At 41.6% G+C, this 113,014-nt stretch overlaps 1 protein-coding gene across 7 annotated transcripts; it reads left to right on the forward strand.

Annotated features, from left to right (window-relative positions):
* Positions 1-6,760: 6,760 nt before the first annotated feature.
* Positions 6,761-100,147, forward strand: ATP2B1 (ATPase plasma membrane Ca2+ transporting 1). 7 transcript variants are annotated; one of them, XM_066634606.1, is made up of 23 exons: positions 6,761-6,832; positions 8,980-9,173; positions 64,543-64,974; positions 67,869-68,066; positions 71,990-72,244; positions 72,325-72,450; positions 74,925-75,068; positions 77,118-77,156; positions 77,691-77,846; positions 78,543-78,757; positions 79,181-79,423; positions 80,769-81,010; positions 83,896-84,133; positions 85,142-85,321; positions 85,402-85,489; positions 85,824-85,930; positions 88,306-88,497; positions 88,619-88,832; positions 89,324-89,535; positions 92,661-92,768; positions 93,196-93,378; positions 93,697-93,783; positions 97,153-100,147. In XM_066634606.1, the coding sequence occupies exons 3-23, from the start codon at positions 64,770-64,772 to the stop codon at positions 97,462-97,464; spliced, it is 3,744 nt and encodes a 1,247-aa protein (XP_066490703.1). In that variant the 5' UTR covers positions 6,761-6,832; positions 8,980-9,173; positions 64,543-64,769; the 3' UTR covers positions 97,465-100,147. The 7 variants fall into 7 exon arrangements, with proteins under 7 accessions (XP_066490703.1, XP_066490709.1, XP_066490708.1 ...); XM_066634608.1 differs by lacking the exon at positions 6,761-6,832 and adding an exon at positions 6,930-6,978; XM_066634609.1 differs by lacking the exon at positions 6,761-6,832 and adding an exon at positions 7,072-7,148.
* The last annotated feature ends 12,867 nt before the right edge of the window (positions 100,148-113,014 follow it).

Genomic DNA, 113,014 nt, shown 5'->3' on the forward strand with positions numbered 1-113,014 from the left:
TTTGTCTGCATGCTGTTGAGACTCCTCTTGTCAATTGTCCCAGTCCCTCCCTTGGCAAACAGGTTCCTTCCAGTTGGTGAATGTCTCCAACAATCTATGAGTAGTTTTAAAGCTTGACTGAGAAAAATTAAAAAATCAATAAAAATGTAAATGGAACCTATTCTATACATCATATTTAGTGGTGTGATTTTTTTTTGTGATAATGAAATAAAAACACATAGCACTGCTTTCTGCACATCTTGTCTTTATAAAAAAAACAAAATAAAACCCCAAAATCTGGGGAAAAAAACCCAATTTCGAACACCTAATTGATTGTGTAATGACTTTGGCTGCATCTGCTGGCACTATACAATCTATATCACCTACCTAATACACTTTTAAAGCTATTATAATTTATAATTATATTTTATAAAAATGTACCCTTAGAATAAAACACTTAACACCACTTTCTGCACTTTTTCCTTGGGAAAAAAATGAAATCTGCAAAAAAATTAAAAACATTTAAGAACATCTCTGGTTATATTAGTTTAATTATACTCTGGTTTATTATTTTCACTCTTGATAGTAACAGGCAAAGGGTTCAATCCAAAGGGCCACTTAGGCCAGTGCAAGTTCCCTACACTGGCCCAGAGGTGTCACTAAAGTGCCGTAAGGTACTTTTGCGCCATCTTGGGAGGAGGCAGGCTGGCACACAGACATGTGCTGACCTCTGGAGGCCAAATCTGGCCTTCAGAGCGCTAGCGCCTGGTAAGTTTGCAACTTGGGTGAGCTGGTCAGTCGGAAGACCAGGCCTGGGAGGGGGGGCGGAACCAGGATCCAGCACTTAGGCTGGATGCTAACCCTCCTCCTGGGTGACCTGGCCTTACATTGGACCGCTTGGACAGATCTAAGTAGCCCCATAGGGGTAGCTGCTGCATGAGATGGGGTAGGAGGAATGAATTCCCTTTACTCCAAGTTACACTGCAACCCAGCCCAGCCCTGCTCTGAATGCAGAGTAGGTCAGCCGGCCTGCCTGCTCCAGGGCAGGTTAGAACTGGGCTGAAAGAATTTTATCTGATACTGTATATCATTCATCTGGTCTCTTAGAATTGCTGGAGACCTTCATTAACTGTTGGGGTTATTTATCACACTGCCCAACTAGTTATGCAGTTAGAAAGGATGCTCTTTACACTCTCACATAACTCCAGAACTAGGGGACATCCACTAAAATTGAGTGTTGGGAGAGTTAGAACAGACAAAAGAAAATATTTCTTTACTCAGTGTGTGGTTGGTCTGTGGAACTCCTTGCCACAGGATGTGGTGATGGTGTCTGGCCTGGATGCCCTTAAAAGGGGATTGGACACGTTTCTGGAGGAATAATCCATTAAGGGTTACAAGCCATGATGTGTATGTGCAACCTCCTGATTTTAGAAATGGGCTATGTCAGAATGCCAGATGCAAGGGAGGGCACCAGGATGAGGTCTCTTGTTATCTGGTGTGCTCCCTGGGACATTTGGTGGGCTGCTGTGAGATACAGGAAGCTGGACTAGATGGGCCTATGGCCTGATCCAGTGGGGCTGTTCTTATGTTCTTACAGTTATATAAACCCCACTTTTTCTCTCTCTCTCTCTTTTTGTTGCGCTTCACTTCTCTTTTCCTTTCTTCTTGTGTTGTTCACAGGACTACAGAGAAAAAATGATTCTGTTTTTATACAATTAGGAAAAACTATTATCATTCTCTCTCATCCTTCGTTATATGAAACGTAACAAGTTTCCTGAGAATTTTTCTGCAAACCTTTCACTCTTTCTCTTTGGTCAGAAAAAGCTATTTGTGCTCATTTTTCTGAAAAAATCAAGGCTACTTCAAATGAGCAGTGAATTTCTTAGCAAATATTTAGGTTTTAAGAAGACATTCTCCTGCTCCATCTATGACTGTGATAGCAACAACTATCCACTCCTATTCGTGTTTATACAAGATCTTAAAGAGCTTTGCCAGTGATAGGAAAGGGTACCAGAAAAGACAAGTGCCAGAAGACCATAACCTGCTTTCCGGGGAACAACACAAGATTACCCAGCTGAACTGTAGTATCTAGCACAAATTCCAGCACCTTATCTGCTGGACCGTCAGCTACAGACTCCAGAGTCAGATATGAGTTGATCTTTGTTTACTTTCCTGTCTTGCAAGCTGTTTTATGTTTTTCTATGCAATGCATTTTATTTGTAACTCATCTTTGTGGATGATTAATACTGCTATTGCAAACATCATTGTGGTGGTCTGGTATCATGATCCAAGTTTATTGTGTTTTATTGTTTTGTTTTTATCATATCATCTCACAAAGGCTTTCGACCTGGTCAGCAGGGACTGCCTCTTCAAGATTCTCCCCAAGATTGGATGTCCACCCAGGCTCCTCAGCATCATCAGGTCTTTCCACGAGGACATGAAGGGCACTGTAGTCTTTGATGGCTCAACATCAGACCCCTTTGACATCTGAAGCAGAGTGAAGCAGGGCTGTGTTCTCGCGCCGACCTTGTTTGGGATTTTCTTCACTGTCCTGCTGAAGCAGGCCTTTGGAACTGCAACAGAAGGCATCAATCTCCGGACCAGATCAGAGGGAAAGCTCTTCAACCTTTCCAGACTGAGAGCAAAGTTCAAAGTCCAGCTGAAATGTCTGCGTGACTTCCTCTTTGCAGCTGTCACCGCCTACTCTGCCAAAGATCTCCAGCAGCTCATGAACTGTTTTAGCAAGGCCTGCTAAGACTTTGGACTGACAATCAGCCTGAAGAAAACACAGGTCATGGTTCAGGATGTGGACTCACCTCCCTGCATTACAATCTCTGCGTACAAACTGGAGGTTGTCCATGACTTTGTGTACCTTGGCTCAATGATCTCCAACACTCTTTCTCTCTATACCAAGGTAAACAGATGCATCGGCAAAGCAGCTACCACATTTTCCAGACTTGCAAAGAGTCTGGTCCAACAAGAAGCTGACAGAACATACCAAGATCCAGGTCTACAGAACTTGCGTCTTGAGTACACTTCTGTACTGCAGCGAGTCATGGACTCTTCGCACACAACAGGAGAAGAAGCTGAACGCTTTCCACATGCGCTGCCTCCGATGCATCCTCGGTATCACCTGGCGGGACAAAGTTCCAAACAACACAGTCCTGGAACGAGCTGAAATCCCCAGCGTGTATACACTGCTGAAACAGAGACGCCTGCGTTGGCTTTATCATGTTGTAAGAATGGGTGATGGTCAGATCCCAAAGGATCTCCTCTGTGGAGAACTGGTGCAGGGAAAGCGCCCTACAGGTAGACCACAGCTGCGATACAAGGATATCTGCAAGAGGGATCTGAAAGCCTTAGGAATGAACAACAGCTGGGAAACCTTGGCCTCTGAGCGTTCTGCTTGGAGGCAGGCTGTGCAGCATGGCCTTTCCCAGTTTGAAGAGACACTTTGCCAACAGACTGAGGTAAAGAGGCAAAGAAAGAAGGCCCATAGCCAGGAAGACAGACCAGGGATAGGCTGCACTTGCTCCCAGTGTGGAAGGGATTGTCACTCCCAAATCGGCCTTTTCAGCCACATTAGACGCAGTGCCAGAAACACCATTCAGAGCGCAATACCATAGTCTTGCGAGACTGAAGGCTGCCAACAACTTTTATCATATATACCATGTTTTAGTATTGTTTTATTTGTAAGGCGACTTGATTACCCTTAGTGGGATATAAATTTTATAAATAAATTATTAAAAAACACAAATTAAATATACCATGCCTGATTTAAGAGATATCAGATATCAGTGTGCCTTGACCATGCCTTTGGCTTCCAGTCATACTGGAGTTCTAGCTCTAGACCAGTGATTTCCAACCTTTTTTGTCTTGTGGCACACTGAAAAGGTGCTAAAATTTTCAAGGCACACAATCAGTTTTTTGACAATTGATAAGGTACACCATGCTGTTGGGGGGGGGGGGGGCTCACACCCCCAGTGGCTCTACTAATAAATGACCCTTTCCAAACTCTCGCGGCACACCTGCAGACCATTCGCAGCACACCAGTGTGTCACGGCGCACTGGTTGAAAATGGCTGCTCTAGACAGACCATGCTTAGGGCACAATCCTAACCAGGTCTACTTCAGAAGTAAGTCCTATTTTGTTCAATGGGGCTTACTCTCAGGAAAGTGTGGTTAGGATTGCAGGCTTAGTTCAATGCATACAACATGAATATGAACCTTCAAGCAAAAAGGGGACAGCCCAAATGGTGTTTGTATAATGTCTGGCTGAACCAAACAAAAAACCACTAATGAGGATAGAAGGCAATCTTCCTGACACGTGAACAATGGAATCAGCATTTCCCAACATTGGTTTTCCTCAGAACCACTTCACATGGGCCATCAATTGGGAGTACCACTGAAAGTAACTCATGGTGGCTTGGGAGGCTAGATGCAACCTAACAAACAGCAGTGAGAAGCTCAGGGTGGACAGGAGGGTCTTTTCGAGTGTGGAAAAATCATGCCTAGGAGCAACGCCCACCTAGCCAAATCCCCTACCATTGTCTGTCCTGTTGTGTTGCTGGTCTCACTGCCAGGTGGAAGGAGCCTGGAGGTCCCGCAAGTACCATCAGACACCACCTCACTTATCATTAGTGGTACCTGTACCACTGGTGAAGAAACACTTGCTCTAAATGGTACCCCTTTTCTTACCTCAATATTCATTTCAATACAATGCATGCAACTGGATGGAATCGAGAAGGCAGTTCAGTTGCCATGTTTGTAGTGCTGTATTTGCATCCACAGGGATTGCTCAGTCTGGGTGGGTACACATTTGGGGATGGGTTTCCTACGCATGTAGTGCTGTATTTGTATCCACACAGGCCAGCTTTTTGGAAGGAATGATTGCTCAGTCTGGATGGGGCACAGTTGAGGATGGGTTCTGACAGTGCCACACTGACTGACGAGACTGAGAAAAAACCGATGTAAATGTGTAGCAGCATGCTGGTGGTTCGTTCAGGACAGTCCGGTTTGACATACCTCGCCAGTCAGCCATCATGGCAAGGGGCTATTCAAGAGTAAAGAGCTGCCATGTTAAAAGGCAACTTCACTGGGGAGGAAAAAATGAAAAGGTGCTAATCGTCATCATCTCTGTGCTAACTGCGTGCTGAGGAGGACAGGGCAGGCGGCAGAGCCGTAGATCCACTCTTCTTCTTCCTCCTTTTGCAGCATCCTTATAAGTGTGTGTGTGTGTGTGTGTGACAGTTCTCATTCCTGTCCCCAGGTAAATACCAGCCTTTGGGAGGTGGTAGCCTGAGGGGCTAACAGCATTTGTGGTGTGGGTGGGCATGCATACAGACATCCTTTGCACTCTCTCTCTCTCCCTTTTTTCCCAAAGAGCCCATTGCTGAGACACATCATAAGAACATAAGAAGGCCCATCTAGTCCAACTTTCTGTATCAAACAGCGGTCCACCAGATGCCTTAGGGAGCACACAAAACAAGGAACCAGCATCCTGGTGCCTACTCTTGCACCTGGCCTTCTGAGGTAACCTACTTCTAAAATCAGGAGGCTGCACATACCCATAACAGCTTGTAACCTGGGATGGACTTTTCCTCCATAAATCTGCCCAATCTCCTTTTAAAGGCATCCAGGCCAGGCGCCATCACCACATCCTGTGGCAAGGAGTTCCACAGAAAAATTACATTCTGGGTAAAGAAATGTTCTCTTTGGTTTGTCCATACTCTCTCATCACTCCATTTGAGTGGATGTGCCCTGGTTCTGACGTTGTGTGAGGGAGAACAGCATCCCCTATACATTCTATCTACCACCACATCCTGTGGCAAGGAGTTCCACAGACACTCCACTTGAGTGCATGTCCCCTGGTTGTGCTGTTGTGTGAGAGGAAAAACATCCCCCTATCCACTCTATCATCATGTGGCAAGGAGTTCCACAGACACTCCATTTGAGTGGATGTACCCTGGTTCTGGGGTTGTGTGAGAGGGAGAACATCCCCCCTATCCACTCTATCACCACATCCTGTGGCAAGGAGTTCCACAGGCACTCCATTTGAGTGGATGTGCCCTGGTTCTGGGGTTGTGTGAGAGGGAGAAGAACATCCCCCTATCCACTCTATCACCACATCCTGTGGCAAGGAGTTCCACAGACGCTCCATTTGAGTGGATGTGCCCTGCTTCCAGTGTTTGTGGGAGGGAGAAGAGCATCCCTCTACCCACCCCATCCATAGTAAAGGGGGGTAGCCCAGAGGGACAGACAGAGCTTGTGGTGTGGGTGGGCACCCACAGAGGCACCCATAGGTGCTCTCTGTCCCTCTCCCCACCAGCCCATGGCTGAGGCACGTCGAAGCCTGTCAGAAATGGGAGCTCCCGGGTCCTTCTGAGGATGGTGCCCTGACTTAGCCCCGCCTCAGCCCCTCAGCGCCCCATTACCCCCTCCCCTCACACCCCCTCCTCAGCCAGCGGGCGGAGGGGCAAGGCAAGAGGGGGACGGTTGAACCTGAGAAGGTGGGCGTGGCCGGAATGGCCCCGCCCCCTCGAGGGGAGCCGCTCGCGGCAAAGTCAACGACCCGCAGCCCGCCGAGCCTCATCCAAAAAAACCCCCTTGCACCAAGCCCGACCCACTCACGTCATGGAAACAAGCACGTCAAGTCAGAGCCGGCCAATCAAAGGAGGATGGAGGCGGGGAGAAAGAGACGCACCGCCCCTTTCGGGCAACGGGCCCAATCGCTGGCCCCGCCCCCTCCCCAAGAAAGCGCCTCGCAGTCGCAGCCCCCTCCCCTTTCCTCTAACCTAGACCCCGTCACGTGACAGGGACGCGGGGGTATACCGGCTCGGAGCCTCAGCCAGTCTGTAAGTAAGCCGTGTGCGCGCGGAGGGGGGGTGAGAGGTGGAGGGAAGAGCCGCGCGGCTGTTGCCTCCACGTCCCCTCCCCCCTGCGAGGCGACTGAGGAGTGCGCGGGGCGGGCGGGTGGACTGACTGACTGGAGAGCCGTTGAGTGAGTGACGGGCGCGGGGGGCCGCGGGGGCGGGGCCGCGGGCGAGGCGGGGGCCGGCTCCCTCCTCCTCCTCCTCCCGTGCTGAGGCGGCGGCGGCGGCTGGTGCTAGCGCTGCGGGTGGGGGGGCGGTGGAGGCGCCGGTGGCCGCCGCGCGTGGAGCAGCGCCTGAGGTGAGGTAAGGGCGAGGAGGGGCCCGGGGGGCGCAGGTGGCGGGGCTGCGGGGGCCTGCCGCGCGCAGGGAGCCCCGCCGGGCAGCGAGGCGCCGAGAGTGACCTTGAGGGCAGCCGGCTGGACGGGGGGAGCCGCCCACGCCGACGGAGGGCAGCGCTGCCCGGGCCCGTTACGCGTGTGGAGGCGCCAGCCCCCTCCACGCTTTCCTGGGAGTAAGCCCCGCTGGGCGTACTGGGGCTCACTTCTGACCAGGCAGCTTGGCTTCTGGGCTGCAACCCTGTCCACTTACCTGGGAGTAAGCCCCACTGCCTGCAGTGGGGCTTGCTTGTGAGTACACTTGCGTATGACTGGGCTGTGAGGCTGCTCTCCTGCCCACGCTTACCTGGGAGAAAGCCCCATTGGCTGTAATGGGGCTTGCTTCCGAGTAGACAGGCACAGGGTTGGGCTGTAAGGCTGCAGTAATTGCCACACTTACCTGGGAGTAAGCCCCATTGACTATAATGGGGTATATTTCTGAGTAGACAGGCATAGGCTTGGCTCTAAGGCTGCCATCCTGCCTACACTTACCTGAGAGTAAGCCTCATTGACTATAATGGGATTTGCTTCTGTGTAGACAAGTATAGGCTTGGGATCTAAGGCTGCTATCCTGTCCACACTTTCCTGAGAGTAAGCCCCGTTGACTGTAATGGGACTTGCTTCTGAGTAGAGGGGCACAGGCTTGGGTTCCCAGGCTGCCATCCTAGCCACACTTCCCTGGGAGCAAGCCCCACTGGCTGTAATGGGGCATACACAAATAGAGATTCGTAGGACTGGGCTCTCAGGCTGCATTCCTGTCCACACCTTCCTGGGAGCAAGCCCCATTGGCTGCAGTGGGATGTACTTCTGAATAGACATGCCTAGAATTGGGCTCTCAGGCTGCAATGCTGTGCACACTTTCCTGGGAGTAAGCCCCATTGAAGAAAATGGGACTTGCTTTTGAGTGGAGAGGCATAGGCTTGGGCGCAAAGGCTGCCATCTTAGCCACGCTTTTCTGGAAGTAAGCCCCATTGGTTATAATGGGGCATACTTCTGAGGAGACATGCATAGGATCGGGCTCTAAGTAGCCGGGATTAGGCAGCAGGCAGCCACCACCGAACAGCATTATCATCCCCTTCACCATCCCCTTCACCCGCCCTGCGGGAGCCAGCCGGTCAACCAGCCCTTCCCGTGGGTGCCCGGAGGTGGTAGCAGCTCCGTGCTGGAGGCTGTGTTCTGATGATCCCTCTTCTCTCTCCTCCCACCACCTGCAAGCTGCTTTTGTCTCTCCCTCTCATGCATGACTCTCCTTCCTTCGGAGGAGGCAGTGGCTGCAAGCTAGAGATTGCCAGGCATTTCTTTCCCTTGCAACCCCCCCTCTGGTTTATAATGGTATTAACGTGATTTCTTTTAAATGAGCGGTTTATGGTTTGATCCTGAACTGATGGAATAGGATTTTTGTGGAAGCCTCCCTGAAAATGCAGCCTGGGCTGGTATGTGTCTCTTCAGGAAGGCCTTCGGGGCGTGCGTTTGCGTGTAAAGCAAGGTGGAGTCCATGCTTGTCCCATTTTTTTGGTGGCAGGAAATGCCTGTAAAGATGCGGTTTGCATGACAACTGTCATCTCTGCCCAGTGGTATGTCTGTAGCCTTTGGATGTTGCACCACGTGAGTTCACAAGGAAGCCTTCATGGAGGTGGGTGGGATGGAGGGAAAGACTACTGCCATACCTAGAGATGAGTACTGCCTGTTTGTGCTGCTGAAGGGTGCTTAGAAGATTGGTGACTGAGAATGTCTTCACCCATATTCATCTTGCAGACAGCTGGCACATCTGCCCCATGGATGTAAAAAATTGGAAGAAAGACTTTTTTGTGGTTTTGGACAGCAGCATACTTGGAAACTAGCTGATAAAAGTTGGAGTTAATGACCTTGGTGTTGCTGATATGTATTGTAACCTCTCCTAATGTAGAGGACGACTATGTTGGGAAAAGATCCAGTTTCATTAAAACAAGGTAGGCGGTACATCGTTGAAGTACCTATCTCTTCTTGGTCTGTGTATTTGATTAAATGCTGCTGTAAGAGTCTCTGACAGTAGTTATGTCTCCTGTGCCCCATTTCCCCCCTCCTCTGTGTTGAGAACATTTAAAATGAGCCTTACTCATATTCTATATCTGTAAGTTTGTGAAGGTCAGCAAGGTGGTATTTGCTGATTTACAAGTGGAATCTTGCTTTTTGTCCTGGTGAACTGAAGCACAAGATTGAATTACTTGGCCATTTTAAGAGCCTATGTAGTGTAGTAAAGAGTGTGAGCAGGGATGTTCCTGCTTCAAATCTCCCTGCTGCCATGAATTTGCCTGTTGGTCTTGAACATGCTTCTGTTCTCATAAATTCAGCTTTCATTCTTCCCCAGCCAGTCTGGCATATGGGAATGTTGCTGGCATAACTTTGTAAGAATTGCTGACATAGTGAAGACTATGAACATGAAGCCAGTATGCTGTAGGAGCTGAACCAAATACAGATTGGCTAAACAGGTGTCTCAAAGGTTGTGTGTCTTTAGCATAGGTGTATTGAACAATGTATTCTTACAAGACGTATCATAGGAACATACAAACTCCAGAAATATATACTTTGTATCAAATATGCAGCTATTATAATAATTAAACTGAATGTCTTACTCTGTAAAGACATTGTTGATTAAAAATGGAAGATAACGTTTCATGTGGACTGTCTTAAATCGAAAAACAGGGTATAAATATAAAGAAATGACCATGTAGTGAACAAAACAGCTCTCAGTAATGAGACTGTTAAGTATTTGGAACTACTCAGATGCACAATTTCAGTCTTGTGTGATCTTGAGATAGGTGGTGACTGCTAGTAGAAGTGGCTTCAGTTGTACTTGAGTTTAAATATTTATCGAATAGCAAATAAATCTACAAATGGAAGGAGGAGTCCAAATAAAAGCCTGGAGAAATGGTCTCTAAATTAGAAATTGGTGTATCTGTTGGAGACATTATGGGATCTGAATGTTGGGTGGATTAATGCAGTGGTATCACTTTTATTGTCTAAGATGGTTGTATTTATGAAACATGAGTTGAGGGATGGTAAAGTTTTGATTGCATGAACACTGCAAGAGTAGAGGGTAAAGCCATTTCATACTGCTGTCTGTGTCCCTTTGAAGATTACTGTGCCACCTATTCTAGTTAGTTCTAAGAGTAGAGATGATTGAGTGTTATAAAATAGATGAATAGGATCTCTAAGTGGAAGATTGAATTGTTAGCTGCACAAAACCCAGTGACTACTTCTGGTTAGCATGAATTTGCTACTGACTTCAAATGTCAAAAATTAAAGTGCAGATTTGCTAGTAGTATGTTCTTTCTGGTTGACTAGGATCTGCATGTCTGGTCTAAATAGTAGACCAGTAGACTGAGACTTTCTTCAGAGTTTTAAATGCACATAAAGTGTATTGTAGTAAGTGCAAGTGTAGTATTTGTTGCACACTACATAAATGTGTGCTGCCTGTTGTATTTCTGTCAAAATTGTGACAAATGTTGCAGTACCAGGATAACTGCATCCATTATTATTTAGTCTGTTAAAGATCACAGTTAAACAATTAACAGCTCAATCCTGTGTTCGTCTACTCAGAAATCCCATTGTGTTCAATAGGGCTTACTTCCAAGAAAGTGTGGCTAGGATTGCAGTCCAAATTTCACAAGACTTTAATATATTGACATCCTAAACACATGGATTGCAACTAACATTAACAAATTTGTGAGAATAAAATTGAAAATTGCCAACATTAATGAATTGGAGTCATGATAAATATTGCAAACTAAGCAGTAGTCATTTTGTTTATAAATGTAGAATCTCTTAAATAGCCAGTACAGCTTGCAATTTGTGGTTAATCTGTCCTAAAGTGATTTTGACTTTTAACTTTTATAGTGGTCTGTATATACTTAAGGATACTATACTGTATAACTTAAGGATGCTAGAAGAGGTTATTTTATAAGTTACGACTAACCACTTGCAACTAAAGATTACCACATTCAATTTTAAAATACTTGATTAGCGTTCAGTTTACTTCTACATAAGATTCAGTTCTCTTCTACTTCAGAACATGGATTCCAAATAGGCAATGGTTGTCCCTTTATGCTTTTAACTGAATATAAAAGTCATCTTGTGTATATTGAAGTCTATGTTTAGAAGGGTTTTTTTGTAAATGTCTTATAATGCATAGATTTTTGTGTACTAAATGGGGTTTCAGTAATCATCTCCATGCTTGGACAAATGTTAATCAGACATGGATATTGGGTTTAATGACAATTGATAATTTGCATTATCTATAATTGATAACACTTAGATGTATTTGATAGCCATATACTTTTAGACCTAGAGCAGGGGTGTCCAAAGTTTTTGGCAGGAGGGCCACATCGTGTCTCTGACACTGTGTTGGGAGCCGGGGGGGGGGGGAAGAATTAATTTACATTTAATATTTGAATAAGTTTACATAAGTTTACATAAATGAATATATTAAAGATGAACTTCTATGAATGAATGAAGGTCTTGCAATAGCTCAAGTCCTATAAAAGGCCCTGCACGAAGCAAGGCTGGCCTCTCCTTTGCTGCTGCTACTGCATTACAGACGTGAAACAACAAGCAGTGGAGGGAGCCCTTATCCCACAGCTCACGCCAGAGGTCAAACAGTCGTCCTCACACTGAAAGCAGTTGCATCTGGCCTGTGTAGGCTCCAACAAATCTCCAGAGGGCCAGAGGCTCATTGGAGACTGGGGGCTCCCTGAGGGCCGCATTGTGAGTCCTTGAGGGCCTCAAGTGGCCCCAGGGCCGGGGTTTGGGCACCCCTGACCTAGACAAAGATTCTTTGCAAAAATATAAAAACATCATGGGAATTATGCAGTTAATGTTTATGGTAGAGGTGAGTGAGGCAATCTGCTTAGCACCTAGGATCACACAAGCTGCATGATGTAGGTAGAAAGTCTCTGGTTGTTACATATCTAATTGTATTTGTCAGAGCTAGTGATCATCTTGAATCTTGGCTACTCATACTAATAATTCAGTTGTTAAATCTGAATGCTCATCTTGCAATTTCTGAGTGATGGCCAAGGTGATGGAAGCAAAGGTGTGACAAGAATTGTGTTAGTAGGTGTAGGAATAGAGATGCTTATCTTTGAAGTGATTCAACATTCCCTTGTCAAGGAGCACAGCTGTAGGATTTTTTTTAGAGTATGAGGGTCCAATCCTATTCAATTTGCCAGTGGGCCCTAACTTGGGTTATACCAGTGTTTGATAGTTTAAATGCTTTTTTCCCTCCATTGTCTTTTCCCACCCTGTGAGAGGTGACTTACAGTTTTAAAAAAGTACATAAAAGTAGAAGCTAAAAATAAAAACAATAGTTACAAAAATGAGCATTGGTACATGGCAAGAAAGTTGAGCAGAATTAAAAAGCATTCAACTGGTGCCTAAACCAGGGCAACAAAGGCACCAACCTTGCTTCCTGTGGTACGTAATATTTGAGAAAATCTTAAAAAATTGGTTTCCTCTTTGGGGGGGGGGGGAAGCAGAGTAGCTTCAGCAGCAGACCCCCCCTTTTGCTGGGAATCAACCCCAGGGAAGCTCCCACACCCGGCTGACTGCTAATCAAGAAAGACAAACTACAATGGCTAGTTGAAGTTGCAAAAGAAGTCATTTACTCACGGTTCCATAGAAGCATATGTTACAGCCTCTGATTATGATCAGAGGTTACACTAAACTTAAGATAACAAGGCCCTGGAGCTGCCTCGTCCTGCATGCCATGTGGTCAAGTTGGCGTCGCCAGCAGAGCCCTGCTGTGACCCATCTTGTCAGGTCAGTGAGGAAGAGGGGTGTGCACGGAGCAGAAGGGAAGGTTATAGTGTCTGGGCCACACCCCCACATAGGTCATCCAAAGGGGACAGGTAAAGTGAAGGGACACTGGGCCATGGCTTAACCCTTTCAAGACAGTATCCTGCCACCTCTGGACAGCAGGCAGAGTTGCACCAAACTCCAACACGGAATTCCACTACTTGGATGCCATACAGAGACGACCCGTTCCTATGTCACTGCTAGGAGCATTTTTGTCATTGCTATTAGTTGATTATCCAGTTCGAATGCTATATACCAGGGGTGGTAAATTTGTTTCAAATAGTGGGTTGAATAGGATTCATGGTGACTGCTCAGGTCATAAGTTGTGACATTAAGCAGGAAGAGATGTCATTAAACAGGTGATGATCAGAAACAAGCACTTTGTTCTTGCATCGAAACTCATTAGCTGCAAATGAGAGAAGAACGGTGCAAATTTTGTTCATATTTTCAAGATATGGCAGAGCCTAATTGTTCCAATTGTTGTGCTTGGAGAGTCCAATTACCACAAGGATGGAAAGCTTCCGGGTGCCATATCTGGCCTGCAGGGCTTAATGTTTGACACCTCTGCTGTATAGACAACTGGTGTTTATTAGTCTTCTAACTTGACCTCTCAATGCATTGTGCATTGCACTGCATGGATTGTTGAGGGTCTACTGCTGTTGTAAAATACAGCATTTTGCCTGCTAAGGTGGGTCAGGAGGGTATTATATATTATGTAATATGCACTAGTTACTTTCAATTTTTGGGACATGATTTAAGGTGCTCGTCAAGTCCTGTAAAGCATTAAACATATTTGAGACCTATATAGCTGCTTCTTTCATTAAATGCCATAATGATCTAAAACTGCACTTTGTGTCCTCTTATAGCATTCTTGCTACATCAAATAGTCATTCTTAGGCTTGAATCCTGTGCACTCTTTGCTGGGAGTAAGTACCACTGAATTCCATGGGACAGAGACAGTTACGGAATTGAGCTGCTAATAGTTGCACCTGTGGATGTCTTTTCTTCTGCTGGTTTATGGGGTTCCTTGTTTGAGTCTGGAAACAGTACAAAAACTTTTCTGTTGGTCACAAACATCTGGTATTTGGTTAACATGTGGTGTGATCTTCCAGGATGTTGTGAAATATAATCGAATGCATGATGAGAATTAAGAGAAGTTGGCAATCCCTCTAATAGACATGCAAAAATCACCAGGTGATAGCTTTGCTTTGATTCTGGCTTTGGAAGGAGATCTGCTTATTCCTTCCTCCCCTTGCTGTGATTGTCATCCTTGTCCTATATTCCTTACTGCTTCTTGTTCCTCTTGGTATCCCTGCATCTTCCTATACTTTCCTTTCTGAGATGGACTGCAATATAGTTGTGTTCATAATTGTGGATATTATGTGATGTGATCTTTTCACACTATGGGCTTTAAAGGGCCAGTAGTTCAGAGAGAAGAGTGTGCTATTTCACTGAACTGCTTGGTCAGAGGCAGTTGCAATTTTTCTTCAGATGAATAGGTGTATGGCTATGCTAGCTGGCCTCCTGCTCAGGTCAACTTTATTTCTCACCCCAGACTTGTGATCAGATGTTCAAGTAAATAGATACTTAACAAGTTCCAACTCTGGGCTTGAAGTAAAATCTCTAATTGCCAGCAAACCTTTTTCATCTCAGTTCTATCCTGTTCAACACTTAACAATGTTAGTGTACCTAATATTCTTTGAGTGGAGCTTTTCCTAGCTTGGAGGTGAATGTTGCAACTTGGTGATGTCTGCAGATTACATCTGCAATGGGCAGTTGAAAAACTGGCAATCCATGAGACAATGCCTTAAATCATTGCACCCTCATCTGTTAGCCCTCTTTATTTTCTTCCAGTAGTTTTTTCTGCATTTTCTCCCACATCTTGTCTCTACTCCATGCTGAGCTCAGTAATAGCCCAGTCTTATTGTTCCCCTGACATAACATGCAACTGCACCAAAGCATGGCATGCTGGAGGCTGGGGAGAAGAATGGGAAAACATTTTGTTTTACCTTTCCATAAGCCCCTCAGTTGTGAATGAGTCTCCTGAGACCTGCCCCAGTTAGCACGTCTAAGGAGACTAAAGGGGGTGTGTTGGCTGACTTGATAGGAGTGAGCACCTGGCACAAGTTGCTTAAATGGGTGCTGTCTCCAGCCTTCCCCTGATTCACCCACCCCACCAATATTGACAGGCCTCCTCTTTGCCATAGTCTCTGGTGGTGGCCTGGAAGCATGTTGTTCCACGTTTCCAGAATATGTGCAATGCTGTAAAGCATAATCTGCCACCTGATTGCAAGTTCTGGCAGCATTCACATCAAATAGGATTGGACTGTTAGATTCTTACTCTTAAAAATAGTGTACGCACATTAAAAGATTTCTCCAACACGTAACAAATTTGTTTGATTGTGTAGATGAGAAAAAATTGGCATTAACTCCATGCATACCTTCTGAATTTTAAGAAAGGATTAGTAACATGGGATTTAATCCAGGTCTGTTGAGGGGACTGCATGGACTGGACTGCAGACAGGTTTAGGTTAGCAGGTTTTGAACATTTTCTTGCCTGCTGTTAATAGTCAGGGAGGCAGTCATAGTTGGTTAACAGGCCTTTTGCTGTGCAGGCCTGCTCTAAAAGAATGCAAAGAAAGTTTGGGTGTGGAAAAACCTTCCTGACCTTTAATCCAAAAATACGCATCAGCAAAGAATATTGATGTTTGTTCACAAATATATCCTGCTAATTCTTGTCATTTTTTTTTTGACTTGTAATGTATTTGAAGGACTCAGAATTTTACACGTTTATAGAAAGCTTCTTTTGATTTTCCAGCTACCATTTACTGGCCAGCTTATAGTTGTTTCTGCCCCTATAAGTCTGCACAGTTGTGCCAGTCTCCCTTCTGCCCTATTCAAAATGTAACATATTGCCTTCTTGAAAACCTGTATACTTGTGGATATGTGTAGTTTAGCAGTCTTGCTGTGGGATAGACTCTAGCTCAGGGGTTGGCAACCTTAAACACTCAAAGAGCCATTTGGACCCATTTTCTGGAGGAAAAAAAAACCTCAGGAGCCACAAAACCCTTTTGACGTCTAAAATGAAGATAATACTGCATATATAGTTTTTTTCACCTTTATGCTCTTATAGGTCCCATTTTTATAATGCAGCCCCGTCTTTTAGCTTTTAGTTAGTTTTGTCATACATTCTTGTCCTGTGTTTTCAGATGCCTGGTCCTCTATGGTGTTTTGCCCGATTCCAAGGCCATTCTCTGCCTGGAGAATTAGGCCCACTTTAAGCAAATTAGCTCCCCTTCTTTCCCCCAACAAATGACCCTGGTTCTGCCCTGCAGTCCTGCCGGACCCCACCTCCAGGGTAGCTCGCCTGTTCAACCTGCAGAGGTCCTCTCTCTTGCCAGCAGCCTCCCACCACTACAGCAGACTCTGGGTCCTCAGCAGGTCTTGGGCACAGCAGCCACACACCAAACTCCAGTGTCTCCAGCAGTCCATTAGTCACAAAATCAGTCAGAGCATCCAGGGCAGTCCAAAGTCAATAAGCCAAGTCACAGTCCAAGGTCAGATTCCAAAGTAAGTCAGTCAAATCAGTCAGAGTATCCAAGTTAAAGTCAATAAGCCCAGTCAGTCTCCTCTCCTACCTCCAACCTGCACTCCTTCTACAACCCACACCCCCTTCCTCAGGTGCTCCTTATATCCCTGAGGGCCCTATTGCCTTCAAGTGGCTGCAGCTGTGCAGCACACTCTGCTGGATGCCCAGGCCTTACCCTTAAAGGGGCCACTGCTGACAGCACATCTAGCTCCTCACCAGATCTTCCAGGATTCCAATACATATGGCGGTTATGACATCTGCTTATCTTACATGGATACTAAAGAACTCCCCCCACCTTCCAGAGGCACCCTGCTGGAAGGAAAAAAGGACACAGACTCCAGAGGTGGGGAAGAGAAGAAGGGGGGGGGCAGCCACAGTCCAGCTTCTGCCCTGCCTGCCTGCCCTCCCTCACTCAGGTTGCAACCCTCTCCACACTATCCTGGGAGTAAGCCCCATTGGCTTAAAGGTCAAACAGACCTACGCGGGAGGGGGGGAACCACAGGCCAGCTTCTGCCCTGCCTGCCTGCCTGCCCTCACTCAGGCTGCAACCTTTTCCACACTATCCTGGGAGTAAGCCCCATTGACTGCAATGGGACTTCTGAGCAGACAAGTTGGTTTGAGCTCTCAGGCTGCAGTCCTCTCCACACTTTTCTGAGAGGAAGCCTAACTGACTACTTGTGAGTAGACCTACATAGGAGGGGGCTGAGGCTGCAGCCCTCCACACCTTCCTGGGAGGAAGCCCCACTGACTACAGCGGGGCTTACTTGTGAGTAGACCTATACAGGAGGAGGCTGAGGATACAGCCCTCCACACCTTCCTGGGAGTAGCCCAGGGACTACATCAGGGCTTACTCTGGAACAGACCTGGAACAGACGGGCTCCCACTCACCTGTCCTTGCGCTTGGCCTTGAGCAGGCTTCAAGGCTGCCATCCCAGGCGCCCTTTCCTGGGAGTAAGCTTCATCCTCTGTAATGGGGCTTACAACTGAGTAGACACGCATAGGAGCAGGCTCCACGGCTGCAATCCCAGGCACCCTTTCCTGGGAGCAAGCTTCATCCACTGTAATGGGGCTTACTACTGAGTCTCCTCTGCTGTGGAGGATGTCTCCTCCGGGTGCTTTTTTTCCTCTGCTGTGGAGGAAAAGCCTCTCCTTGCACTGAGTGGGGACCTGCTCAGGAAAAGTCCGGCTGCAAGGGTTTTCAATGGCTGAGGAGGAAGGCGGCTCAGGATTGGCTGGTGGTCAGCCAGTGAAGGGCCCTGAGCCATTCCAACAGAAAAAGCCAGGAGCCTGCTGCATGCTGTTTGGCTGAGCCTGCTGGAGAGTTGGGGAAGGGAAAAACAGGGACCTTAAGCCTGTAGAGCGGGCAAAATTGAAAAGGGAAACCAATGCAGGGCAGGTGGGTGTGAAGGGAGAGGAGGGCAGTGAGCTCAGGGGGTGGAGGGAAGCAGCCCGCCCTCCCAACACAGGTGCCTCCTGTCACACTCTTTGCCACTTTCACCTGGAGGAGCCGCAGCAGACAGCTGAAAGAGCCGCATGCGGCTCTAGAAACGCAGGTTGCCGACCCCTGCTCTAGCTGTTTCTCACGTCCTGATACTCTGTTAAACCTTGACTGCTGTCCATCAAGAGTCCAAAACTGGTTGAATTTCCAAGATGAATTTTATTTTCCAAAGTTCATTATTAGTTGACTTAATAGCCAACCATTATTCATGGTTCTGAGTCCACATGAATATCGACAACTTTCAGACATTTGGTTTCACATTTAATATGGCGTGTTTGTCACTTTCTCTGCCCTGTTCTTCCATGCAAATGCCTTTATCCTAGACAGGAATCAAATACTCCTCCTCCTGTGAAGTCTGCAAATATATAATCTTGTTATGCTGATATGCAGAGAAGACTGAAAGTAAGCTCTCAACCATGATCAACTGTTGTGCAAGGCATGGTTTATTCAAGATAGCTGTCAAATTTGTCTTTACTAGTAGACTACGCAGATTGGCTACTGTATGCAGAACTCTAATTGAACTGGCTATATTACTGTTTTGGAGTTGGTAGGGAGACTGTTATTTGTCTGTGGGTGTGCGTAGGTGGTGATCAGAGTGGTGATCAGATCAGGGGTTATATCAGAAAAATTGGTCTCTTCTATCTTTTGAAATGATAAATACCTGTCCTATATAAGTTGATCTGTGTAGTACTGTTTCTTTCCCTGCCAACTTTGCATAATTTTGTCCAAATAACTTGTATCTTCACCTCTTGCAGCTGCTCTTGTGATAACTAATATAAGTGTTTTCTGGTGACAATCTGATCTTTCTTAAATCTGAAAGTTTGCTGTCCAAGTTGCACAAGCAGATTCAAATACATAAATACGTAGGTTCAGTGTAAACAAATGGCAACAATCACTGCATTTTGAGTTGTAGAGTAGATTGGCTGGCACATCAATATTGTGAAATTTACTCTGTTAGAGTACATTTGTAGCAGTGTCATCTACCTTGAAAATAATTCTTCAGAGTTGAGCTGGACAGTTCAGACAGTTTGTGTTGGCAAAGTATATATCAGAGTTATGAACTGTGGGTTCTGTTTTTCTGAATAGACCTCTACTTGGAACACTGCTGTAGATGTAGATGTAGGAAAGAAAGTGGTTATTTACTTCAAATAGAAAATAAAATCTTTGCTTAGCTTTTCTGTGCCTTTTCTCAAACTGCATCACTTTGGTGACATCTTTACAAATGCCATTGAAGTATTAGATCTTTGTCCAAAAGGAAACTGCTTCTTAAAAGGATTGGTCCTTATTGACTTTAATGTTTCAGTATGAAGAGAGATGGATTTTACTAGCTAATAAACTTCTTGGACCAATCTTTTTGTGATGGTTGAGAGAATCTTTTCTCGAAACTGACAAACTTTGCTTGATCTGGCAGACTTGGTGTTAAGGCTGGTTTATGTGTGACTGTGTTATGCATGGTGGTTAAGATTGTTGTATGAGGTGACTGTAAATTGTAAAGTGGCTCCTTGGTCAATAAGGCTTCCCAGCTACCATCAGCACTAGTTTTCCTGATCCACTTGTTGTGCACCAAAGAACATTGCCTAGATGTATTTTATGATGGACTTTATCTTCTTACCACCTCCCTGGTCTCTCTGCTTATTTGATATGAATGTTAATATGCAGGATTGGTTTGAAACTTGAATTTGCCTCCCTTGACTAATGTTGACCAGGTCTTGATTGTTGAGGGTACATAAACTAATCCCAGTGAGACTGTTACAGAGTGGGAAGCAGTTGAGAGGTGAGCACTTGCTTACTTTTCCTAGAATTTTTAATCTGATTAATACTAAACAGATTTGGAACGCTGGAAGAGTCTAACGTACATAGGCAAATACATTGTGGAAAAGCGAAGACTATAACAATAAGGCTGTTGAACTATGATTTTACTGGAATGTAGATTCAATTGACTAATCACCACTCATTTGCCTATGAAGGAAAATAGTTCTAATGGGAATGTATACATGACTTCTTGATGGTTCATGCAAGGGCCACAACAGGCATTATCTTAGACCAGGGGTGTCCAAACTTTTTGACAGGAGGACCACATCTCTCAGACACTGTGTTGGGGGCTGGGGAAAAAAATTAATTTACATTTAAAATTTGAATAAATTTACATAAATGAATATATTAGATATGGAACTTATATGAATGAATGAAGGTCTTGCAATAGCTCAAGGCCAATAAAAGGCCTTGCACAAAGCAAGGCCATCCTTTCCTTTGCTGCTGCCACTGCTTCTCAGATGTGAAACAGCAAGCAGTGGAGATAACTCGACTTACAGCTTGTGCAAGAGATCGAGCAGTTGTGTTGGGCCAGCAAGTCTCTGGAGGGCCAATTGTGTTGTTGGCTCCAGCAAGTCTCCGGTGGGCCAGAGGCTCATTGGAGACTGGGGTCTCTCCCTGCCGAATTGGCAGTCCCCCAAGGGCTGCAAATGGCCCCTGAGCTGGGGTTTGGGCACCCCTATCTTAGACCTATTCTTCATTTTTCTTCCTGCAGACTAGAAAATTCTTAAGTTGATGCTTTTACATTTTAAAAAATTGTATGATTCAGGGGATCCCCTTAGTTAAACATAGAAGCCCTGGTATAATTTATGTTGGCTAAGGGCTGAAATGTTTGTTGGATATAAAGGATTGTTCACACCTACTTAGTTCCATACTGCTGTTTTGTCTCTAACAGTCAGCTTAGCTTGGGAGTTGTCTCCATTGAAAAACATTGTTTGAGGTGGGGAGGGGGTTTTCTGGCTCAGTTTCACTTGCTGTTGCAATCCTAGTGATGCACATGCTTGTGTGGATTTCTCCTTGTTCTCTGGTGTGCTTTAAAGCATTGGTTCCCAAACTTTAGAGGTTGTAGAGACTGCTGTCTGATTTATAAATGCCAATTGATGTGTCTATAATGGTGATTGGGCAGCAGTGCTCCACCCCAGTAGCCAGCTGTTTAACCCTTGATGCACATAGCCTAATCTGCCGTGTCAGTTTTAGAACCCAACAAAAATTGGGTGAAGACCCACTGGTGGGTCCCAAACCCACAGTTTGGGAACTGTAGGACTGTAATTCAGATGGTGGAAACCATGGCCCTAGATTCCACTCCAATGTGACAGCAGGAACTGCTTCTGGGAGTGTGTTAACTTCTGACCTCATCCCTTTGTACTTTGACTCTTGCCTTGGAGGGTCCTCTTAATAAGCTACTTTGGGGAAACAAGGGGCTGAGATGGCCTGGAAAAGGCCTGTGGAGGAATGTGTATGTTCATGAGTCACACAGATCTTTAGATTTCAGCCCTGGTGTGTAGGGGAGTAAAGTTTGTATTTATAATCATAGCTTGGATCTTATTGTTAGTTGCAGATAAAGTATGAAATGGGTTTCTGCAGGTAGAGAATCTATCCTGTTGAATTGAAAGAAAGCAGTTTAGAGGCACTAGATATAGAGTTACATCGGTTTCATAATTAGGGTAACTGCTATACATACCTAGGAACAGATTTTTCTACCCTTGTTTGTACAACAGTTTGATAACTTGAGCTCTTCTAGACTTGGAAGATAAGTCTAGAATTGCTTTTGGAAAGTAACATCAATTTACACATATAGCATGTATGGAAGCCATCATTTCCTGCATTTTAGAAACTGTAGCTGCAATCCTGTCCACCCTTATCTGATAGCAAATTTCTTTAAACTAAATGGGACTAACTTCTGAGTAGACGTGCATTAGAATTGTGCTGTCCGCTTTGAGTAACAAATACGCTTTATAATTTCAGGATAGTATTGAAGAGACTAAAATTCTTTTATCATAAATTCATGGTATATACTTTGTTGTGGGGTGACTTTTTTGTGAACTTGTGAGTTTTCAAGTAGAGCCTTTTATTTTCCCTTGTAAAGTACCTAATAATAGTAGTATGCCTTGAGGATCTTGTGTATCAGACATACTGGTTTGGAAACAATTCTTTCTGACTATAGCCATTATAACTGTTTGAATCCTAGGACTGTATCCTGAAACCAATTTTAGAGTTGGTCATCAGGGCAAGAGAAGGAATTACCTAAGGTAATACCCAGTGAGAAGTTACACCAACTCAGCGGTGTACATACTGGTTTTGTTCTGGAGTTTGTTTGTATGGAACATACATAGGCCAATACAGCTAGCTTTTGCTGACCCAGTGCTACTGTGTCTGCATAAAAACACTGATGTGAACATCCATAACTTGGGGACCTGATATATGTATCTTGTGGTAGTTGAACTCATGATGTCAAATGGATTTTCAAACTCTAGAAAATAAGTGAGATATAAAATTTACTAGTGTTGGATGAAAGTTTTAAAAAAATCAATGCTGTCACCAGGCTTCTTCAAAGCAAAATAAATTGCTTATCAAATAGGTAATAACACTTGGAAAACTTGGGGGGGGGAGTACTTTTAAGTATGTAATATTGAGACGTCCCTTAGTGCTACTAACTTTGATACTGTGGTGCATGCAGAGAAGTATATGAATAACACAACTTCTGAAAATCGTAGTATGATCAGTGTGTCTACTACACCTTGTCTATGATAGTTTTGTAGTGGTTTGGATACTTTCTTTAAATATTTGTAGTTCACTGTATATGCCATATAGGCTGAATATTCTATGCTGTCTGTCAGACTTGCCTTGACTTGCCCTTCCTGCCCTGATACTGATGCTGTCTTGGTTCACAGTCCCCTTGCTTCCCAAATACCCTTACCAGTGTGGTATGATGACTTGTTAGGTTTGGAAACTCCTGGTTCCAACTCTCTCTCAGTTGTTCAGCTGACTTAGTGGCCTTGGGTTAATCATCTATATCTTCACCTAACTAAACTTGTGGAGTATTGGGAATTTAATATAGAACAGTTTGAGACAACTTGGGAGGACAAGTAGGATGCAAATATTTGATATGGATGTTGTGTCCTTAAATACTTTTTAAAAACACGTTTCTTAAACTCTGTACTAGGTTAGTATGCTGGTATGCATGGCTGATTGCAAGGTGTCCACTGACTGTGAATATTTGATTAAATGCAAAATGCCTGTAGTAGGTGGAGACTTTATTTAAATGGCATTATGGCATCGTCCAGTAGGAAATGAATCCCCAATCCCCTTGCCCTGCACTATCTTTTTAAGCATACTTTGAACATTAATTCACCTTTTGTATCTGCTGTGCCCTACTCTTGACAGAGTTACTTGAAGGAAGAGCAAATAGAAACATAACTATGTTTAATTTCATTTTAAACAAAGTGTGTAGCATTTGTTGGAGTTCAGAACACAACACTGCTATTCAGTCTCTTCTATAGTCAGTCCTTAGTAACTGCGTACTCAGTTCCCGCAGATTCACTTATCCATGGGAACATAATTGTTACTTACTGTTATGCCATCCACTATCTGTTCTTGGCTATCAGCAGCGGCCATTCTGAAGCTATTCTGCAGCCAGTCAAATACTGATAGTGCCACATAATGCCTTGCAGCAGCTGGCAACACCCCAGAATGCTTTGCAACACCATGGCTGGCTTTGGCTGCAACCTTCGAAACTGCTGAAACTTCAAAGGTGCATTTCTTAACTGTAAATTATTGGTTTTTTACACTCTTGTTAGCTCCCTTGGGGTCCTCCAGCAAAAGGGAGGACAGAAATGAATATGACAGCAGGCAGTCTTTTAATACCCTATATAGAAGATCTGTGGGAACCTAACCTCTTTAATCCCATAGCATTAATGATTCAGTAACCATGGTTTCCATATCTGCTGGGTTTTTCAGGAAAATCCCAGCCCCAGTGGATAATGCGAATTGACTGTATTTGTTGGGTAGAAATAACAGCTGGAACTGAATTGCAAAAAATTATTTGACTTAATTATGAAGTCATGAAATTAGAAGACTTATTGTTCTAAAGCAGTACTTCTCAAACCTTTTAGCACCGGGACTTACTATTCAAAATGATAATCTAGCATGGCCCACTAGACAAAAAAAGAACTAGAAACAATATTTTTATGAATTAACATTGATTAATAATAAAGTTCCTGGGCTCCAGAGGCTACTAGAGAAGTTGTATATAGTATGCATATGTAGGCATTTGCTACTCTTCCTGGAAATGGAGTTCAAGGTCTGTTCCCTCAAATTTTTACAATCATTCCAGGTACCCAGAAGAGCAAGTTACCTTGCTCTTTAACTGGAGAGCAAGACCTGCAGTTAGGAACTTCCAGGCCAGACAAAAAGATATAACTGAGTACGTGTAATCTATGGATGTCCAATTACTAGGCACTTTTACAAGTGCCGCCATCTAGGGAGGTACGTGGTGCGGCGGCAAGAAATAGGGCCTTCTCAGTAGTGGCACCAACACTATGGAACTCCCTTCCCCTTGACTTAAGAATGGCTCCCTCTCCTGAGACCTTTCGGCGAGGCCTGAAGACATCTTTTAATATTTTTTACAGGCCTGATTCTTTTATGATTTGCTGCTGCTCTATGCTCTTTTTACCTATTTTTTTAATCTGACTGCTGTTTTTATGATATGTGTTAATATGTTTTTATTTGTTTTAAATTATGTTTTTTAATCTGTTGTAAGCCGCCTTGAGTCCCTTCGGGGAGAAAGGCGGGATAAAAATAAAGTTGTTGTTGTTGTTGTTGTTGTTGTTGATACTACTACTACTACTACTACTACTACTAGAGGAAAATTGGAAAACATAACATTTTAATTTGGGGGTATGAAGATTATCTCTTACCACAGATTAGCAATTCATCTAATTATTTTGTTCTGCAAACAAGGGTGCTGGCAAAAGGTTTTTTTAATGTTTCAAAATTGACTCGTGACCCACTGCTATTGGGTCAATAGCAGTGACCCAAAATTGAACACTGTTCCCTAAATCAGCAGTTCCCAAATTTCCTGGGGTCATGGTGGCCTCTTCTGGCTCTCCAGCACACCACCATCTTGGATCTTGCAAAATCTTGCGCGATTTCCATGAGATCTTGCATGATCCAAGATGGCAGTGTCCAGGAGAGCTGGAAGAAGAGGCCACCAGGAGCATCCTGCCATGCCCCTGTGAGTTTGAACAAAAATTTGAGGAGTTAAATAATGGGGAAGAATTTAAAACAAATTACCATCCTGTCTGTGCCTTTTTTGCTTCACAGCTTACTGTCTTCTTGTCTCTGACCTTCCTTTCCCTCAGTTTCCAAGTTCTTGCCACCTTCACAAACTGGCTGCCCCTCCTCATACCAACAGCATAAAGACTTTACATTGGGGCTTATCAAGAGAACACCTTTTTTGTGACCAAACTGATGGAAACAGCATGTTAACTTCCTCTTGTCACCTTCCCTCAAACACAAGGATGTTCACATTTCTTGACATTACAATAGCTCATCAGGGTAGCTAATCGCAATTGTGGGTAACATGCACTAACTGGTTTTTACATATAATAGGGCTCTTTATTAAAAACTGCTTCAGTTGTACAAATCGTGCTTGAATCAATATAGTAATTGCAGTCTTGGAAAATGGAGACAAATGATGCCATCTAGTGAGACCTCATGCTTTCAGCTTCAGAATGCTGTAACTGAACTGTTCATATTCTAATTTCAGCAGCATTAATTCATGCAAACTAGTTTGCTGCAGGCCATGCTAAAGCTAATCATTAACTTGAATATTTGGTGATATTTAGTTGTGTGTTGCTTTATCGCAGATGAGTGAAACTGTTAAGTAAAGAGTGTAATCTATTTTCTGATTATTAAATAGTAAAAAACCATTATACTGTTAGAGATGCACCAGTGATCTTGTTGAGTTAGTAAATAAAACAATGCTTTCTTTCCAGTAATTTTGCTATTAAAGAACTGGGGGAAATGGATTAGACTAGAATTTATGGTCAAACTAGATGCAAGTTTAAACCTTACTGCTAAATGTTCAGTAAAGAGTGACCTGATCAGTTTGTGACTGACATTCAAAGAGTAGGTTAGCCTCCCCCCCCCTGCTGTGAATGGGTGGGATCATGGCTGCTATTTACCTTGTGGTAACCCAGAAGGGGACCAACCCAGATAAGATCTGTGGTGGGAACTGAGGGTTGACTCCTTTCTTGCTCCTTGCTAATTGGGTAAGAGACACTCTTTCAAGTGGGTGCTCCTCTTATTTAGCAGGAGGAGAGTAACTGGCCCTCCTTACCCCAGCAGTGTCTTTTCTAGTGGCTGTCTGCTGGTGTTTTGCATCTTTTTAGATTGTGAGCCCTTTTGGGAGGGACAGGAAACCATTCGTCATTTGATTTTTCTCTGTAAAACGCTTTGTGAACTTTTCGTTGAAAAGCAGTATATAAATACTGTTATTATTTCTTCCATGGTCCCAGTTTATATTGGAGAGATCAATCTAGTCACTGTTTACTGAATCAAAAGCAAGCATGCTAGCCCCAATCATATATTTACAGTTGAATTTAACCCCTTAATGTCTGATTCCTTTCAGAAGTTCCAATTTTATTTTTGCTAAAATATTCTAGACTTTTCTAGCTCTGTGTTCTGTGATTAAGGTCTAAAGCAGTGATTCTCAAACTTTTAGCACTCACTTTTTAGAATGAGAATCTGTCAGGACCCACAGGAACTGATGTCGTGACCAGAAGTGATATCAGGCAGGAAAATTTTTAACAATTCTTGGCTGCAATCCTATCTGCACCTACCCAGGAGTAAGTCCCATTTACTATCATTGTTAGGAGCATACACAGAGCAGCCTGTTTAAAAGTAGAGATCTGTAACGTTTCCCTAAATGCAGTCACATACTATGGTAGCATCAAGTCTAATATATTAAAAATAAAATATTTAAATGAATAGGCACTCACCTGAAATTGGCTTGCCACCCACCTAATGGGTCCTGACCCACAGTTTGAGAAACACTGGTCTAAAGAAGCCACATTCATATGCAATGTACAGGAAATCTCTTTTTTGAAGAGATTGTCAGAATTAGATAACTGAAATCAACCCTGTTTATATATTATGCAATAGAACAGACCTATATTTTGCAGATATTCACTGAACATAGGACTTTGCAGCAGGGTAGCTAGAATAGATTGAATCTCCTTAGTCTGCATAGATGCTGCTACCTCAGTACCAATATCTGGGAAGTAATAATTCAAAAAGTGTTAGAATGGTTTTACAATGTTCTCCACTCTTTTTCCAGCTTTGCAGTTAGGGCAGCTGTTCCTAAACTGGGTTGTGATGCCTTGGGGTGTCACAAGGCACTAGCTGGTGTGTTGTTGGATGCCCGCTGCTTGGCAGGGAGACCACACTGTGCTGCTCCAAACAGCTATTGGAGGTGTGGGGGAAGAGCTCCAGAATACAAAAAGGGGAAGGGAGAAGAGAAGGGGGAGAAAACAGTACAACAGAGTGAAGGCTCATGGAGGGAAGAGAGGGGCTGGGGCTGAAGGGCAGAGAGAAGCAGGCAGTGCAGGAGTGGGGGCTGGAGGGAGGCTGTGTGGGGGGCTCTCCTTCTCCTTCTTGCTCGGAAGAAGCAGATGCAGAGCTGTAAACACCGCATGAAGAAGCAGCCCTCCCGTTTCTCACCCCATCTTCAAGCTACAATCTTTTCCTGGGAGTAAGCCCCATTGACAATAATGGAACTTACTTCTGAGTAGGCATGCACAGGCTTGGGCTCAAAGGCTGCCATCCTATGCGCACTTTCCTGGGAGTAAGCCCCATTGACAATGGAATTTACTTCTGAGTAGCCATGCACAGGCTTGGGCTCAAAAGGCTGCCATACTATGCGCACTTTCCTGGGAGTAAACCCCACTGACAACAGGCATGGGACGCGCTCCAGGTTCCTGCTCCCCTTTCCTGTCCTTGCGAAGATGAGCAGGGGTGGAGGAGGAGGAAGTCAGAACCAAGGAGACCAGGCTCGGGGAGCCTGAGCGGGCGGGACTGCAAAGCCCAGGAGCAGCAAGGAGGCAGGCAAGGCTCCTACAGGCTCCCTGCTCAAGGTGGGAAGGAGGGAGCAGCAGGCTAGCAGAGCAGCTCTGTCAGGCTCCCTGTGCGTGGTGGGGGAGCTGGTGGTGTGTCCCCCCAGCAGCACCACAGCTGCTCTGCACTGTGCCTGAAACAGCCCTGACCCCGAGTGGCCCCGCAAATAAGGCGAAAGGTAGATTCAGGAGCTATCTGTTGGGACAAATTTATCGCCCTATAGGCGAGTATCTATGGTAATTTTTTTGCCTCCACTTCTTGGTTTGAAATAGAGAAGTTAAATAGAAAAATAAGAGTACTAAAAATGAAAGCCCAAAGGAGAGAATAGTGCTGTATTTCTGCAATTTCTTTATAGAACTAATTCTGAACTTATGCATGTTTGCCCAGAAGTAAGCCCTACAGAGTTTAAAGAGGCTTAATCTCAAGCAAGTGTGTTGAAATCCTTATTTCAGGGTGAACATGCCTTCATGGCTTCACACAATGAAATGGCCTGCCTCTTCCTTTCCTCAGTCTATTAAATTTTATTTCACAATGCCTTTTCAGCTTGCCTAAGAAGACCAACTGAGGTTGGGACTTCTGAACCTCTCAGGAGAGAGTTTTCATAACTATCTGGGTATTGCAGGTTAAACCTTGTCTCTGATACTTGTCAGAGAGCAAGACTTGCAGGTTTGATTTGTTTAGCCTCAGTTGGTTCATATGGGTGGAGATTTCCATTTTAAGATAACCCAGTTTTAGACCTTGTGGGACTTTAAAGGTAAAACCAATATGATGCTTTGAATTGGACCAAGAAACAAACAGGTAGTCAGTGCAGCTGATAGAGAATGTGTGTACAATCAGCTGCACCCCTGCAAGCTTCTGAGCAGTGGCATTTTGTATCAGCTGTAGTTTCCAAAACATTTGCAAAGCAGATCTGCATAGAGCATATTATAATAGTCCAATTAGAATGTAACTGGTGCAAGTGTGACCAAACACCAGAGCAACCTTCTCTAGGTTGAATTGAAACTGGTAAAGCCCTCCATTGTCACCTGGGCATTCAGGAACAGGAACATTCCCAAGGTGCAACCTTAGTCCCTTAGGGGGGAGAACAAACCTGTCTGGCTTGCACAACTCTATCTGAATTTGAGTTTTCTAATCCAATGTCAGTTCCTTTTCCTTTCCACTGTATAAGAAAATGACCCAGAAGATGAAAGTGCAGCCATCACCCTTGATAAATGTTTTGTGTGGGTAACATTTTGGTAACATAGTAAGGCTGGGTTAGAATGTGAACTTCTAGATTAGAAGCCTCATCTGAAGTCAAATATATAACCCATTAGAAAGCTTCCATGCAGTCTTCGCTGAAGAGATCTGAAAAGGAGGTTGCCTATAGGAAATGATTGTACAACAGAGATGAAAGTGGCATTTGAAGGTCTAAGTCAGTGGTTCTCACATGTTTAGCAGCGGGATCTACTTTTTAGAATGAGAATCTGTAAGAACCCACTGGAAGTGATGTCTTTGAGCAGGAAAATTTTTAACAATCCTAGGCTGTAATCCTGTAAGTCCCATTTTCTATCATTGTTAAAAGAATATACATAGTAGCTTGTTAAAAATACAGGTTTGCAACATTTCTCCAATGCAGTCACATAGCATGGTAGCATCAAGTCTAATATATTAAAAATAAAGTATTGAAATGAATGGGGACCCACCTGAAATGGGCTCACAACCCATCTAGTGGGTTCCAACCCACAGTTTGAGAAACACTGGTCTTAGCGAGTCAGAAGTAGTGCTGTAAAAATACAAAACTTGTATTGCTGGCTCAATCTGGGTGGCCAACTTGGTTGAACATTCTGTCTTGTAGCATCTTGTCAATGGCTAGATACTACAGAAAGATTCACAACAAAGCATGAACTTGTCTCTGCTTGTTTGCACACCTAGTTCAGCAATTAGCTTACAATATATTACGATACATTGATCTAACATATACTAAGTTTGTCTATATATTGCTGAATGATTGCAAGCTCTAATATGCTGAAAGCAAAAATGATTTCTCTCCAATTCATAATGTTAATTTCTCTCTTTGGACAGTGTTCTATTCTTGCATAATCCCTTAACTTCTTGAGCCTTTTTTCTTAGTTGCTCTTGTCCAGGGATGTCAAACATAAGACCAGGGGGCTGGAAGTGGCCCGCATAAGCTTTTTATTCGGCTCTCAGCAGCTGAGCAGTGCTGAAGTGTTACGCTGAAAAGGCAGCCCACATGAAAATTAAGCTCTCTTATATCTTGAAATATGATCAAGATTTGTGTTATTTTCTCTTCTGTCATTTGCAGCTAATAAGTGCCTAAGTGAGAAAAAGTGCTTATTTTTAGTTATGACCTATTTAATGACATCACTTTTGGCCCTCAGTAGGCATCATGAATGCTCTTTGGCCTGCGTATGAAACCCCTGCTCTTGTCTCTTTGAGATGGAATGACTAGAACTGTTTCACATTCTAAGTGTGACTGTACTATAATTTGTATAATGGCACCATATTTAAATTCTTCTTCTGAACAATCCCAATCACTAAATTGTCCTTTGAATAATTAGAGCTCTTGCATTGGACTGCCATCTGCAGTGATGGTCCTGAGAGCATTTCTGGGTATCTGCATCAAATTTAGGTTCAGTACTGGGAGATTGTTCTCATGTACATCATTATGTACTTTGAATCTCTTCTACTGTTGCATTATTGGCCATTTTTGAGGGATCTTTTGAGTGCTTCAGACTATTTCATTTTGTCATTCTAAATAACCTCTAGAAACATACTGCAGTGAGTTACTGCAAATAACTCTGCAATGCTGTACGTGTAAATTTGGAAGTAAGCCTAATAGTGTTCAGTGAGGCTTACTCTCTATTAAGTCTTTAGAATTTCAGCATTCATAAGTTGAGTCTGAGTAGTACTGCTGTCAATGACATCATCGGGCTCACAATCTACTTACACATTGGAAAAAGTCTGTTCCTCCTCCCCTGTTAATCAATAAACTTGTGCCATGCCGACTAAATCTCATTAAGGAAATATTAAGTGTATCTTGTCTTCCAAATAACTTTTGTTTATATGCTTATAGATACTTATGGCTTTCTAGATTGAGGCAATAATTTGCCTTTTACAGAAGTCATGCTGATTCTTACCTAATGTGAATTGATTTAAGAACCTTGCTGGCATGAAAGCCATAGCCTCTCTTTGGCTCTCCTGCAACTGAAGCCTGTACGTACAACTAGAGAAGTAGGACCAAAATGAATAGGCATATAAATGAAAATGTATTTGAGTTTGGTTAAAAAAATTAGAGGTCTAACAGGTTGTGAAATATGAAGCAGATGAGGTAATGGCGGGAGTAAGGGGTAGAAAGTCTGGATAATAGCAAAAAAAAAAAACCAAACCATGAAGATAATGGAAGGGAGGAAAAGTAAGATAGAGATGAAGATTATGTTTAGAAGAGAAACAGGCAGGCAAGAATTTGGGTAGAGGAAACAAATGAGCAGACATCTTAGCAACTCTTGTGCACACACATGTATACCCACCATAACAATCACTACGACCTCTTTTCTGGGGTTGAAGGGAAGGAGCCAGATGGGTAATAATCACTGCATGTCCCACCCAACCTTTTTCTAGGGGGATAACTGCATCTGTGTTGGGGGGGGGAAGAGGTAGGGCACTCCTTTTCTGGTGAGCTGAAACCTGTTCAAGGTAAGAATAGCCTGTGCAGTGGGTTAGTGTCTTGGCAGAATGGAGAAGAAATGAGATCAGGATCTCAATCATGTACAAATTGTCTGGTAGTGAGCATTGTTGAACTTAATGGGAATTATATTTGAGTAGATATGTACTCAACTACTGTAACCCAGTGGTTCTCAAACGTTTTCGTACTGGGACCCACTTTTTAAAATGGCAAACTATCGGAACCCAGTGGAAGTGATGTCATTAATCTGGAAGTGTTGGCTGGAAGTGATATCACAATTCCCCAAACATCTCAAAGGCTGCAATCCTACCCACACTTACCTGGGAGTAAGCCCCACTGACTATTATTGTGAAAAGCATATACATAGTAACCTATTAAAAGTATAGATCTGTAACATTTCCCCAAATGCAGTCACATACCATGGTAGCATCAAATCTAACATATTAAAAATAAAATAAATATTAAAATAATGGAGACCCACCTGAAATTGACTTGCAACCCGCCTAGTGGGTCCTGATCCACAGTTTAAGAAACTCTACTATAGCTTGTAAGTAAGAAGCAGACAGAAGCAGGGAAAGAGTCTGAGGGAGCCACTACTGAGCGCATGGAGATGCAAGAGACAGAAATGCTGAATAAGAAGCAAGAGGAATGGCTGTATTTAAATTAATCTTCCTCAATCTCTCTTCTATTGAAAAAGGCATGGGGAGGGGAAGGGAGATTGGAGTAGAAATGTGGAGTGCACCCACTATGATTGGCATGCAGCAGCAACCACCTATTATGGTACTGGGTGTTTTTTTAAACATGTGTAACATGCACACATGGGGAGAAAACTAACTTATGTGCTGGGACCCTGTGTAGTGGCCAGTGGCATAGCTCTGTCATTTGGTGGGGAAGGACAAGGGAGGAAAGGCTGAGAGATGTAACCAAAATAGGGTTATTCTGGAGACAGTTAACAATTAAGAAAGGACAATCAAAACTGTGCCTAAATAAACTTGCCCCTCCTTCACAGCTTGCTAAAACAATACAGTATATCTGATTATTCCTAACTGTCCATTTCCAGCTGAACTTCAAATGTAAGTGATTATGGAGAAAAGGAAGAGAAAGGAGTTCCTTGGAAGAAGAGACACATAGTAACTGTTTTCCATTCTTGTTTAGCAAGTTCATGACAATTTGGGAACACTTGATGCAGTGGAGGAGAAAGGAAGAAGGGCCATGAAAGTATCCCCCTGTATCTGCAGGAGTCCTATTCTAACCTCCCCCCACCACAGACAGGGAAATCGCATATGATGGGCAACCCTATGTAAATAGCAGCCCCTGTAACTTTCCTGTGCCCATTACCTTTTTTTGTAGTAGTGCTTGCAGCACCAATTTTCCTGTTAATGTTTGGTTAGTCTCCCTCTAGCATGCAAGCTGGTTGTCTGCACCATTCTTGCTTATTCTTCAGTTAAGCAAGAAACACCCATACTGAAACACTACTACAGAAAACCAAAGATATTGTGGGGATGGGTGTGCATACAGGGGGCACCTGTAGTTTAAAGGACATCGTTCTCCAGAGAGACCCAGGGTCAGGAACCTAGACCCAGGGTCTAGTGACCTAGGTTTTTGTTTTTTAACCCATAGAATCTTATGACCTTCTTTGTGGGTGATCTTGTCTGATCTTGGAAGCTAAGCAGGGTCAGGCCTGGTTAGTACTTGGATGGGAGACCACCTGGGAATACTGGGTGCTGTAGGCTTATACCATAGTCTTTCGAGACTGAAGGTTGCCAACCATAGTCAAGAAACCTTGAGGATGGTTTGAATTTAGTCATGGAGTTGGTGAGGACAGCTAGGACTGGGATATCCTCTTTATTTTGTGAACAACTTGTTTCTCCCTAGATCAGTTGTTTTAAACTGTAGTTCTAAGATAAAACTTGCTGCACCAGCAGGTTGAAGTACTTAGATGTTGGAGCAGGAAAAACTGAGTCACCCAGACTGCTCCTCAGCTTGTGGATCTTTTGCCATCAGTCTAGTGAGCATGTAAAACATTACATGTTTTCCCAGTGGACACCCAGCATCAAGTACTCATGTGTATATGCTGATGCACATTCTCTGCCTGCCTTTTTAAAAAAAATAAAAAGACTAAAAAGACTAGCCTGGCAACACTCACTGTTGCTTTTGCTTATCCTCCTGTCTGCAGCAGATGACTCGGCGTGGGCACTGAGCTCAGCAGCAGTAACTTGAAGCAGGGGAACAAGCAGATCTAAGTCTGCTGCTCAAGTCTGCAAGAGCCCTCTAGAGCAGGCTTGTCAAACTCAAGTCATACAGTGGGCTGAATAGCATTCATGATGCTTACTGCAGGCCGTAAGGGATGTCATTAAGCCATTTCTGCCCAAAGTTACATAGACACAACAGGGATCAGATGTGTACACCTGTGGGCTGGGCAGAAATGAGTTAAGCAAGTCATAACCAGAAATAAGCACTTTTTTCACTTAGGAACTCATTAGTTGTAAATTACTGAAAATATGCAAATCTTGATTATGTTTTCAAGATACGGGAGAGCCCAGTTATCATGCACTTTGCCCTTTCAGCAGGGAGACCTCAGCAGCTGGTGGTGCTAGGAGAGCCTGAGGGCTGGATAAACAGCTTCCTTGGGCTGCATCCAGGCCTGGGCCTTATGTTTGACACCCCTTATCTAGAGTTGGGTAGGATAAATACTAGATACTACAGTTGGGTTTCTGCTCAGCAGGGCAATCTGGTGCCTGTGGCTTGTCGAGCCCTGACTGAGTGGCTATGTGCTACCTCTTGTGTCTGCTCTGTAGTTTATGTACAGTATGATGTGGTACTTTCAGACCTGAATCTACTGCAGTTGTCAGTCAACAGGTCAGAGCAGACAGTCTCTATAGAATATGAAAATATCTTTATAAATAAATAGTGCTCCTAATCTCTTAACCATGGTTAATGAAGAGGGAGTTTTTCTCAGCCCCTTCTCTCCAGTGTGAATTATTTCTGCTCCTTCTCCCCTGTTAGCTTTAAAGTGTTAATTCCAGTGTTTTTTTTAAATCCTACTTTGGAGAGAACCCTGTTTAGCATCAAACTAGTAATTCTTATTTCTAGCCCAAGTTTAACTGTAGTATAAACAGCTGTTTGAACTATAAATAGCAAGGAAATAAAATTTAATTTTATTAATAATTAAATAATAACATAAAATGTAATACTTAGTTGACCTGATAATTGTTTATTAGTTGTATGTGTTTTAAAGTTGTTTATTTTACATTTTCATTCCTGTCAGGTACAGAAGTTATTGAACACTTTGTACCACCCCCAAAAGAGAAGCTATTATTGGTATAAAAAGCTTCGTAGAAGAAAATGTATTCCTTTCATTTTTCAAAGTTGGTAACAAAACTAGATAAAACATGTAATATATATTTATGAAGATATGCAATATGGAACATCATAAGTGTTGCCTTTGGTTATACTTGAGGAATGGGGAGAGAATGTGATTAATTTTGGCTAACAAGCATAATGGAGAAGCTATTTTTATAAGACCGGGTGTTCTGTTTTCCCATTGCAGTATTGGATTTTAGTGGAATTGAGAGAGCTTCACTTGCTCATGCTCTAGAAAAATGCTCTCTGCTAGCATTTGTCTTTTTCACATTTTAAAGATCACATTTTGCTTCATTCTGCAAGACTAACATGTATGTCCATTTATATAATTCTTGAAATCTGTCTGGGCTTGCTCCTCCCAGAGGGCTTTCCTCCCTAACACTCCAAAAGCACATTCCCAGAGTCTTGTCTTTTGAAGGTATCAGTTTATGGAATCTTGATTCAATGTATTTCTATTGTTAGGATTTAGGTTCTTTCTTTCATATCTTGTCAAAATGACTTTTTTAACCCCCTTTTCCAATAACTTTTCAATTTGAAATGCATACAGTAGGTTAATTATTTGTAGGTTATAGTCCAGCATGTTTTTTATGTCAACAAGTAAGCATGTTAAAACCGGTACATAATACTTGAATGACTTTTCAAATATCATCTTTGTGTGTTGCAGTGGTTCCCAGCCTATGGTCCGGGAACCACAGGTGGTCGGCGAGACCCTGAGAAGTGGTCCACAAGTCTCAAGAGGAAAAAGATTATTATCTTTGATCACTTCCAGTGTCTCACCTACAGACTACAGACCAGTCTGCTGTGGCTGTAGGTAGTCTGTTCTCTTCCCTCTCTGTTGGAACAGTGCTTGCTGAAATGCCAGCTGTGGGAGGGTCCATTCTCTCCCCTTTCTGGTATTCTGTGGACAAGCACTCACTCAATGACATGCTTCCTCATGGACCACCAGAGAGAATGGGCCCCCCTCCGCAGCTGGTATTTCCAGTGTCTTGCCAAGTGCACCCCATGGGATACAAAATTGAATTGTATTTTTTTGTGTGTGGTGGGGATGGAGGGGGTTGCATGTGTTCCATGACAATTCCAATGTTTGTATCAGTGGTCCTGTGGGCTCCTAAAGGTTGGGAACCACTGTTATATGGGGAGGGTATAGAGGTGGGGCCTCATTTACACAACAGATCTGTTCTTGGGCCTTCCCCCCATGGATACAGAAAACTTCGGATATGCAAATTCATGGTTTTTTGCCCCTTAAAACCTTCTGAAGGGGTTGCTGCTTTGCTCTGGTTGCCTCCGGAGGGCTTCCTGAGGCCTGCATAGGCCACTTGTGCCTGCCCCGCAGTCTCTGCATGCTTCAGAATTACTGAAAAGGCAAAAAAAGCTTTGTGATGTTTTTAATGCCTTGTAAGGCATTGGGAAGCCCCAGAGGGCTTCCCCATGCTTCCTAATGCCTTATAAGGCATTAAAAACATCACTTCTGGTTTGCCTCCAGAAATCGGAAATAGCGTGTTTTGCCTTTTCGACCATGCTGAAGCATGCAGAGGCCATGGGAGGGTGCACACTGTCTTTGTGGACTTCAGAAAGCCCACTGGCTTTCAAAAAGCACAGCTCCAGTCTCCTTTGGAGGGTTCAGGTGGAGCCTGAAAGCCACATTGTCCAGCATTACCTAAAATTGAAATGCTTCCTTTCCATTAGTTTTCAGAGTACAGGCATGCCTTGGTGTCCTATTTCAGTTATCATGGATACCAGGGACACCTCTTAAAAAGATAGGGGAACGTAAAAAAATTTTGTTTTACCAAGATTTTTTGAACTTTCCTCTATCTTTTTAAAGGCCTTCCCAGTATCCACGGTTTCAGGTATCCAAAGGGGAGTCTGGAATGGAACACCAGTAGATACTGGGACACACCTGTATCTTATTTCAGCACAGGGAATTTCTTGGATTACTTATGGATGATAGTGCCCAGTGAGTTGAGAATTTCTTAGTTTCCCACATGAACCTGCCTGAGTACCAAGATCTACTGAAGAGGCTCTCCTGTGCATTCAACCAATATCTGAAATGCATTTGGTTGAAAAATGAGAGCACCTTCTTGTGGCAACATCCAGATTGTGGCATTCTCTCCCTAATGAGACTTGCATCCCCTTGAAATTAGGGGTTTAGTGTCACAATATTAAGAACATTTCTTTCCAGTCAGGTTTTTAGTTGGTATCCCAATTACCACTGTGGTTAAAATGTTGCTGAACTGATACTGTAAATTTACTGGAAATACGTCTTTTGTTGCTGCTTTGCAATTGCTTTATTCAATATTTAATGAAATACAGGTTGAGACTAATTATTTGCATGGGTTCCATTCCAAACACTCACATGGATTAAAAAAAAACTGCACTATAGCAAATCAATTTAAAAAACAAATTTTCTTTGCCGCAGTGATTGAAAAACAGCCTTGCTGACCTTTTGACTCTAAGATAAGAGTCATTAGCAATCCATTAGCACTCAGCCCCTCCCTTCACCAGTGCAAAATGATCACATTTTTTTCAGGTGCGCAGGGGAAGAGAGGGGTTGCCTGGAGAGAGAAGGATTGATGGATTGTCAGCCAGCTGCCGCCCCCTCTCATTATGGAGGCTGTTGTTAAAAGACTGTTCAGTTTTTAAAACTGATTTTAAAGGGGTGCATTTTTCCCCTTCTCCAGGGATCAGCACATGCTTTCTCACTTGCAGGGGCCATTCGTGTTGAGTCAAATCCGTGTATAAATAGGCTGGACCTGTATGCTAATCAAGGTATGTGACTGTATTTGGGGAAATGTTACAGATCTGTACTTTTAACAGGCTACTTCGTATATGGTTTTAACAATGATAGTCAGTGGGACTTACTCCTGGGTAAGTGTGGGTAGGATTGCAGCATAGGATTGCAGTTAAAAATTTTCCTGCTTGATGATGTCACTTTTAGTCATGACATCACTTCTGGTGAGTCCTGACAGATTCTCATTCTAAGAAATGGGTCCCAGTGCTAAAAGTTTGAGAAACCACTCAAACCACTCAAACAGGGAGCCCAGAGCCAAGCGCACAGCAGCCTCCAGCCACTAGGGGAAAGCTGGAACACACCCGAATGAGTGCTGCTGAAGAGAAACACTGCACTGCCCTGGTAAAATGCAGGGGGAAAACTTTTTCCCGGAATATTTTTGATTCTTGGTTGGTTAGTTTTCCCCGCAACTTTTCCTGTTCTCCAGTTTGTTTAGGAACTTGAGCAACTGCGGAATTTCTCACCTGCAGAGGTTTCAGAAACGAAACCCCCATGGGTAAGGAGGGCCCACTGTACACACTCACCTGGGAGCATGTTCCATTACATTCAGTAAGGCTTACTTGTGAGTAGACATGCATTGGATTGTGCTGTGTCTCTTTTGTGCACAGTGATTACTCACTTCCATTTTCTGTTCAGTTTGAAGTCTCTGAGCCTGTCAGAAAAGCAGACTGATAAACCAGCACTTTCTCCCTTGCATAATCTCCCACCCCGAAAGCTTTATTGAGTTCTGTCTACTTAAGGAACAAGAGTCATCTCATGAAACTAGCAGAGTTGACTTAGAAGGGACTATAAAAACTGCAGCTAGCAGATACCCACTGGCCCAAGAGAATTCCTGCCATACAAAATTCTGCATCAGGACATCAGAAATGTCCAGTTTGGTTTGAAGTTGCACAAAGCTGGGCATGAAATCCATGATGGCAGTTTGTGCAAAGTCTTGAGTGGTGCCTTTTCTTATGCCAGAAGCTGCAGCAATGTTGATGCAAATGTAACTCTGCTCTGTAGGGTTACCCAAATGTAAAAAAAAGTTGCATCACCCTGGGCATTTCAAAGGATCACCATCTCAAAAGACCTGCAGGACCTAGCAACACTCTTTTGTGTTAATTTTGTGCGGTACGCAGGACCTGGTTAGAGATGTAAACGTTACTGAGCCATTGGGGAACAGTGATCATGCTGCGATCCGTTTTGACGTGCACGTTGGGGGAAGAATACCAGGCAAATCTCTAACAAAAACCCTTGACTTCCGACGGGCGGACTTCCCTCAAATGAGGAGGCTGGTTAGAAGGAGGTTGAAAGGGAGGGTAAAAAGAGTCCAGTCTCTCCAGAGTGCATGGAGGCTGCTTAAAACAACAGTAATAGAGGCCCAGCAGAGGTGTATACCGCAAAGAAAGAAGGGTTCCACTAAATCCAGGAGAGTGCCCGCATGGCTAACCAGCCAAGTTAGAGAGGCTGTGAAGGGCAAGGAAGCTTCCTTCCGTAAATGGAAGTCTTGCCCTAATGAAGAGAATAAAAAGGAACATAAACTGTGGCAAAAGAAATGTAAGAAGGTGATAGGGGAGGCCAAGCGAGACTATGAGGAACGCATGGCCAGCAACATTAAGGGGAATAATAAAAGCTTCTTCAAATATGTTAGAAGCAGGAAACCCGCCAGAGAAGCGGTTGGCCCTCTGGATGGTGAGGGAGGGAAAGGGGAGATAAAAGGAGACTTAGAGATGGCAGAGAAATTAAATGAGTTCTTTGCATCTGTCTTCACGGCAGAAGACCTCGGGCAGATACCGCTGCCCGAACGGCCCCTCCTGACCGAGGAGTTAAGTCAGATAGAGGTTAAAAGAGAAGATGTTTCAGACCTCATTGATAAATTAAAGATCAATAAGTCACCGGGCCCTGATGGCATACACCCAAGGGTTATTAAGGAATTGAAGAATGAAGTTGCAGATCTCTTGACTAAGGTATGCAACTTGTCCCTCAAAACGGCCACGGTACCAGAAGATTGGAGGATAGCAAATGTCACGCCTATTTTTAAAAAGGGAAAGAGGGGGGACCCGGGAAACTATATGCCGGTCAGCCTAACATCCATACCGGGTAAGATGGTGGAATGCCTCATCAAAGATAGGATCTCAAAACACATAGACGAACAGGCCTTGCTGAGGGAGAGTCAGCATGGCTTCTGTAAGGGTAAGTCTTGCCTCACAAACCTTATAGAATTCTTTGAAAAGGTCAACAGGCATGTGGATGCTGGAGAACCCGTGGACATTATATATCTGGACTTTCAGAAGGCGTTTGACACGGTCCCTCACCAAAGGCTACTGAAAAAACTCCACAGTCAGGGAATTAGAGGACAGGTCCTCTCGTGGATTGAGAACTGGTTGGAGGCCAGGAAGCAGAGAGTGGGTGTCAATGGGCAATTTTCACAATGGAGAGAGGTGAAAAGCGGTGTGCCCCAAGGATCTGTCCTGGGACCGGTGCTTTTCAACCTCTTCATAAATGACCTGGAGACAGGGTTGAGCAGTGAGGTGGCAAAGTTTGCAGACGACACCAAACTTTTCCGAGTGGTAAAGACCAGAAGTGATTGTGAGGAGCTCCAGAAGGATCTCTCCAGACTGGCAGAATGGGCAGCAAAATGGCAGATGCGCTTCAATGTCAGTAAGTGTAAAGTCATGCACATTGGGGCAAAAAATCAAAACTTTAGATATAGGCTGATGGGTTCTGAGCTGTCTGTGACAGATCATGAGAGAGATCTTGGGGTGGTGGTGGACAGGTCGATGAAAGTGTCGACCCAATGTGCGGCGGCAGTGAAGAAGGCCAATTCTATGCTTGGGATCATTAGGAAGGGTATTGAGAACAAAACGGTTAGTATTATAATGCCGTTGTACAAATCGATGGTAAGTCCACACCTGGAGTATTGTGTCCAGTTCTGGTCGCCGCATCTCAAAAAAGACATAGTGGAAATGGAAAAGGTGCAAAAGAGAGCGACTAAGATGATTACGGGGCTGGGGCACCTTCCTTATGAGGAAAGGCTATGGCGTTTGGACCTCTTCAGCCTAGAAAAGAGACGCTTGAGGGGGGACATGATTGAGACATACAAAATTATGCAGGGGATGGACAGAGTGGATAGGGAGATGCTCTTTACACTCTCACATAATACCAGAACCAGGGGACATCCACTAAAATTGAGTGTTGGGCGGGTTAGGACAGACAAAAGAAAATATTTTTTTACTCAGCGCGTGGTCGGTCTGTGGAACTCCTTGCCACAGGATGTGGTGCTGGCGTCTAGCCTAGACGCCTTTAAAAGGGGATTGGACGAGTTTCTGGAGGAAAAATCCATTATGGGGTACAAGCCATGATGTGTATGCGCAACCTCCTGATTTTAGGAATGGGTTAAGTCAGAATGCCAGATGTAGGGGAGAGCACCAGGATGAGGTCTCTTGTTATCTGGTGTGCTCCCTGGGGCATTTGGTGGGCCGCTGTGAGATACAGGAAGCTGGACTAGATGGGCCTATGGCCTGATCCAGTGGGGCTGTTCTTATGTTCTTATGTTCTTATGTTCTTGTAGGAGATGCATTAGTTTCTTAAAGAGTTTTTCATCTCTCCACTATGTTAGAATCAGATGTACTGTGCATCCTTATCTGTGTGTCTGTGTTCAAAGTAACAAGAAAAGACACACCAAATGGATTTCTAGCAGCTATAACTTGAATTAAATAAATGACCAGTAACGTACATCACGTACCACTTTCCTCTTACTCACAAAGGGTCTAACCCAGTGGTTCTCAAACCTTTTAGCACCAGTTCCCACTTTGTAGAACGACAATCTGTTGGGACCCACTGAAAGAGATGTCATTAACCTGGAAGTGATGTCATGGCCAGAAGTGACATAATCAAGCAGGAAAATTTTTAACAACTCCATATGACAAAATCAAATTAAGTAAGTAAATTAAAAGTTTACAATAAGTGTCAAAATTTATTTAAAATAGAGAAGAACCCTCCTAACCCTCCCAAGCAGTTACTCTTCTGTTTAAAAAAATTCCTCAAACATGCTGCAATTTTATCCATGCTTACCCAGGAATAAGTCCCACTGACTATCACTGTTAAAAGTACAGATCTGTAACAATTTCCCAAATACAGTCACATACCATGGTAGCATCAAGTCTAATATACAAAAAAGTAAAATACATAATGAAATGAATGGGGACCCACCTGAAACTGGCAGGGATGTGCAAATCCACTGCAGACTAAAGTTGAGTCCCAGGTGCCCACACCCTTTGACTTGACTCACGCATGAGGTTTTTTTACCCTTTGATTTGACTCATGCACAGGTCTTAATGGGCGGCCATGGGGACTTGTCCATAGTGTTTTCAGGACTCTATTTGTTTGACTCAAGTTCTGAGTCTTTTTAATACACATGTCAGGCGTGACTCCATGGAAGAAACAGAACACCTGGTGTGTGTGTGTGGTGTGTGTGTGTGTGTGTGTGTGTGTGTGTGTGTGTGTGTGTGTGTGTCAGAGTTCTCACTTACTGCTCCCCTGATGTCCCCATCCCATCTATAAACAAGGTGGGAGGTGGTGGGATGGACTGTGTGAGAGAGGGGACAGAAGCAGCAAGTGTGAGGAGGGTCACATGCCTTGGGAGGCTTAGCAGTACGACCCAGTCCTTTGCAGCTCTACTCAGAAGTAGTCTCATTATGGCTGGTTATTCAGTGAACCCACCGGAGCCATACCATGAGTTTCTCTTGGATGGCTAGAACCTGCCTTCCCCCCCCCCCCCGCCTTCTCCCCTCACTCATCCAGGGGAAAAAAACTTCATCCAATGATCATTGGTACCTTCAGAGATGGACAAGAGAGCCCACTTCTGCCTCCCTCCTCCCCGCCTCCCGCATGATACTAAAGCAAAACATAACTCTTCCCTGCCTCCTGGCTAGAATTTCTCTGCTGCTCGCCCGATCTGAATGATGACCCCACAGGGTCTTCCTTGCAACAAAAGAGTAAGCAAGCACACCGAGACACAGACTTGAGTCTGCATGTGTGGGGGCTCAGTGCTGAGTCAGTGGCCTCAGACTCGAGTTGGTGCTGGAGTAATTGACACACCTGATTTGAGTGTATGCGAGTTAGCAAAAAAAAAAACACATGTTTTTGCAACTTGAACCTGAATCACCTGACTCAAGTTCTCATCCCTGGAAACTGGCTTGTCACCCATAGTTTGCGAAAGCTGACCTCACCCGTTCAAATTTAGGCAGATTTATGACCCATTAATTTCAGTTTGAGAGTTAAGCAAATACTTTTTATTTTCCCCCATTGAAACCTACAGGATGTAATCAGTGCTCAGTCTTGGCTGGATTGTCTGTGTGTTTTTTTTAAAAGCATTATAGACCACAGAGAAACAAACAATAGTATAAAATGTTAGAATGTTCAACACAATTAAAAGTTACGTGACATGAAAGCAAAATCCTCCCAAAGAAACCTGGAAGCAATTACAATGGAGCCAAATAGCAATCTAGTCAAAGGGGGCAAATCATTCAGTAAAAGCCCATAGGAATAAGATAGTTTAGATTACTTTCTTACAACTTAGCATAAGTGAGTCTCCTGTAGCGTTTCAGAAGGCGTTTGACATGGCGTTTGACTTTCAGAAGGCGTCTGACATGGTCCCTCACCAAAGACTACTGAAAAAACTCCACAGTCAGGGAATTAGAGGACAGGTCCTCTCGTGGATTGAGAACTGGTTGGAGGCCAGGAAGCAGAGAGTGGGCGTCAATGGGCAATTCTCACAATGGAGAGAGGTGAAAAGCGGTGTGCCCCAAGGATCTGTCCTGGGACTGGTGCATTTCAGCCTGTTCATAAATGACCTGGAGACAGGGTTGAGCAGTGAAGTGGCTAAGTTTGCAGACAACACCAAACTTTTCTAAGTGGTGAAGACCAGAAGTGATTGTGAGGAGCTCCAGAAGGATCTCTCCAGACTGGCAGAATGGGCAACAAAATGGCAGATGCGTTTCAATGTCAGTAAGTGTAAAGTCATGCACATTGGGGCAAAAAATCAAAACTTCACATATAGGCTGATGGGTTCTGAGCTGTCTGTGACAGATCAGGAGAGAGATCTTGGGGTGGTGGTGGACAGGTCGATGAAAGTGTCGACCCAATGTGCGGCGGCAGTGAAGAAGGCCAATTCTATGCTTGGGATCATTAGGAAGGGTATTGAGAACAAAACGGCTAGTATTATAATGCCGTTGTACAAATCGATGGTAAGGCCACACCTGGAGTATTGTGTCCAGTTCTGGTCACCGCATCTCAAAAAAGACATAGTGGAAATGGAAAAGGTGCAAAAGAGAGCGACTAAGATGATTACAGGGCTGGGGCACCTTCCTTATGAGGAAAGGCTATGGCGTTTGGGCCTCCTCAGCCTAGAAAAGAGACGCCTGAGGGTGGACATGATTGAGGCATACAAAATTATGCAGGGGATGGACAGAGTGAATAGGGAGATGCTCTTTAAACTCTCACATAATACCAGAACCAGGGGACATCCACTAAAATTGAGTGTTGGGCGAGTTAGGACAGACAAAAGAAAATATTTCGTTACTCAGCGTGTGGTTGGTCTGTGGAACCCCTTGCCACAGGATGTGGTGCTGGCGTCTAGCCTAGACGCCTTTAGAAGGGGATTGGACAGGTTTCTGGAGGAAAAATCCATTATGGGGTACAAGCCATGATGTGTATGCACAACCTCCTGATTTTAGAAATGGATTATGTCAGAATGCCAGATGCAAGGGAGGGCACCAGGATGAGGTCTCTTGTTATCTGCTGTGCTCCCTGGGGCATTTGGTGGGCCGCTGTGAGATACAGGAAGCTGGACTAGATGGGCCTATGGCCTGATCTGGTGGGGCTGTTCTTATGTTCTTATGTAGCGGGGCATGTTTCAAATTCTAGGTGCTGTGACCAAAAAGGCCCTGCCATATGTAGTCATCAGCCATTCCTTAGTCTGTAGTAGGACTCAAAGAGATCCCTGCATACCTTTAAATATCCTGGTCTTAAACTTTTGTGCATACAAATGTGTATTTAGAAAAGGCACCCTCGGCCTTTGTCTGCACTAGAGGTTGATTTTCATCCTTCCGCTCAGAAATTCAGAACAGTATTTCAAATGTAACACAAGTCTGTCAGATGGTATCTGCCTAAGGCCACCCAATGACCTTTATACCAGAGTGTGAATTTGAATGCAATTATGCACTTATTGATATACAACAAGATGGTATTATTTGAACATACTAAAATTTAAAATTTTTTGGTAAGTAATGGTATAACCCGCCCCGTGCGCATCTCCTGGTGCGACTGGCATCCCCTGCACTTCCTAGCAACACCACTAGGTAGAAGTATGGTGGGTGTGCTGACATTGAGGCTAGGGCCAACAGGTGTAGTCCTGCATCCCTGCCACATTTTTGCTGAAGCCATGGGGAGGGGTATAGCATGTAAAGGGCACTATGCACAGGATAGCATCTTTCCACTTTTTCAGTTGTCAAATTTTGTGAGTCCTGACATCAGATTTGGAAGTTCTGCAGCATTCCAGCCCACTCTTCCTGGTTCTGAAGAAGGTCATAGTTCAGGGGTTCCTTGCTGACGCATTGTGCCATTGTTGAAATTCAGCCAGAGTGGTCACACTTTGAGAAATTTAAACACCAGCAATAACATGGACAGTAACAAGGCTGTTTCAAATGTAACACAAGTCTGTCAGATGGTGTTTGCCTAAGGCCACCCAATGACCTTGATGGTACTATATGTGACTGCATTTGGGAAAATGTTAGACCTGTACTTTTAACAGGCTACTATGCATACGCTTTTGACAATGATAGTCAATGGGACTTACTCCTGGGTAATGTGGGTAGGATTGCAGCCTAGGATTGTTAAAAGTGTTCCTGCTCAATGATGTAATTTCTGGTCATGACATCATTTCAGGTGAGTTCTGACAGATTCTCATTCTAAAAAGTAGGTCCAAGTGCTAAAAGTTTGAGAACCACTGTTTTAGATAATAGCAAAAACGCTTAGTTCTGGGAAACTTCTGAAATAGGATGTCACACCAGGATAGTATGCTACAAATGTGCTGAATTTTACGTTGTGGTGTGTATTTTGTTGTGTATTGTTTGACCTATGTGTGGATCAGTCACTACTTTAGGGAGGGTTAGCATCATAAAAACTATAGAAAAGGTTTACCATGTAATTATCTCTTACAGAGCAAGTAGCTCATGCCACATATGGGCTGCCATGGTTCAATTTTCACTTCATGTTATTAAGTCAACCTTGGGTTGATGGGAGGGGTGTTTACAGAACTTGACTCTGCTTGTCAGATTACACACAAAAGAGTGTTGGGACCTATCTGACTTGCACATTGGGTGGAAGTATCTTGACTTCAGTACAGAAGCTCAGCCTGAGACACACTTTCCAAGTGTACCAAGTACAAGAAGTCTAAAACTGGAACTGGTTGACATCTTAGAAAATATTTTAAACACCTTGCAGAGCTATCTAAACTCCATATTCCATCAACGGAAGAGCGCAGTAGTTCCTTTTGAATTCTTTAGCCATCTTCAGGCTAGGAAAGAGGGGTTTGCAGTGATAGTCAGAAAGGTACCTGTGCATTCAGGATATAAGATGTATTTATGGGTGCACATAATAAGGATTTAATATTCAATGAAGTTTAGACTATTTTATATCTTTTTATTAGAAAATAATTTGAATGTTCAAGTGAAATTGTAGCTTTTTCCTCATAACTCTTATTCAGGTCTGGTTTCACCTTTGAAAATACCTGTTCTACATATATTAGGGAGGTGCTTGGCATTTGTGGTGATAGTGTTCATAGTACCAGAACATACCAGTACATAGGCCAGAATGTGATACCAGATCAAAAAGATCCATCTGAAATGTTGTGGTTATTGAAAGATACAACCTTTCTTAGATTGTAAAAATCCCTACGGGGATTTAGAACAGCCTGCCCATGTAAACCGCCTTGAATAAAGTTTGAGGAGAAATCTGATGACCAAGAAAGGCGGTATATAAATACATGTATTATTATTATTATTACCACATACCTGCTGTCAAATGACCATGTATTGATCCTATTTGCATAAAATAGCTTTATCCAGTATCACTGACATGTTGTAAGAATGTTCATGGCAACCTCTGAAGGCGAAACTGTAGAATACACCAATTCATTCAATGAAACTAACAATATTTAGACTTATTGGTATATGTTTGTGCACTCTTACTAAAGGAGCTGGGTTAATGCTTAGAAGTAATGAATATTCTCCACTTTGTAATTCTTTCAACTTGGTTAAGAACACAAATTGTGTGAAACCTGCTTAAGTCACACACATGTGTTGATAAGATTGTTTAAAGACAGTGTTATGCATCAAATTGATCTTCAGGCAAGTTGGAGTGACTTTAAAATTAAACAGACAAAAGTTAACCAGCATATAAAACCTCTACTGTTGTGGACCACTTACTATTGGTAGTGGCAGGACTTTCTGCTGAACTTGGTCACACCTCTGTGGGCAGTGGCAACTTCAGCTACCATTTTTATTTCCTCTAGAATGTGCCACGAAATTACCCTATATGACTATAAAAGCAGTATTTCCTGGTGCATTGGAGTGTTGAGAGAATAGTAAAATTGCTCTAGGAGTCAGCTGCTGGAAACATTATCAACAGCATTGTACATTTTTGGTTTGTTAAGCATTTAAATAATGTTAATGGGCACGTGGGAGCCACAAAGGTTCCACATATCTGTTGCTGGTCCCCACAGATACGGCAACCTGCCAGTAGTGTGCAGAAGACGGTACACTACACAGTAGCAGTAGCCCAAAGAAGGTTCATAAAGTGTTTATCTCAAATTTTAGTAAAGTCTAACTAGCACAAGACCTCACAAACTTGAAGTGTGACATAGTTGTTTGGTAATATCTCTAACTCAGTTTTGAGTTTTAAAAGTCTGCCTGGTCACCACAGGTTATACAGATTGGGCATCCCTAACACGAAATTCTGAAATCCAAAATATTCCAAAATCCTCAACTTATTCTGTAGGTGTCACATGCGTGCTGGATGAGGGCAGACTAGTTGTGAGCTCAGCACTGCCCAAACAACCCCAGATTTCAAAAAAAACAATGTGTCTCTTCCCATTTGTGGCTGTCAGTGGCATTCTTCTTGAGACTAATTTTATTAAGTCCAACTGATGCTGGCTCTTCTATAGCAATCAAATGCCATGTATATCTGGTTCTTCAACTTTCAAGTCTGATACTGAAGTGTCTTTTGCAAGCCCTTCGTAACCATGTTTATTCGAAAGGAAAGTGATCACAAATGTTAATCCTACCTTACAGGTAGTATTGGCAACCTTCAGTCTCGAAAGACTATGGTATCGCGCTCTGAAAGGTGGTTCTGGCACAGCGTCTAGTGTGGCTGAAAAGGCCAATCCGGGAGTGACAATCCCTTCCACACCGGGAGCAAGTGCAGTCTGTCCCTGGTCTGTCTCCCTGGCTATGGGCCTTCCTTCTTTGCCTCTTAGCCTCAGACTGTTGGCAAAGTGTCTCTTCAAACTGGGAAAGGCCATGCTGCACAGCCTGCCTCCAAGCGGGCCGCTCAGAGGCCAGGGTTTCCCACTTGTTGAGGTCCATCCCTAAGGCCTTCAGATCCCTCTTGCAGATGTCCTTGTATCGCAAGGACATATATACAAGATTGTATATACATCGCAAGGATGTATATACAAGATGTCCTTGTATAGTACCTTACAGGTACTATAAGTATTATATAGTGATATGTTGGCTGTTTCCTGACAGTCTGAATGCTTCAAAAACTAGATCGAGGTTGATGGGAAGCAGCTAACTTCAGATTCAGGAGATGCGTTGAAGGTGTAACTTGTGTAGTTTTGTAAATTAATTCTAAGTTCTTCAGAATAGCAACATTGTGATTTTCCATGTTGCAAGTTTATGTGTACTGTGTGTGTTTACATTTTGTTTGTACAAAGGTTCAGAACTTAGCTTAATTGACAATACAGTTTTGTTACTCTGCCCTCTCAACATACGGAGAGCCCAAGGAGATTTACAGTCAACACAAGTAAAATAAAATCAATGGAAATAGTGGGCAGTATTGCAATATCAGTGCAATAAAACTGCAAGGTTTTAAGAGCAAAGCCCCAGAACAAACATGTTAAGATTCCTGCAGAACACTGTCAAAGTGAGAGGAGTCCTACAGCCCAATCTATAGTGCCTCAGCGCTGATACTGGATGTTGCAAATGTGCCATAAGATATGCTTGCACCGCCCTGAGAGTAAGTGGCACTGGTGGGAAGACCTGTGCTGCCTGGTTGATGTCACAGTTCCACCTCTGCCTGACCAGGATAGAGGAGGTGAGCGTCAAGCAGAGTGGGGAGAGTGGAGGGCGAGTGGAGGAGGTGTTTCTGGGTGAAGAGAGGGCAGAGTAGGAGGACAGACCGGCCTAGGAGGAGGGTAGGACTGGTGGGAGGTCTCCGCTACCAAATCTTATCCTCCATGTTGGGTTTGGAAGCCCGATATGGGATTCTTGAGTTGGCATCCTTCAGTCTCAGAAGACTATGGTGTCACGCTCTGAATGGTGGTTCTGGAACAGAGTGTCCTTTCCAGTGCGCAAAGCCTGGGTAAAGTAGGTATGGAGGATAGGCTGTTACCCATGCAGCAAATCCCCCCTCTCCACGTCGCTGAAATGGTCCAATGGAAAGGCAGAGGCCAATATGGTTGGTTCCAGCGGCGTCGCAGGAGTTGCCAGAACGTGACTGTGTTCAGCCATGCCTCAGGGTCTCCGGCTGGGGGCTGGGAATAAGAATAGAGGGATTCTTGAGTGATGCTAGTGATTTAACTGGCTTGAGAAGCCCCACTGAGCATGGTGGGGAATTACTTGAGATAAAGGGATGAATTTTTCCTTCCTCTGAGGAGACCTTCAGCCTGCTTATATCCAATACAGGAAACAGTGGTGGGGTTTGGCACCTCTACTCCAGTACCAGATTGGTCTGGGCCCCTAATCTCACATGGGAGTTCCGTAGGGCCTTCTCCATTGGGTTCTCAAAACTATTGAATTTCCACCAGTTGCTCTTTCAGTATTGACTATACCTGCTATAAGGCCTTCCTAGATTACCTTAAAAGGGGGGGGGGTCAGTCTTTCAAGTTAACAGGTCTAAAGTCATTTATGGCATTATAGGTAATAACTGGCACTCTGAATTGTGTGCAGCAGCCTCCAGAGAGCCAATGAAGATTATTCAGCAGGGTCCTAATGTGTTCATGTCCATGGCATCAATTAACAACCTAGGTGCTGCAATCTGCATTAATTCACATTGTGAAGAAGTAAAGATGTGGATAGTTCTTGAATTGTGATCTGTTATAGTTAGATGTGTGTGTTTCCAGTTAGTAAGATAAGATTACAGCCTTACTTACTGAAGGCCTACTTCTGAGTAAAATAACACCTTTTTCAAAGACCTCTAGCCATAATTGTAATATGTTTATAACTCCATATTGACTGGTGTAGGGACCAAGTAGTACCTCAGTAGTGCTGAAGTAAAAATGTCTTGTTAGACCTGAATGTCTGTCACATGCAGTTTTTTTCCTATGTACCTGTAGAGGTGCAGTAGCAAATGCTGTTATACACTGGATCTGTGAGTCTTACAGTTTTTGCATTTTGCCAAGATACTTCCCTTAAACCTAGAATTCCAACCTGCTGCATCATAAAATGTAGTCCATCTCCTCTTCTCCAGTAATTATGGGTGGGTGGGGTGGGTGTGTTTGGGGGGGGGAAGGAGGCACTTGTATCTGAATGAACTCTTATGGATTCTTATAAACTTTAACTCTTATCAGCCAATGCATGTTGCCAAAACTCATTGGCTCTACAGGTGACCAAACAAAACTAGTTTTGCTCTGTTGAAGCACTAACATGCCTGTGTGTCTTTTCCCTAACCTTACTTAAGATTTTCTGAAGCACATGAAAAAATGCGCTTCTCTTATCCTACCAACCTAAATACTTTTCTTAACCTAGTTGCAGCCCCTCTGAAATGACATCATCTTTTGTGTATCCCTTTCTAGTGTGTTCTGGAAAAAATTGAATTAGAAAATCTTCTGAAAATATTTGTGTGAGTTTAAATTGGCATGTTTGATTTGTATAGTAGTTCCAGTTTATATACCCTCTGCCTCTCTTGTTTGTGTCATGAATTCTCTTCATCTTGTATTGCCTAAGGATGCAGACAGGACTCTCTGGAGAGTCCATCTGCTTGACCCTTGTCCTGCTTGGCTTAGATCTGTCTGAGAGCAGACAGGCAACGTAGTCAATTCATCTTTGAAGGAGGAAGTGCTATTTATGGTATTGAAACAGTTTGTCTTCTCTTGAAGCTCTCCTTAGATCCCACCATATTGGATAACTACCAACTAGTTTCATATTTCCAGTTTTTGTGGGCAAGGTGATCAAGTGGGTAGTGGAGTTCCAGCTCCAGGGTTTCTTGGACCCCTTTCAGCCCAATTTTGGGACCAGATTCAGCTTTGGTTGCCCTGGTACACCAGGCTTTTTACAGGGGAGACCATCCCCCTTGGTCCTGCTAGACCAGTATTTCTCAAGGTTTGTCCTCTACTGTACCACTTCACACAGACGACTTATTCAAAGTACCACCAGATGTAACTGGTGATAACATCATTGCCAGTTACTTCTGGGTTGGGAGGACAGATGCAATGCAACAAGCAAGGTGGTCAGGCGGACTTTTTTCGACAGTAGAAAAGCATGTTCTCAAGCCTTCTACTTATGTTGTGTTCCTGATCTCGCTGCCAGGTGGCAGGTATCTAAGGATTCCATGAGTACCACCAGGCACCACCTCAAGTACCACTGGTGGTACCTGTACCACTGGTTGAAAAAGACTGCTAGACCACTCATTAGCATTAGACACAGTTGACCACACTGTACTATTGGGACTGGGGGGTACAGCATTGCAGTTGCTCCAATCCTCCCTGGCTCAGAGATCCTGAAAGGCAATATGGGGGACTCCTTCTCACTCTGGCCTGTGACGTGCTGGTGGGTTTTATCCTGTTCACCATGTTTAACCCCTACATGGAATCCACATGAGGAGATCAGCCAATATGCAGATGACTCCCAGTTCTTTCACTGTTTTATCAGATGCTGAAGAAGTTGGAGAAGTCTTGTAGCACAGTCCTATGCATGTGCAGCCAACCTGAGTGCCCTCATCAGGAGAAAGGCAGTGTATAAAGTAAATATTAAATAAGTCCCATTTAGTTCAGTGGGGCTGGCTCCCAGATATGTGTGTATAGGATTGCAGCCCTACATACATCATTACCTGATGTTGATGGGGAGCTGACTGAAGGAGAGCACTTGGAGACCTGTGATGCAGGTATTAAACTAGGAACCTGTTTTGGATGGGAGTGCACTTCAGTAGGAGCAACTTTGCTGTTTAGGAGGGGTCTCCTGGATTTTTTATTGCTTCTGGATTCCTAGGTGATGTCAGTGGCTAAGAGAACCTTTACCCAGCTTAGATTGGTATGCCAACTGCAGCCATTCCTGAATTGATTGGACCCGATGCCAGTTTGCTTCAATATGCTATTGCTGACCTTTAAAAACCTTCTATGACTTCTATAAACTGACGAATACTTCTTCCTCAGCCTGAGTTTGCCCACCCTGAGGTAATCTGGGCAGCCCCCTGTTCCACGTGCCACCACTTGTTGCCACCAGTCAGACCTTTACAAGAGGGAGCTCTTCTCTGTAGTGATGCCAAGGTTGTAGAATTCTATTCCTGTCAAACTGATAACTGAACCCTCCCTCACCCACCCCCACCCCCGGTCTTCTGACAGGGGCTTGTAACATTTCTATTCCATTCTGCCTTCTCTCTTGTAGGATTTGATTTGGGTTTTTGTCTGCTGCTTGCTGGTATCATTTTACTGGTGTTTTTAGCCACTTTGAGCTAACAAAAAGGAAAGGTGGGATGCACCTTATATACTTGTGTATAGGTTGAGCAACTTGGGTTTTAAAATTTATCCTGAAAAGATGGATTGACGTATGTGAATATTTACATAATATTGGAAATATGCACATAAGATGGAGTAGATTGGGTCAATGGTTAAGGATGTCAGGGTCCTGACTTAATTTGAGTGATGTGTTAGACCTCACAGCCCCTCTTGGAAACATTCCACAGTTCCCATTTTCAGCTGAGCTTTGGCAGAGTACCATGACCACCGCCTCCAAGTCATAAGGGCCTCCAGGTGCAAAGCCTTCTGGGGTGTTATTCAACTGTGCTGTATCCACAGGTCTTTGCAAATTTTATGATTTTTTTTTGTCTCCAAACTTGCCCTCAGCTTATCAACAAGTTCAGCTTATACAAAAGTATATTCAGTCAGTCAGTAAATATTATAAAATAAATAAGTAGAACCTAAACATTGTATTCCAGCAACCTCCAGAATACCTACTCAAGCAGGCCAATTTTCTTTTCTGCCATCACCTGCCCCTGTGGGCAGTGTGTGCTTGGCTTTTTTCCGTTTGCAGTCTTTCAATATTTGGTGGCTCTTGGAGGCATACTCCTGATTAGACTTTTTTGAGTTTTATCCTCTTTATGTATATATGAACATAGGGAATCCTTCAATATATAGAAAACATTACCTTTGTTTGCAGTGGGTTAAATTACCAGGCTTGTGCAGCGATGTAATACTGGGGGCGTGCTATTGTCCTCCAGACCAGAAATCGGAAGGGGACCTTGAACTGAGGAAACAGATCAGGGAGGTGACAAGGAGGGACAGGGTTGTAATCATGGGGGACTTCAATTATCCTCATATAGACGCGGTCAATTTGTGTTCTGGTCACGATAAGGAGACCGGATTTCTTGACATGCTAATTGACTGTGGCTTAGAGCAGCTAGTCACGGAGCCAACAAAGGGCAGGTGACTCTGGATTTAATATTGTGTGGTACACAGGACCTGGTTAGAGATGTAAATGTTACTGAGCCATTGGGGAACAGTGATCATGCTGCGATCCATTTTGATATGCATGTTGGGGGAAGAATACCAGGCAAATCTCTAACAAAAACCCTTGACTTCCATCAGGCGGACTTCCCTCAAATGAGGAGGCTGGTTAGAAGGAGGTTGAAAGGGAGGGTAAAAAGAGTCCAATCTCTCCAGAGTGCATGGAGGCTGCTTAAAACAACAGTAATAGAGGCCCAGCAGATGTGTATACCACAAAGAAAGAAGGGTTCCACCAAATCCAGGAGAGTGCCCGCATGGCTAACGAGCCAAGTTAGAGAGGCTGTGAAGGGCAAGGAAGCTTCCTTCTGTAAATGGAAGTCTTGCACTAATGAGGCGAATAAAAAGGAACATAAACTGTGGCAAAAGAAATGTAAGAAGGTGATATGGGAGGCCAAGCGAGACTATGAGGAATGCTTGGCCAGCAACATTAAGCGGAATAATAAAAGCTTCTTCAAATATTTTAGAAGCAGGAAACCCGCCAGAGAAGCGGTTGGCCCTCTAGATGGTGAGGGAGGGAAAGGGGAGATAAAAGGAGACTTAGAGATGGCAGAGAAATTAAATGAGTTCTTTGCATCTGTCTTCACGGCAGAAGACCTCGGGCAGATACCACTGCCCGAATGGCCCCTCCTGACCGAGGGGGCCAGGTCTTGCCAGATAATTTATGCTCTTGATAAATTAAAGATCAATAAATCACCTGATGGCATACACCCAAGAGTTATTAAGGAATTGAAGAATGAGGTTGCTGATCTCTTGACTAAGATATGCAACTTGTCCCTCAAAACGGCCACGGTGCCAGAAGATTGGAGGATAGCAAATGTCACGCCTGTCTTTAAAAAGGGAAACTATATGCCTGTCAGCCTAACATCTATACCGGGTAAGATGGTGGAATGCCTCATCAAAGATAGAATCTCAAAACACATAAGATGAACAGGCCTTGCTGAGGGAGAATCAGCATGGCTTCTGTAAGGGTAAGTCTTGCCTCACAAACCTTATAGAATTCTTTGAAAAGGTCAACAGGCATGTGGATGCTGGAGAACCCGTGGACATTATATATCTGGACTTTCAGAAGGCGTTTGACACGGTCCCTCACCAAAGGCTACTGAAAAAACTCCACAGTCAGGGAATTAGAGGACAGGTCCTCTCATGGATTGAGAACTGGCTGAAGGTCAGGAAGAAGAGAGTGGGTGTCAATGGGCAATTCTCACAATGGAGAGAAGTGAAAAGCGATGTGCCCCAAGGATCTGTCCTGGGACCGGTGCTTTTCAACCTCTTCATAAATGACCTGGAGACAGGGTTGAGCAGTGAGGTTGCAAAGTTTGCGGACGACACCAAACTTTTCTGAGTGGTGAAGACCAGAAGTGATTGTGAGGAGCTCCAGAAGGATCTCTCCAGACTGGCAGAATGGGCAACAAAATGGCAGATGCGCTTCAATGTCAGTAAGTGTAAAGTCATGCACATTGGGGCAAAAAATCAAAACTTTAGATATAGGCTGATGGTTTCTGAGCTGTCTGTGACAGATCAGGAGAGAGATCTTGGGGTGGTGGTGGACAGGTCGATGAAAGTGTCGACCCAATGTGCGGCGGCAGTGAAGAAGGCCAATTCTATGCTTGGGATCATTAGGAAAGGTATTGAGAACAAAACGGCTAATATTATAATGCCGTTGTACAAATCTATGGTAAGGCCACACCTGGAGTATTGTGTCCAGTTCTGGTCACCGCATCTCAAAAAAGACATAGTGGAAATGGAAAAGGTGCAAAAGAGAGCGACTAAGATGATTACTGGGCTGGGGCACCCTCCTTATGAGGAAAGGCTACAGCGTTTGGGCCTCTTCAGCCTAGAAAAGAGACGCCTGAGGGTGGACATGATTGAGACATACAAAATTATGCAGGGGATGGACAGAGTGGATAGAGAGATGCTCTTTACACTCTCACATAACGCCAGAACCAGGGGACATCCACTAAAATTGAGTGTTGGGAGAGTTAGAACAGACAAAATAAAATATTTCTTTACTCAGCGTGTGGTTGGTCTGTGGAACTCCTCGCCACAGGATGTGGTGATGGCGACTGGCCTGGATGCCTTTAAAAGGGGATTGGAAAATTTCTGGAGGAAAAATCCATTACAAGCCATGATGTGTATGCGCAACCTCCTGAGTTTTGAAATGGGCTATGTCAGAATGCCAGATGCAGGGGAGGACACCAGGATGCAGGTCTCTTGTTATCTGGTGTGCTCCCTGGGGCATTTGGTGGGCCGCTGTGAGATACAGGAAGCTGGACTAGATGGGCCTATGGCCTGATCCAGTGGGGCTGTTCTTATGTTATGTTTTTATGTTCTTAGTGGCCCACTTTCCCAAACTGATAGGACTTGGCTACCCACATTAACTATTGATGCATACATAAAGCTATATTTTTAGTTATGCCATTTATCTTCTATCCCAACTTTCCATGTTAAAAATCTGTAGAAGGTAGCTCATATTAACATAACTAAATAAAACATGTTAAAACAAAATAAATTAAGTCTAAATAGAATTGGAGTTTTAGATCAGCAGCCTAAAATGAATAAAATGATTTTCCTGATCCAGGAAAGGCACAGCAGTGTTTGACCACATCTTAAATGAGTGAAAAGGGGAGCCTGACTTATTTTGTGTGTGTGTGTGTGTGTGTGTGTGTGTGTGTGTGTGTGTGTGTGTGTGTGTGGAGGTGGGGGGAAATGTGTCACAAATATGGCACAGCCACCAAATAAGCATATTTCAGGTTGGCCTCAGGAAGGCCTCCATTTGAATCTGCACTTGGGCAGAGTCATAAGGGAACAAGCCCCAGATCCTTAAAAATGAAACCCTGAACTTTGAAGTGAAGTAAGAAAGCAAATGGGTAGCTGTTATCTGCGCATGTTACACTATATTCAGCCAGAGTTCTGGAAGCTGTTCCATACTAACTACAGCTTCTGAAAGGTCTTTAAAGGCAGCCCCCTGCACAGCATGTAAATCCTGGTGTGCTGTTTAAATACCTTCTGTGGTCCAAAAGTCTGACTATTCTAATTGATTTGATTAAGGAATTGTGCTTATAGTGCAATCCTGTGCATGTTGACTTATAAATAAAGCCCATTGTGTTCAGTTGGGCTTACTTCCAGGTAAGTGTGTTAAATGTTAAATTAAAACATTTGGAAATCATTTTACTGAGATACAGGTTCTCCCCCCCCCCCCAAATCCCCAGGGAATATGTTCCTCCCCCTTGCAGATACCAGAAACTATGGATGAGAAAGGACTTTATCTCCATGGTACCCCCTGTGCCCCATTAACTTTGCTTATATAGCCAGACAAGCAGCCTGCAGTCTAGAAAAGAGACTAAAAGTGAATGTTCGCTTCCTGTTTTCTGCTCACTTCTAGTCTCCTTTCTTGGCTGCAGACTGCTTGCCTGCTCATCTGCCTATAAGCTTTTTGCTTATAGTGTTTGTTCAAGCAAGGCACTTAGCACTTCCAGGGAATGTAATCCACATAAACAAAAAGGTAAAGGGCAGCTGCAGGGGTGCACATGGGGAGCCGCAGATAACTATCTGCGGATACTGGGGAATGCCTGTATTTGTAACTACCTTAAGACACAACACAGTGACATGACAACTTGCACTTCTTAAATTTGGAAGGGGGAGGAATGCTGAAAAAGTTTTGGTGTACTAACTTTGGCAGACCCAGAGAACTGGTGTGTGCGTGTGTGTGCGCTCACGTGTGCGCGCGTACAAATCCTTTGTACAGGTACAAATCCTTGGGAGTTGTATAATTATCTGAAAAGTTAATTATAAGTTTGAAACTAACCAAAATAACTGGTATTGTATCCATTCAGTGTTAGTAATTTAAATAGTAAAATGCGTCTTTAGAAATAGAAAGTTCTGCAGAAAAACACAGTGGTGATTTTTCTAGAAAATTCACTAGAAAATGTTTTCTTTCCCCACCGCTGCCTCATTGAACAGTTGATTTTTAGGACTTAAGTTTCTATTTTCTTAAGGAAAATGTCATTGTAATCTGTATCAGATGGGTGTTCTTGCGCTTTACGCCAGAGGTTTCAAACTTTTTAGCACTTTTAAAACACCTAGCTTTACTAGATTTTTTTGAAAGTTTCACTTTATTATTGTTAATAGTATTTATATACCGCTTTTCAACAAAAGTTCACAAACTTTACTAGCTACTTAAGCCTCTGTCTTTATCCTTTTTGCCATGTGTGTGTTTGACCTTCACATTCTTTGGATTGGGACCACTCTGCTGTCCTTTTGTTTGCTTGGCCTTCAAAGGAGCCTATGCATATTTGCTTACTCATGAATAAACATGACACCTGTGGCTCAGTTTTGCTCTCCATAGAGCTCAGTAAATTTTCGTTGTCAGCGGGGGGGGGGGGGGGAGACTTTCTTCTCAAGTGTGTTTTGTGGCCAATGTTCATCACATCAGGACCGTTCTGGTGGCATTGTGTTCCTCTTGGATTGTCCTTCAAAGTGGCTTGAGGTAGATTTGCCTACTCACAAGTAAACACATGCATGTGGCTAAGGGCACAGTCTTAACCCACTTTCCAGCACTGGCATAAGAGCAATGCAGTTCCAAGGTAAGGGAATAAACATTCCCTTACTTTGAGGAGGGCTCCATGAGTGCCACCCGACTGAAGGATGAAGCACACATCCCATTGGCACAGCTATGCCAGTGCTGGAAACTGGGTTAAGATTTGGGCCTAAGTTGCTGTTTCCATAGGGCTCAATACATTTTCTATTCTGTCAGTTTCAGTTTCACAACCTGCTAACAATGTCATTACCCACAGTTTGGGAAACACTGTAATAAATCTTTTTGTTCTCCCTTAGTAGGCACATCTTAGTAAGATAAACGTTTCTTTGCCTGACTTGTGCAAAGAAATGCCTGTTTGAATCCTAGAAAATTACTCATGGTTGAAATTCTGTATACATTTCAAGAGGTGGATCACTCTGGTGATATCCAAGGCATACTTTCTAAATCATGGGTTCTGCATGGGTTCAGGTGCCAGTAGGAAGCTTGTATAATCTTGATAGCTAGTGCTGGATTACTCAGCACCTCATTCAGACTGAGGGGAAACCATACTAATGGTGAAAGCAATAAGTGGTAGGGTGTTCTATATTAGAAATTATGATACAGAACGTCATTTATACTCCTTGTTTTGCATTCTTCTAAAGAGAGGTATAACTATGGCCAGTGGGAAGCAGATATTCTTGTACTTTTGTGCCAGTCAGTGTGTCCTTTGAGGAATAGTACCTCTTGATGATAGTTGTCATGGCATGTTCCAGTTATGGTGTGTAGTAGAAGACTTGGATTTTTTTCTCAGGCATGTTGTGCTGGGAGTAGAATTGCCTTTCAAAGCAGTATTTCCTGGAATGTCCTGGTATTTCTGCTTCGGAACATAAGAGATTCTGCTTTTAGCTGCTACTGCTAATGGCCATTGACAACCTAAACTGCCTTATATTTGTAACTTTTTATCTAAATCACTGGAATAGCAATGCATGAACTTTCTGAATGTATATGCAAAACCAGCATGTAGTGTTGTACATCACTGTGCATCTCTTTCCATTAAAACTTGTCTACCACTTTGCTCATTTATTGCACATACTTTTGGAGCCCTTTGGTCTGAAATCTTAGCAACAAATTACTCAGGTGTCATTTGTGTAAACTTGGCTACCACAATGTTCATAACTGGCTCCAGAAGAAGTCAGAAGTTGCTGAATGGGCAATAACACAACAGCATACATGTGATCAGGACCCTTGCCAACTGCCCTTGTAACAATACTTACCTTTCTTGCTGTAGTTCTGTCTGTGTTTTGTGGATCTCTTAAGACTAGTGAGTGGTCTGTATTTCTCATATAGACCAGCACTGACATAATCTTCTTTAGTCATCCTGTAGATGTGATATCTAAATGAACTCTTCTATGATGTTTCAGAGCTTCCCATTGAAACTATAGGGATGTATCTTAAGGTAGTTAAACTCCTATAAAACTCCAGAGTCAGGGATTTTGAGGGCAGGTCCTCTCCTGGATTAGGAACTGGTTGAGGTCCAGGAACCAGAGAGTGGGTGTCAATCGGCAATTTTCACAGTGGAGAGATGTGGAAAGTATAGTGCCCCTAGGATCTGTCCTGGGACCTGTACTTTTCAACCTGTTCTTGAATGACCTGGAGGAAGGGCTAAGCAGCAACGTGGTCAAGTTTGCAGATGACACCAAAATTTTCCGAGTTGTGAAGACCAGAAGAGACTATGAAGAGCTCCAGAAGGATCTCTCCAAACTGGAAGACTGGGCAGCAAAATGGCAGATGCGTTTCAATGTAAGTAAGTGTAAAGTCATGCACATTGGGGCAAAGAATCAAAACTTTTACACATAGGTGAATGGGTTCTGAGCTGTCTGAGACAGATCAGGAGAGAGATCTTGGGATCCTTGCAAACAGCTTGATGAAAGTGTTCCCAATGTGTGGTGGCAATGAATAGGGCTAATTCCATGCTTGGGATCATTAGGAAAGGCACTGAGAATAAGATGGCTAATATTGCAATGCTGTTGTACAAATTGATGGTAAGGCCACACCTGGAGTATTGTGTCTAGTTCTGGTCACCACATCTCAAAAAGGATATAGTGGAGATAGAAAAGGTGCAAAAGAGAGCAACCAAAATGATTACTGGGCTGGTGCACCTTCCCTATGAGGAAAGGCTACAGCGTTTGGGCCTCTTCAGTCAAGAAAAGAGGTGCCTGAAGGGGGACATGATTGAGACATACAAAATCATGCAGGGGATGGACAGAGTGGATAGAGATGCTCTTTTCCCTCTCGCTTAACACCAGAACCAGGGGACATCCATGAAAGTTGAGTGTTGGGAGAGTTAGGACAGACAAAAGAAAATATTTCTTTACCCAGCGTGTAATTAGTTTGTGGAACTCTTTGCCACAGGAAGTAGTGATGGCATCTTGCCTGGATGCCTTTAAGAGAGGATTGGACAAATTTCTGGAGGACAAGTTCTTTACGGGTTACAAGTCTTAGTAAGTACGTATGTGCAAGCTCTTGGTTTTACAGGCAGGCTGCCTCTAATTGCCAGATTAGGGGAGGGCTCCAATTGCCAATTGCAGGGGAGGGCTCCAATTGCCAATTGCAGGGGAGGGCACCAGGATGCAGATTGTTGTCTTGTGTGCTCCCTGGGGCATTGGTGGGCCACTCTGAGATACAGGAAGCTGGACTAGATGGGCCTTTGGCCTGATCCAGCGTAGCTCTTCTTATGTTCTTAATTCTTCTGCTCACTCATGGGGTAGGGACAGTTTCACAAATGGAACTTCTTCTGTAGACAGAAGAGCCTTAAGATGCAGCCCATATTTCTTGATATTGATTCATGGGCTTTAGTGTGTATTCTCACATTATCTGTTTTGCGTGAAGATTTTTTGCTACTTCAGTATATTTCATTAGTTTGTATGCTTATTGTCAGTTGCTAAAACCAGAGAGTGTATCTGCCTAAACGGGATAATATTTGGCATCTGTTGGCTTTTTCTCATGTTGGTTCTTATAAATTCAGCTATCACATGTTTCTGATCTACGAACTGGAAGCAACTTCACTAATAGTAATATTGTGAGACTTCTGTTTTTTGGGTCCTGTTTATCTCCGAATGGAATTCTGTGGATTAAGTAAATCAAATATTTACTGAGGCAATAATCTGAGGCTGTGTAATTTCCTGGTTAGCATTATGTTTATTTGTGAACCTGTCCAAATCCTTAAGATTTGAAACCTTGTTCTGTGTAAAAATTACACGTCAGCTCAAAGAAATGATAATGTCTAATACAGTAGTTAAGATGTTGATGCATCTGATATGAAGTAGCTACTTGAGGGTTATCTTCGTCCATTCTGGTCATTAAGCCCTTACAAATCATCTTGCTCAGAAAAATTCTTGGCTGCTGATAGGGGGAAGGCACTTACCCTTGACGAAGATAGCAACAGATCACTTTAAAAAAAAACACACACATAAAAAATTGCCGTGTCTGTGTGACAGCAGCACTTCATCATTGTTTCAAATTCTGACAGCCGCCGTGGTTGGTAGCCGCCACTTGTCGTCTTTATAGTGCTTCAGAAAACGACCTGTAGCATGCCATTCCCTATGGAAATTGTAAAGACAAAAGTACAAACAGGAACCAGCTGCCAAGAAGCACTATCTGTGCTTCATGTGCTAATAAAGCTGCTGCTGTTCCTCACAGAGGCACCACAGAAGGTTAAGACACGCACACCCCTGCAGCTATGGTAATCAGGCAAGTGACTGAAGACAAGACAACTATAGGTTGGGCATCCCTTATCCAGAATTCTGGAATACAGAATATGTAACTTTTTGAGTTCCAACATGACTTTTTTACTTGTTGTATCCTCTATTTCTAAATATATCCTTGATTCACATATACATGAAACCTTGTTTCATGCACAAAATTATTAAATACTGTATAAAAATACATTCAAGCCATGTGCATAAGGGGTATATGAAATACAAAAAGAATTTTTTAAACTTGGGTCCCATCCCCATGATCTCTCATTATTTATATGCAAGTATTCTAAAATACAGAAGATTCAGTATCCAAAATGCTTCTGGTTCCAAGTACATTGGATAAGGGATGCCCAACTTGTATATTTATTGTTTACATGGCTGTGCTAGCTGGTGGATGTTCATGTTCACATAGGAATGAATCGAATCTCCTGACATCTCACAATCAGAATCTTAGTAAGTTTGGTATTGGGAATATATATTTTTTATTTTAAGTTTTCTTACTACACCTTGTATTTACATTCCCGTACGCGAAAATCCGTTACATTACCGGTTGCATAAATGTTTCAATTTCCAGTTTTCTGTCACGTTATTGGAGCAGTTGTTTCCTGGTCCCAAGGCCAAAATTTTTTCCACTTGGTTTCTGACATTCTTTCTTTTTCGTGTCTACTGAATGCGTTTACTTTAAACAATATAAATTCAACCGAATTACTTATTTTACTTTCTTTTCCAATTTTAATTTCTCTGTTTCTTTGAAACGTTAATGCTAATAGTACAATTAAATTTATTAGACGTACTGTTGACCAGGGAACACTCCAATAGTTTATCACAGTTGGTTGTCTTTCATTCCTTTTCCTTTTCTTTGTAGTCTTCTTTCTTGGTCCTTTGAAAGATTCTGTTTCGTTTTGTCCTGAAACAATATTTTCCCAGTTCTGTTTGGCCAAATCTGGCCAGTCCATTTTTTCTGCTAATTTTGTCCAAGTTTCTTTTGCTGTAATACAATTACTAACAAAATGTTCTATTGTTTCTGTATGAGGTTGTCCTGTTGTAACTGTTTGTCTTCGACATGCTATCCGAGTTCAAGTTTGATCATTGGCTGCCAGCCATGGTCTGGCTGCTAAAACTCCATAAACTTGGTGGTATAACCGCCATCTCAAGTCCCACAGATAGAATGGTACTCTGTTGTCTTTAAAATATTCAATTGGATAATCTGGTTCTCTTAAATAGTTACATAAATTAGTTCTTACTTTCTTTTTTTCTAATTCTGGTTCAAAATAACATTTTTCTAATATATATTGATATGTTTTCTTTTTTATTATTTTCACAGAAGCTCCAAATTCTTTCAACATGTCAGAATTTGGTAATAAGTTTGGTATTGGGATGGACAGACATGCCTCAATTTTACATTGCCAAGAGGCAAAAAGGTTAATTTTGAAACCAATGTTTACATGTTGTATGTAGATACGTTTTTTAAAAATTGTGTTTTAATAAAGAATACATCAACTGCCCTGCCCTCTTTTCCTTCTCACCTTCCCCCCAGTAGTTTTGGAGCAAATAGGTGTCCTCCATAAAATGGGAAGTAAACAATGGTGTTCTTTGGTCGTTGATCATAAATACAGGTGTGTGCCCCTTAGTGACCTACCAGCTTATGTTGGGATCGCATATGCAACAACCATGTGTAGTCACGTGATCGTTGGGGATGCACACCCCCACCCTTCAAATGCGAGGGGAACAGCTTCCAGAGGGTTGTCTGAGCCTCCAGAGGCAGTGTACGTCCGAACGCTATCCCTGCAAGGCTCAGACTGAGGAAATTGCGACTTTCACATGATCACCAGCTTCCTCCGTGAAACTGGAAGTTGTGCGAGAGGCCCAATTTCCCCTCAGTTGTGAGCCTTGGAGAAGCAGCGCTCAGACAACCCCCTGGAGGCAAGGGGAGCAGAGCATCCCCTTCCCTGTGAAGTGTTCAGATTGTATCGAGTGCCACTTGATGATGGGGATTGCAGTCCCGATCCCAGTAATTAACTGGTGCATGACTGTAGTTAGTCATAGTATTGACTCTGGATGAGCTGCACAGACTAGTTAAGCATCAAATAGGAATACAAGATCACCCAGATGAATTGGTGGGTAACTGTGCTCATTTGACAATCTCTGTCAAAGTGTTACATTTATGTCAATAATCCAAGTGAACTGGTAGCAAGTGATTAATGTTAAATTTTGCAGGATTAGAACTGTTGAGTCTCGATACCTTCTCTGTTATCTCACTGTTTCGTGAGATTTTGTTTCGCCACTTTCAATTATGTATTTACATTAACTCTTGGAATGGTGGTGTAACTTTTCTGTAAACAGTACTGAATTGTGCCGCTAAGAGCTGTTCTTTTGTTTTTTGCAGATTGTATTCCCCCTCTGTCTGAAGTGGAATGAAGGAACCAACCATGGGATTGCACTCAAGATAACACTTCTGGAAACTGTGTCTAATGGCTTGCTCTTCTCTTTGGGTTATTTTTATCTGCTCTTTTGATGGTTTTCATGTCTGAAGGATTAACCTTCCTTGTGGAAGTAATTGAAGTAAACTTTTCCTCCTTGAAAACAAGTTCTTCCTTTTGAACACTGTACGTCATGGGAGACATGGCCAACAACTCAGTAGCATACAGTGGTGTAAAATACTCTATAAAAGAGTCTAATCATGGAGACTTTGGAATCACAGTTGATGAGCTTCGTGAACTTATGGAATTGCGTGCTGCAGATGCTTTACATAAAATACAAGAATGCTATGGAGATGTGTATGGTATCTGTACAAGATTGAAAACTTCTCCCAATGAAGGTAAGGATCATTGTAAGGAATGTGTGTGTTTATCCAGGTGGCTGTTGTATTCTACTTGGAGCTGTGTAGATATAGCCATTGTTGCCTGACTTTAATCCTTATACACAGTAGGTTGACGATACTTGGCTGGTCAGTTGACCAGCAGCTCAACCCTACTGTAAGTTGCAAATTTGCTGTATTCTGTTTGTGGTTTCATTGGGCTCTTGACAAGGTAGTCTTGACAGGATATTGGACAGCAGCCCAAGCTTCTGCTATGTGTATGAGTGCAAGTCATCCCCCAACTCCTCTGAAAAAGCACTGCTATTAAGAGACTTTGCAGCAGCATGGAATTCAGCACAGGAGAGGGGAATATCCAGAAGCTGGAACATTGGAACTACCATCTAATCAAGATGGTTAAAAGATGCTTTTTGTGACAGTCTTATAATTTATCTTTAAAAATGTGGCAAGCACTGTGCATTAAGAACCTGATGTACTAAAGTTTAATTTGTTCAATCTCTACCTCAGTCATTTCACAACTGGTGGTATTTCAAATGAGTTTCAATTCTGGCAATGATGGCAGGTTTTCAGTGGAAACCTTCAGTGCTTTAGGTAAATTGGGAAAACAGTCATCATTGTGAGTTCCCAGTGTTTCCTAGTTGTTGGCGGAGCCGCTACATGTGGAAAAACGTTCATCTGCAAGATCCAACTTCTTCAGTGGTTGGATTTATAAGCCTGTTATACTTTTCTGGTGTTAGATACAGCAATACTTCCAATAGCACAGGAAATATGTTCTCTAAAAGTTGGGTGTAGTGAAACAGCATTTATACAATGCATTGTCAATTCAGTAGCTGGAAAATGTATTCTAATTGGCCCAGGATGCACTGCTCCCATTGATTAGATTGACTATCACTCCAGGACAAAGAGTGCTGTGTTGAATTTGCACTAAAGGGAGCTGTGTTATGGAGCGTATGACTGTACTATTGGTGTAGATACTGTATTTCTGTAAGATAGATGCCACTGGCATACAGAGATAACATCCTTAAACTGTCTAACTTTACTATGTCATGTGGAATTGGAAATGGTTTTAGTGACCCTAAACCTAGAAAAGTTTTATAGCCAGCTTTAATGTTTTTTGGTGATTGTTTTGACATCTGGCATATAGTATTGGTATGCACTATGTGTTACCTCTTCAAGACTTCCCAAAAGACTAGGCAAATTCAAAAATTAAAATGTTTGATACCTAGGCAAATCCGACATGCTTAATTCTATCAGATGTGAACTTTTTCCCCACCCTTAAGCTGTGCCTCCAGTAAAGGCATCCTTCTCTGTTATGTGGTGGTACAATCTTTGCTATGAAACAAGTACTATTGGCGGGTGCATTTTCACATTCTTTGGGTAATTGCTTAATGTCTCAGTAGAAGAGATTGTTGCTGTAATGGGATACTGCAGTAACCTGAAGCAGGAAAACACTCCCTGCCCCCCTTGCTGATTAAGGAAGGTAGCTAAACCTTCCTGTAGCAGGAAACTAGTAGTGGTGGTTACTATTATTATGTGTGTAGTAGTCCTCGAAGTACAATTGCTATTAACTAATTTTGGGCACAATCCTAACCCACTTTCCAGCACTGGCATAGCTGTGTCACTGGGGACATGTGCTGCATCCTGCAATTGGGGGGTGGTCATGGAGGCCTCTTCAAGGTAAGGCAATGTTTGTTCCCTTATCTTGGAGTTGCATTGCCCTTACATCAGTGCTGGAAAGTGGGTTAGGATTGCGGCCTTTATTTAATAGTATGGTTATGTGAGGCAGGATGTACCTTTTTCCACATAGCTTGTTGAGATCTTCTCATTAAGTGATAAAGAGACTTCTTTAAATTCTCTGCTCCAGTTATTCCTGTAAACCACTTAGGCAGAACTTTGAAGTCCCCTACTGAAGGCAGTTTCCCCAGTTATCAAAGTCTAATCTGTATTGTGCTGATTGAAAGCACTGCTTCCATTTCTTTAATAGAGATGGTAATTAAGAAGGGGACAGTCATGCTTCAACTAACATCTTTAAATATTGGAGAACCTTTCAGGAGTCACTGATGGTTTCCACAAAGTGAAGCACAAGTTCTTCACAAATGTTGTATGTATGTACATGTAGGAATGCTATGTATATACCCCCATCTTGAAATTTGGATGAGGAAAAAGTCTCAAAAGACTGACTGGTCTTGGCAGCAGCACTACAGATGAAACCAATAACATATGCAGTGGAGGGATCTGGGCTTGTTCCAGTTGATACTTTAACATTGACAACAGAAATACAAAATCTTACTGGCCATAAGGTCTTGCTAAGTGATGTTTCCTGCAAATGCAGACGGGGGGGGGGGGGTTTGAACTGGGAGGACCTAATTCCTTTCTAGGCTGGGCAGATGTAATAAGCACATTCCCCTACCCTCAGAATTAGTCAGTATGTTGGCCTACTTGTTTGTTGCACTATGAACCAATCTGGACAATATTCAGATTGTCTCCCAGTTGTGTGGATTGGAGGGGGAAGTGTAGCATGTACTTTTCCTCACCCCAGCAGGCTAGTCCACTGGCACATAACTGAGGCGATTGTTGTTTGAACTGTCCTGTATGTATGGGACATATATTCAATGTTATATACTGCATTTTATGTATTCTGATATCAGGGTTTCCTAGACTTCTATATTCATGGCTGCAATATTCAGGCTTGCAAGAAACAGGAATTTTATTTTAGCTGCAGTTAGAATGGCAAAGAGAATATAGGGAAGTGAACCAAGTGATTATGTGTTCCATTTTTATACAAAACAAACATACAGTACTTGGATTTTTTGGGAAACCAAGTATTTAACTTTTGTTAGGTGATGTACAGATGACAGTAAACTATTCTAAAATGAATTTCTCTTTCTAATATCTAGGCTTAAGTGGAAACCCAGCAGATATAGAGAGGAGAGCAGCTGAGTTTGGAAAGAACTTTATACCTCCTAAAAAGCCAAAAACATTTCTTCAGTTAGTATGGGAAGCACTGCAGGATGTTACATTAATTATTCTAGAAATTGCAGCCATAGTATCACTGGGCCTTTCTTTTTACCGACCTCCAGGAGGGAATGAAGCTTGTAAGTAAACAACTGAGAGACTACTTTTGTTTAATGTATATGTAATTTGAAATATGTGTTGAAGTGGTAATTCAGAAGTTATAACATTTTGGATCTCCAGGAACTGTTGAAAGAACATGAGACACAATTGTGTGGCATGCAAATGCACTGTCAGTACTTCTTTTGAGCCAGATAAACATCTCTGTATATATGCATCTCTTGAAACTGCTATAAGATGAAAAGCTTTGTGACTTTTTAAAAGTTTTGTCTTGAATTCAGTTTAGAAAGCAAGGCAATAACTAAGGCAGCATGAATTGTCAGCTGATTTTTTTTTCCTTTACAGTGTTTATTACCTTCAATTAACAGTGCATATAACCAGGAGACCACAATCTTCCTCCAACAGTAGCACTCAACATCATTTATCTGTCCTGCCTGGTTAAAACTTCAATCTGTTCACCCTTATCCAGTTGATCACTGACTTCAGATACCTGTTGAACCTTTAAACATGTCACCTAGTTTTGCAGTAAAAAACTGGTGACGTTGGCATGGTAGTCTTCACCTTGATCTTTTGATAACCTCTCTGTGATTTCATGTTTCATGGTTTCAAATTGGATGTAGAGCAATAGCTGCCTAGCACTACCCCGAGACCTACCTGAAGGATAGCAGCAGATCAGTAATAGATGTATATAACCAGATCAGAGATCCAGAAGGATATAGGAGCTAGCCCACCCTTGAGGCCAGCTGGTCACATCAGGCAGCACATTGATGGGGGTGCCCATCTATGACTGCCTGCTTGCCCTCCACTCTTCCTCAGTCCACCCTAGATTAGAATAGGAAGAGCAGAGAGGAAGAAGAATGGGGACAGTAGTATGGTGCTAGAAAGTTGGTAAGTGGCAGCAGAAACTGGCGCTTTGGGTAAAGGGAGGCAGCATTTGGCATGCTGCCTCAAGTGTCAGGAAGTCTTGCACCAGTCCTATGGGCAGTATTATCAAACATTTGAGATCCAAGAGAGTTAAACATTATACTACACCCATCTCTTAGTATAGGAGTGACCAAGGAGAGTCCACCTCCAAAAACAGCATCTGAAGCCAGGCAAATGAGGACTATGGATAGAAATTAACATGTACCCAGTATATCCCTGAACCAAATTTATTTCTACAAGTAAAGGTTAATGTGAATGATGTACAATATTCTGAGTGTATGCAACAGGGGCTCTTCAGTTCATCCATGGGTTCCATCTACACATTGTAGATGAGAAGGTAAGACTTTGATGCCCAGATGTGTAGAATTATTATTCTGGCATAGGATAAAGAAATTGTGAAGGTATAGGACAACGGAAAGGCAAGATACCTCTGCTTTTTAAAAAACTGTAGTCTTCCATCCCCATACTGGGCATCTGCTAGGTGAATGTGCTTCTTTTGATAGAACCGTTATAATTTTCAACCTATATTCACAATGAATTTAATTCTTGGACATAGGTGCACCCTTTCATAATTGAGTTGTCAGTTAGCCTTGTATGTAAAAGATTCATACTGAATATTCAAATTTAAAATATGTACTTAATGCATTTCTTCATTTGGCAGGGAACTGACAATTTACATCCTGCTTAACCTTTGTGTTTAAAATTTGCCGGAATAAAGTAAATCCAGATAGAAAGTTGAACGAGTTAAACCATGACTGTTGATCTGGACCAGGGGTGTCCCAGGTTTTTGGCAGGAGGGCCACATCATCTCTCTGATACTGTGTCGGGGGCTGGGGAAAAAAAGAATTAATTTACATAATTTACAAAAATTTGAATAAATTTTACATAAGTTTACATAAATGAATACATTAAAGATGAACTTATATGAATGCAGGTCTTACAGTAGCTCAAGGCCTATAAAAGGCCTTGCACAAAGCAAGGCTGGCCTTTACTGCTGCTACTGCATCTCAGAGGTGAAACAATAAGCAGTGGAGGGAGCCCTCATCCCTCAGCTCACACAAGAGGTCAAACAGTCGTCCTCATGCTGAGAGCAGTTGCATCGGGCCAGTGTGGGCTCCAACAAATCTCCGGAGGGCCAGAGGCTGATTGGAGACTGGGGGCTCCCTGAGGCCCCCGCATTGAGAGGCCTTGAGGGCCGCAAGTGACCCCAGGGCCAGGGTTTGGGCACCCCTGGTCTGGACAGAAACTGATTTGAAGTTGTTTCAAATATAATGGAAGCATTAACAAATCATTTCTAAAAAGTGTCCTAGCATCAATTTTTTTCTGTATTTAGGTATAAAAACTTGCCATTACAGGTTGAGCCTCATTATTCGCATGGGTTCTGTTCCAGGCACTCACGCAAAAAACGCACTATAGCAAATCAATTAATAAAACAAAGTTTATTTGCTCCGGTGTTTTAAAAACAGCCTTGCTGACCTTGGTGATGTAAGATAAGAGTCATTAAGAAGACAATCCATCAATCAGTTGTCTTCCAAGAGCTTAGAAAGGCGCTTCACTCAGTCCCTCCCTTCACCAGTGCAAAGTGATCACCTTTCTTTCAGGTGCTCGGGGAAGAGAGGGGTCACCTGGAGAGAGAGAAGGATTGATTGTCAGCCAGCTTCTCTCTCTCTCTCTCATTGACGAGGCTATTGTTACAGGACTGTTCAGTTTTTTTTAAACTGATTTTAAAGGGATGCATTTTTCCCCTTCTCCTGAGATCAGCACATTCCTTCTCATTTGCAGTGGCCATTCGTGTTGAGTCAAATCCGTGTATAAAAAATCAGTGTATAACAAGGCTGGACCTGCACTGCAATATTCTGACAATGTAGCCATGTGTCCCTGTGCTGCATTTTTTGATGGGCCTATATTTGCTAAAAGTTGGATTGAGGAAGATGTTCTGCCCTGTTTAAAAGTGTAAAACGTACCATTATCACAATGAGGAGTTAGAGTTGGTTTGCTTTTCTGTTCTAGGTTTTCTGTTCTAGGCTACAGGAAAGAAGTGTGCACCATGCAAATTCATCAAAACTCATATCAGTACTCCTTCTGCATCATATGTAGCTGAAGGCAGCTCTGTTCCTGGTATATTGTTTTTAGGGCATGGAAACATAGGGAGGCAATTTTGTAAAACACGTTAAAACTGGAGTCAAGTTTCTGAAGTCTCACTCTTGGTGTGTATTACAGAGCAAATAGCAAAACAATGAGAGTTTGGAACTGATGAATTCAGAAAAAGAGTCTTAGTGGAAGAACAACTTTCTTCCTTATCAACACAACACCCTACTCTAGAGATGGAAATGTTCTTACCTCTTGTTTAAATTGTAATCCGAATTGTCTACTATTATGTTACATACAACAGTTGTAGGTTTAGGGCCAATTGTAGATTTAGCTGAGAAACCCATCATGATAGATGCTTTTAATCAGGAAGTGAACCTCTGTTTTTTTTGAAGCAGCTGCCGAGAACCCCAAACTGTGGAACATTGTGAGCGACAGTTAACGCTTCCCCTTGACTAGTGTTTATGCTTAAAATTTCCCCCAAAATGGTGATGTACTCCAAATGGCCTTTTGGGGCAGAGGGATAGACACTTCACAGTAGAGCAGAACGTGTTAGCTTCTCCCCTCACAGCACATCACAGTTCTATCAGGGTCCTTATTTAAAAGGAAAAGGACTGCTTCCAATCCACTTTCTGGTTAAACCTATCTATGTAATTTCACCCCAGCAGTCTCATGATATACCTACTACATAATATCTAAACAAATGGAGTTCGTTAAATATGGTTCTAATTTGTATATATTATACCCTTTTTTGTACTGCTGTCTTGGAACAAAGATAATATCTGAATAAGCATGTGTGCTTATTATTGATATAAGGATGTTTAATTGAGCAACAAGTAATCAAGGTTTGGTTGATACTTAGTTGCAGATTTCAGGCAAAAATAGAGATTAAGATCTGAATGCAAAGTACTGACTGTTTGTTTGCTTCCTGCAGTATGTGGAACAGTATCAGTTGGTGAAGAAGAAGAAGAAGGTGAAACAGGCTGGATTGAAGGAGCTGCAATCCTCTTGTCTGTTGTTTGTGTGGTATTAGTCACAGCATTCAATGACTGGAGTAAAGAGAAGCAATTTAGGGGGCTGCAGAGCCGCATCGAACAAGAACAGAAGTTTACTGTAATCAGGGGTGGCCAAGTCATCCAGATACCTATAGCTGACATAGTTGTTGGCGATATTGCACAAGTCAAATATGGTAAATATACTCATTTGTGTTACAAGTATCTTTTCTGGTTTATTAAGTGTATGTTAAATGTAGCTCTGGATTCTTTTTAGGTGACCTTTTGCCAGCAGATGGTGTACTTATACAAGGAAATGACCTCAGAATTGATGAAAGCTCACTGACTGGAGAATCTGATCATGTTAAGAAGATGTTGGATCGAGATCCTATGCTGCTCTCAGGTGGGTGATCAGATGTTAGCTGGAATCTGACATAAAGTATTTGGAAATGGGACAGAGTTTCCTAGTTCTAGAACTAGGTTATGTGAAACACTATCTTCCCAGGTGACAAAGATCCCAGAGAACTAGTGCTATTATATATCATGGTTTTAACTTCAGAACCAAAAAGATGAGTCTTGATAATGGGTAGGGTTTCAGACAACTACAAGATCCTTAATGTGATTAGTCTAAGCTTGAGTGTGTATCTGCAGTGTCTGCACTCTGAATAATGATTAAACAGTGCTCAGAGCAGATGGTCTTTGCAATTGTATATTTGGGAAATTTATGGGTCCAAAAGTCTCCCTTGAATTTGAACTATAGGAATCAATGGTCTAATACAAATATATTTCTTGCATAAAAAGGCCACTGTGTTTTGTACCAGCTACCTGCTTAATTTCAAAAGTACTTGTGCTCTTGAACTGCAAGATATTTCAGAAGGTTCTTCATTAGGAAGCCCAGTTGGTGGTTTTGAAAACTTCCTGTTGGAGCCAAAAAGTAGTTGTGGATTCAAAATGAAAACCAATTATGGAGATAGATATGAGTACAATAGCAGCAGTTTCCTATTCGTAGGTTGTGCACTTGATCCTTAAAATTGTTTTTGAACTGGGAGTTAGGAGAGAGAGAGAGTACTGTTAACAAGGCACTAGTACAGTGGTTCCCAAACTTTTAAGCACCAGGTCCCACTTTTTAAAATGACACTGTATCGGAACTAACCTAGGTTTACCAGACTTTTAAGAAGGAAATCTAGACAGTATTATTTTTTATTATTTAAAAGTATTAATAATCAGAAAAAGACCCTCAATCATTTATCTCTCTATATTTACACATGCTTGCAAACTGCAGGAGCTGACCTTTTAGCTGGCTAATTAATAGCTGCTGTATCTGATTTCTTGAATAACCTCAGGGGTTGAGGCAATCTGATCTTTCCATCACCCTTTGACAGCCCACCAAAAATCAGATTGCGACACACTAGTGGGTCCCAACCTGCAGTTTGGAAACTACTGCACTGATATTGTCAGCTGTTTTGGCAGAAAGCTCATTTGAGTCCCATTCATAAGTCAGTGTAGGAATGTTCTTTGTATGCTGTGGGATAGAAAGATTATGTACATGTATGCACCCATTCACACATAGGCATGCAAGCTTTTACTGCACCTTTGTACAGTGTGCTTAATTTGAATGATCATGTGAACTACAATTCTGCAGTGCCTGCTCATGTTATTGCAGGATATAAAAACCTGTTAATTAGCCTTACCCATGCATCTTGTTTTATCATCTTCCAAGCATTACCTCGGTGTTCTCTCATGGGCCTTTAGTGTGCTTGCTAATATGCAAAGTCAAATGGCATGTCAACAAGGTGTAATCACCAAAACCTGCAAGCTGAAACTTTTGTACTAGAGTTCAGTGGGGTGTGTGTGTGTGTGTGTATCTGCTTGTGCCTCTGCTGGACAGTAAACATGATACAAGCACCCAATCAGACCCTTCTGCCAGGAACACAGGGAATCTGAGAGCATTAAAACAGGCATTTGTACAAGGCAATTGGACTAATTCATGCAAATCCGTTATCTCAAAGCTGTTGTGCAAGCCTTTACAGACCTAGCACGTTGATCCTGTCCACAAATAAGTGAACAGGATCTTCTGGTGCTCATTGCTATGCCCAAGTTGGAAAGTAAACTAGCTAAAGTTCCAAGTCCTATGTGCTATGCAAGATTATCTCCAGCTAAGCAAGTTTTTCCCCATTTTATTAAAAATTGACAAACGTTTCATAACTTCTGAAAAGCATGGAATGTTTTGAATAATCTTTATAATTTGAAAAATTCACAATTTCATCTCCTTATTTCTTGTAAAACATAACTTCTCTAGCTATTGCCCATATACCAGATGGACTTGTCCTACCATAGCAGTGTGAAAGAAACATTTTATCATTGATCTTGATCAGCTTAAATTCCACAGTTCTGTTGACTTACCTTGTTATGCTACTGTACTTGTATGACTCTTACCAGAATAGCCTCTGCAACTTAGAATAAGCCCCTGTCATGATAACGTACAGTTCAAGTCTTCTGTGCCATCACAGGAAAAGCACTTATGTCCTGTATGTGCTGTCTTCCAGATGACCAACTGTTGTACATGTGCCACCATGTGAAATATCCTAGTTTTTGATAAGTGCATAAAACACTCAGATTATGGACTTCAAAATCTGTTTGGCTATGGAGCTTGCTAGGTGTGTGTTGATCAGTTGTCTGTCTCTGCACTTGCATGGGGAGGGAGCAGGAAAACTTCTCCCCTTGTGCAGGGCCCAATCTGTGCAGGACATAAGTGCTCAGGGACTGTTTATTTCACTTGTTTCCTGTCACTGATCTGACTAAAATGCACTCTTGAAGCTGTGCTTAGCATTAGAAAGAAATCTACTATTCATAAATATGAATGTTTCTGCATTTCAGGTACTCATGTAATGGAAGGATCAGGAAGGATGGTGGTTACTGCTGTAGGCATAAACTCACAGACTGGAATTATCTTTACCTTACTTGGTGCTGGAGGTGATGAAGAAGAGGAAAAGAAGGAAAAAGAGAAAAAGGAGAAGAAATGTAAGCAAAACGTCCATTTTAGGATCCATAATATGTATAACTTATTCTGTAAGGCAGCTATTTTCAATCTTTTTCATCTCATGGCACACTGACAAGGCACTAAAATTTTCAGGGCACTCCATCAGTTTTTTGACAGTTGATGAGGCACAACCGTGCTGCCGGTGATTCGCATTTCCCAATGACCCGATTAATAAATGCCTTTTCCCCCAAAATCTCCTGGCACACCTGGGGACCATTCATGGCACACTGGTTAATTGCTGCTATAAAAAAATATTTCCATGTGTTAATACAGGATGACATCTTAGGCAGGTACAAAAAATTATGTAGATTTTGTGCTCGCCTTCTTTGACCGATGAGTTGAAAAACTAAATTGAGGAATTCCTGTCTCTCTGAATTATTTCAAGTTAACCTTCTAGACCAGATTGAGCTGACAGTCTGCTAGCCACTTCTAATACAATCAGTATTTTGCACTTGTGCTCTTAACACATCCTAGCCTAGTGATACTGTTAAGTGAGGTTTGTCAGATTATCGTGAACATTTGCAGAACACATCAAAGAAGAGTCAAATCCTGAATGTTTGTATCTGAAAAGGATATATGCTACCTTTTAAGTTTATATTGTGGTGGTTGTGCTGTTACCCCTTTCATGATGTGTGTTGCCTTTGCATTGTCTCTGCTCCCTTTTTGTAATAGACTAGTAAGTGCCAACTGTTTGACTTTATATAGGACAACTTGGGAGCACTTTGGGTAAAGATTTTTTTTTGCGATCTCATGTTGTAATGTCAGTTGTAGTAAACTGCAGCTTGTGAGCAGCATATATAGCAGGTAAACACTGGAAGACATTTTTTTTACAAAAGATTTGAATCTAGTAAATTGTCACAGTTAAAAGTAGTTATTAACTTACTTTCTAGATTTAGAGCAGTTCATGTTGAAATGGTTTCCTCTTAACAAAAAAAAATTTGAATGTAGCAAATGTGCAGTTCAGAGATGATCCAGTTACGTATCCTTACAGTTGCAGAACTAAGTAAATAAAATGGATTTTAAAAATCTGAATTAAGTTTCAAAAAATTTCAGCTGTAATCTGCCTGTTTAATCAAGGTAATTTAGTACTTGTATAACTCTTGTCAGAAGTTGGCTTCTGGAATTGGGTATTCATTGCCTGGATGCCATCATATGGGTGCTCTTCTGTTTCAGATATCCTACTTGAGGTCATGCTCTCCCGTGGGATTCATCACCTAGGGAGGATAATATGGTCATCAATACCCTACAGTCCTGGTTAGGGAATTGTGTTGTCTCTGTAGTTCCTTTTTGTGTATCCTAGCTTTGATTCAGCAAGGAGGAGGTACCACTTGCATTTGGCCAGCAATACTAATATATGAATTTCAGTTCTGCATGGTGAGAGGCACCCTCACCTCTTGAGTTTGGAGATTTATGATGGAAGTAGCCCCCATTTCTATCACCATGTTACCACCAAGCGGGAGGCTGCAGCCTAAGAAGTAACTGAAGGGAGTCAAGGCTTTGGCTTTGAGTATACAGCATAGCTTCGAGACACACATTCTGAAATTTGGCTTTCTCTCCTTTGCATTCCTGTGTGGTGTGCTTTTTTTATATTGAGTCTTCAGTCGGGATACCAAGGATTCTAACACAAGGCAACTCTTACCCGTTTATCCTCTTTAGAGCTTTGGTTAGTTGCATTTTTAAAGTGCCTATCACCTTCATTGTCATTACCTTACAACAGACTTAAACTTTATAATGCACTCTGGTTTGTAGACTACTGTTCACAGCAACTTTAAATTGAGTTTAGATCAACATACAAATCTAACCTGAAATGATTAGATTGTTTCCAGTTGTTTAAAGCACTTGGTTTAGTTTAGTGTGGCAGTGAGTCCTTTATAGTTGTCTTCCCAGTTACAAGAGAGGTTCGTAAAAGGTAACCTTTTCATGCAGTTAACATTCCACAACTGTCCTTTAGAGATTATAAAAAAAGGGTAATGAAGCATTAAATAACTTTTGAGCCTATATTTTTGAAAGCTATCTATTTTTGTTTATAGGCAAAAAACAAGACGGCACTATTGAAAATAGAAATAAAGGTAATGAATGTTACTCTGGATTACTACTGAAATAATTTATGTATTTTCATGTGGTAGGTTTACAGTAACATGTGAACAAAGTTCAAATACTTTCAAACACAAAATTCCGATCTTAAGATAAGTTTTATAAAGCACTCTCTAATGATTGAATTAAGACTTCGTAAATTGCTAGATATACTGACATGCCCTTAACCCATTGTGAAGGTTGAGAGTAGATGACATGGTTGTGCTCTTTCCCTATTTCACAAAATTGAAGATGGTGAAGACACTTCCTCTTACCTTTTCTGCAATTTGCTAAACTCAGAAGAGTCTATGGATTTGTGGAACCTTGAGTTCCTGAGTTGATACCATAAGATGTTCAGATTCTTTGGCCACTTAGAGTTAATTGAATTTGATATCCAAGCCTAAAACCTGGTTTCTCCAATTGAACACCAGAATAGACTTAATCCTGTAGATGTGTAGATCAATCTCATTTGATCTGACCTCTTGCATTGTGGGGTGGTTCATATATGTGTGTTGCTTCTTTAAATTTAGCAAAAGCTCAGGATGGTGCAGCTATGGAAATGCAGCCCCTGAAAAGTGAAGATGGAACTGATGGAGATGACAAAAAAAGAAACAACATGCCTAAGAAAGAGAAATCTGTTCTGCAGGGGAAGCTCACAAAGTTAGCAGTTCAGATTGGCAAAGCAGGTATGGCTCTTTCCATGGAAGGAAATGGTATCCTAAAGTGTACTGTTTGTTTTTGTTTTGAATTGTAGCAGGCCATATCACGCTAGAGAGAATACAGAACTCTGACCAGAGCACATGTGCATTTGAATGTTAACTTGGTGCTCTTGAAATGTTTGTCAAGCATCAGCATTTTACAGCAGTCGTAGTAGTACAGGGGGGCTCTGTATCAGCAAAGGTTTTCTTTGTGTCACCTGGGAAAACCTGTTCAGGGCTGTGCTTGTCTTTCCTCCCATCTCGGTTCAAAAAATCCATCTCCTTTTAATGGAATGTTCTATTGCGCCTCCCCTTCCACCCACCCACTGTCCTATATCCTTTCCTGAATCTGCCTTTATATACTATTTTTGTATTTGCAACTGGAACCTGTTTGAGTTTCTCTGCCTCCAACATACTACTACTTAAATGTTTCCTTTTATTTAATGCTCCTTGCTTCTTATACTTCCTAGGAGTAGTAAATTCCTAGTAAATAGATATCCAGGTTCTACTTTCTCATCAATGCTTTCCCCACATTTTGTTAGCGGCAGTTGAGCATTTAATATGTGAAGAAAAGAATGATTTAACTGTAAATCTTATTTAAATTGGACATGAGCATTGAAGACTTATTTTTAGAGGATGTCTGTAGAATAAAGGAATTAACTGGCTCTCTTCTCTTGATGAAAGGATTGCTGATGTCTGCAGTCACAGTCATCATTCTTGTATTGTATTTTGTAATCGATACCTTCTGGGTCCAGCAACGACCTTGGCTTGCTGAATGTACACCAATATATATTCAGTATTTTGTGAAGTTCTTCATCATTGGTGTTACTGTTCTGGTTGTGGCAGTTCCAGAGGGCCTTCCACTTGCTGTTACTATCTCACTGGCTTACTCTGTGAAGGTATGTGTGACAAACAACACACGAGTTGTTAGTACATTATATGCCACAGGGGACTATAAACATAGAAACTCTTTTAATGAAAGCAATAGTTCATTGAAATACCTAGGGTTGATTTAATTACTTGTCCTGTATAGCTTTTGTAGGCTGTAATGTGTGTGTTCACAAGCAGTCGGCATCAAAAATACTCACTAGTCAGTAAATATAACCCTTTTCCAAGCACTAATAATATTAGGTTAGTTACCATGACTGTCTTACAGGAGGTGCATTCTGCTGCTTGATATTTTGTTCTATATAATTAGACAGTTTAAGATTTTCAGTGTGAACTTGCATAGGAACATCTGCTCTGGCATGCGCAATGACAAGTAAATTCCAAAAATTGTATTTAATTCTGCTTGCATTGACTTTAGTCCGTGTTTTTTATAGAAAATGATGAAAGATAATAACTTGGTCAGACATCTAGATGCCTGTGAAACAATGGGAAATGCAACAGCCATCTGCTCAGATAAAACAGGAACGCTGACAATGAATAGAATGACAGTGGTTCAGGCTTACATCAGTGAAAAACATTATAAAAAAATTCCAGAGGCATCGGCTATACCTGAGAAAACTTTGTCATACCTTGTAACAGGAATCTCTGTTAATTCTGCTTATACTTCCAAAATTCTGGTAAGTATAGATTTTAACAATTACGCCTTAACTTTCAACACAACACAATGTAGTCAAAGTTAAGCACTCTTACCTTTTGTTCATTTCAACAGAAGAATTAAGCATGTGTGTAAATCTATCCTGCTGAAAGTAATTCAACTTCCAAGTAGATTTTTTGAATCACCCTCAGTATTTATATATCTGAGTTCTGTAAACAGTTAAATCTCTGCATTCATTGACAATGAGCTTTGTCAAACGAATTCTGGTTTGAAAACTGGCTGTTAATATGTACAACTGGAAAGGCATCTGCTTTTCAGAAATCTAATGCATTTTAGATTTCATATCAGTGTAGTAGTAAGTTTCCTAGAATGCAATAAAAGTGTGTTTCTGTAATTCAGCTGTGTTTCAATTAAATAGCATAATGGATAAGCTAACTGATAAGCAATGTACTATCAAGGCACAAAACTGATAGTTTGTGTAACACAGTAGCTGAATAGCTAATGTTTGTTATCTATAGACATTTTCCAGCAGCCACAATTTCTAGTATGTTAGTGTCCCTCAAATGACAAGAGCTGTCAATATTGATCTGATTGGGAAGAGTTCCTGTGTACTTCATGGTTATCTTAACTGACTAAAATGACATGCCAAGCACCAACCATACACGCCTTGCCAAGTCTCAAATCCCCTCCACCTATCTTTACAGCCTTGGGCCAGACGGCAGAAATGAGTTTGATCTGCCAGTGGCATGTCGCCTTGCATGAATGACTTCCCTTGTATGACTGTGTCTGGCTTGGTGGTTCAAGTATTAAAGCAGTCTACACAACTGCAACATATTATAATTTGTAATCATAACAAAATTGTCAGGTTTCTGTAAAAGAAAAGAAACTACAAATGCAGAAGACTGCATAGGTTTCCTTTTTGTTGGTTCAGTGGAAATGGTGGTTATCCTAAGCACATACCCAATATTAAAATAAGTGGATACGAATCTTGTCGTATGCCCCCAAAAAGATGCAAAAATGACTTTGACCTACTCTTGAGTGTTCAACTCTCTTGAAAGAGAACTAATCTGGTTCCTCAAAAAGTTTATAATGTTTGTAATTTTGGAGCTTGTGCTCAGACTTAAGCCAAATTGTTGCTATAAAATTTTTACTTTTGTGAAGTGCTCCCTGGGCAATCACACACTCTTTATTCTGAAGCAGAATGAAGTTTTTAAAACAGACCATCTCAGTTCAGCGAATAACTTGTGAAACTTCAGTGTACTGCTTTTGAGACTGTAGATCATGTCATTGGCAATTTCTCACTCAGACAGATTAATTGTGTGAACTGAAGCAAATTGCTTCTCAAAGGATTTATTCTTTCTTTCCAGCCTCCTGAAAAAGAAGGTGGTCTGCCTCGTCATGTTGGTAATAAAACTGAATGTGCCTTGCTAGGATTGCTTCTGGATTTGAAACGAGATTATCAAGATGTCAGAAATGAAATACCAGAAGAGGCACTCTACAAAGTCTACACCTTCAACTCTGTTAGAAAATCTATGAGTACTGTATTAAAAAACTCTGATGGCAGCTTCCGGATATTCAGCAAGGGTGCCTCGGAGATAGTACTTAAAAAGCAAGTTAGCTTTTGTTCTTGGTGATCTTTATCGTGTCCTAAATGTTTGATTAGATTCCGGAAATGGTACTTTCCTTGCATTTTATTTTTATTTTTTAAAAAATATTTTATTTATTTATTACAGATATAGGTAAGGAAAATGGGTTATACTTAGGGCTGGTACTACACAGGTTACACATGAGGGTATTGGCCCTAGATTACAACATGCATCATTCAAAACAAAAAAAAAATGACTGAAAAAAATACAATAATCATCAATACAAAGGTTATCATATTTATCAGTTTAAAAATTTAGATTTATCAAAACACTCAATATTGTTTAACTAAAATTATCTATCCAGTCATAAAAAGGCTTCCAATATTTTCTTACTTTATCTAAATCTCTTTTTCATTCTTTCTGTTAAAACTTCCATTTCTGCTATTTCATAAATTTTGTCTATTAAATTTTCTCTAGTTGGCACGTCTGTAGATTTCCATTTTTATCCAAACAATATTCTTGCCGCTGTAGCAATATGTACAATAAGGTAGTTCTTACATTGGTCTTTAATTTCTGATGTCACATTTAGGATGAATATTTCTGGTTTGAATGGTAATACACAATTCAATATCTCTTGCAACAATTTATGTATCATTTTCCAGTATTTCTTTGCTTTTTCCACCACATATGATAAAAGTTTCCTTCAACCTCTGTACATTTCCAACACTTATTTGATGACCCAGAATACATTTTTGCTAATTTTTTCTGGACTTAGATACCATCTATAAAACATTCTATTTAAATTCTCTTTAAAAGACACTGCTTTAGTTATCTTAATATTTATATTCCAAATTTACATTTCCAACACTTATTTGATGACCCAGAATACATTTTTGCTAATTTTTCTGGACTTAGATACCATCTATAAAACATTCTATTTAAATTCTCTTTAAAAGACACTGCTTTAGTTATCTTAATATTTATATTCCAAATTTGCTTCCAGTCATCCATCGATACATTATATCCAAAAAATTTTGTCCACCGCACCATTGCATCTTTAACTGCCTCATCCTCCATTCTTATCTCAAGGAGAAAATTGTACATTTTTTATATATACTTCTTTCCTGCCATTTTAAATACTATTCATGTGTGACTAGGTTTTCTAGATGGGTTTTAACTAGCCTTTCCTTTATGGCAGTGGTTTCCAAACCGCTATAGGGGATTTTGGAACCAGATAAGCGTTTGTGTGAACAGGGAGGGGGGCAGCGACAGTGCTGCAGAGATTGCAACTCTGCCCCACCAAGGGCTTGTTTTTTTTCCTGAGTGGCATATGCAGGCCTCTTGCAGACTCCTGGAGGCTCTCAGCCCCGTCCAATGTCCTTTTGCCTTGTTCCAGTGGCAGCGACAGCGCTGCAGCGATTGCAGCTCTGTCACTACTAAAGAGCTTACCTGAGAGGCAGAGCCAGCCTCTTGGAGGCTCGCAGCCCCCTCTGATGTCCTTCATGGATTTGTAAACAGCCCTTATCTCTGGTCAGCAACTAATTCCGCTTTGAGAAAACCGGAAGTAGCTGCTGATTGAAGATAAGAATTGTTTACACAGCCACGAGGCTTCAAGCCTGCAAGAGGCTGACTCTGCCCCTCAGGTAAAAAACAAGCCCTTTAGTAGTGACACAGCTTCGATCAATGTGGCTCTGTTGCTGCCTTTGGAGCAAGGTCAATTCCCTTAAGGGGGAATGCCCTGCTTCTGGTTCCTGTGGTGGGTCATGACCCACCACTTTGGGAACTGCTGCTAAGGGATTGTAACAGCTGCAAAAGAGTCTAATGGATGATCTGTGTTTAGAGTGGATGTTTCATCTTTGATCATGATCATTCAGAGATGATGATCTTTGAATACAATGCTATATTGAATTTGCACTAGACAGTATGAATGCTCTTACATAAATATGGTTCAGTGACAGCCTATTACTATGAGATATCTCCATAAAGAACAAACTTCTATTTTAACTCATCTGTTTCTGTGATTTAATTAGCAAAGTCTTCCCCAGTTTTTTTCTTTAACAGTCTGCATTATCTTTACTATATTCATCCAGTAGAAAATGGTGCATTCTGCTCATATGTAAAATGGGGTTGTTGGTGACAGGCGTGCTGTTGAGCTTGCCTAAACTAAATGAAAAAGTAGTTGGAAGTGCTCTGGTGTAAGTGGTGGTCTCTGAACTTAATGTTCAGGCTGTTTGGTGTGAGTTCCAAGTGAAAAATCTTACTGTTTGCTGACTTAATTGTAAATGATGAATGATTGGTCTATTAGAAGACAGCTTCTCATTATCTCTTGTTTTGAAGAGACCTCTAGAATTTGAAGACATTTCAAATTAAGGTCTCAACGTGTATTTTTATTTGTGCATATTTATAGTTAGGTACTTGTCATTCAAATTTGACAAGACTACAGCACCTCTTGTTGAAATGGATCTTGCTGTTCTTATGAGCCTGACTCTTCTTGCTGGCCTATGGCTATACCGAAGTCAAAATATGTCCCACTTAGGACTTCCCACGTACAAGTTATTTTCCCACCTCCGAGGCCATGTCATACAGGCAAAGAGCAAGACTCTGGTACATGGGAGGACTTGTCAGATTCATTATGTGACTTGCCTAGATCACACACTTAGGATGGATATTTATGAAGTGCTGGCATGAAAGTACTTCCTTCTGAGTGTGAATGGGGAGAGTACCCGATTAAGTTTAAACCTAAAGGCAGGGTGTGTGTATTGAGAGGGGGGGGGGAGAGAATAAGTGCTGAGAAACTTGGAAAGACTTAGTTTAGCATTTGGATGTCTGTGTCATCCAGAGAATGTAAATGTCATCTAACAGGTGTTCTGGATTTCGAAGCCCCTAACTATCATGCATTATGTTTCAGGTGTTTCAAGATATTGAGTGCTAATGGTGAACCGAAAGTATTCAGACCAAGGGACCGAGATGATATTGTAAAAACTGTGATTGAGCCTATGGCCTCTGAGGGACTCAGGACCATATGTCTTGCATTCAGAGACTTTCCAGCAGGAGAACCTGAGCCAGAATGGGACAATGAAAATGACATTGTCACTGGTCTGACATGTATTGCTGTTGTAGGCATTGAAGATCCTGTGAGGCCTGAGGTAGGGAAAACGCTTCAAAGTATTCTCTTGAGCATGCTTTGTTGTGCTCACCACTTGTCTTTTCTGGAGTCACTAACAGTCTCAAATTATAAGCATACTAAACAGTTAATAGGCTGATTCCACTTTATAGCTAATAGTGAAATGCCCAAGATCTAGTATAAGCTGAGAAGATCAGTTTTCATTTTGGCTGGTGTAGCCTGCCTTCACTGTCCTTCTGTGAATGAGTAATAAAACTGGTAAAACTAATGTCATTTCTAAGAAAACATCATAATTGTATGGGGGAAGGGGGAGGCAGAGGCAGGGACACGCATCCCTTTGGAAAACTGCCTTCATCAGTTTTTGCAGTGTAATTTATTCTGATGCTGGAAATCAACTTTAGAGCAGTTAAAAAAGTTCATAGACTTGAAAACATTGTAGTTTACAATGTGCTTGTGTTTAATCCCTAAATTACAAAATGTTTAGAAAATCTGTTACTACTTGTCTAGGTCTTCCACCTAATGAGATCGCAAACTCTGAGCCTTCCCAGTACTGCTGTCTGAAGAAGTACAATTTCTACCTTTACTACCTCATCAGCTATCTCTGAAAATAAGATTTTGGTTTCAATTATTTCTAGTGTTTTTATGTATCACTTGGGCAGCAAGCTTTGGGATCCAGACCCACTTTAACCTTAAACCTCTTCTAAAGTGAGTCATGGGGGGGAGAGCGTTGGATATGTTTATTGGGTTGTCTCAAGCTATTGCAACAAACACAGGTGGCCACTTTGATGCACATTAGTGGACTAAAAGTGTACATTTACTGAATTATGTCTATTTTATCCCTAATAATATGATGCGTAATACTGATCCTGAACTAGATTCAGCTGAAGTACAGTTTGAAGGGCAAGAGGTGAAAATCTGTACTGAACATTGAAATGAGTGGAGCCAGTATTGTGACTAAAGAATGAGCATTTTCTTGCACTGCAGAACTACAGTAATAAAGTTTTTCTGTATAAACTATTTTCCTCATCAGGTACCAGATGCAATTAAAAAATGCCAGCGTGCTGGTATAACTGTTCGTATGGTTACTGGGGATAATATCAACACGGCCCGGGCTATTGCTTTAAAATGTGGAATTTTGCATCCTGGGGAAGACTTCTTATGCCTAGAAGGGAAAGAATTCAACAGACGAATACGTAATGAGAAAGGAGAGGTGAGTCTTGCTGCTAAATGGCCTGCTTTTGATTGAAATCTTCAATTATAAAAAAAATCTAATCTAACTTGTCTTTACAGATAGAACAAGAACGTATAGATAAAATTTGGCCTAAGCTTCGTGTACTTGCAAGGTCTTCCCCCACTGACAAGCATACCTTGGTAAAAGGTAAATGTGCATTCTTAAATGCCTATTGAAACATGTCTTTTTAAAAACTTTGTGGGGGGGGGGGAACTTGGATCAGGACTCTTAAATTAATATTTTGAATGTTCAGTCTGGCTAGATGCTGTCGTTCACAACATGTAATTCTCCTGTGCAGAGAATTGCAATAGAGGGCAAGATTTCTAGTAGAAATTAACTGTAAAGAGTGACTTAAATATTTGGCTAAACAATTTTTCAGTGATTGAATAATGGTTTTGAGGAGCAGGAGACCATAACTTGCAACTTTATATATTGCAAATTTGGATATTGACAATAATACAAATATGTGCTTTCATTTTAGGTATAATAGACAGCACAGTTTCAGAACAGAGGCAAGTTGTAGCAGTAACTGGTGATGGTACCAATGATGGCCCAGCACTGAAAAAAGCAGATGTTGGTTTTGCTATGGTAAGAAGTTTGTTTAGAAAAAGTGGTGAAGACGGTCACTCTGTTAGCTAAAACTGCTAGCTTGCTTTGAGATGAAGATTGATACCATGCCAAAAACTGAAATAAAACTGGTTTATGCAGAGCAATGCTTGAAGCAGAACTGATTGCAACTGCCTACCTGGCTTTCAATTCACCCTTGTTATTGGAAAGATATGATAGATTCTTGTCCTTAATCGTGCGGTTTTGAGTTGAATTATGATCCAGAATATTTACTACACAAAGCTGAATAGGTCTGTAAAGTGATGACATCATAATGCAACATCTCAACTCTAAAAATAGTTAAAAATTAAGAACCTAAAGGTATATTTTTAGTGTGAAGATGATACAAGAAACTGATGTGAATGATGGAAATATTCGGATAAGTTAATTGTTAAAATAGCTAGGACTTCTAGAAGACTGAAAAAGGGATGCATTTACCCAAAACAGAGTTTTATAAGGGTTATACATGAAAGAATGTTGTGGGTGATATAGACAACTTAAAGAAAACCTTGTAGAGTGAGAAATTTTATTGATGCCTGTGAACTTGAGATAGTTTAAAACTTATTTTTTTTCCCACCACACTTCTTAGTTAAGTGACTGTGAGATGTTGCATGTGGTTCATGCAAAATTGATACTGCTTTTGAGCATCTAATTCTGAGATCCGGTTTCGTCTGTTCTTCCTTTCCCTTGTTGCAGTAGAATTGTGACACCGCAACTAAGATGAGTGTAGACAACTTATCTTTGTAGAATTTGGTGTTGGGTAGATCAGTTACTTGACATTGAACCTTGCATGCTTTTACGTATGTCTCTTCGTAATATGCAACACTAACACTTTTTTCCAAGGAGTAGAAACTAGTCCACCAGGGTACACCTGTAGGAGACTGAGCTTGTAGGTATCTCCTGTACCATTTCTTTTCCGTATTTTAAGGTCAGACCTTCCTGTTCTGCTGATTACAATTTGAGAAACAACGCCAAAACAAAAATGGCTATTTTGCTGAATATCCGGATGTCTGTAACATGCTTTCTTTTACCATTGGCAGCTTTTCAAAACTGCATGGACTTTATCATTTGAAACCTGTAGCTTATAGCCTTTTTCTTGCCAGCAGTAAGAAATCATGCCTCATCTCAAAACCTCCATGCCTTCCTGCTCTAGAATTGAAGGAACTTGTTTAATGTACACGAAGTAGTCCAGGAATTGTATTAGTGTGACACCTAGTGGATTAAAGATTAACTACTACAAGCTTTTTAAAACATGCATTCTCTTAACAGTTATTGATTACACAGGCCTACAAAATTGAGGGTCAGAAAAGTTTTTCCCAAACCTCATAGTGGTTTGATATGAATTTGGGGTGCTGATTCCAAAAATTGCATCAATTTTGCCCTATCACGTCTAGTTTTGGAGACATGGCATAGCCTCTTTAGTGCAGATTCCTCATGAGGAAGCCATGATGTAGGCTTCCTCATGAGGAAGTTGCTTGAACAATTTACTAAAGAGGCTATGCTGTGTCTCCAAAACTAGACATGATAGAGCAAAATGGATGCCATTTTTGGAATCAGCACCCCAAATATACCCAGGAATTGGTGTAATGTTTAAGGAAGCAAAAAGTGTGTTTGCCTGTGTTATTGCTATTAGCTTTTCTTAGTTTTCTACAATATTCTCTCTGGGGCAAAAGAAACTTAGAATGGCAGCTATTTGTGATTCTTATTCAAGAATCGCTAGGAAATTGTATTTCCTTCCTCAATACAAATGTGCAATGTGTTGATGAAAGAAAAGAGAGCTTAATATGTTCTTCTAGTATTAAAGTTTATGTGAATGGATTAAATGGTTTTAACTGGCTTGTGTGCCATGTATCATCAGGAACCCTGCTCAGTAGGAGTGCAGGAAAGACTGACAAATCTTGAAAAATCTATAGGTGTAGTGCTCTGCTCACATTGGCATGAGTTGCGCTAAATTTAGTGGAACTTATTCCAAAGTCTCCATAAGATCAGGCTGTGCGTGCTCATTATAGTGCCAACAAATTGGTCAAGAGGCTGATAGCAGTTCTTAATGCTATTTCCTATGATCAGCCCCTACTTTTCAATAATATAGTTGCTAGCCTAGCCTAACAAATTGATATGACATGTAATTGTTTTAGTATTTGAAGTTGGTTAAACTTGAGTTTCAGAATGGTGTACAATTTGAAAAGTTGCATTAAGCCATTTCTGCCCAACGTTGCATATACGCAACAGTGACAAAATGTGTGCACAGAGGGCTGGGCAAAACATGATTTTGGCAATTGTCCAGTGTTAAATCTGCACACCGTTTAAATGCAGTGTGATACTATATGCTACTTGTGACTTCTTTTTCTTCCTTTCAGGGTATTGCTGGAACTGATGTAGCTAAAGAAGCTTCCGATATTATTCTTACAGATGACAACTTCACAAGCATCGTTAAAGCTGTTATGTGGGGCCGAAATGTGTATGACAGTATCTCGAAATTCCTTCAGTTCCAGCTTACTGTCAATGTAGTAGCAGTAATTGTTGCTTTCACAGGAGCATGCATTACACAAGTAGGTATTTATGTTCTTTAAAGTGTAATACCAAGTTTCAATACAGGAAATATGTTTAACTGCTACAACTTGGTGGCTTTTAGGACGTGTGTTTATGTATTAGGAAACATTGTTTTTATAGGATTCTCCACTTAAAGCTGTGCAGATGTTATGGGTAAATCTCATAATGGACACACTGGCTTCACTTGCTCTGGCAACGGAACCACCAACGGAGGCTCTCTTGTTGCGAAAACCTTATGGTAGAAATAAGCCCCTCATCTCGCGCACAATGATGAAGAATATTCTTGGACATGCTTTCTATCAGCTTGTGGTTGTCTTTACACTCCTGTTTGCTGGTAAGAGTCGTAGATTTTTGTGCTCACTATTTTATTGTGATTGCCTTTTGAAATAAAAATTTCTGTCTTCAGATATAAGTCTTCAATATTATGACAATACTGTACAGTGTACACAATAATTTTATCCAGCATGTCATTAGTCTGTGGAACTCCTTGCCACAGGATGTAGTGATGGCATCTGGCCTGGGTGCCTTTAAAAAGAGAGTGGACAAATTTCTGGAGGAAAAGTCCATCACGTTGCAAGTTGTGATGGGGGTATGTGCAATCTCCTGGTTTCAGAAGTAGACTACCTCAGAATGCCAGATGCAAGGGAGGGCCCCAGGATACAGGTTTCTTGTTGTCTTGTGTGCTCCCTGAAGCATCTGGTGGGCCACTGTGAGATTCAGGAAGGTGGATTAGATGGGCCTTTGGCTTGATCCAAAGGGGCTGTTACGTTCTTAAGAATTCTGCATTTGCCTTGGTACTGAGACTCTATCGTTTTCTCCTCACAGGTGAAACTATCTTTGATATTGATAGTGGAAGAAATGCACCCCTGCACGCTCCTCCCTCAGAGCACTATACTATTGTATTTAATACGTTTGTGATGATGCAGCTTTTCAATGAAATAAATGCCCGAAAAATTCATGGTGAAAGGAATGTATTTGAAGGAATTTTCAATAATGCCATCTTCTGTACTATAGTTCTTGGCACATTTGTTGTACAAGTAAGTAGACAACTAGTAACTTTGATGCAACAACTTTGACAGTATTTTTCCATTGGTCAATGTTTACATAAAAGCTAGTGTCAGGATAGGGCATTCCTAGTTAAGTGATCAATCTAGATCAGGGATCTCCAAACTTTTTGGCCATAGGGCCGCATCAAATATCTGGTGTGGTGTGGAGGGCCGGAAAAAAAAATTAAATATAAAATTTAAATAAATAAATTAGAGATGGAACTTAGATGAGTGAACAAATGAATGAATGGGCTCATTCATTCAACCTCTCTGGCCCTCAGAACACCATGCAGACACAATCAGAGCACAGTTCTGGTCATGTTCAGTTGAGTGGGCCAGACGCTTTCAGGGGACAAGAAGTTGGCCGTGGGCCAGAAAGAGGCTTGCTGCAGGCCACATCTGGCCCCAGGGCCGGGGTTTGGAGACCCCTGATCTAGATAGATCATGATAAAGCTAAGGTGTGCATTGCTTAAGGGCAGGGATATGTTCTCCAATCCCCATTATGCAATTACATTGTTAAGCTAATGTTCAGTCCTATCTAGTGCTTTTGTGTAAACAGATACTCTCTGCCAGACACTAGCTGGCTGCACAGGCTACTGGAGATAGATTGCCTCTTTGCATTAAGAGCCTCTTTGTTATGTCATGTTCTGCTGCAGGCTATAGGAGACCTGATTGCCTCATTAAGAGTCTCTTTGTTGTGCTTTGAGCATTGTTGTATATTTGGTCCATCCTTAAGGGGAAGGTCATTAAGTGGTGCTCACCTGTATTTGCCATCCATCCAAACAAACCATTTCATACTGCCTTCTGAACTAAAACTATTAGTTCATTAGGGTTAAGTTGAATAATTGTTGTGCTGGTAGTCTTGAAAACCTACCAATCTGTTAAATCTTCAAGAGTTAACAGTATTACTGTGATCTCTTTGCATTACTTTAGTGCATTCACAGACCCAACTTTAGTAGCTTGCTTAATATTATTTATCCAGATACTTATATCCCATCTTGCTACCTCTGAAGGTGGCTGATATTTTCAGAAGTACAATGCAATAATTAAACTCTCAAGCCAGTGCTGGTCTCTGTAGGAGCCAGTATTGTAAGCCCCCTCTGGCCTGGATATTGCTTCTTCTTTCCTCCCCTCAGGACATGCAGGTCTCAAGCAGCATCTGGGATGGTGGGGAAGGGGCCACTCCAACAGTCTTCTCAGGTCATTGCTGCTCTCATAAGAGCCAGTGTTATAAGCTCCCTCTGGCATGGACACATCATCTTAAGCAATATTTGCTTGAGTAGTTTGTTCACGTGGGTCTTTAAAATTAGAGAGTAATTTGTTGGTTATGCTTGCTGAAGTAAGGGTAGGTTAATATTGCTTCTAAGTGGCTAATTTAAATAGGCACCATAACTTCTGGGGGAAAGGAATTGACTTGAACGCACTTAGTGACCAAGCTCTAAGGCTGCAATTCTAAGCACACTTGGATAAGCTGCATTGAACTTGTTAGTAAACCTGCTCAGGATTGTGCTGCACACTGGCATTTAGAAAGCATAATTTGGTTGCACTTTCAGCGACCCATCTTCCATAACCACAAAAGCCTACTAAATACAGCTGTAAGTACAAACACTTAATAGAATACTATTAATAGTATTCTAGTATTCTAGTAGTAATAGTATTCTAGTATTAATAGAATACTATTAATAGAATAGTAGTAATAGAATACTATTAAGCATTCTTAATAGTTGAACATACTACTGTGACAGATCAGGAGAGAGATCTTGGGGTGGTGGTGGACAAGTTGATGTAAGTGTCGACCCAATGTGCGGCGGCAGTGAAGAAGGCCAATTCTATGCTTGGGATCATTAGGAAAGGTATTGGGAACAAAACGGCTAATATTATAATGCCGTTGTACAAATCGATGGTAAGGCCACACCTGGAGTATTGTGTCCAGTTCTGGTCACCACATCTCAAAGAAGACAGTGGAAATGGAAAAGGTGCAAAAGAGAGCGACTAAGATGATTACGGGGCTGGGACACCTTCCTTATGAGGAAAGGCTACGGCGTTTGGGCCTCTTCAGCCTAGAAAAGAGACGCCTGAGGGCGGACATGATTGAGACATACAAAATTATGCAGGGGATGGACAGAGTGGATAGGGAGATGCTCTTTACACTCTCACATAATACCAGAACCAGGGGACATCCACTAAAATTAAGTGTTGGGCGGGTTAGGACAGACAAAAGAAAATATTTCTTTACTCAGCGTGTGGTCGGTCTGTGGAACTCCTTGCCGCAGGATGTGGTGCTGGCGTCTAGCCTAGACGCCTTTAAAAGGGGATTGGACAAGTTTCTGGAGGAAAAATCCATTACGGGGTACAAGCCATGATGTGTATGCGCAACCTCCTGATTTTAGAAATGGGTTATGTCAGAATGCCAGATGCAAGGGAGGGCACCAGGATGAGGTCTCTTGTTATCTGGTGTGCTCCCTGGGGCATTTGGTGGGCCACTGTGAGATACCGGAAGCTGGATTAGATGGGCCTATGGCCTGATCCAGTGGGGCTGTTCTTATGTCTGAATGGGGAAGTGCTGAATTTGTTCTTTCACCAGCAATACTGTTCAAAATACATTCAGTTAGTAACTGGGAGTTTTAAAATCACTTAAAAGTTAGATGGAAGTTTTTGACTGTGGTCAGTGGTGTCCCGAGGTTGGTGCAGTCCACCCTGACTGGGGTACTCCAGGAGGCAGCATGACACAGCCAGGGGATGGCACCCTTGTCACTCGAGTCTTCGGTCCTCATTGCATTGTCATTGATGAGACCCAGAGCAACAAGTAGAGCTCCACACAAACCTCCTGCTTGTCCTTGCCTCCAGTTGGTCCCAAATTGGGGCATTCCAGAAGCAGTTGGAGGTGATGCAATGATGTGACAATGTCACTGTGTCACCCCCCCCCCAGCTTCCGGAATGCCAAGGCTCCGAGTAAGCTCTGCACTGGGTGCCAGCCCAGCCCAGTAACACCGCTATGGTGTAGCTGTTGAAAGGTATTTCAGTATTTTGAGTTGTGCAAAGGATTGATTAAGCTATTAACATGAATTGCTGTTTACTCAAAAGTAGCCCACAACTCCCATAATTTGTCTTAACAGATAGTTATTGTACAGTTTGGTGGAAAGCCTTTCAGTTGTTCAGAGCTGACGGTAGAACAATGGCTATGGTCAATTTTTCTTGGAATGGGAACACTTCTCTGGGGCCAGGTAAGGAATATTTTAGGTGAAGCCACTTGCCGTTATTGTGTGTGGTGTTCTCTAGGATAACCCTCCCTCCATTATAAGCAACTTAATCCTTGCCACTTTATTTCCATTCAAAATTTCAGTTGCTTTTTGGGGAAAACATATTTAATGTCTTCCTATCACTTCCGGTTATTTATTTATTGTGACAATTTTATTGCATCCAAATATACACTAGTATTGTTGCAATACTGGTTAGTTTCCACTTGCCTGTACTCCACCCCCTAAACTTAAGTGAAATGAAATCACTTTCTTTCCTGCTTTCTTACAAAGGGAAGATTAAGTAAATGTTTGATAATTCCAAACTAGATACTTTATCAGAATGAATTTCTAAATGCAGCTTGTGCGGTGCTTTAGCTTTTTATAAACCTGTTGACTTCTTTCATGACTGTAGTTGATATCATCAATTCCAACCAGCCATTTGAAATTCCTAAAGGAAGCTGGCCATGGCACACAGAAAGAGGAGATTCCAGAAGAAGAGTTAGCTGAAGATGTAGAGGAGATTGATCATGCTGAAAGGGAACTACGGCGTGGTCAGATCTTGTGGTTTAGGGGCCTAAACAGAATACAAACTCAGGTATGGTCTTGGAAAAGGTAGGATCTGGTGAGGGTTGCGGGATTATCTTTCCATTGCTCTCAATATTCAGTTTGAGTGGTAGTCCTATCTGTGCGACTGCACTCCTTCTTGACATGGGGAAATGAATGGCTCTTGAATTCCTCCAACTTCTCTATTTCATCTCTGAATGCCCCCCTTGCCTCTTGACCTGCTCTGTAAAAGTGCCTTTTTTCTTAACTTTTTTGTGTGTTATAGATGGGATGCTTCTTTCTCTTTCTCTGTCTCTTTCTCGCTCTTTCTCTTGCTGAGCAAGCTGTCACAATCTCTGATTCCTTGCAGATGGATGTAGTGAATGCTTTCCAGAGTGGAACTTCCATTCAGGGGGCTCTAAGGCGGCAACCTTCCATCGCCAGCCAGCATCATGATGTAACAAATATTTCTACCCCTACACATGTAGTGTTTTCCTCCACTACTACTGCTTCTACTACTGTGGGGTGTGAGTGTGTGTTCCTAAGTGCATGAAATTAACATTTCCTAATCCACACACCTAACGTTTTTCATTCTCTCCTTCAGTCCTTAAATTCATCATTAAGGCTTTTCATTTTTTTCACAAAATGGAGTCCTCAAAACCCTGTTTAACCTCGAGGGCTACAACACAGGTGGAACAGTTGCAAAAAAAATTACAATGAAAGCTGTGAGCCTGCGCATATTGTGCCTTCATTTTTGCACAGGGGCCTTTTTGGGGGAAAGGGGGAGTAGGTAGAACTGTTATAAGTATTTGAGTATATGCCTTCAAATGTAAATTTTATACAAGAAGATATACAATATAACTTGCTGAAGCATTTTTCCCCCTTTTTTAAAGCTCATCCAAAATGAAGTGGTGCTTTTCAGGAGCAATTAATGGAAAATAGAAGCCTAACTTAACTTCAGTATAGTTGGATATTGAAAGGAAGAACTGCAATTTGCAAATAAAACTTGAAACAAATGCATTATATGAACATCCCTTTGACCCTAAACCATTAAGAACATACTTTTTTATAGCATTACTGTTTCCTATGCACTCTGCTTGATTTGAAGTTTACAGGAGGGAAGGAGTTTGACTTGAAACTAAATGTTGCTTTAAGCAGTTATTGAGTGAGCTGCAAATACTTCTTCATACAGTTGCAAGCATTTCTTTCTAGGATGCCTTGGGAACAGTCCATAAAGCTTCTTTTTTCTCCTAGCATATTTTGTCACAAAAATAATCATAAATTAGAATTACAGGTATTTATGCTGAAATAGATTTAGCCTGTTAAGGTAAGTTAGAATTCTTATGTTCACAATCTTTAGACAGTTGTGAAAAATATTTTTAGATTTGAAGCTTTAGTCAAATATAAAAGTTGCCCAACTCCACAAGCACCGTGATCTGAGAAATATTTCATAGAAGTACTCTTCATTAAGAACTTCAGTTCTTTCCCTGGAACTCAAAAGGAAAGAATCAGCAGGTCTTTTTGTAAGGTCTTACACTAATAGGAAACCATGGCTATTGGGGTCTACAAAAACCTGGATTCTGTGGGCACTTGTATGCTTTTGAATTTCAGTTATTGTGTTAGTCTGCTTTGTTTTTATGTGTGCTTGAAATGCCAAATATCAACATACTAGCAAATGTAGTACAGTACATTAAATCAAATGGTTTTAATATAGGATAGTTGGTAGCTGTGTTCTCATCTGGGCTCCACTGTCCCTTACCACTAGAAGTGTAGAGATAACCAACTCTCCCCTTTATTGCTTCCTGATAATTGGTTTGAAAAGGTTGAAAATCACTGATCTCCTTGTTAGCAGCTTAATAGGGAATGGACTTCCCTGATTATGGTTTCTCTAGTTTTGTAATATGCCTGTTCAGAAGAAGGAAGAATTTCCTCCTCTGATGTGATACTAAGAAGCTTTACATTGCCAAGGGGACAAAATTCTGAGCCATTTAACACATCAGGTTTTTACATTACTTCAAGGCACTGGTAAACAGTGATCCAAAATGGAGAGAAAAGAGATTTCTTTCAAAATGTGAACTATGGAAAGTTATTTTTTAAATCTGGGCTTTTACATGAGTATTCATGTAGGATAAGATTATGCAAATGTGTCTACCCTATTTCATAACAAGAATTTTAAAGAATGCTCTACTGAACAAGACAGACTCCTTTCGTGAATGGAAAAAAAGTTTTTCATCTCACAGCACACTAAAATTGTCAAGGAAAACCATCGGTTTTTTTTGACAATTGACAAGTCATACCACACTGCTGGCTGGGGATTCACATCCCCCAATGGACCTAAAAATATGACTCCCAAACTCCCACAGCATGCTTATAGACCATTCACAGGCAGCACAGTGGTTGGATCATTTCAGCAGTTTGTTTGCACAAGTGAGTTGTCTAATGGAGTGGCTGACCTGGCACCTGGTAAACTAAAAGAGGTGACATGAGAGCACCATGACATTATTTCTTATGCATCCTAGCTACCATCTAATAAATACCTTCTGAGTAGATACCTGTAGGATTCCACTGCATGTTTTTTAATGGAAACTGGAAGTGTGATATTGGAGGCAAGAGACCAAAATACAGCAAAAATTACTTGGAGTAAGGTCAGATTTTATGTTGGTAGAAAAGTTATGATCTGATATCACAAAGAAATGGGAACTTTGAAGTTGGTGCCAAGTTAATAGCCACTGATGGTATTAATGTAACAGCATACCGAGATGTGCAAGTTCTCAACTTTTTTTTGATAACTGTGCAAGTAGCCTCACTTGGCTGCAGAAGAATGGGAAATTTCAGCATGCAAAAAATTATGGAATCTCAAGTGCCTCATACTACTTCAGCTGGTGTTTAGTGATGATTGCATCATTAGGGTTATGATGCTTTTGTGCATTAAAATCTGTTGTCTGCATGAATCCTGTTATCAATTGTGTGTGTGGGGGGGGGAGAGGGTGGCTGACATGCCCTTGTCACAGTGTTAGTCCCCATTCTGTACTGTAATTTTTAGTATGTATAACTGAAACAATTACATATGCTGTTCCCATTAACCCTCCATCTCCATTCCCCCTTCCTCTATATCCCTTGAGTCAGTATCTAGATTTAATCCCCTTGTGTCAGGAACCTGTGTTCTCTCTTTTTGTAAAGTGCCATGAATATGGAAATTAATCATTTCACAGAAGGAGAAAATAATTGCATGTCTTGGCAGGGTTTTGTATTTCTTCTTTATTCTGCATATCATGGTACAATTATATGAAAGCGTTCTTTGGGGCATATACTCAAATACTTACAGTTAGAGTGACTTTTGCATGATATTGGGAGAAAGCCATTTAGACACTCTACTTACACTTGCTTGACTTTTTTTGTAGTCGGAGAATTTTTATTCCCAGAATTGGGGAAAAGTCATTCATGTGCTCTTAACTTCCAAAATGCTAACATTTTGACCTAGTTGCAATTGTGTGTGCAATGGAGAAATTGGACCAGACTTTTCAGATTGGCTTCATTTTTTTTGAACGCTTAGCCCATGTTAACGGCAATTATAGTTCAGTTTCAGTCGTTAGTAGGGCTTTGCATTTTTTACAGTGCACTTTATGTGTGTGTTCCTACTGTAGCCTGGCAGTGCTCTACTTAAATGCTCTTCATTTTTTTACAGTTTATTGCAAGTTCCACTGCATTACATACAAACTCAGTTCACTCATGTCTAGCTGTTTGTGGATTCAAACTCATAAAACCGTATTCCACTAATAATAATACTATTACTGTACACTGACATTTATGATTTTCGTGCTTTCAGATCCGAGTGGTGAATGCGTTTCGTAGTTCCTTATATGAAGGATTAGAAAAACCTGAGACACGAAGTTCAATCCACAATTTTATGACACATCCAGAGTTTAGAATAGAAGATTCTGAGACTCATATTCCCCTTATTGACGATACCGACGCTGAAGATGATGCTCCAACAAAACGCAACTCAATTCCTCTTCCGCCCTCTCCCAACAAAAATAACAATGCGGTTGACAGTGGAATTCATCTTACAACAGACTTTAAGTCTGCTACCTCTTCATCCCCAGGGAGCCCACTACATAGCTTGGAAACATCACTCTGATTGTAAGCTGAATGTTAACACATTAGCTGCATTGTAAAGGAATGAATTGAAACTGGGTCTTCTCACTCATTGTGATGGGCAAGATGGTATTCTTGTCTTGGACTTCAACAAGAAGATACACTTGTACGAATGTAGATTTATTTTTTTAAAAAAGCTTTCTGCCAGACTTGAGGGTGCTTTTTGGGGGGTGGGGAGTAATAATGAACTCTGACAGATAAACAGTAACTTGGCATAAGTGACCTGTGGATCATCAGTTGTACTTAAGAATAGCCCTTAAGAGTGCATTAGCAGAGCTTTAGTTTCTCGTTCCTTTTTGAGGAGAGGGCTGAGAAGGGCAAGGAAACCCTGGATCACTGAATTGATACTTTAATTTCTTCTGTTGGCTGTTAATAATTTGGATTATTTATGTTTATAAATGATACAGATCTGTTTACAAGGTTTGTAGATACTTTTTTGTTCCTGTTCATAGATGGGAAGCTTCCTTATAAATGATGCAGAAAAAAAAATTAGTCCATCAAATACTGCTGTATTTTCAGGAAAGGGTGTTTCTATTGAAACTGTACTAAATTTTTGCCTGCAATTTACCTTGTTAAATATTGTAGATAAAATTGCTACTACTAATAGCCAAATAGATAACACTAATGCTTTGTAAAAACCATGAGCAGTGGTGTTCTAATGAAGTTATGGCCTCTGTCCTAATTAGTTTCTTAAACATTTACTACTTAATGGTTTTGAAACAACTGTTAAATTTTTAAAAATTGAGAAACTTATTGAATAACTTCTGTTCAGAATTTAGTAGAGGATTGTTTAATGCAGGACAATGTGATGGAACTTGCTTGAAATACTTTTGTTATCTCAGGCAAAATGGATTAAATCAAAATACATCATAATTTCAGTCCTTTTTGTTTTTGTCTAACACAATAGATTAGTGCTGTCTTGGTGAACTGTGAGTGGAGCTGTTTATTTTTCTGATCTTTAGTATCCCTACAGCATGAGGGCTGTTGACATTTGGTAAGTTATGAATAGGTAGTGTTCATGTTTTTGTTTTTGAAATTCATTTGTAAAAATAAATTTTCCCTTTTGTTAAAACATGCATTAATGGTTTTTGCAGGATTCAGGACCTTTGCAAAATTATAAATTGGATTTTGGTGGCTTCATCTGGTATGGAAGATCATGAAAATGGTTCTAAAATATTCTCATTGGTGAAACAGATAAGACCTGAAAATAGATCAGTCTAGAAAGTTTCTCAAGGCTAAGAATTGATATTGGTGGTACAGTGTGTTCTATAATGCCCTTGGCTACTTAAATTGATAAATTGGGAGGGGGGTTAGAAATGTAGTCATATGATACATTTTGGCAATCCTTGTAACAAATCCTCTGGGGGCCAAAAACTGACCACTTAACAAGAAGCTGTATAATTTACACTCCTGAGCAAACTGGATTTTTTAAAAAAGCACTTTTTTAACACTACATTTTCCTTTTGGCTTTTCTTTTCAGCCTCTTTTTTTCCTGAAGGTCTTAGATACATTTTGCTTTTGCCAGTGGAGCCAAATCAGGAGTAAAAATACTGAAGAAAATAAGTTGCTCAGATAGTTTGATAAAAAGCGCTTCCAAGTTGGGAGAGTGAAATAGCTTCCTTAATATTAGCTTCTTGTGTCCTGAGCCCAGCTGAAGGTGTCCAGAGTTCACTCTTTGGAATCATTTTGTTGAATAAAAATTTTGTTTTGTAAAAGCTGTGCCTTTTTCACCAAGCACCCTGGCACATATCTCAGCTGTGAAGGTGTGCTTTAACTTGCCGCAGTTAAGAGAACAATAGTTTTGAAGGAAAGTGACTTGGAAGAGGGAAGGAGTGCACCATATATGAGGGGTGCAGAATTAAACATCAAGAATGAGGCAGCTATTTTTATGAGTTTTGGGGTTGTAGTCCTCTGGAGCACATTGTTTCAAATGGAACCAATTAAAGCTTTGAAATTGAATTGGGATTACAATGATCAAACAATTCCTCAATGGGCAATACCTATCTTTCCTGAAGGCTTTTATACGCTGCATCCCACTGTCAACCTTGGTCTAAAGTTTCATGGAGGACTCTCTCCAAATCCTACCTGGAAAGTTTTACTCTTTGTAGTCACATTATATTTTTATTATGTGGCAGTTTATTCCAGAGGTTCCACCTTATACCTGAAGGAGAAATATATTTTGAACTAGGAGATGTTCTTTTTTATTAGCAGGAAAGTGCCTGCACTGTCTATAACAATTGGAATTTAACTGATGAAATTATCCAACTATGTGAGATTCCGTGTAATCTTTTACCTTGATATTTGAACACAAGCCTGGTTTTTTTTTTTTCTTTTGTCTCAATGGTAGTCACGGCTACATCCTAATGTCAAAATCTACTGTGAATTCTACATTTCAGACCTTCTGGAGGAAACTTAACTGTAGACTTTGTACACGAACTATCCTTTTTGATCCTGTTGATGAGCAGTACATTGAGTCTTAATAGCAAGTGTAAGTGAAATCTAAAATCAGGAATACTTGTTCAATTACTACTGTGAAAGCAACATACCATAACATCATGTTACAGTTATCAAAACAATCGTTATCGCTTTTTAACTGCTGAGCCCCACATTGCTTTTCTGGTTGTAAGGCTTACTTACCTTGCTCAATGTAACTTAAATAAATAAATGTGCTGTTTATCTGTCTGGATGGGAATTGAAATTTTTGAAGAGTATCTTATTTGAAATATATATATCTTTATTCAAAGTAAGCAGCCTGCTCTACATTTGTTTCTTAGGCTGTAATGTAATGTATACTGTAATGGTTGGATAATAAGGCATCTTGCTTGTACTGATTAAGGTTTTTTGAGTTTATGAAATTGGCTATTAACCAAATTAATAGATCCTTATTTAAAAAAAAAAACACGTAAACTTCAGTTAAGTGAGCAAAGGGCCCAAACACGGTAATAAAAATCTCTTAAGTCCCAATGCAATGAATTTCAGATTAATGAATTGTGAACTACTCTGCAATCCTATACATCTTTTCAAACCATTAAACTCAGTACTTCTGGGTAGGTGTGTATAGGATTACAATCTTAGTTGTCCACAATGTAATTGCTATCAGATCCTTAGCTTGCTGCTGTTATGCTCCTAACTTATATTTTTCTATAACCTTAATCTTCAGCTTTCTGTTTTCTTTATTCTGATATAGGAAACCAAAACTGGAAACTGGAGGTGACTGACTTTCAATATCCAGTTTTATATTGACATGTTTCACTCCCTTGCCTAGCTTCTTTGATGGGAGAATAGCATAGTATACCAAGAATGTAGCTTTACCTAATTGCAGTTTTGAGTAGTTAATGGTCCCAAGTTATTGGTCCATAAGCTCACCACTGGTGCTGTACTTAAAACAGTCCTATCTTCCACACTGCATATTTGTGTAAAGTTCTGAGATTGTTCAAGATTCTTTAAATTCAATTTTAATACGTTAGCCCTTAATAAATTGACTTAAATACATTCACTGTAGTATCAGTCTTGCTGCTCGGACATATGAATAAGAATTCATTTTAGCTTCATGTGAATCATGCTCTGGCTTATGGCTGGCATTCTAAAAGGACAGACTTGAGATGACTGCATAATAGTACATGAACCTATTCAGTCTGGCACACTGTTTAAAAAATTTGCATGATGACACACTTTGGACATTATCAGCAGATTGCTCTGCCCCTAATTGTTACTGCAAGAAAATTTAAAGTAACAATTAGAGTGCAGAGATACATTCTGTGTGGAAAAGCACTGCATTCAAAATGATTCAGCTGCCTAGTTGAAATGTCACTTTTCTGTGACATGAGAATGGTTATTAACTTCCCTAGTATCTGAGGACTCTGACACAGGCTTAGCATCAGAACTAAAGAACAAACACCTTGGGTCGGAGTCGGTCCCACTTGAAAAGGACGAACTGGCATCCTTGAAACCTAGAATATATGAATTCAGTCTTCCCAGGTGTGGATTTCTGCAAGAATACAATTTCCATATCTGGACCATCTCTGGAAGACTTCTCTGACACAGACCAGGCCTATGGAGATCAAAATTATCTGGCAGAAAAGTGGGTGGCTTTTTCCAGCTGTGTGTTATAGCAATGTCCCATAGTATTTATACAATTATGAAGCCTGTAGTAGTGTATGTCACCACTATATGGTGGCATACCGGGCTGTATGCCTGTTCTGCTAATGGCTCTGCTCAGCATCCAGGAAAAGGTAATTAATTCAAGTTCTGTTTGTCAATAAAGGATACAACCTAACTGTATGTCAAAAATGTAAATGTATTCCAACATAGGATGCAATTCACAAAATCGTTGCTAGTAATTCTCTCTACATTGTACCCATCACTTGCAGAATTTTCTCCAGTATATGAAGCTGTGTGTCTCTCTTGCCCCCCACCCCGGTCTTGCCATACATTGTGTAGTACTGCATCTGGGAAATAGGCAGAGGTTTCAGACAATTGTTCTTTTAAGAACAGATAGGATTTGATTTGCACAGCTATTTAATCGAAGCATCTAGAAGTATGCAGTGGTGTGAATTCCATCTTAGTGTGTGTCTCCAAACTTCTCATTATTTTGCAGTAGTGAAATTTCAGGACGATTTTTTTAAATAATAGTACAGGTCTCTGTAGTCACAAGCAATCTCGGTATTGAGTCTGAAGGGATGTATACATTCAGGGGACTAGTATGCTGACTTGCCTTCTCTTTCTCATTAAGTAGCACACTGAGGGGTGCACAGTAGGTTATAACTGCAGTGGGATCAAAGAGCCCAAGTCCCTTTTCTCTTTTGTAGTTTTGATCCATTTCACACAAACCCACTGTGGTGTTTTTTTTTTATTTTTGTAAGTGGGAAGGTGGCCAACATACATGAGACGTGTAGTCTTGTCCTCTGTAATAAAACACTTCTAGGGATGGGTTCAAAACTTGCAAATATGGTACCATTTTACCATGCATCAACCTTTCTGTATACCTGCTCTCAAGTATACAGAAATATACTGTAAATAGGAAGATTGATTACATTTGTTAGCTGTATTTTAGCCACTGAATATATTCAGCCAGATAAGTGTTCTGGTCTTCTATTTAAAGGCTTTGAATGATGGAATTATCCTTTCCGCCCACAGCTTTCTGTTAGTTCATTGCCTTTTATACATCAATTCCAACAACACTTATTTTGAAATGTGCATCAAATGTTTATGCAATGGTTAGCAAGCAGTAAGGGTGTGTTCTAGCCTTTATTACAAGTTAAATGCTTGATTGGTGGCTTATAGTCATTGAATGGCTTGCAGTTTTATTTTACACTGACCCTCCTAAAGTTGTGCTGAGGAAATTCTTGGAAATGGGATACAATGGAGCAAGGAGTTGTGACCAGGTTGACAGCCCAATCCTGAGCTGCACAGGTCACCCAGCCTCGTCCCCTTCTCCCATGTAAGTGAAGCAGCCCCGCAATCGAGCTACTCACTTTACCACCAACCAAAAGGTAGGCAGTAAGGTAAAGCTGTTCGTGTAGGGCACAGAGCCCTCCATGAACGGACAGGTTCCAGTCGAGTGGAGCTCCACTGGCCCCGCCTCCCTGGCACGCCTCCTGCCCACCCTCTCAATGCCCCCAGCCTCTCTGTCACACCTCCCCTGCCCTCTCGCCATCCTCTGCCGGCCTCCCCCCTCCCCGGAACACCTCCTCCCCGCCCCCGCTTACCGTGTAGCTGCTCAGTGGTTCATGAGACCACTGAGTGGCGGAGGCTGGGCGCCTGCCCTGGACTAGCACAGGCAGTAGCCCGACGGTAAGTTTCGCAGATGTGCCTTACAGCATGTTTGTGACAGTGCATGGTGGCACAAAGCCACGGCACCGAGCTCAGAATTGGGCTGTAAGGCATTTATAGAAACTGGTGATATAAGCACCTTGGATTCAAGCCATAATTTATTAAATTAGAATCTCCACTATTCTTAGAATGTGTTTCTTAATTCAGAATTGTTAATGAAATGCATGAACAATATTTGTACTTATCTAAAATACACTACCAAATGTATTTGATGATTTGTCAAGTGAAGGTAATATTTGCTGAGCACAGCTGTCTATTTGCCTGTTGGAAATTACCTTTCTCACCTGTTGCCACATCTTGCACTCTTTTACTTTGCATGAACATTTTGTCCAATCTCTCCTAAACAGATTTTCTTGAATTCTGTGTTGATACTCCTCCCTCATTCAGTCTTGTTAAAATTGGAGTTTCTAAAATCAAAGCTGAATGAAGTGTTGACAGGTATTGATTTGGATTGCATATGGTTTGGATTAAATTCATTGCAGAATTTGTTTTATTTAGTACAGGTTGTGCCTTCTGTTCCAGAACCCACAATAGATTAAAAAATCAGTGGATACCAAATCTGGAAAAATAGCTTTAAAGACCCACATCCAGGTTTCTTGCTTCTCTATGGTTGCCCCATATTGCATTGGTATATAGATGCTTTACAGCATACCACTAGATGGGGTGAATAATGAAATCTAGTGGAATAAAATTATAATTATTCAACAGAGAATATAGGAAATTGGATTTTGATGCTTTTTTCCTCTTTACAGGGCATTTAAAAATGAACCACAGTATCAGTGGTGAAATCAATGGATACCAAGGTCCCACTTGTATTACTGTCTGTCTCACCTAACAATCATTAATTTTTTTTTCTTCAAAATCTTAGAATAACTTCACATAAGGATAACTAAAGCCATCTTGGTATACTATTTCAAAAGTAAGAAAGACCATAAACAAAACTTATTCAGTTATGGCTTGGACCAAATTGTCAAAAAAAAAGTGTTTTGAGTCAAGCATTCAGCCATTAGATAAGGTGCATTAGGTAAGGTGGTCAGTCAGCAGGGAGAAGATACTCACATCCCTAGATATTTCTCTTCAAGTGGCAAAAGGTAGCCTGCTGCTTATTCATTACAAATGACTAGGTGGATCCAACTTATCTGTCCAGATGACTTCTGTCTACAGAATCTGATGTACTTTTTCCTCTTTAGAAACTGACCCTGCCCTCTTCTGCTTCCTGTTTCTTGTGAGAAGACAGACTGAGAGCCCTGAACAAGAATAAGGGTTGATCTATCCCTAACAAATATTGCAAATATTTGTTATACCAACCCAGAGAGGCTGGGAATTTTCTTTACTTGGGAGGAATATGCAAGTCATTCTTCAGTACAACACAAGCCTAAAATGTATTACTGTAGGAGTAAAGTGCTGTTCTGTCTCAGAGGATGTTGTGAATGGCACATCCTCCTTGAATTGTTAAGCAGGTACATGCATTGGAGTGTTGAAATACCTTCAGCTGCACACTTTGAACTGGAATCCAAAGCAATGTTAGGCTTTGAGGCTCTAAGAAGATTTCCTGTCTAAGGCAGGGGTTGGACTAGATGACCTATTAGGCCCCTTCCAACACTTTGATTCTATGATTTCAAAATGTGTTCATGCCTGTAGTGTGTGCCTTTAAACAGGCAGAAATCCTGTTCATTCCTGCTGAATTGGACCAAGGGTCCATCAGTCCACCAACCTGTTCTCAACAGGAACCAGCTGGATGCTTCTGCAAAGTCTGCATGCCAGGTATAAAGACAATAAGTTAGCCCCCTACCTGCTTGTGTGTCCCCTGCATCCAGTGTTTAAAAGCATACTGCATCAAATATTTGGCTATCATAGCTAAAATCTTTTTTGGAATCCTAAGGATGAAATCCTGACTCCTAAGAAGGAAGATCCTACAAACCATTTGGACTTGGGAAGGTGCAGTGTCTCAGAATGTGCAGGGTGGCTGCAAAGTCCCCACAAATAACTTTAAATGACCTTGAACCCACACAATATCATGCATAGGAACTGTTTGACCACCCTGTATATACTGGAGGCTTTATGTATAAAAGTGATATGTATTTGTTTGTGGCCAGTCATTTAGTGCTACACACACAAGCCTGTGGTGTACCAAACCATATTGCACAAATCTGAGATACTGTGCAGCCTACAATACTTAGCAGAAATATATATTTACCATTTAACCTAATAAGAATAAAAGGTGAAATACCAAGACCCCAAGATAACTAGGTCAACAGGGCAGAGCTTGTTTTTCACTCCAGTTCTTAAAACTGTGGTATGGGTACCAGTAGTGGTGCTTCATAATATGTCATGTACTTGATCCTACAGCCACGGTGGTCTACCTATAGGATAGCCTGAAATGATAGTGGTTGGGGAAGTGTTGCACTGGCAGCAAGGTGTGGCTGTGCAGAGACCTAGCCCTTCAAACAAAGTGCAGGTTGGGTAAAGGATTAGGAGGCACCTACAGCAACAACTGAGGAAGCCTCCCGCTCTAACAGCAGCTGTGGGGCAGGCCCCCCAACTCCTGTACACAGCAGCTGCATCTCATGGCAATTGTATCTTATTTATATTCTGTCTCCCCCAGTGAGGGCGATAGTACTCAAAAGGTGGTAGCTGTAAATGTGTGGGAGGAATACAAGCAGTGGAAGAGTCTTGGGTTAAAGCCATGTAAGCCAGTGGTTGTCACCATATATATACCGTACACCTGACTGTGTTGACAAAAGAGTTTTGTCTGACCAGATTCTACTGCAAAATTAATGCTATTGCAAGATCCCATGTTCTAGTAGTCTGAGAAAAAACTCTTACCCAAACTCTATGTTTGCGATGTTAGATTGGGATCTGGCAGCCATTCAGTTCCTTGGATATGCAACATTGATTGTATGATTGGATTCTGGCTATAGCCCTCATTCTACACTATGGTCCATGGCTTTGCTGGGAAGGTTTTTTTCTATAATGCACTTTCAACTGAGTGTAGGCCTTATTGGCCCAATATTTTGCAATTCACGGAGGGCCAATCCTATCCAATTTTCTAGCACTGATGCATCCATGCCAATGGGGTGTGTGCTGCATCCTACAGTGGGTGGGCAGTCACTGAGCCTGCCTTACGGTAAGGAAGCATATGCTTGCTTACCTCGGACCTGCATTGTAGCTGAGTTGGCAATGGAAAGTTGGATAGGTTTGGGCCCTGAGCTGTATTCAGCCCACCAACCATTATAGATAGCCCACCAGAGGCTGGTTTGGCTTTCTGCCTTTGAAAAAAAAAATTGTTTTATGTATTTAAAAGATCTATATCACACTTTATCCAAAGCTCAACCCAGAAGACAACATACAATAGAAGCATAATTTAGCTAAGAACAAAATAAATAAAATGCACTATAAATACACATTAAAACACTTAATAGCAGGTAACAACTATAAGTAGTCACCTAACAACTAGGTCACAATTATAAAGCAGTGCTAACACACACTCTCTGTAAGCAATAATGGAAAAAGGGTAACCAAGGGATCATCCCTCAAGTGCAACACAAAATAGTATGTAGAATATCAAAACACATCTAGCAGGCTACCGTACATGGCAGACAGGTTGTGTTACACTTGGTGGGCTGAACATTGAACAGGCCTGTACAAATATGGTACCAATGGAATATGAACCTTTGAATATACTTGAGATGAGCATATTTCACCTCTACTTTGCAATGGTGCATTCTGAGAGCCTGAACAAAGGCAGTTGGACTTACCTATCTGCTGTAGAAGTTCTTGTTAGCTTCATCATGCTATTCTTGTATAATTGTAAATAACAGAAATGACAGATACGATAAATGACTAACCTGTAATGTGATCTAGTGGATTTTGAAAACAAGGCAGTATTTTCTGGGGAGAGGGGAAAGACCCTCTATTTGCCTTACTCAGTGAGCCAAGCACCCTCATTCCTTCCATTTTGAAATCTAGTAGCAAGGTAACCAGCCCAAAGGAGGTGATGGAGCAGGGGCAGCCAGCAGCTGTGGTAGATGAAGCATGAGAGATGGTAGGGGACAAGGTGCAGAGATGACCAAATACCATCTGATGACCACTGCTATCCTGGGCGGAAGGTGTGCTCTGGGTTGGGGAGAAGTTAACTACAAGCACAACAACCCAGGTCAAGGTTCTCTGGCATCCAAATGTCTTAGGCTAGGCCTGCTTCCCCCATAGCTCTTCTCCAAAGGAAACAACCATGCAACATTGTCCCTAAAATGTTTCATCATTTGCAAGTAGGGCGTATGTAACAGTACATCTTGGAGAAAAGAAAAGGATGCTAGCAGTTTTTATATCAGCATTTTTATGCAATAATGTTAATGAGCCATCCTAATTCAAATTATTAATAGAATGTTATTTTAGATATTCCTATGACAATTTTTGGTGTGTTCTACCACATTTAGAAGTTAGTGAACAAATCTGTTCTTCAGAGAAGGACCCAGTACATTTCCATGCAATAGAACTTCATTGATTTTTCCTGATCTTTTCTTCCAGAAATTATAGGAAATCGCATGTATGGCAATGTAAGAATCTATGTATGTCATAGTATAATAGTAAACATGAACTGCTGCTCAGGTGCTCCATTTTGTATCGATATTTTTCATAACAAAAACATTATTTATATAGGTTTGTCATTCAGAATGTTCAATTACTAAATGGTGGAAGTCGCAGGAACAATTGTTTTTAAATAAGTACATCACTTTTAATTCCATATTTCATGAAATTTGCATAAAATGGCAGTGACATCAGAAATACTTCTGTAGAGTGTGTGACACAAAGAATCTCACCTAAGTAATATGCCTCTGAAAAGCTCCTTCAGTGCTATTACACAGGTCTACATCTGTTTTGCTGTCAGTTCTTGGGTATATTTGGGATGCCAAATCAAAAAATGGTAATTTTTTTGCCTTATTAGCTCTAATTTGGGGGTGTGGCATTGCCTCCTTAAATGGTGATCTAAGCAGCTTCTTCATGAGGAAGTCATGGCATCCGTTTCCTCATGATGAAGCTGCTTGAATTGGCATATAAGGTGGCTATGACCCCCAAACCAGTCAATCAAGCAAAACCAATGCCATTTTTTGATTCAGCACCACAAAAATATCTTAAATTTGTTCAAATATCCATGGTAACTAAAAACAAGGAGTTTGTGTAGACCTGTGTTATGGCAGTCTGTGTAGCTTCTGGCATGAAGCACATGCTCTGAGCAAGCATGCTAGATCCACATATGCCCGTGTCTGCGTGGCTTCAACTTGAGTCTGCCCCAAATTTCCCATTTTCTGATAGAAAGCATTTTGAATATCATGTGACTGCTCTGAAACACTAGCAAAACTATTTTTTTTCTTTGTCTACTACTCCTAGCAAGGGCTGGAGTAAATGGTTTGCCTTGCTTAGTGGTTTAGGTAAGGGAATCTTCTCGTCTGTAGTCTGGTAATTGCAGAGAGGTTCTAGATACAGAGTCCAATGTGAATTGTCCCTAAAATGCATTAAGTGGTATCCTAAGATTTCACACAGCACAACTTCATTGCTGGCGGCAGCATCGAGCGGAAGGAATGTGGCACGCGTGGAAGGACGCCTTGCATGACCACAGTGCTCCTTCTGCTTAAGGAAAAGTTTCACTGATGGAATTCCATTGTGCGTAATCTAGGATATGATCCATGATTTTCATATGAACTGTATTTGAGTTGTAAAATGTTTTAAAAATAGATACATAGGCCATTTTTGGATGAGTTGATTGAATTAAATCTACATATTGCTAATCTACTACCGAAGTACCTTTCTTAGATTCTCTGGGAAAGTTTCTCATGTAGAATTTAAGCTACTGTTACTACAGGATCATCTTTATATTAAAAAGAAAAATACAGTGAGGTATATGAACCACTTTCCATTATGCAATACACCAAAATGGCTTCAAAATAAAGTGGTCATGTTACTTTGTACAAGATTGTTTGAAAGATAAATAATTTTGCCTAAATGTTTTCTGCTTCAGTAGTCTGTACTGCTTACTAGTAGAAGTGAAGCCACAGTATTCTTAAAAGTAAGCTATGTAATAACTCTTGCTACACATTGGAAAGGTCTTGCCATCCTTCAGATGTAGAGTTTGGAACTGAGCTGTGGCACCAATGTAGTTTTTGTGAAAGCAAGCTCTTCAAGCTGCCTGAGCCTTTGTTAGCCCTACCAATGAAATGGGGTTGTGATGTTAAAGGTGCTATCTTGTTTTGTGCTGTTCAGTCTAGAATATATTTTGGTTAATTGATCAAGCTTGCAGTTCTGGTTTTCACAGATATTAGCTGTAGCCCCTTAAACACAAGTTTAGCTACTGAATGCCACTTTCTCTTCTATCCATAAGCCTTTGCCTAGAACTCAGAAAAAAAAATGTCTTTTGCTTCAAGTACAAACGCACATTTCACCATGCACATTTTAAAAGTACTTAGGTATCCACAAGGATAATAGCTTAAAAAAGAGCTTGTAGAGGTATGCCAAAGTTTAAGAGCTGTGTAAATAAAAATTAGAGTGAAAGTACAAGGTTTCAGAAACAAATGTTTTGTTTTCTGGCCTTGGGGGATGCTTTTATGAGCATCTGGAAACCGAAGTACTAATAATCACTTCTATTTTCAGAGCATTTTAAAAGATTGCATTTCTGTAAAGCTAAAAAGAATTGCAAACTCCTGAAAACCCCTGTGGGGGTTAAAAAGTTAATTGGTTAATTGTTCACCACCTAGTGCCCATTTTTTCAATGTCAAATATTAGCATGTTCATATCTAAACTAACCCAGATTTAAATCATCACATAGCTTTACAATATTTGGTATTATGAAGCTTCCCTATATCAAGATGTCTGGGAAGATGAATATATTGATACTACAAATACGAAGCACTAATGGGTCATCTAATAATAGACAAATTGGGGACTGGGTCATATTTCAAACCGAAATAGCAACTATTATCATATCTGCTTAGGTAATGCTACCATGGGATCTAGTACTGGCCATCCCATCTGGGACTCATTCACTGACTCATTTTGTAGAACAGCGTGGCCAAACTGCAGCTTGTGAGCCACATGTGGCGCTTAGACATATAATGTGAAGTTCTTGGAAATAAGTTGACTGAGCACTGTTTGGTATCACAATTAATATAAATAAAAAAATTCTCAAGTTTTATTATTTATTGGGTATAAATGGAGAGTCCACTGGATTAAAATGGTGAGTAAATAAAGGAATTTAAACACCCTTTAAATATTATGGCTCTCAAAAATCTATCTTGTGACTCTCAGACATTTGAAGTTTATTGTATGTGGCTCTTATGTTAAGCAAATATGACCACCCCTGACATTGCCAACCAGCAATGTCTTTCAACCAGCATAAGATAATGGTTGATCTCTCCATAAGAGCAAATGAACACACACATCTGACAAAAAAAGGCTACATTCAGAAACTAACAGGAAAATGTCAATCCCTCTCTGAAAGCTTTGTTGACCTAAAAGTAACCATTCAACCACAAAAGTACCTCAAAGGGAGACTTCACTTTGAAATGGCTGAATTATAATTTATCGGCAAGTCTGAATTGAGACCATTGTTTCCTTTTGCACTGCAGGGGTTAGTACAGCAAAGACTGGGAGATTCTGCTATTACCAATTACTGAGGTTTGTATATGGCCATTTATCATATCTACATTTTGAGTAGTGCTCAAAGTGGGGGAAGTACAGGGCCTCTAATGAAATCTACAAGCTGTACTTTTTTGGCACCCTCTCCCTTGTTTAAGGCAAGTCATAGTTACTGATTTTGATTGCTACAGGAACCCTAAGAAGCTATACTAAAAGGAGACTAGGGACCTTCACTATGTAATCTGAGCAGTGAGCCTGGGTTTTACATAGAAATGTGAACTCTTGAAACTCATAGAAACTCTTGAACTCGTTAAACCTGTGTAAGCTGCAACAGGAGGAATGCATTTTAGTCTTGAATGTGCCACAAGCTTAGGATCAAACTGGATGATTGCATAATGTCGCCCAATTTGGGGGAAAGGGGTTGGCAGAACCACTGCAGGGTGTGGGGGGAGCTTTAAAACCTTCTGCCTTCACTGCTCTTTTAATTCAGGCCTCCTATATGTATCTATAGTGGGAGAGACTTCTACTGGCTTCTAAACATTTGTTTCACATTTCTCTCGCTCTCAGCTGTGTCTGGTCCCTGTTAATGCAATTTCAAAGTCCAGTGTGAACTTCTGTGTAAACCCCCCCCCCAAATCTAAAATCTCAAAGTGGAGATGGAGAGGAAGATGTGAAAAGAGCAAGGCTGATCCCTCCCTAACATACAGAAAGCTTAGGGAAAGGCTCTGTAGACATGTTTACTATGGCAGGTGTAACAGCAGCAACAGGGGGTGTCAAATGTCAAACTAACTGTACTGTAATGATGATGAATTCATGGGTAGTTTCACTGAACTGTGCATAAAGAGGACAGTAAAATTGAATAAGATCTGAAATATTCCAAGCTTAAACTTGTAGCGAACGGGTAGCCTTTCCATTTGATGCCTATGTTGGGGACACATACTACATTATTTTTGAAGTAAGAGTTCCCAGCACATAGGTTTTGTCTACTACTGTGGAATTTCTTTGAAACAATATGTTGTATGTTGACAATATTCATAGAATGATGGATCATTCAATACTCATAGAATGTTCAAACAGAAGGCAACCTGCACAGCTATTGAAAAATTCTATGTTAATTCTTAGCAAAACACATATGATGCTGGTACAGTATTTAACCAAATACTTGGAGAAGAAAGGAGGAGAACTCACAATATGTATGAAGGTTTTGAAGACTGGGAATCTGTCTGAGAATTGAGGATTGCTTTCCACTCAGATGGTGAAGAATTGCATATGAGTCATACATCACTCTAAGGTGCAGCAAAGATGCTTATCCGGGTGGTCACCCTATCAGTCTTGTGAGAGAGAGAGAGAGAGAGAGAGCGCGCGCGCGCTGTGCAAATGTTGCTCAGACCAGAGAGGAAACATACAGTTTTGGCTAAGGAGCAATAAGAGGTGTACAGGTGTGTATTGGAATCGCTGAAGATCTGGCGAGGAGGCTGAATGTGGTGTCAACAGTGGCCCCTTTAAGAGTAAGGCCTGGGCATCCAGCAGAGTGTGCTGCACAGCTGCAGCCACTTGAAGGCAATAGGTCCATCAGGCATAAAATCATCTGATGAAGGGAGAGTTTGGTGTGGGCAGCAGAAGGACAGCTTGAGGAAGGACAGACTGGATTAATGGATTGAGGAACTGATGCTGATGGACTGATGTGTGAATGGACTTTGGAAGCTGCTGGAGCAGAAACTGCTGGAGACACTAAGACTGGTGTTTGGCTGCTGTGCCCAATTCCTGCTGAGGATCAAGGGGCTGCTGTAGTGGTGGGAGGCTGCTGGCAGGAAGGAGCACTTCTGTAGGTTAAACAGGCGAGCTACCCTGGTGGTGGGGTCCAGCAGTACTGCAGGGCAGAACGAGGATCATTTTTGAGGAAAGAAGGGGAGCTAATTAGCTAAAAGCGGGCATAATTCTCCAGGCAGAGTCTGGACTGGGAATCTGGCAGAACAAGGTGAACCTTCTATGTATGCTCTGTAAAGTGGAAGAACACTGAAGATTATATAACATCTTCAGTAGACTGCTTCATGCATGGATGTTTCATGCAA

This window comes from Tiliqua scincoides, chromosome 7, assembly GCF_035046505.1.
Source record: "Tiliqua scincoides isolate rTilSci1 chromosome 7, rTilSci1.hap2, whole genome shotgun sequence".
NCBI classification, from domain to species: Eukaryota; Metazoa; Chordata; class Lepidosauria; order Squamata; family Scincidae; genus Tiliqua; species Tiliqua scincoides.

Excerpts from the sequence above, each read along its gene's own strand:
- ATP2B1 (XM_066634606.1), top strand. The coding sequence starts at position 64,770 with ATGGGAGACATGGCCAACAACTCAGTAGCATACAGTGGTGTAAAATAC. Across the intron at positions 72,245-72,324 it reads TATTGCACAAGTCAAATATG|GTGACCTTTTGCCAGCAGAT; the intron begins GTAAATATACTC and ends GATTCTTTTTAG. Across the intron at positions 88,498-88,618 it reads CAGGAGCATGCATTACACAA|GATTCTCCACTTAAAGCTGT; the intron begins GTAGGTATTTAT and ends TTGTTTTTATAG.